General features: G+C 35.9%; 6 protein-coding genes and 2 long non-coding RNA genes across 10 annotated transcripts; 1 reads left to right on the top strand and 7 right to left on the bottom strand.

Annotated features, from left to right (window-relative positions):
* Positions 1–11,518: 11,518 nt before the first annotated feature.
* LOC128217558 (uncharacterized) lies at positions 11,519–20,257 on the bottom strand. 2 transcript variants are annotated; one of them, XM_052924761.1, is made up of 6 exons: positions 20,099–20,257; positions 18,177–18,516; positions 17,540–18,009; positions 16,684–17,117; positions 16,162–16,444; positions 11,519–13,173 (listed from the first exon to the last, which is right to left on the bottom strand). In XM_052924761.1, the coding sequence occupies exons 2-6, from the start codon at positions 18,496–18,498 to the stop codon at positions 12,976–12,978; spliced, it is 1,707 nt and encodes a 568-aa protein (XP_052780721.1). In that variant the 5' UTR covers positions 18,499–18,516; positions 20,099–20,257; the 3' UTR covers positions 11,519–12,975. The 2 variants fall into 2 exon arrangements, with proteins under 2 accessions (XP_052780721.1, XP_052780720.1); XM_052924760.1 differs by lacking the exon at positions 20,099–20,257 and adding an exon at positions 19,016–19,176.
* A 5,225-nt stretch (positions 20,258–25,482) lies between these two features.
* Positions 25,483–47,715, bottom strand: LOC128218376 (uncharacterized). The gene is made up of 5 exons (XR_008258362.1): positions 47,595–47,715; positions 30,738–30,817; positions 28,977–29,075; positions 26,069–26,225; positions 25,483–25,660 (listed from the first exon to the last, which is right to left on the bottom strand). It is a non-coding gene; the product is annotated as an uncharacterized LOC128218376 (long non-coding RNA).
* A 5,625-nt stretch (positions 47,716–53,340) lies between these two features.
* LOC128216774 (uncharacterized) lies at positions 53,341–59,446 on the bottom strand. Its single transcript, XR_008258128.1, has 4 exons — positions 59,331–59,446; positions 58,727–58,885; positions 55,307–55,444; positions 53,341–54,862 (listed from the first exon to the last, which is right to left on the bottom strand). It is a non-coding gene; the product is annotated as an uncharacterized LOC128216774 (long non-coding RNA).
* On the bottom strand, positions 55,789–58,716 carry LOC128216773 (piggyBac transposable element-derived protein 4-like). Of its 2 annotated transcripts, none has more exons than XM_052923436.1 (2): positions 57,740–58,716; positions 55,789–57,382 (listed from the first exon to the last, which is right to left on the bottom strand). In XM_052923436.1, the coding sequence occupies exon 2, from the start codon at positions 57,017–57,019 to the stop codon at positions 56,174–56,176; it is 846 nt and encodes a 281-aa protein (XP_052779396.1). In that variant the 5' UTR covers positions 57,020–57,382; positions 57,740–58,716; the 3' UTR covers positions 55,789–56,173. Both variants share the same exon structure in this region, with proteins under 2 accessions (XP_052779396.1, XP_052779397.1).
* A 1,787-nt stretch (positions 59,447–61,233) lies between the features above and the next one.
* Positions 61,234–66,671, bottom strand: LOC128217292 (uncharacterized). The gene is made up of 2 exons (XM_052924335.1): positions 65,551–66,671; positions 61,234–62,956 (listed from the first exon to the last, which is right to left on the bottom strand). The coding sequence occupies exons 1-2, from the start codon at positions 65,883–65,885 to the stop codon at positions 61,591–61,593; spliced, it is 1,701 nt and encodes a 566-aa protein (XP_052780295.1). The 5' UTR covers positions 65,886–66,671; the 3' UTR covers positions 61,234–61,590.
* Positions 66,672–67,128: 457 nt separating this feature from the next.
* Positions 67,129–67,566, bottom strand: LOC128216100 (putative uncharacterized protein DDB_G0290521). The gene has a single exon (XM_052922689.1). The coding sequence runs from the start codon at positions 67,564–67,566 to the stop codon at positions 67,129–67,131; it is 438 nt and encodes a 145-aa protein (XP_052778649.1).
* An 8,498-nt stretch (positions 67,567–76,064) lies between these two features.
* On the bottom strand, positions 76,065–82,913 carry LOC128217296 (COMM domain-containing protein 7-like). Its single transcript, XM_052924339.1, has 7 exons — positions 82,662–82,913; positions 81,466–81,519; positions 80,550–80,652; positions 79,703–79,759; positions 78,849–78,977; positions 77,992–78,090; positions 76,065–76,862 (listed from the first exon to the last, which is right to left on the bottom strand). Exons 1-7 carry the CDS (start codon positions 82,749–82,751, stop codon positions 76,786–76,788), a joined length of 609 nt encoding a protein of 202 aa, XP_052780299.1. The 5' UTR covers positions 82,752–82,913; the 3' UTR covers positions 76,065–76,785.
* Positions 82,914–82,952: 39 nt separating this feature from the next.
* Positions 82,953–115,439, top strand: LOC128216099 (uncharacterized). The gene is made up of 20 exons (XM_052922688.1): positions 82,953–83,091; positions 83,331–83,496; positions 84,126–84,192; positions 84,696–84,771; positions 85,103–85,195; positions 85,570–85,645; positions 86,457–86,664; positions 89,574–89,637; positions 90,810–90,876; positions 91,311–91,391; positions 97,473–97,571; positions 99,760–99,862; positions 101,879–101,932; positions 102,957–103,024; positions 103,965–104,149; positions 105,044–105,161; positions 107,761–107,892; positions 108,369–108,464; positions 109,380–109,457; positions 110,151–115,439. The coding sequence occupies exons 1-20, from the start codon at positions 83,026–83,028 to the stop codon at positions 110,249–110,251; spliced, it is 1,998 nt and encodes a 665-aa protein (XP_052778648.1). The 5' UTR covers positions 82,953–83,025; the 3' UTR covers positions 110,252–115,439.
* The last annotated feature ends 2,597 nt before the right edge of the window (positions 115,440–118,036 follow it).

Genomic DNA, 118,036 nt, shown 5'->3' with positions numbered 1-118,036 from the left:
GACTGCCTAAAATATCGCCATTTGCACCTTGGTTTAAACAATATTTATTTAAAAATAGTAAATCAAGTAAATAAAGTAGATACCTGATAATCAAAGGTTGAGGAGATAGTTTAGAGCTAATATTTATACCTCTCTCCTTATCTGTAATTTTATAAAATATACAGTGTAAACAACTTTTTATCAAAAATAAAAACAGGGCAATGTACTGTAGTTCGAGTGTTGTAATAATTGCGTCACTTGTAAAAAGAAACAATTTGTTCGTTGTTATAGCGAAAGCTAACATCTGAGTCAGAAAACATACTATCAGTATCATTCTTTCATTCTATAAATAAGCACGAAGGTATAAGAAAAGAATTAGATTAGTGGATTGAAAGAAGAGGAGGAAGGAAGAGAGTGAAAGTTTATAACTGGTTATGTCCGAAATTTAGCACCTTGCCAGGAGCGTACCCGAAACATCTTAAAATTGAACACCCGTGTACTCGAGTGTGCCCTTTATGGCAGTGTGAGAACAATGTGCAGCGTGACTAGAACTCGAACTCGGGACCCCAGCTTACAGGACCGTATAGAAGCTGATCAGGGCTAACAGTTTTACTGCTTATGTTATAGTTCGATTGCTTAAAACTGCCCTTTACACCTTATCAATGGCGTATCCGAAGTATTTTCAGTAGAACGCCCGTGAACTAGTGCGAGCCGCATATGTCAGGGTAACAACAAATGTGCAGCGAGGCCGGAACTCGAACCCAGGATCTCCCGCTAAAAGGGCGAGTGCTCTTCTATTCGGGTTACCAAGCCGTTTACACTCATATGCTTACACACCTTACTACATGTATAGGTAAGGGTACCATTACATACTCCCCTGCCATGTGAAATTTCCAGGATAGAAAACAAGAAGAAGATGGTTTCGACGAGATCACTTGTTTGATATTGGGGTCAGCTTATCAGCGAGCGTACGACAGAATATCGTTAGATCAAGGATTTCAATTGAATAATATGTGTAAGTGTTACAAATTAAATTAAGGGTTTTACACGCAGAATCAAACAATCATTGCCTAGACGGATAAATAAATACCTTATAGTTTCGAAATAGATATCAGAACTATTCAGCAATAACAATTGGAAATTTAAAACGATCGAACAAAACGTGCGTTGATAAGATTGAGTACATGTTCAGTCACGGTCCTCCTGGGCGCCAAATGTGACAGGGTGAACAAATGTTCAGCCATATCGAAGCCCGACACTGTGACCAGTCTATACATGTGAAGGTCTTTCATGAAATTGGTCTTAATATGTTAAATTGTTTTACATCCCATGGATCCGCTAGCGACTGTGACCACGCCGGGTGCGCCCTACCCAATGGATCCGCTAGTGACTGTGACCACACCGGGTGCGCCCTACCCCATGGATCCGCTAGTGACTGTGACCACGCCGGGTGCGCCCTACCCCATGGATCCGCTAGTGACTGTGACCACGCCGGGTGCGCCCCACCCCATGGATCCGCTAGTGACTGTGACCACGCCGGATGCGCCCTACCCCATGGATCCGCTAGTGACTGTGACCACACCGGGTGCACCCCACCCCATGGATCCGCTAGTGACTGTGACCACGCCGGGTGCGCCCTACCCCATGGGTCCGCTAGTGACTGAGACCACGCCGGGTGCGCCTACCCTATGGATCCGCTAGTGACTGTGACCACGCCGGGTGCACCCTACTCCATGGTTCCGCTAGTGACTGTGACCACGCCGGGTGCACCCCACCCCATGGATCCGCTAGTGACTGTGACCACGCCGGGTGCGCCCTACCCCATGGGTCCGCTAGTGACTGTGACCACGCCGGGTGCGCCTACCCTATGGATCCGCTAGTGACTGTGACCACGCCGGGTGCACCCTACTCCATGGTTCCGCTAGTGACTGTGACCACGCTGGGTGCGCCCGAACCCATGGATCCGCTAGTGACTGTGACCACGCCGGGTGCACCCAACCCCATGGATCCTCTAGTGACTGTGACCACACCGGGTGCGCCCTACCCCATGGATCCGCTAGTGACTGTGACCACACCGGGTGCACCCCACCCCATGGATCCACTAGTGACTGTGACCACGCCGGGTGCACCCCACCCCATGGATCCGCTAGTGACTGTGACCACGCCGGGTGCACCCCACCCCATGGATCCGCTAGTACTGTGACCACACCGGGTGCGCCCTATCCCATGGATCCGCTAGTGACTGTGACCACGCCAGGTGCGCCCACCCAATGGATCCGCTAGTGACTGTGACCACGCCGGTTGCGCCCCAACCCATGGATCCGCTAGTGACTGTGACCACACCGGGTGCGCCCTACCCCATGGATCCGCTAGTGACTGTGACCACGCCGGGTGCGCCCAACCCCATGGATCCGCTAGTGACTGTGACCACGCCGGATGCGCCCGAACCCATGGATCCGCTAGTGATTGTGACCACGCCAGCTGACACTAACATACTTTCAGTTGACCACTGAATTCAACTCAACTCTTTATTGAAACGCCCCCTACCCCCTGACCGCGAGATTGCGGCACTTAAATACAAATTTAGGCTACTGATTTTATTGAGGAAGATAGTATAAAGTTTAAGGGCACATTGTGTCAGGTTAAAGTTGTCAATGACCTTTATTCATCGGTTCTCTTCGACCCCTCCGTAAGTCACAAGAACTGGGTGCTCGTTTGCGGAATAACCCGAATGTTTTCGTCAACATTTTACGACTTTTTGCAAATTGGTGAAAACTGTCAACAATGCCTTAAGTCTTAAAACTTGTACATTGTACAGTTAATCTATTAAGTTCCTACCCGCATGTTATGAGCATGAATTTCTATAATTTCTTGACTGGAATGTGAGCAAAGTCTCTAATTCGTGCATCCCCTGATTTTTGGTATTTCATGTCATATAATATCAAAATAGAATGCTTAACCTACATATATTTATAAAAGCCATTGCACTCCTATTTCAGCTGATACTTAAAAAGTTTTCTTTTCGAATAAAATAAACGTGATTACGTGCAGTTAAAAGGTTTTCTTACAATATGACATTTCTATTAAAGACAGATATCTTTTTAACTTTTCTTTAAATACTGCAACATATTATCGCTCAGTGAATAAGAGTTTGTCTTAATACAGAAAATGATATGTTACGTCTGTAATATTAGCATCATCATTGTCGAATGTTCTTTTTATCACAAACTATTTGCATTTTATTAAGTAAATTCATGTGCTAAAATACCATATGAACGCGTACAAAGAATACCCGAGGCGCATATTTGCCTACGTCGCAGTAAACATATATATCTTTATGGATATATGATGTAACTGTTTTATGATGCACTTAAGCATTTCGAAATTCAGTCACAGCTGAAATCTTACAGATATACCGTTTTAACAACTTTTTTATTTTTTGTCTTGGAAAGAGCAAATTTTTGCGTTAATATCTGCAAACCAATGATAAAAGATTGCTGACAAAAGATCAGATCGCAGTTTCTCATATTTCCGCGCGAAAATTAAGGTTTTATGGCTTAAACCAACGGTTTAAGAAAAATGCATAAATCATCATTTTTTTTTAACTTAAATATAAAAATCTGCGATCTGATTTTTTATCAGCAGTCTTGTATAACTGGTCACCTTGCATTTTCGCAATTAATGGCTTGGCGTTCCAAGACAAAAAATAAAAATGTTGTCAAAACGTTCAATCAGTGAGAGAGCAGTTTTAAAGTCATTTGAATGTCAAAATGCAAATATGACCAAAACCGACAACGCTATTACGTAATACTTCATTTTATTTGAAAAAGTCATAACATTAATAAAATCACTTCACATTTTGTATTATATTTCAAGTCTTTCCAAATATTAAAATTCAAGCTATTAAACGATACAGTGTACAATATATCAACTTAACCGCATCAATTACTTCATATAAAATATTTGTGTGAACTTCATTTAGTACTGTTCAGCAGAAAGTATCACTTCTTAAACTTATCTAGTGTTTTTTCCAACCTGATGTGTTATTATTCCAGTACCAAACAACCCCAAAAACATCTTTCCTAGGTGTAATAAGTAATAAGAAAGCCAAATCGTGTTTCAGTACACTGAGTGCTTCAAACCTCATAAGGGGGCAATTTAAAATTGTATCTTGTAGACAAAATAGGTCTCCAGCAGCCCTCTGTATCCCTATTGTGGTAACAGTCAAGAGAGCTCATTCATCATTTGGCTTCCACCTACCCCAGTCTGCCATACAGCCACCACAGACTGTTCTCAAGTCCGCTGTGTGGCAAGAGTCCATAGTGTGCGAACAATTACAATAACGAGACTTACGCTCTAAAAAGTGCAAAATAAACACTATATTTGCTATACTTGATACCATTTAGTGTACAGAAATCCTAGTTCTCAAGTCAATGAACATGATGCGGCCTGTCAGTCAAACTGGCCGGACGATACCCGACTGACCAATCAGCGTCCAGATTAGGCGGGGCTTATCAGTTGCCCGTTGCTATCCGCCATGACTTCCGATAATCTGCACTTATCAACAGTAGTGTAATTACTCTGTTTTATATTTATTAGACACAAAATATGTTGTTTTTTTATGACTGAGAGATAGTAAAGACATGGAAATCCATAATACTGACATTTTCCCTTATTGCTGCTCAAATTATGCAAATTATGCATTTTTTTAGAATTTGTTTGATAACAAAGTGACCTTTCGGTAGACTTTTTCAACCCTCCAAATTCCATACATATGATAATATACGTATCTTTTTCGTTAGTCTTAAAACAAGAAATATCATTCAGAGTATTAGTGTATAATATTAACGAAAACTTGCGAATTATTTTGATTTTGATTTTTTTTTCACCTTGTGTGTAAAGTTTTAAGTCCGAAGCATATTCATTTGCTTTGAAGTTTGTTTGGACAAACTGTTAGTGAAGAAGCCAATTCAGTATATTTGAGTTACATTTTTTTGTTTATTAAATTTATATAAAAGATCAAATATCATATAGCTAAAGGTCACAACACGAAAATACGTATAGATAAAACAAAATCGTCTTCGTAACCTGTACATTTATAATGACTATGATCACTTCTAACTCCTACATGTATGATCCTTGTAAGAACAGTTTCGCATTTCATTTAATACGGATATTAATTCATTGAGAGAAATATTACGGTAGTTATATCAATAATAATAAATCACTAAACTTGTATAAAAGGTGTTTTTTTAATGGAGAAAGGAAGAAAAACAGCAAAATCCATTTCATCTAGACAATAGTCATTTTTTTGTTGACTTTCGAAAGGAAATTAATGCATGTTTTGTTTCCCTAAATTTTATGTTTACATTACTACTGAAACAAATTCCGATGTTTTTTAGAAATTAATTATTTTAAAGTTTAGACATTAAATTATTTCTACCTGAATCAAGCATTGAATTTAATTAATTATAATAATTAACTGATTTAATGTTATACTTGTTTTTATTGCTATGTTTTACCATGTTCCATGCATTTTTTAGCTGATTGTAAATAAATTATACGATTATTCTGTATGATTATCGTCTGCTTCTGTGTTCATGTCGGAGGGCCCTTAATGAAGGGTCAAGTGACACTTTAGGCGTAGCCTTATCGTAATCGGCGTGGTGTCAGTTAGCACACAGATCCGTGAAACAAATCTCACAGTAATACCAATACGCAGTTTTTGCTGATTTTTAAATTTAATAGTGATACCAAAGCGTACTCTTGATACAAGAGGAAAAACATAAGCATGCTGTTTTATTAAAGCAAGTATACAAAAGCCAGAGCCGAAAAATGTAGAATGACGATTTTTAAAGAAATACCGTTGCTTATTTTTGCATAGCTATTATATTGGAAAGAAATTCCGTAGTGTAGTTACTGTTTCTAAGACAAAGTACCATAACGTACTAATGCTGTTTTTAAAATTCACAAACCTTCTTATTTTAATGAAAAGCGAACCATAAATTTTGGAAAATGTGCAATTTGCGGCTGTGGAACTGGATGTACCTATTATTTCGGTACGTTTTAGTCGTCTACAGTATTCCTGCAGTTAAACAGTAGCGGTAACCAGCACCCTTGAACAATTGGTCTGCAGTAGGCGGTTACGGTAGCGCGTTGATGTCCGGTAGCGGTATTCGAAAGGATATCATGGATGTAAAGTAAAAATGTTTAGTCATGAAATGTCATTAGCTACAATAATGAGCGATCAGGGATATTTTATTTAATTATTTTGACATTTCTTCTGAACCCCTGTAACGTCTCGAGTCTGTCATAAAAACTCGTCAAAAGACTCCTTGACGGCCGTTTAGGTGGACTACACAAGCAGGCAGAAATTTACGCCCAAGTACACTCAGGCTAAATCCTTCGATCCATGGATTAGACAAACCTTTAGACTTACGAAACGAGTTAACTATGCCTAGTTTGGGCAATATTGCTCAGAACATCGAAGGGAGATACAAGATTACTCGCCTCATGTTCTCGCGCGTGAAGTTGGAAACAAGGGAATGTGCTATCACAAATTACTCGATTGAGAGCTCAAACTAAACTAATTCTTTAAAGGTGATCTCCCCTAACAAATAACAAATATCTATATAAATACTTAATGCAAATTTGTTTAAATTCAGGTATACGAACTCAATTAATCTCGCTTAGGACGAAAATTAAAATTTGATCATTACGCGCATCTTTGGTGGAAACTAGTACGTAGATGTACAACTGATCCGATTCCCCCTTTCCACCCCCCACTCACACAATACAAGCGTCCGAATAATAGAAAGAAAAACAGATCCCGTGTGAAACGAGAGTTCAGAAACTGTCTTGAAACATTTAAACATGTGTCGCCCAATGGCGCATTCTAGAGTAGTTTAGACAGTGTGTAATTACAAATTTGACATGTCATGTACGTTAATAATACATATAGGCTGATATATGAAAATAAATACTTCACTAAGTTGATCTTTTAACTAAGATGTTTTATAAATACGACCCAGTTGTCCAATTCGGTTGTGTTTTATGCTAATATTCTGGTTTTAAAACGTACCAGACTTCAAATATGGAACTGATCATTTTTCCTTGTTGTGCATGATCAATTGTATTTGTAGGAACTGAACAACTCTTCAACTGCAATAATACATACGGAAATATGAGTACAATATGCCACTACGGTCGGTCGAACATATGATAACTGTTTTCCTATTAAATGCATAGTTCTGCACATACGACCGTTATATTTCAAATGAACAACGGAACACGGCTGATTCTATGTTAAGAATCATCTGGATGGTAGGTTTGGGGACGGTGAGAATTCGAACACACAGAGCAAAGAAAAGTGCATTTATAAAGCTTTATACATCATAGGACAACGTCTTCTGCATATATCTGAAATATGTTGATACGCTTGTTGTTTTCTTTTCTTTTTTTTTGTTTTGTTTTTTGCCTTTCTTGTACGAAGGTTTTTAAATTGCAACCTGACGCTGAATGTAGAAACAAAACAAGCATGACATCATTTTAAAAAGCATTATTAGGTTGCCTTATTCATAAGTCAAAACAATATTATACAATATTGAACGTTCAAATTCAATCAATATTCTGCTCATTTCATGTTCACAATTAGTAAAGTTGTTCAGAGCGGAATAACATTAATGCCTGCTCAAATACAGGAAGAATAAATGGAAAGTATTTTAATAACGCCAACGTCATACTTTGGACACAGCAATGGACTAAACAAAAAACTCCATAGAATCAAGAACTTAATTGCAATCAAACTCAAAAAGATAATGTTCACGGATGCAAAAACCCCTTAAACAAACTAACATAAAAATACCTTTTTACTTAACAAGATTAACATAGTATAAATAAATCTATGACGTGGCGCGATATATTTTAAAATAACCCTATTACCGTTGGACTACTATTGCATCCAGTCGTTATGTTTATATACGAAGTCATTCCAATTAGATGCTGTTTTTGGATGTAAACTTATACTCTTGCTTATCATCCGTTCACATGAAAAAATTATATTATTCAGTGAATAACAAACATTTAAAGGGCGTTCAATGTGCGTAAAGCCTCATTGGCCAGAACATGTGCTGTGACACAACTCGATTCTCATAGCTCCATAAATCATCGACATAGTATATAAACTAATATTCTTATTATAAAAGACGAGAAATGACACTTTTCATTAAATGTTGTAATTTTGAGATTGGTTTATAATACAATTTTTAACTAATAGACAGAGTCCAAACGTCCTGATATGAGTATCTCTATACAGATTGTTATGCATTATTTTCAATATTCCCCAAAATCAATAGGGGTCATCTACTGTAAGCATCCAACATCCATGTCAAGTTTGATGACCGTATATCCAGGAATTGTGGAGTTTACTGGTCAGGCCCAACCTCCAAGCCAAGTTTGAGGGCCATGGGTGCAGACATTGTCGAGTTAACACTCGGAAAACCTTTAATCATGCAAGTTCACTGTGACCTTGAACTTTGGCATGATGAACCCTACAATTTATAGGGGTCATCTACTGGTCTGGCCAAACCTCCAATTTACATTTGAGTGCCATGGATTCAGGCATTGTCCAGTAATCACTCTGACAACCTTTTATCATTCAAGGTCACTGTGACCTTGACCTTTGACCAAATGACCCCTAAAATCATTTAGGGCCATTTACAGGTCAGGACCAGCTTCCATGTCAGGTTTGATGACCATAGGTCTAGGCATTGTTGAGTTATCACTTGGACAAGCTTAAAAATCCTTTTGCCATTAAAGGTCACTGTGTCCTTGACCTTTCACCCGATGACCCCCTATAATCAATAGGGATCATCTACTGGTCAGACCCAACCTTCATGTTAAGTGTGATGACCATATGCCCAGGAATTGTTGAGTGTTCACTCTGACAAGCTTTGGTGTACCGACGGACTGATGATCAATATACCCCTCTTCTTCAAAGGGGGACATGAAAATGAAATTGTCAAAATATCAAGCATACAGTCGAAACCCTGCTGGCTCGAGCTCCCAGGGACAGGGCCGTTAGTACTTCTAGCATTGGGGAATTCTAGCAAAGCGGGAACACTAAGCTTCAGTATAAAGAAATCATTCCTTTACATCTAGTTCGAGCCAATGAGAAAATTGAACCTAGCAAGTTTTAGCCTATGGGTTTCGACTGTATTTATTAAGGAAATTTTGTCAAAAATCATTAAATCATCTTTAGAAAAGAACATAATACAAAATTTACAAAGTCGCCATTAGTACATATATACAAGTTTTAGTTTGAACATTGTTTCAGCATTCGATGCTGCGACAAACAACTGTCAAGTGTGTTACCAAAAGTGTTCTTATACTTTAGTCCTAGGCTTACATCAAGTGTAACTTAACTTGCAAATGAGACTTATCATCTCTCCTGGATGGAGAAAAGTTCAAGCATATAAACATCTCATACTTTACCATTTCTAATCCTCAAGTCCCCATAATGAAGTGTTATGTTTATATTTATAAAAACTTCTTATAAGAAAGGCAAAATATTGCAAACTTAAATGGGAAATGAAAATGTCAAAATATCTAACATTCAGTGGAACCCCGTTGGCTCAAGCTCCCAGGGACTAGCTAGAGTACCTTGAGCACCTTTGCAAAGAATGGTTGTTGCGGGGTTGATTATTTAAAAAAGAAGTGCAAAATTTGAAGGGTTGCAAATTTGGTCAGCAAATTTTGAGAGTAAAAGGCTTTCGCAGCTTATTCCTACACTTAATATTTCAGGTTTGGTTTTGCAATGATTCAACCTAGCACCTACTAAATAAGTTAGATTTGTTTGCGTAATTTGAGTGACACTGACAAGAATATTTGTTCAGCCTTATATTGGGTTGTACCCGTTATTAGCGCTTTGCACACTTATTCATTCGGAATGTATGCGGATGTGTGAACGGTAAAATCGTAAATCATTATATTTTCATACTTAAATGTGCAGGTCCTAAAACGCTGGAGGCCTTTTTCATGGTCTACTTTCAATTCTGTGGCTTGAACAATGATCAACTTTTAATTAACCCTTAACACAAATAAATGCAAATTAAACCTAATGAAAATCTGTCCTATTGCCGCTCATTTAGAGCACCTGCTTTCGTCATGCGTTTATGAAAAAACAAATCCTTTTGTATACATCGGATAGGTGCCTTAGAAAAGGCGGTAAGTTCTGCATTGATAAATGTTCTCAGTGGACGACTTCATTGTTTCAAACATAGTCATTAATTCCGTATTTTCCACGTCCTTATTGTATTCGCGGGAAAAATCAATGAATACATTCGCTGTACTATATGTTGTTCCCTCTTATACCCAAGCTGGAGTCTGCTGGATAAATTCTACGTACTTGATCTGTGGCTATCAGGCGCCGCTTAACCATTTTTACATGGTTTTCTGTAAACTCTCGCATAGCTAAGTGATATAGCATACACTTTGCTTACGGGAGGCCGCAGGCTCTTGGCCCCTTCACAAAAAAATAACACATTAAATAAAAGTACAATGATACCATTAGGCCACTTATCTGGCACTCTGAAGGCCGTGCAAAAACTGGGATACCTGCATTGTTTGGTTTTAGTTTTAACCATGATGACCTTTCGGTACTTTATACTGTACAGGTGCTTTACATTTACCTATTATTTACCTATAATGACTCACAGTGCGAATATCTATGACAACCACGAATTATCACATATCTATTCGCGAATTATTTTCACCACGCATAAAAGAGTTCCAGCGAAAAAAAAAACATTTTAATTTTATTTTAATAAACTGAGATGGGAGAAAACGCATCGTAAACCTCGTTTCCGCAAAAAAAAAAACTCGTTCGTGTAGGGATGAACCTATATTAAATAAGCGGCCATGAAAGATTCTTGTAATCTAGATTTTGGCTGGTGCCTTAAGTTATCACTGGTAAAATTCATAACACTAAAACTTAAATAAGTAAATTTATTTCGTGTTTTGGGACGACCGGCAAATGGCAAACATCAAAAAACATTTTTTTTTTAATGTCTCGTTTTAGCGGTAAGGCTTATTCATATTGTATGCCGTTTGGGTAGATTTTGTATTCCTTTTAGGGAGTTTTTGGAGGTTTTTCACCATCACCACGGTTCTTAACGAATTTTAAGTAAAGTTAAATAAAAATTCTAAGTTTGATTGAGAAATCATTTTTCTTACATCGATGAAATATACAAAGACACTTCCCCATTGATAATTGCGAACATGTATCCCTATAGACACGTCCTCCGCGTCTAGTTAGAAGATACCCAAGACCGTTTTCACCCTTCCCGAAAAATTTGAATTTATTATTTGATAACACAGAAAACAAATCAGCTATATTGATGTACTACTTAATTATATATGCTCAAAACAAGATTATTAAGGTATACGATGAACATGTTATGTGAGTTTTGGAATACGAATTGAATAGAAAACCGACACCGATAACGAAATATGCAAAGCAAGATGCAAGTCTACAAGTAAACACAGAAAGTCAAATTTACTAATAAGTTTCGCAAAGTACAAAATATACAATTATACGCAAATATTTACTTGAAAGAACAATACAGAATATGGCATATCTAACGACTTGTTGATTTTATATAACATATATATATCCATTTGTACCAAGCATTGTTAATAACCGGTTCGGCAAGACCGTGTATACACGAATTTGCACGGCTATATAGGGTTCTTTGCAAGGAAACATAATTTTTTAAAGAGTTGCCATATGACATCAAATACTATATATCTCTGATATCTTTTTTCCACATAACCATTGTCAAATATCGTTTCATTTATTTCTTAGTGTTTAAACATCATTCAATTTGACGGCATCGGCAAGAGAGAGTGAAACACATTACATTGTTGTAAACATAATTAGAAGGTATCCAAGAGAAATTCAAATAACAAAACATAATTAATGAGGGTTGAATTCAATTAATTACATTGTTCTTCGATCCAATCAAGATCAGGGGTGCATGTATTCAATATGCTACTTAAGTTAATCTTAGGGTCATACATCATTGACTTCATTCACTCTATTGGTCAGTTATAAACAACAAGTAATCCGATTTGCTACATCGTTGTTAGATCCAACTAACTTAAGACGTATATTAAAAACCAGCCTTGTAATGAATACCACCCGAAGTCAAACCTTTACTTTCTCTGAAGAGCTAAATACAAAAAAGCCATATTGTTTAACTACTTGCAGGTGCCCATTACGTCATAATTAAGGTATTCAATGTACAAGGATATGAATTTGGGGTGTCTGCTGACCCCATATGAGTTTGCTATCATTTGAGGGATTTTATGTGCAGATAAGAAATATGAAAAAAAAATGTAACGGAAATAATACTACAAACAAGATTTATTTGCCTTGAAATATTCCGGAATAGAGCAGCTCACGTCCGACTTCATTCGAAATATAAATAAAAAATATAACCTCGATTAACTTTATTTTAAATGTATCTGCGGTCCTCAATTTTGTATACCGGTTATAAAGAAAAAAATGATATCAGCACTATATTGAGTCACCCGACATCAAGATGTTACATAATCGCAAATGGTGCGATAAAATGAACATCTCATATGTATACCGGGTTCCTTAAACCCAGTTGATGACTTCTAGAATAAGCCGAGGGTATGTGAGTGGAACGCAAGCCCTTTATATATAGATACAATCACGTAAAGAGCATTAATATAATCTAACAACAAACAAAGCAAATACAAAGTGTATGATAAACCGATATCTGAATAAATATGTAAAGCAAGATCTAGACAAGTCTACAAGTGAATTCATGAAGTCATTTTTACACAAACTTCAATAGTGTTCACTTCCTATAAAAATACGCAAGCATATACTTTGAAGCACACTACAGAATATGACATGTCTCATGACCAGTTACATTCGATTTGTTTTCCTGCTCAAAATGTTTTTGTTTAAATCAATCTGCAGTCCTGTTTCTCCTCCTGCTGCCGCAGAAATTCGTCCCTCATGGCGGGAATGAGTCCCTTCCGAAAGGCGACATCTACAAGCTCGTAGGAGTCTCTGACGTCGGGGTACTGGTGAAGCGCCCATTTAAGATACACGAGGAATTCTGACCAGTCCACCTGCCCGTCACAGTCCATGTCCAGACACTGCAGAAATGGAGCAATAAGAATCAGACAAAACAAAAACAAGTTCATATAAAAATTACTACACCATTTGTGTTAACATAATTTATTTTAATTGTTTTATATACAATACAAATTAGGCTTCTCTAAATGCCTCAAATAATATCGAATAAGATGATATAAAAAAAGAAGTAATATGGATATTTAAATCACGTGATTGGTACTGTATGACATTTCAATGCAATCAAGTTGTTATTCATTCATCAATATAGTTTCTGTATTTAAAATAGCCTTAAACCGGCTCTTTCCTGACAATTTTTCAGACTGTTAGTATGTACTTACGATGGTGTCTCATCAAACAGTCTATTTGTGTAAGTGCATACTTACAACTTTTAAGCATCACTAATTGCATAGTATACACTTATAAAATTAAAATCAACGCGCTTAAAGCATTCACAGGCTTTTGGCCACCTACGATTTGTGTGACAGTCATGTAAAGTCGAATGGAACAAAAAATAGTAAAGATTTCTAAATTTGTCTCAGTAATGTCAGTCAAGAGTGTTGAACATGTTGCATTTGCATATTTTTAAACCACTGATATAGATGTGTACGCGTGACATAGGTTTAGGGCATTATTAGGATACATCAATACATACAGGAAATAAATAACATGTGTGTGATTTGATCCTGAGGAATTTTGAGTGAAGATCCTGACATTGTAGAGGGAAAACGTAAACATAAAGAGTATTATTATTCACGAGTCCAATGCATTTTGTTATATGCATTCGGTTTAGCAGTTTTACAAAAAAACAACAAGATAACTATCTGATAATAGTGTCTTGGTCACCATATTTTGTATATCTATTTTATACGTGTTACATGCTTTGTTATACTTTTTCTACATTTGTTTCTATTTTACTGTTGAAGATACGTGTTTGGACAAGTGTGATAGTGAGTTATCCTAAACAGTTTTAAATCCAAAATGTTCTGCTTCACTCATCATTCCAAGGCAGAAACCCAAACATTTAATAATACAGGCATGCTAATGCATGTATTGTCTGTCTTTGACTTGCTTGGTGTTTCTTGTTTAGTGTCGGTAAGGCCTTAAAACTTCGGCCGCTAACAGGGTTTTTTTTCACTGTCACCATGCAAATCACGTGACCATAGCTACTTGAAATATCATGTTGACAAACATCGTACATTATCTTTACTTTTAAATATTGTTTTTGTATTTTAACCTCAATGCATAATGAATAATTGAAATTTGATCAAAAAACCTTTCCAAATAAAAAAGAGAAGAAAAACATTTTAAAAAAGGTTTATATAGCAGCTTGATATAGGAACTTCAGCTATACTCGCTCAATAATTCTGGCAGAGATCGTTAGTGGTCTGTAAATTATGTTTGTATTTCCTACTTTAGTGCAATGTAAGGTGAAAAGCTTGTCATAAGTCGTTAGTAAGTTTTGCCGTTATAAAATTATCGGTTAAATCTAAATGCTAAATGATAGGGAATGATTGTTTTTAAAGTTAGCGGGAAAAACTATGAAGTTGAAAGGTTAGCTCAGTTTCTAGAGCACCGATGGGAGTTGTTTCAATCACCACAGACATCGCTTTATGATCGTTCAGATTTAATGTCATTATATAAAACCTAAGTTTTATTTGCATGAGCTATTAAAAAATTGTCGCAAAGCACCGGAACGTGAATTTCTGCCGTTGTAAAATATACATTTAAAAGCAGGTTTCATGGAGTTTATCTAGAACAGTTACACACGACCTCTTGTTCTGAAGTACGTATTTCAAACATTTTCAAATAATTGTTTGAATATTATACTTAGAGACACATGTTTTCGAAAATATAAAAAATGGATATAAAAACACCTTTTTTGTAAGCGTATTTAAGTACCCGAATTGCGAATAAACAAGGAAGACAAATCTGCATATCTAAAGTTATCCTGTCACATCCAAAACCCTTCAATATATCAAAATCTGGCTTTGAATTGTCACAGAACTTTGGATAACAATCAACAAATTATAATGTTTTATTTATTATTAATATAGGAATTTCAGGAAATTTTCGTTAAAATGAGTTAATGTTAGAATTACAGTTTCTACCACTTTTGAAAGCAAATTAAAATAAAAGTTATATAATAATTTATTAGGAAACTTCTATTAAAGGCATGCTCTTAGATATCTGATTTGTATTGGTATTTTCTAAGAAATTGTTCGTTCCATATTTATATATTCTAAAAATAAAAGCGATATTTCTTCTTGTGTTTGGAGCTTATGACACAAAAAACGAAAACTTTTTAAAAAAATTCAACTTCTTATTCAGACTACCGGAGCAAACCCAGTCTATAACAAATGGAAACGACACATCGAATACAACTTTTAAATCACAACAAAGACATCTGCACAGCGGGTTAAGGGAGTCTATGTCATTGTCTGCTAATAAATCAAAATACACCATTTCAGACTAAAAAGAGACAAACATTTCTTGAGAGAGGACACCCAAACACCCCTTCCGACACAAACTATTTATGTTTCGATTTGTGAGTTATGCCCACTCTAACGTCAAATCCTGGATCCGCCCCAGCACTTGTCGGTACATTTAACAAGCCCCGACAAAGAAAAACAGCATTGAAAACATAAACAAACATATTTATTTTCTTTTTTTGTTAGGGCTAGCAAGAACGGTCAGTGAAACGTCTTCATGACGTCACTGGCAAAGGGGTAAATAGGTTAAAAATATATCAGAAACAGAGTTTAAATCGCCTGCAACATGAGTTCAATGGCGAAAAAGTTATTGTATTTGTCATTTTCTCAAGTTAATTATTTGTTCTTTTTGCAGTTGAAAGTGTTGCAATCTTTGTGTAACGTCTCAACAAACAGTCTCAACCAAACAGTTGTTTATGTGTATATGGCGATTTTCAAAGTATCTCGAAGAATATTGTGTCTTAGCAATGTTTGTGTCGTCAATATCTGGCTAACATATCTAAACAACAAGCGAAGTACCTGTAACGCTTTCTTGGTGTCGTTGCAACGGTAGCAAGAGAAATAGGGTGCCATGAACGCATTGTAAAACGAATCAAAGAGTAACATGTTGTCCCCTCTTTTCACTTCATCCTCCCTAAGGTCCCACTCGTCCCAGCGTTCGCGGATCTCCGTAAGAAGATTCTGGGCATGTGGTGTAAGAAGGGTGTCTGATTCTATTGCATCCCTCATTGCAGCTGTTATTTTACCTCCAGAGCGATCAAAGAGGACCGCAAGTCCAACTTTGCTCATGTATTCTTCCTTTCTGAAACAGAAAACACACTGAGACTGAATGTTTCAAATTGAATTAAGATTTGCATTCGATCACTGTGATAAAACAGCCGTATCAAAGCTTTAATATAACAAAAGACCGCTTTTGATACACTCATTACGGAGAGTTGATAATTTGAAATTTGCTGAAATTCAAATTCTAGCGATTAACAAAATAATCGAATTTAATTTAAATATGTTAAGCATGGCAAATCAATTAAATCATTTTTTTACCTTCCACTTCTTAAATCTTCGAGCATGTGTTCCTTCATTTTGTATGCTTGATCAACCGTGAAACTTTCATCTTCACCAAACAAATTTACAAGACGTAAGCGAATCATCTCAGCCGAAGAAAGAGTTGTGATCCGAACAGGGGCCGTCTCTCCAAAGAAGCTTGCAAGGTCAAACTCCTCCTTACCCAAATCAAAAACGAAATCCAAAGCCCGCGCGCCGTATATAGGTTGATTCTTATGCGGTGGTTTTCCTGTGCTGAGTTCCGTCGTGATAATTGCGGCTTGGCGGAGATAGGAACAGTTGTAACGCTGAAGGACCTTTTTGTTACCCAGTCGAACGAGATTCATGAGAGTCACACAGGATGACGCGTTCCCCATCGCCGCTCCCTCTTTACAGACGCTCGCCCATATTCCGTCAGCCCCGTTCATCAGCACCTTTATTGAAAGATTAAGCGTTTCATAAAGCTACACTTAGCGTGTCGTATCTAAACAACTAAAACTATAACAAGTAAACGATATTGTCTGATTAAGAGGGAATCTAAGAAGAATCCTGTCGAGTCGTGTCTCTTTATTCTTAAATTACAACGTTATTTAAGCATTTTGACTGAGTATTCATTTCAAAAATATTACATTTAACACGAGACGGTTTCCTTTTTTTTGGCGCCTTTGTGTTTTGTGGCAATTTGCCCGAGCTATAGTTTTTTAGCCATGCTTACATGAATACTTTACTTTGTAAATGTTAGGTTCTTAAGTATTATGTAGCAAGGGTTTAAAGTCGCATCGTCATTAAATCACAGATAAAATGAAATGTTGGAAAATAATTTACAGTAACCATTACTAAAATAGACAAACGTTACCTCGAGGGCAGTTGCGTCGAGGTATCCAAACTTTTCATGCACATGAACGAGAAGGTGTCCTTTCCATTTCGCGTCGTCCATAACCTTACGAATATACTTGGCCCAAGTCCCACATTCTTCCGGCAACGATTTTCCACGCGGCTCCTCAAAAATCAACCCAAATAATTTGATCTCCTCCGGTAGGTTTGAAAGAAAAGACACCACCCTGAAAACACGATCAGCGTCCCTGGACATGGCGTCAGGAAGATCACGTATGTTAAAAACAATTTTAGGCCTGTCGCCGAGGTTTTCAAAGCACCATCGTACTAACTTCTCAAGGAGAGCGCACAGTTGATCGACCGTAAACTTGTCGAAGTCATAGGTAGAGTCACCAAGGTCAAACTCAAAAATGACGTTTCGCAAACCAGCAGATTGCATCTTGCATAGACCGACTGGCAACATCTCTGTGTCAGGGACCTTTTTCGTGATCACTTAACAAATACAAGCGTGTAATGTTTATTGATGCATTAGAAGGTTAATTGTCAAAGTTTGATACTTTAGTGACAACATATTTCACTTGATTGATTATTATATTTACAAGTGTATACTACAGATTACGTTCAAAAAAGATAAACATGTAATAACAGCATACACTTACTTTCCGTGATTTCGGAGAAAGCCCAAAGTGTCTCAGGGTCTTCGCCTTTTGCTATCAGCTCTTTCATAAAAACGTCATCGACACGGGTCATATGGTTAAAACTGGCCACTATGATGTTTTTGAAGCCGCATTTCTTCGATGTATTGTAGATTGCCCATTTATCTTCCAAAGTATGTCCCTTCAGTTGACCAACAGTACTCTCACGAATCGAGTTGTCCAAAACGAAAATATCCAAATCGCGTAGGACGTCATACTTTTTTAGCTTATCTTGGACTTCATTCATATAACTATCTGCTAGTGCTTGACATGTTTCCGGATCCATGATAAGAAACAAGACCAACTGAAATTGATAAAAGATAAACTTGATTCTTTTGACATGTATTAAGTTTTGCCAGAAATCATTATTATATTCCTTTCCAACACGAAAAGGATCATTTTCATTTGTATATGTATTTATTTGTCCGCAAATAAAAGTGCGCTATTTTAGTCAAATAAATTCCAGCAGCCTGCATGGCATTAGTTCATTTTTTTTGTTAATTTAAATAGAAATAAAGACACATTGCCTGGTCTTCATTTTATGGTATATTTTTTATATCCCAAACTCTTATTTATCTTACTGACCTCTCTAGATATATATATATATATATACACCTGCTCTTTAAGGCTGTGATTGAATGATAAATTAATAGTGGTAATTTGGTGTATGATAATTACAACCTAGCATTTCGATTGGTTTATATCCCTTTGCAATGTTCAAAATGCACCAATTACGGCGTCAAGACTATTAGACATATAGATCTTTAAAGTTATTTTTTACGAACATGTTCTCATATATGTACCTGTGTTGTGCCTTTTGCTTGAATTATCAAACAAAGGGCCGAAATAATTACTGAGATATATCCGTTTCTTCTCTCAGTGTTGGAACAGATTGTATGGAGTTGGACTAGATGCATTACAATTGACCCATGTCTAATATCCGAGATCATACGAATTTAATTTCATTGACGTCAAACCGCAACTCTGAAGTTATTTTGTGTTCCGGTTTTAAGTACTTTAAACAAATGTTAAGTGCAACCTACGCACGACACTTTGATTTGTGTCAAACCGCAACTCTGAAGTTATTATGTGTTCCGGTTTTAAGTACTTTAGACAAATTTTAAGTGCAACCTACGCACGACACTTTGATTTGTGCTTGGAAACCAGACATCGTGGAGCTATTATCACATGATTTTATCTCTGTATGGAATATGTTTATTATTTTCCCCTGTATTTCAATATGAATTAGTCTACTGGGTATTGCTTTCGTTTTAGATACGTTATTACTGATTTTCTTCGTCAAAAAATAGCTCCTTAGTTGAAATAATTATCATCGTATCTTTTAAAGCAGGATCGAATAGCTTGTATCAATGCGACGATAAATGAATTAAAGTAGGAAGCTTTGCTAAACATTGTTTTGATACATACATTCCTTCTGTTGTATAAATAGTAAATTTTCTTGGCCCCTAATATTGATGAAAACGTTATTGCATACTACATTGTTGGGGAAATAAATTCATTGAATTTTGGTGAGCATTCTGTTATTATTTGTTATTAAAGCGTATTTATTTTATGCTTACCTGCGGTTTATGAGTGTTATGAAAATGAGTATTCACTGTCAAATAGTGAAAGTATAACTTTGATAGTTGTTCACTGTTTAATTATGTTTATTTTGTTCTCAAGGTCAAATCAAACGCTAGTGCACAAAGGGTTGGGGCACAAACACAACGACATCATTTCCGAAATATATATTTTCCTTAGTATACCCTCGTACCTCCAAAAACCAAGTCCAATAAGATACAGAATGTTAAAAGTAAGAGTCAAATGGCATTTAGAATGATGACAGTACAATTTTAACAGTAACATATCAAAACATAAACGTTTACCTTAACTCAATATACTCCTGAAATATTATAATTCATAAATACAAATCCCGCTCATCAAAGCCAAATCCTGCACAATAATGTCTAGTCGTTCTCGTATTGTCGTAAGTTGTGTTATTTGCCGCGCAATCATCTATGCGTGCAGCATGCAATCAGATATCATGTTACTTGCAAGCAAACCTAATAATAGTGAATTTACAAAGGGTGCAAGCTTTGCACGTTTGTTAAGGCAAAAAAAAACACCTGTGTTTCCGGTAACCGGACCGACCCTAATTTTTCCTTGCCGACCCCAATCTTTTTTAGATATAAAAGTAAAAAAATAAATATTATATCCTATTTTTTTTAAATATATCGTCATTATTTTCGTTGTTTGTCTTTCTATGTCCCCGGAGAATAAACTTTCATACCTTCTTATGTCATTGTGTGTATACCACGTGATAAATTACGTCATATATGCCACGTCCGAAGGCAACATTTTGCTTAAAATAAAGACTTAAATCATAGATAACTTTTCTTTTACTACACCATTTTTTATACAAAGGGCAGTCTACGCCCCACCTTCGCTTTATTACCAATTTTTGATAAGGTGATTAGTTTCATCAAACACTTCGACAAACCTGTTTCCAAAATACTGTTTTGACAGTGCTCCGTCAGACGGCCGTATTGTGATAAGGTTTGTCGAAGTGTTTTAAGAAAATAAACTCTTAATCAAACTGTGGTAAAAGACCGAAGGCCGGGCTCCGTAAGTGACGTAGACTGCGCTATGTTTCATTAAAAATGGTGAAGAAATAGTAAAGATATCTTTGTTTAAAGTATTCATTTAAAGCAAAATATTGCCTTCCGACGTAACAATTATGACGCAATTTATCACGTGGTATACACACACTGTATGTATTGCCGAGACGCTATGTCACCGGGAAAACAAAATGGCGGAGGGCGGCGAACCTTGTCCGATATCTTCAAATTGACAAACGCATGTTTACGGTCCAAACACGTGGTTAATCACAAGAAACATATTTTGCTGTCTTTAAAATGAAAATATTTAGGATTATAGCTCGCGGTGTTACTTATTCATGTCCAAAACAAAACATTCTTTTTTTACGATAAGGCTTTACGTATATCATGCAGACTTCTTACGATTAGACTTTGAAAATTCATGCAGGCTGGCTGCCGGGTTCCAATACACGTTACATTAATTTATCCGCAATTATGATTATTTATTTCGCCTTATTTTAATAAGTCCCATCAACTGAAATCCAAAAAAAACTTTCGAAAGTTTACGACACATTTGTTGTGTCGGCTGCAGATCACACGGTACAATTTGTGACGTCACAACACGAGCGGTGATAATATCAAAGGCGCGTGGCTATGGTTTGTATTTAATTCGGTCAGTCGGATACGGTATGATCCCATTTGATTGCCAAGATTTCGCCTAGGCTGTTAAGAAAATACCATACGATCGAAAAAATAATAATCAATAATCATCGTCTTGGAATCTTACAACAATGACCGAAATGTTTGTATTCACCATAAGTACGAATGAAACTTTGATTGTACGAAAATAAAACAAGTAAAATAAATCCATATCCGCGTTTACTTGTTCTATTTTTAACCTACCTCCACTTGAAGGCCTAGTTTAAGGAGTTCACAGTTGACAAGAAAATCGGCGATTTTCCTCAAGCATATTAACAAATTTAGTTCATAATTGACTGTTTGGGTAGAACATTATCACAGATTTGTAGAAATTGAATGGCTAGATTTGTTCTAAAAACCGATCGCGACTTATAAACCAGTATTGTATGCAAAAAAACACCAGATTTCATTGGCAAAATTGGCGGGAAAATACGGCAGTCGAAGGTAAGGAAATGATTTTAGACATTAAACAATGCTGTTCTTCTCTGAGTTTTTGTAAATTATGAAACGCTTAGATATAACATAATTGATATGATTCAACAGAAAATTGCATGATATGGAAACTGTAAAAAAAAAATAAAAAAAAAATAAAAAAATGGGTTTTCTAAAAGCTGTGTTCTGAAATTAGGGCTTTTAAGGTTTTAATTAAAATTCAGTATGAGTAAAGGTTAATTGGTGTCCTGAGAAACAAAGCCAGCTTTCAGGTGAGGAAAGTTTCTGCCAATATAGAGGCAATTGGAGCAGTCACTTTATCTAATGAAGTCATTACTGAAAGGCTTTTGCCCTGCAGCTCTCGCTTGTCGCCGTAGGTTTTTATCTGTAATTGACACTATAGAAAAATGTGAAAATAAGAAAGGCGTAAGGATAGGAATTTTGGGGAGTTTTTCAAGTTTTTAATTTTTTGGATTTTGGTGATTACTCTGAAAGTTAATTAATAGCCATTTGCATTAGTTATAATAGTAATGCTTTTCTAATTTCACGACTTAAATCATACAAGTAATTTTGCAAATGTGTTTGTATCAAATCAAAAGGCCAGGAAGGCAGGGGAAAATTGAACAGCAATGGCAGATCCGTGGTCTAGTGGTAATATACTCGACTTTCAATCCAGGAGTTTTAGGTTCGATTCCCCGCCGCAAATACTACTCGACTTCCGGAAGAGACTTTAAATGCGGGTCCAGTGTGACAATGCTATACACTGGTGCACGTTAAAGAACCAGGTTAGCTCTTGCCACGGTTACATTCAGTCTGTGCACTAAGCTCCAAAAAACATAAAATGGCTGACAAACATTATCGGAGCACTCGCCGAATGGGCAAGGCCCGAGTGCGAGTCCAAATAAGCCTCGCTGAACAGCATTTCCTTTGGCCTATAACAGCGGAAAGAATACGAATAATATCCATTAAATCACCATATTCAAGTTCAAACTTAGAAGGTCAATTACCGGGGTATGTAAATACAATGAAAGCGAAACGAATATAAACGAAGGCTGAAGGCGCGATAAGCGTGATTTTTACTTTTTTACAATTCTGTTCACAGGCAATAAAAATCGAATCCATTTTGCAGAAGCGCCACTTTTACCGATAGGTGCCTGTCATTATCTCAGAATAGGTAATGAAAACTGATGAATGTTTAATACAATTAGCTAGTTTCATGACAGGAACTGATAAATCTATATGTACTAGGATATACAAACATTGCTTTTATTTCGTAAGGGTATTGCTAGTGCAATGTCATTAAATAAAACCCAATATCGGCTGAGGAAATTATGACTATTTGTAGTTGTTAAAGAAAGTGTCAACATTTATCCATTTTCTGCGTATTCATCTTTCTATTTTATCTATTTTCTGCGTATTATTTTTTAGAATACATCCTACATTTTCAGCCAGTCAAATTACAGATAGGCAACCAACAAGTATTAGGCTTAATCACTCAGTATTTCAACTTTCGCGGGTGTTTAAAGGTCCGCCCACTGCCACTCATCCGCTACACAATCCCTGCGTCAGATTTTGCGTTGACAATGCGTCAGTCAATGGGTTTGTATTCTAAGTCAGTAAGATGGCATGCATTAAATGACTAAGATTTCAATTAATGTCATATAACTTTTACATAATTATGTATTCACCTCGGTTGCTCAACAATATATACTTAACATTCTTTGGCTTGTTTTCAAATTCACAATAACGTTGTAATCTTATGAACGTATAATAAAGTGATCTTTTAATTCGTACTATCTGGGGCGTAGCAAGGAGGTGTGTGATGTGTACTCAAGTACTCCCCTGAAAAATTATTGTTTTCTAGATTGTCTGTAGTGACTTCTCGGAGCTTTCTTACCCCTTAACGTATTAATGTTTTGTCGACAAAAACTCGTATTTAAAAAAATGGTATGATTGATAAAACGAGTGAATGAGGTTGATCATCAAAAATGATAATGATCATTCTGACAGCATCCGATAAAATTGATGCCATACTTAACATGGTTACTGACAGCTACTACAATGCATTTTAAGCAACAAAGCGGAAATATGTTTAATCATTATACAGCTACAGACGCCAACCTTTGATAAAAGTTAAAAACCACGAATATGTATATCCTACATCATTCAACATGTAGTCACTTTGGACTCGGTTCTGATCGCAACGGATAGTGTTAGTATTCTTATCGATGGACACACTGAAACAGTCACTCAAACACAAGCGCTAGTTTCCTGTTTTTGCGTCTTGCCAAATTATCCAACACTAGTTCACTGTCAAGATGCTCCTCTCTATAAACATTTATGTGGTCACAGTGTTGCATTGATAGGTTTTAGCTTTCCTCATGACACTGAACTATGGTGAATCATCGTACACCGGATATAGTAGCCAAGGTGAGACGTAAACAAAGTTATTTTCACAGGGAAGGTAAGGGTTTGACCTGTTCTTGTTATAATAACCTAAATTGGATACAATGAAGTATCATTTTAACGAGTATAGATATGTCAGGTCTAAAGACATCAACATAAATGTGGTGCTTCGCTTTAAAACATTAGTAAAATGGTGGTAATGTATCTAACTCACGGGTAAAGGCTGGGTTTTGACAAAACTATTTTAATAATTGGCTTGTAAACGTCAACTTACAAAAATCTGAATCGAGGAGTTTCTTCATTTGTTTTCTTTACGTCAAGTTTCTCTGTTTCAGACACTTTTAGAACTTCTCGTTTAATTTCGCTGGTGTAATGTAATGTAATGTACTGAGTATAGATATTTTAACGCATGTACTGTATGGAGTATAGCCTTTCTATGTACTGGGGATAGTTGTGGAATGACATGCTCTGTTCTGTAATGAAGTACTTAGCAGAAACACTTATTAAGTAACACACTCATCACGCTGACAATATGGATTTGATAGTCCTGCATATGCTCTACGTCTGAAATAGGAGTTCGGCTTCACTTTCCTGGCCATGTCCTAAGTTCTCGCCAGCATTTGCCCTTATTGGATGATAAGTGATAAATATACACTCCATATTTAAATTATTTAAAAACAAATGATTTCAAACTACGCCAAATGCAAATAAATCCCCAACTAACTAGGCACACACAACAGGTTCCATGTGCACTGTCATTGTTACGACATGATGCTTTTTTGCAAATAAGCTTTTTAAAGAGTTTACGTCATCTATAGATGCCATAATACCTATTATATCTACTAGCAGACGTGGTTATCAAGTTTGTGCATTCTCGGATATGTTGGATTTCGCTGCTGTAGAAAACAACAATTTATTTTAATTTGTATGAAATACATTAATGCAAGGCAAACTCTACTTAAACAAAATAATATATGTATGAAGTGTCACTTGCATTTTTCACACAATTCGAGAAAAAAAATAGTGAACAAGTGACATATACTCCAAAGCTGTCAGCTGCTTTCGATTACAATCAATATTTATTATCCTTTAAAATTCACAATTAGCAGAAATATCATGTAAAATTTTACCTGTTGGACAAATAATTATTGCCAAATTGCGTTGTTTACGTCTCGCTAGGGCTTCTATATCCGGTGTACTGTGATCCACCGTGTGAACGATGGCTCAGTCATAGCAGTTGCTGTGGAAACAGGCATGCAGACGAGAACGCACGACGCCTTGTACATGGCTGGATATAGTTCTGGTTGAGCGGTCCTGAATGTGTATCTTGAGTTATAGTGTCTCTCGCATTTTGGCAAATATAATTTTATTTATATCATCAATAATTAAAAATGGTTCAAACAGTCGGCGTTGTGTTGTAAAGATTAAATGATAAAATTCGATCGTATGAACATATTTCAGTATTATCTGGGTATATTTTTTTCTATCAGCCGTTTTAGCTGTAAGTACTTTAATAACAAGCCAATTGCGCAATACACATGTAAAAGTAAGGGAAGAAATTACTAAGAATAAAAAGGACTTGTACAGCTTTACTGCACCACCGCTACACTACATACTTAACAATACACTGATCAAAACACTGTATTGATTGATTACAGTAAAATGCGGACTGATCGTTCGTTAAATATTAACAGTGCGAATGTAAGTAACAAAGAGTATTACTATCTCGTTCTCCGTCTTTGAACTCCTCTGTGAAACATCATCTTCGTGAGCTAGAGATCCCGGCTTTATGAATCCAAGAGCCGAGCAGCGCCTCCGACATCTGGTTTCGTCGCTTCGGGAGCAGATACTGCGCTGCGTAGCGCGTCTCAGCCCAATTCTGTAGACAAATGATCAATTAATGCAGGAACATGTTTTTTCTCCAGTAGGAACACGGGTAATTTACATCTATATTCGGGTGGTGTCATTGCCTTTGCGCAACTCTTGGAAAAGATGGCTCAATGTCATTGTGCTGGGCAATATTTTATGGCAATTATAAAGAGGGCGCCCCATACTGCTTGGTCTTTTCTTTCTTCGTTGACCATTGTCTTCACAACCTTTGACTCCACTACAGTGACGAGAAGATCACAGTCCTCCTTTTTTTAAAAGGGCAGATAAGTCTGACAAGACGTGTTAGGTGGCCACTAGAGTTATGATAGAGTCAATTTGTTGATGCATGATAGGTAAGAGCTTGCATCTGAGATGGTCTGCCTAACAATGGCCTGCACACCACGGAAATTAACACTCATATTCGCCGCGCCGTCATACCCCTATCCTCTCATGTTTTGAATCACAATGCCCTTTAAGGTCAGATTCTGCAGAAACTTATCTGTGAGGCCCTCTCCTGTTGTTGCGCCGCACTATGCGAGGCCCAAAAATACTTTCCTAGTTAAGCATTGATCAATATCGTAGAAACGAGCACATAAACCATTTGTTCTATTGTGCTACAGTCTGAAGCCTCGTCTACAATGAATCCTAAACATGAGCTTTTGTTGCACTTTCTCACATATCGTCAATCATTTCTCCACATATCTGTATTAGCTCATTCTGAATTTCAGGGGACGTGAACTCATTTGTGGTTTCTTTCTTCAGCAAGTGATCAGGTAAAAGACTATAATCCTTTTTTCTGTACTGAAGCAACTTCTTCTTCGTGACCTCTGTTGTATTCCTTGAGAAGGGTGTGATGATGTTCAAATCTCTTTTTTTTCTACATGTTTCTACACGCAAATGTGACTCATGAATCTTATCTAACATAGTATGTCTACATGTTTGAGGTATAATGACTTTGTTGCTTTTGTTGAAGTACGCCATTAATGACCGTAATTTCATGCCAGATATTCCAGTAAGGAAGTATATTTTTGGTACAATCATAACGCTTTTCGGGCCAACCAAAAATAATTGTGCTTTTCAGGGTTTTCATTTCTGTGCCGATTCGGCTACTGATTTGATCATGTTCATTTTTTGATCACTCAACGGAATGCTAGCCATGTTTGTTTTTACATGTACGTCTAGCTCAGCGCGTATTTCTGGGTATTTGTCAGCCAAGTTGTTGCGGCTAAGCGTGTCGGCGAATGGAATAGATTTTCCAGAGACATGGATAATTTCGTAGTCATATATTTGTAACTGGAGTATTATTTCAGCAAGTGGTCACGTAAAAACCTATTATTATTTTTATCTGTACTGAATCAACTTATTCTCCATGACCACTCAATGCTATCCACGGTCGTTCAATTTAATTCAGCTAATGCTTTGTTAAGACATTATACCTGACCTCGTCACTGACAACATCTTCTTGCAAAATCTCGGAATATGGTTGAGCATCCGATTTTATTTCATCAACTTTAAAAACACCGCGGTATAGAAAGTTTTGAAGGGAGACACATATATTTCTGATCGAAACTATTGTCGAGTAGCTCTACACGTCGTATACGCCTGTTAAAAAAGACGACTCATAGATTTGTAAACAATTGTTGAAAAGGTGCCATTAGTTTCAGTTTTACAATTTAAATCTTAACTAAACAAAACAAATTATTCTAATTTAATCACTCACCATTCTACATGTAGGGGTCATTTTGATTATTGCAGATTTATAATTTTCATTTTTTCAATCTTTTGAGACAATGTGTACGCAGCTGCGTACAAGACGCTGCGTTTTAGTAAAATCTCAGATAAAGTTTAGAGTATATTGCAAGTACATCCTTGATACTGGCAGTTGACGTGTAGTTTATTGCGTGTCATGCCCCAAATATAATACAGCGCCTCTCCTCTTTTTAAAGAATGGCAGAACTATTTTTGTTATAAAATGTTGTTTTATTTGAGCAATGACAGCGATCGAAGAGAAATTATCTAGGATTATTTTTAATTGGCTGTCTGTAACCTTTTGGTATAAATAACATGGCGGCGTCATGTAATGCATCAGTCAATTGTAACCACGGCTCCCAGGTACGGGAAATAGCGGGGACTTTGACTTTCGGTCCAGCCAATCCCAGGTAGAATCCCCAACCCGCGGAGACAAACTGCTGATAAAATCCAAGCCAAATGCCCCCGCACATGGGGACATCCTAGGGAAGGTCCAATCCCCGCTAGTTTTGGCGCGAAAAAAACCACCGCATTCACTCGGCTCTGCCGGGCCACCAAGAAGGTAAAAACACGGCCCATTGCCCCCGCTTTCCCCCGGTGTACCCCCGAACCTGGTGGTCAGGCATGTAGCCTGCCATAATCACTAACCTATGTGAGACAATCTTTAAAGATGCACTCTTACTTCTAAATAAGATTTGCCACAATTAATAATATTGTTTTAATATTCCAAAAAGGATGAAAAAATGTCGAAAACAATGGTTCTTATGAAGCATACCGAGTTAAATTTGAAAGAAATGAGCATAAAACACGGTAATTCTATCTTATGAGACTATATCAGACCACAGTAAATCTTTCAGCATTCGGGGTAGTGTTAGACTTACCCCTCATTATTGTTTTGATTACAAGTTAAGTAAATCTAGTAGGTAAAATGGTTTGGGCCTTGAACCCACAATCTTCAGAGCACTAGCACAGCCCTCTTTCCATAACACACTACGCTACTCCCACAATTTACCTTTTATGCTGACAGAGGCCTTCCTGCAGTTTACCGCTGCGACCATTAACGTAAACCTGGGTGGGGAAGTGCGGCCGGTGTGGGGCTCAAATCCATGACCTGTGGAACACAAGTACAGCGCTCTAATCAACTAAGCTGATAGGGCGGCTAGGTCTTACACGACTGGTTGAGAATCAGTTTCCGACATGTTTAGCAGGCTTTTAAATGAATTATTCTTACGTGTTTAAATCCATACTTTTCGATTACTGCCGCCTTAGCTGCTATCCTTGATAATTTGTCATATATGTGTGACGTCACACATAGTGTTTTTAATTGAGCACCAAGAGGGGACTTACACCGCTCTGACTTGCTGGTGATGAGAAGCAATTTCCGACAAATTGATTTTGCGGCATCTTGTAGGTGCTTATCGAGTATTTTTGTATCTGTTTACTATTAAACTAAATATTAGGCGAAAATAAGGAAATATTAATTTCCTTTGCTCCAACCAGGATTTGAAAGGGGCAGGGTGCTAGGTCAAAAACGGCACTTTTGATGCGCTTTGAATGAGCCTTAATTGTGCAAGATTAATATTGTGTATGTTTTGGTACTACTTTTTATACTAACTGTTATGATCACCTAAGCTGTTGTCATTGAGTCAAAATTAGTACAAGTAATTGCTTTGTTTAAGTAATTATATTGTACTTAGTAGATCTACTGTAAACATATTTCACTTAATAGTTTCTCTTGAATAACATAGCATTTTTAAAGATGACGAAAAGAAATTTCAAGCTTTTTCCAAATATTAATCATTATTTCTTTAAAGTCAAATAATTTATTTATGATATTTTTATGCATTTCTAATAGGAACATGTGTTTGTATGAATTTAATTTTAATGAATGTGGGTGTGAAACTAGCACGCCAATAATGTTCGCAAATATGTACACAACAACCATCGTTTGAATTAGTCGTTTAAGGAAACCCTTGAAGTTATTATTAGATATGCAAATTTTGTTCACACGCATGCGCAATTCGGTGCATATGACGACCCACTTCGTGTGAGTTTTTGTACAAAATTAAAATAAAATGAAACATTTAAATAATAATAATAATAATAATAATAATAATAACAATAATAATAATAATAATAATAATTATAATAATAATTATAATAATATTTACTTACATGTTTCGTCATGAGCTTAAGCTTTTGATTGCATAGTAACTATATAATAACATGCAGTACCTTCTTTATGAAGATCTGAAGAAAGTACGCGAAGACGCAATTTTTCGGAAACTTCTTTCAGTCGGAAACTGCTTCTCAACCAGTACACAAGATACAAGAATATTTAAAGTCAGGTACAATTTTTAAGCACATTTGATTTCTTCGGAAAATTCTGTATAAATGCTTTCTGGGTCAAAACCAACATTATTCTGAATATTTTGATTGTTAGGCTTAGCATTTTAGTGGAATGTGAAACAACTATTTGGTTGAATCAATACCACTAAGGTATAGAAGCAACATCATGAGAGATCAGCACATTATTGTTACACATATTACCCAACAAGAGCTTCACCTTTCGCAAAATATGCCCTAATTAAAATTCCCCAATGTTGCATTGTTTGATATACATGTTTAATAAAATGTGTTTAAACCAGAAAGCAGACACGGTCCGTGAAAGTTCAAGGGCTCTTGAACCAAGTGATATTTACCATCAGAGTGGTGATGATTGGAGACATGTGCCAAAATAAGTGAGTGAGAGGATAGTCAATGTTTAAATCACCTTAACATGAGGTGCTCAGGATGAGCTACTAGGTATTCCTCCGGCATCCCTCTGTCCGTCCGTACATCCGTCAACAATTGCTTGAAAGACATCTTAGACGTAAGAATGATATCCATGTCTTTGACACATTAATTAAAACCCATGCTTAGTCATTTGATGGTGCCATTTTCTGATGAATCAATAGATCGATCACGGACGTTTATGTTCCTATTATGCCATGACTCATAAACTGAACAGATGTGAAATATAACATGTTTGTTTGACATTTGCAATTCATATAACAAGATTTGTATAATCACTATTCAATTACATACTGAACATAAAAGACATGGATTAAAAACCCAGATGAGACATTTTATAACCCAGTAGCAAAAGAAGGGAAGCAACCACGAAATTTCAAAATCACAAATATCAAATTGTAGAGGCGCGTCAAGAGTGTATTCAAAAAGACTTATCTCGGTGTTTTTTAACTGGCATCCTTGCCAGATACAAAACGCCTTTGGTAACATGCTAGATGACAAGGACACTCATATGAACAACCTGGAAGATGAAGTTAAACGCCTCACACCGCTACTTGCTCACCAAAACTCAAGGATTCAGCAGCTAGAGAATACAATTCGAAGTTGGAGCGAAAAGAAACACGATACATCTAAAGGAGTTCTTGGACAAGAGTCGTCGTCACAGCAACCTCATCCGACGTCATCGGGTATTTTATTTTCTCCACTAAAACACTGCAGATTACTAAGGACGGTAATAATGAACTTGTAATTCAATGACTGAGATTTTGTGTGTGCACTCAGAATGAAAACAGACAGGCTGTCATCAGAAGTTTAAATACAAGATGTTTTGATTAAAATAAATTAAGCTGAGAAAACTTGGTCTTAACATTCCAACGCACAAACGACAAATACATGTTTACATGGGGCAAGACTTCGATTTAGTTTGGCACATGATGGAGCAGTGTGGCACAAACTCATTCAAACGATATCCGGCAAGCCCATCCGGCACATGCCCTGATCAACCATGTATACTACTAGGCGTCAATAATAACAAATCGTTACAAAAAATTCTGTGTCGAAATTGTGCCTCTTGATTCTTACTAACGGTGATACAGGTTTCATCATATATCCTTACAGCAGTTACAGCCGCCCACAAAAACCACCGGGTGGACGAAACGTGTTACCGTAGCGATGCACGTAGTGTTTAACTGAAACAGATAACCCATAATTCATCCCTTAGAATATAGGTACTACGGAATCAATCCGTAAATGCATGCATGCGAATAGCAAAATTCAAACAGGATTTTCGAATTTTAATATAACCGACCACCCTAACTAAAATACCATGTGAACTTCGCACATTTGGGCTCATAACACGTTAAGACATTTATTCTGCCCTATATTTCTTAACGGCCAGAGCTTTCAATTACCAACGCGGATCTGTTAGAGAGTCGATTGTTTAACCTCGTTTCCGCAAAACACACTACGCTCGGGTTGGGATGAACCTATCTTACACTTTCGGCCATAGAAGATACTTATAATCTTTATTTTAACAGAAAAAAAGCAAAGATGTTTCAAATTGCTATCATTTTCATTTATTTCATTTAAAAAACAGAAATCACCTACACTTCGTAAGTTTTTTTTTCTATACATGGTTTGGTGTTAATAAAATAAATGCATCCGGTACCTTTATTGTTGTGTATATCTTTGTACAGACTCTTTAACAGTGTTAAAGGAACTCTGTCATATATTTTATGTTGGTGGCATGAAGCATTTTCTGTAATACTTTATATTTTGAATAACAAAAGCACTATTGCTTGAACTTCTTTTGAAGACTTACCGTTGTTAGAAGTAGTTTTTTAACATTACACATTATTATTAATATTATTTTTATGCCTGGCCATAGAAAACGTGAGTCCCATTAGGATTTCATTTAGATCAGCAGAGATCTGAATTGGCGGCATCATTGTGGCAGTATGCATATTTATATTTATCCTGTCACTTACATACAAATCGGTCCAATAACAATGTGCCGTTTAAACTTAAGTTTATTAGGATAGTAGACCACGTGATGTTTATATACAGTCAGGTGGTCATGTGATCGCGAAACGAAAAACTACATGTGTGATGTGAAAATCTTACCCCACCCGCAAATGCTGGAAACTGTGAAACAGCATTCAACGATACTCGTCAATAGTTTATTCCATTTCTGTGGTGTATGACAAAATCTCACTTACAACAGAAATGAATGATTTCTTTGTCGGTGCAGTTCTAATCATCCATCACTATCAACATGAATTAAATCCATTTAACATGTGGCGTTGTTTGTAAACACTCGTGAACTTGAATAATGTTTACTGTACGTACTCTGTCACTTGCGGAATATTTTTTACATCATCAGATAATGTTTGGGGACTGATCCATGTTTATGCACTTTCAAAGCTTTTGTATGGTTTGAATTGATATTGACGTATTAAAATGCAATGCCTTTGAATGTAAACGTATTGAAAAAAGTTGAACAGTTTTTAGAACTATTTTGGGGGCGATTTAAACATGGATACCGAGTGTGATGACGACAACATGGAAAAAACAGTTGCTCCCCTTACTTTTAATAATACTTAATTAATAAACAAAACAAAGTAACAGGATAAATAGATTACTAAGTTAGTACCGTGGATGGAGAAAGTTTATCTAGCTCGGCTACGGATTTTATCAGGTTCGCCTTCGGCTCACACGAAAAAGGTTTAAGTAAAAAATATCAGTTATACAAAATGAAATTGTCTTAATTATCGCTTGTACATGAATCTATCGTTTTTGTTTATCGTGTATTGATGACGAAGAGCGTGTCTTTCCAACCAGCGACAACCAGAGAGGAAGTACGGCTGCAAGGAAGTTGAATATATAGCTCCAGCCTACGTAATAGGGCATGTGACCAAATGTTATTGATTTACTTCTTTAATCAAGATATACAGTGAACAAAATTCCTAATCGGCCGCTTAGTAAAGTAACCTTCCTGAAAAGTGCATTAAGTATAATCAATATACAGTTCAATATTCGATATCCGCCCTCTCGTGGCACTATTCTTTGAAAATTTCAGCTAAATCGAAGCATACACGGCAGAGAAAACACAGTTCATATGCGGTTACTCCTAAATCCAAAAGTCACAAGGAAAAGAAATAACAATGCAAATTCCATAGGGAATCAAAATTTTCATTGTTGTTGTATTTTTAGCAATCTTTTGACTCAGGCTTTATTTCACATAGATGGTAATGTTAAAGTTGAACATTCATTTGAACTCATTAAGCCGTTGATGACTGTGTTTCAGTCTCACATATGATGTAATATCATTTTAAAGTGACTAAGGATGGTATTTCTATTTTTATTCCTTTACACGCTATGTTAGATTTTTTTTACTTTTATGATTGAGAGTGTTGTCATTAGAGACACTGTATCTTTTTGACATAGCGAAATATGTGAACCAAGTTTTCACAGCATGTGGACGAAGTAATGGTCTTGTCATGAAACTAATTTGTAATTAGGCTTATTTCACAGGGAAAGGAATATTAGAAGATTACTTAGGTGACCGGTTAGGAATTTTGTTTAGTGTATATTTGATGTGCAAATGTTTCATAGTTATTGAAATACATTTATCGAAATAAACAAATACTAAGTACTACAATACACCTGAACTATTCTAATTTAAACAATTTGACTAAAAAGTTAAACAGTTAAATATTACTTACGTATTGTAATTTAAATATTCTTTTCACAAAAATATATTTGAAAACTCTAAGGTTAACTTAAAATTGCTTAAAATCGCCCTTTTCACTTTGGTTTAAACAATATGTATTGTATAAAAGTAAATAAAGCAGATACATAGATTGCATACATGATAATTAAGGATTGAGGAGATAGCTTAGAGCTAATATTTATATCCTCTCCGTATACTAGTATGTCATTTTATAACGTATACGGTGTAAACAACATTTTACCGAAAATAAATACATAGCAATGTCATGCTTAAGCTAGTTCAATTTATGTTCCTTGGACCCGTTTCAACAAAAGATTTTAGAACTTCAATCATCTTAAATCTTTATAAACGCCACAAACGGGCATTCATTGGTTGTCTTTATTTTCACAACTGGGTGCTAATTATTAATTCTGGGTAAACTTGAACTCACTCGAATTTGGTGCGAAATCATGAAACTATCAGGGGCGGACCCAGGAATTGACGTAAAAGGGGGCGTAATGTAGGAACGAAACATTTTAACATGCGCTCCTCCCGCAGAACTGAAACTTTTACGATTTAAAGTGTAAATTCTGGGCGTATTTTATTACTTCTTTCTCCGATATCCCATCACGCCGGGTGCGCCCCACCCCGTGGATCCGCTAGTGACTGTGACCACGCCAGGTGACACTAACATATTTTCAATTGACGACTGAATTCAACTCAAATCTTTATTGAAATGCCCCCCCCCCTCCCCTACACCCCTGACTTCGAGATTTCGGCACTCAAATACAAATTATGGCTACTTATTTACTCGAGGAACTTAGTATAACGTTTATGGGCACATTGTGTCAGGTTAAAGTTTCATTTCAATGACCTTTATTCATCGGTTCTTTTCGACCACTCTGTAAAGAAAATCACGTGAACTGGGTGCTCGTTTGCGGAAATACCCGAATAATTTCGTCAACATTTTACGACTTTTAATGTGAAAACTGTCAACAATGCCTTAAGTCTTTAAACATGTACATTGTACAGTTGATCTATAAAGTTCCTACCCGCAGGTAATGAGCATGAATTTCTATAATTTCTTGACAGGAATGTGAGCAAAGTCTCTAATTCATGCATCCCCTGATTTTTGGTATTTCATGTCATATACTATCAAAATAGAATGCTTGTACGTTCGTATATTTATAAACGCTATTGCACTCCTATTTCAGCGGCTACTTAAAAAGTTTTCTTTGCGAATAAAAAAAACGTGATTACATGCAGTTAATTTTTTTTGACAATATGTCATTTCTATTTTTGAAAGACAAATATATTTTTAACTTTTCTTTAAATACTGCAACATATTATCGCTCAGTGAATAAGAGTTTTACTTAATACAGAAAATGATATCTTACTTCAGTAATTTAAGCTTCCCAATGTCAAATGTTCTTTTCAACACAAACTTTTTGCATTTTATTAAGTAAAGGCATGTGCTAAATTACCATATAAACGCCTCCAAAGAATACCCCAGGTGCAAATTTGCCCACGTCGCAGTAAACATATATACCTTTATGGATATATGATGTAACTGTTTTATGGTGCACTTAAGCATTTCAAAATCCAGTTCATAAATCATAAATTACGCGAGTTGTTAAATGACGTTTATTTTTATAGATCTCTTGTTCTTAAAGCTGCACTCCCACAGATATACCGTTTTTACAATTTTTTTTTTACTTTTTGTCTTGGAAAATGCAAATTTGTGCGTAAGTATCTGCAAACCAATGATAAAAGATTGCTGTGCTGACAAAAGATCAGATCGCAGATTTTCATATTTCCGCGCTAAAATTATGGTTTCACCAACGGTTTAAGAAAAATGCATAAAACATTATTTTTTGAACTTAAATATAAAAATCTGGATCTGATTTTTGTCAGCAGTCATGTATAACTGGTCACCTTGCATTTTCGCAAAAAAAACATGGCTCGTTCCATGACAAAAAATAAAAAAGTTGTCAAAACGTTCAATCTTTAAGAAAGCTTTTAAGGCACTTGAATGTCAAATCGCAAATATGGCCAATACCGACAACGCTATTACTTATTACTTCATTTTATTTGAAAAAGTTTTAACATTAATAAAATCACTTCACATTTTGTATTATATTGCATCTCTTTCCAAATAATAAAATTCAAGCTATGATACGATACAGTGTACAATATATCTACTTAATCGCATCAAGTGCTTAACAAGCTTCATATAAAATATTTGTGTGAGCTTCCTTTAGTACTATTCAGCCGAAAGTATCACTTCTAAAACTTAACTAGTGTTTTTTACAGCCTGGTGTGTTATTATTTCAGTACCAAACAACCCCAAAAACATCTTTACTAGGTGTAACAAGTAAAAGAAATCCAAGTCGCGTGTAAGTACACTGAGTGCTTCAAACCTCATAAGGGTTCAATTTAAAATTGTATCTTGTAGACAAAATAGGTCTCCAGCAGCCCTCTGTATCCCTATTGTGGTAACAGTCAAGAGAGCTCATTCATCATTTGGCTTCCATATACCCAAATCTGCCATACAGCCACCACAGACTGTTCTCACAGACAAGTCCATTGTGTGGCAAGAAAACATTTTTTGACAGTCCATATTGTGCTTAAACGTACACAAAAAAAGACTATTAAGCTCTTTCAAGTGCCAAATAAACACTATATTTACTATACCTGATACCATTAAGTGTACAGAAATCCTATATAGGTTCTCAAGTGAATTCAGTACTAAGTTCATCCAAATTCTGCTGCATTTTTATGTAGTGTAAAACATACAACTGGGCTCTTCTACATGGCTGGTCTAAGTAAACTCAAATACAGCTAAAGTTAAGTTTATCATGTGTCATGCAAACACCAAAGCAGCATTCCTAACCACAGAAGCGTTAAGTGATAACAGTGAGCAATGTTCATATATACACAAACCTTAAGGAGTTTATACTTACGTCAGTACATTACTCTATTGTTTTCATTTTGACTAAATTTAAGAAAATTAAGAGCCAAACAATCGCATGTGTAGCTCCAAAGCGCTAAATTGACACCAGTTTAGCAACCATGAAGCAGATTCAGGGCAAAAGAGCAAAACAGTGCTTTTTTAAAAAGCATGTAGTGCCAAAACGATAACAGTTCACATCCATAAGCAAAATTTGGAGCAAAACAGACCCTTGTGCAGCTATAATTAAGCATACCCAGTACAAAAAAAGAACACGTGATGGTAGCCAAACAGCCAATTTAGAGACCAAAAACACACACAATTATGCAGGTCAATTTACGCCCGTTTAATACCAAGCAGACCACGTTTTGGCAACCATGAAGCCTATTTAAATAGAGTCAAACGAATTTATGTTTAGCTCTAATTAAGACAAATCTGTGCCCCAAAAACAGTTTGGCGACCATTCGGAGCTAAAAAATAATATGTGCATTTCTAATAACGCCTACTCAGTTTCAAAAGCGCCACATTTTGGCATCTATTTATAAACCCAAACAAACACAAGTGACACTTTCATTAAGCATAATCAGTGCCAAATAATACAGTTTGGCAACAAAAAAGCCAATTCAGAGCTCAACAAGCCCATATGCAGCTCGTATTTAACTGCTCAACATACAAATAGACAGTATCTTTGTAAAGATCATAAAAACCATTCCGAGCAAACCAAACACAAGCGAAGTTCTTATGAAGCATATTCACTGCCAAAGACCAATTTAAGAAACATGTTCACAGCTCTAATTGCATCAGTTTGGTCCCATTCAGTGCCAAACAAACATATATGCAGCTCTCATTAGCCTCCATTATGCTTAGTGGTCAACATTTTGGCAACCATGCAGCTGTTATTTAGCATTTTCAGTACATAGTAGACCATATGTAGGCAATGATATAGTATAAAATTACTATACATTATTGCAATTTAAAAATATCAGAAAATCTCGAAAGACCTAAATAAACACGTCTTGTATTGTATTTAGTAACTTTGTTTTATTCTCTGAAATAATTTTCTTTTTAGGCCTTTCGAGATTTTATGTCATTTTTTAAATGCAGTAATGGATAGTTATTTTATGCTAGATCGTTAGTAGCGGTGACCCATTTGATAATTATGAGGAAAAAAAGTTAAATGTCACTAAATGTAAATGACTATGATCGTTTCCATATGGGCGACTTCCGTTTGGTTTCGGGATTGAACATCCAGAGCTATGTCTCATCCGTCGTAATTATACTGTCCAAGAATGCGTCACCTTTCCGTGTATGACTCAGTGAAAAGGATGTGGACGCTGCTATTATTCTTTCAGTAATCTAGGCAACCAAAGGGCACACCCCGTGACATTTTACAATGGTCCTTCAGTATTGTCAAAACTGGCCAGTAGTTATGGCATCTACCCCCTTCACCAGTTCCAGTAGAGTGACGCGTTTTTCGTTATGAATTGACATCACAAAGTTGCAGCCGAATGTTTTGTCATCGTCCTCTTCCCTTGTCGTCAAAAAGTGTTTGCCGATCGTCCCTAAAATGTTTATGCCACTTGAAAACAGTGAGCAACACGAGTTTTCTTTCATTTCCGCTTCACGCATTTCGATACTGTTAATGACGGCCCGCGTTTCTAAAATCCGATCACGCCATGAAAAAAAACGCTGTTACTTGGTGAGTATTAAGATAAGATTAGAAAGTTTATTTCCAATCACGGGTCATTTGAAGTATGACATGTAAAACACAGAATACATAATCCAAAAAATAAATTAAAGTCACAGAGTCATAAGCTTTGTTAATGCAAATAAAGCTTAATTCTGTTTTAAGCTTAGTAGATGGTTTATAATATGAAACAGGTTTCCCGTTCTTATTTTTGTAAAACTAGAATGTAATTTAATATATTCATTATATCGATCTGAATTTTGAGTCTTATATCATTGATATAAAGTGTAAATGTTTAGTCATGAAATGTCATTAGCTACAATAATGAGCGATCAGGGATATTTTTTTTATTATTTTGACATTTCTTCTGAACCCTGTAACGTCTCGAGTTTGCCATAAAAACTCGTCATAAGACTCCTTGACGGCCATTTAGATGGACTACACAAGCAGGCAGAAATTTACGCCCAAGTACACTCAGGCTAAATCCTTCGATCCATGGATAAGACAAACCTTTAGACTTACGAAACGAGTTAACTATGCCTAGTTTGGACAATATTGCACAGAACATCGAAGGGAAATACAAGATTATTCGCCTCATGTTCTCGCGCGTGAAGTTTGAAACAAGGGAATGTACTATCCCAAATTACTCGATTGAGAGGTCAAACTAAACAAATTCTTTCTTTCAATGTGATTAGGTTATTTCTACTCAGTGATCTCCCCTAACAAATAAGATATATCTGTAAGACTTGTTTAAATTCAGGTATACGAACTAAATTAAGCTCGCTTAGGAAGAAAATTATAAGTTGATCATTACAAGCATTTTTGGTGGAAACTAGTACGTAGATGTACAACTGATCCGATTCCCCCTTCCACCCTCCTTCCACCCTCCCACTCACACAATACAAACGCCCAAATACTAGAAAGAAAAAAAGACCCCGTACAAAACGAGAGATGAGAGCTCAGAGACTGTCTTGAAACATTTAAACATCTGTTGCCCAATGGCGCATTCAAGAGTATTTTAGACAGTGTGTGTCATGAACGGTAATAGCACACATAGATCATTTTTCCTTGTTGTGCATGACCAATTTTGTTTGTAGGAACTGAACAACTCTTCAACTGCGATAACATATACGAAAATATGAGTACAATATGCCACTACGGTCAGTCGAACATATGATAAGGACGGTATTTCAGGCAAACTCATAAAAATGTTGTTGTTTTTTTCTTTTAAATACATAGTACTACATATACGACCGTTATATTTCAAATGAACAGCGGAACGCGGCTGATTCTAGGTAAAGCATCATCTGGATGGTAGGTTTGGCGTCGGTGAGAATTCGAACACACAGAGCAAAGAAAAGTGCATTTATAAAGTTTAATACATCAAAACGTCTTCTGAATTTTAAAAAAGATGCAGATAAGAAGATAAGTACATGTGGGGACGCCTAGGGACACGCTGGCAGTATGGACGTAAGAGGACTTATATTTGTTGGGATATGCGGCATTGTATCTGTACACGTCTTTGTAGATGGGGTTGATCACGTCCAATATGAATTTTCTGTGCTACAAAATACTATGGCTCAAATTACTTTGCTTCTAGCCAATCAAGACGTTTCAGTCCGAGAACAATGCTCCAAGATGCACACTCTTGGAGATGCAGTTCGTTAAACGCCTGACATCGCTTCAAGCCGACCAAGACAAAACAATCCTTGAACAAAAGTCGGTGATTTTTGAACTGAAGTCCCGGATGCAACATTTCGAGGATATACTAGTAGTTGGCGGTACGAGCGACGAATATGAAGAAACCTCTGAAGATATAATTGGAAACACACAGTTATCAGAGCAGCTTCGGCCGAACACACGTAGAGGTTCAGCGTCGCCAAGCCAGACACCGAACGGAAACGGTAAATCTACAACTGTTGGATTTTAGTTCAATGTCTACTTTCACTCTGAATTATGACAATACATATAGTAATCAAGATATGCGCTCACTTTCAACTATATAACATGTATATTGTAATACGGTCGAAAACATGTAATCATCCTGAATTAAAACAATGTATAAATGCGGTCGAAGACATACATACGTTCTTCATTATGACAATGCATATTACGGTCGAAGGCATAAATTCGTTCTTCATTATGACAATGCAAATTACGGTCGAAGGCATACATTCGTTCTTAATTATGACAATGCATATTACAGTCGAAGGCATACATTCGTTCTTAATTATGACAATGAATATTACGGTCGAAGGCATACATTCGTTCTTCATTATGACGATGCAAATAACGGTCGAAGGCATACATTCGTTCTTCATTAAGACGATGCATATTACGATCGAAGACATACATTCGTTCTTCATTATGACGATGCATATTACGGTCGAAGACATACATTCATTCTGAATTATGACAATGCATATTACGGTCGAAGACATACATTCGTTCTTCATTATGACAATGCAACTTACGATCGAAGACATACATTCGTTCTTCATTATGACAATGCATATTACGGTCGAAGGCATACATTCGTTCTTTATTATGACGATGCATATTATGGTCGAAGGCATACATTCGTTCTTCATTATGACGATGCATATTACGGTCGAAGACATACATTCATTCTGAATTATGGCAATGCATATTACGGTCGAAGACAGACATTCGTTCTTCATTATGATGATGATATTATGGTCGAAGACATACGTTCGTTCTGAATTATGGCAATGCATATTACGGTCGAAGACATACATTCGTTCTTCATTATGACGATGCATATTACGGTCGAAGACATACATTCGTTCTTCATTATGACGATGCATATTACGGTCGAAGATATACATTCGTTCTTCATTATGGCAATGCATATTACGGTCGAAGACATACATTCGTTCTGAATTATGTCAACTCATATTACGATCGAAGACATACATTCGTTCTGAATTATGTCAACTCATATTACGGTCGAAGACATACATTCGTTCTTAATTATGACGATGCATATTAGGGTCGAAGACATACATTCGTTCTTCATTATGACGATGCATATTACGGTCGAAGGCATACATTCGTTCTTAATTATGACAATGCATATTACGGTCGAAGGCATACATTCGTTCTTAATTATGACAATGCATATTACGGTCGAAGGCATACATTCGTTCTTCATTATGACGATGCAAATTACGGTCGAAGACATACAAAGAGGTTCAAATACCTATGGGCTTCAAGATGTTATAAAATACAGAAATATTTGTCTTCATGATTATGGTACTAGGGGATTGGCCAAGTTTCAATAGTGACGGGGTGTTGCAGAAAAGAGACAGAGACAGGTTGCTACAGACAAGGTGGAGGATTTTAAGGGACAAATGGAATAGTGCTTTATTGACGCATTCGTTAGCAAAGATAACATGCATGAACTAGCAGCCGCCATAGGAATTCAAAGATGCTACAAATAGACAAATAGCAGGAGACATCCTCTCTGATTGAAGGCTTAACTATAGGGGCCTCAAAACGCTCGGGATTGGCAATGCCATAACGATCGGGACCTGTAGTCGGGGAGAAGCATTTGGACATGATAGATACTTTAGCTGTGGCTTGAGACAAGATGCAGTCGATCAGATGTTGCTTAGAAGAATCAAGAGAGTTTCGACCATCAAACGTTTTGACTCCTGAGTAATTTAGCTGTGCATGATGCTTCAACCTCTATGAATAATTTTGACTACTAAAGTTAAATTCAAAGACCAACGTTCATGTCCATAAACCTACTGTTTTACCTGTTTTTGTATATGTGGCCTCTAAATCAAAAGATTAATAAAACCATTTCAAACTTTCATATATTTTTGCATTGTCCATGTTTATTATCATAAATATGAGTCGCTCACCAATACACAAAAGAAGGCGAATTCGCGTCGTCGATAGAGATAGCGATTAGCTCACGAACTTCCCTCAATTCTGCATGTTATGATCGTCAAGAAATCCCACGAATATTTACGTACTTCGTTTAAAATGGCCGCGTTATGTCTACAGGAAATGACGATACGTGTATACTCATAAAAAAGTACCGCTTTTTTGTTGTTGTTTTTGTGCTGTGACAATTGATAATTGTTTTCTCATTAGCAATTTGTTAATTTTGCTAAAACATAAAAAAATATATTCTTATTTTGCTCAATAAAGTGAATTCTGTAACTTCTGACTTCGTTTCGCTGTAGTAGCCTCCCTTGACTTCATTACACAAAACTACGTAACACATTCGAATTCATACGCGCATTTGGCAGATGGCGGTACAATTAAATCAAATTGAAACCGAAAAATAAAAAGGATTAATAAAATAGGCAGTTATATAATAAATGGAATATTACGATAAAACGCCTTTCTGGTGACCTGCATCAAGTCTCGTTCGGTCTCGACGGTTACGTGTTTACACACCAAACTCGACGTGATACAGGTCACCAGAAAAGCGTCCTATCATAATATCCCCTATGTTCTTCTAACCTCAAACCTTTAAAGCTGCGGTGTCTTTGAATGAGCCATTTTTGCGTAAACGTTTGGAAACTAGTTATATAAGACAAAATATCAGATCTCAGTTTATCGTATTTACGTTCGAAAATTGATGTTTTATTGCTAAACGCCTTAAGAAAAATGAAATTTTCTGCAGTTTACCAAACAATTGCGATCTGTTCTATAATGAGTTATCTAATGTGACTGAATTAAAGGCATTAATGACAAAATCAGCTGATTCTGGGACAAATGTTTGGAAAGTGTCAAAACTGAAAATCTATGAGAGTGCAACTTTAACCTAAAGTTAAAGGTTTTTAAGTTTTGAAATATTTATATTCGACTCCTAAAGAATGCTGCTAATGTGCCTTTAATGTTTTCGTAAAGTGGACATGAAATATTGAAACGAACAATTTGAAGTCATAACTGTGATGTGGTAAATTACCTACTGTATAATTGCATGTAATTAAGTACACAGCCACCATTAAATCATATTTTCACGATATAAATTCCCCCATATCTTGAGTTTAACTTGACCGGGATTTTCTCCTTTTTTAAAGCAACATTACCTGTGAGAGATATTATGATATGTATTTTGCATGCAAGTATACCGTGTTATGATGTATATCAGAACCTTTCAACAGTATAGTAAGTTATAAGTCAAAGTGGTTTACGAGTTCTAGTATCGATTCTTAAAATAGCTTTACATGGGCTTCTTAAAATAGCTGAATTCTTGAAATAGCTTTAAATGGATTTCTTAAAATAGCTTAACATGGGCTTCTTAAAATAGCCTTACATGGACTTCTTAAAATAGCTGACTTCTTGAAATATCTTTACATGGATTTCTTAAAATAGATTTATATGAGCTTTTTAAAATAGCTGAATTCTTGAAAAAGCTATACATGCATTTCTTGAAATAGCTTTATGCATCAGTCAATTGTAACCACGACCCCCAGGTCCGGGGAATAGCGGGGACATTGACTTTCGGTCCAGCAAACCCCGGGTAAAATCCCCGTCCTGCGGGGACAAACAGATGGGCAAATCCATGCCAAATGCCTCCGCACCCCAAGGACCATAGGTTAGGCCCATTCCCCGCTATATTTTTGCGAAGACAAAACCACCGCATTCAACCGGCACTGCGGGGCAACCTGGAAAGTAAAATCACGGCCCATTTTCCCGGCTATCCCCGGTTTACCCCCGGACCTGGGGGTGGGGCGTGGTTAAAAGGAATGGTGCATTACATGGACTAAAATAGGTTAGCGCGTGCCGGTGAGTTTTTAGTAATATTCCGAAATGTTGGCAATGCATCGGACCTGGAAATGTTTTATACAAGAAGAAAATAACTTCGTATACAAAAGAAATATTTCTGTACAATCCGGCAGTTGTTTTAGGCATATTCACGGCGTAAGTAACACGAAGTTTCACTGCAAAACAAATATATTACATAATCCTAGTATGCCGTCAATTAAATAGACTTGCTTTTGTTTTAGGCCCAAATTCTCTGTTTTTTACGACAATACATCTGAAAACACTAAACTTATAATAGTTTTATTCGTTTATACCGAAATTGCAGAAAAATACAAATTCAATTTATTTTTCTTAAAGCATAGGAGCGCTATTAGCCATAAAACGTAAATATGAAAGACTGCGATCTGAGCTCTAATCAGCAGTCTGACATCACTGGTTTCCAGACATTTACGCAACAATCGGCTCATTCCAAGACAAAAATGTCAACAAGGTAAATCTTTGAGAGTGCAGCTTTAAAGTCATACATTTTTATGATATTATACCTTGCATATATCAAATAGATGAAGAACAATTAAATTTTGTGGATGTTATCGCCTCATAAAACATCTTCACTTCAGATACGGCTGAGCAAATGTTGTCATATAAACCCATAATGAGTACATAGTGTGATAAACCAGTTGAAAGAATGTACCTTTAAAAGCTTATACTCTACGTAATTATAGAAGTGAAACATAAAAAATCGAGAGTGATTGAAATACTCGTACACGCATGAAGGTAAGAAATAAAACTGCAAAAGAAAATTAGAACAAAGAGAGATAAAACAATCCAAACCTGATTAGCTGTAGTTTGGTGTATCCACTTTTCTACATCAATACGAATCCAAAAATAGAGACAATTCATTTCATGCACATGCATTAGTGAAATATAACCTGTTTAAGAAGAATTGCGTATCGCGTAATAATCAATTGCTAGATTTTCGTCCATTTTTTAGATGGGGGAGGGGAGGGGGGGAGGGTACATTATTTTATTTTATTTATTAGATGACTGTTTCACCGTTGAAGATATGTACAGGCTCTTTCTTATTGCAAAGAAGACCATATGCGTGTATTTCTAGACGAACCACGAACAATTCTCCCTTTTACCCGTGAATGTTTACATCGACCCCGGCTGGTATGAATAAACGCAGTCACCGTACAGTACAGGACCGATACGTAAATTATGACCCCAGTTCAACATTTATTTTTGAGTCAGGAGCTACGGAAAAAACAGGATGCGGGCGGGGATGGAAATCTAGCAATTATTTTAATGTCGCCCAAATACTGTGTTTAAAGAACACTCAATTTGACATTGATATATAAACGAGGCGTATTTCATTGATGAAAAGCAGCAAGCAAAAAAGAGGATATATGAATAAAATGATCGTATGGGTGAATAATAAAGTAAAAAAAAATGTTGAATCGGAGGAAGTAAGCCTTAAAATATGATCATGAAAATGTCATACGTATAGTTGCATCTCGGTGGTTGCGGTGAATTTGATTATATCATTGACATCTGTCAGAGGCTATATATTTACGGATCTATTTGCGTTATATCTGTCACGGACATTACATTTACGGATCTATTTGCGTTATAGCTGTCACGGACATTATATTTACGGATCTATTTGCGTTATATCTGTCACGGACTTTATATTTACCGATCTATTTGCGTTATATCTGTCACGGACATTATATCTACGGATATATTTGCGTTATATCTGTCACGGACATTATATTTACGGATCTTTTTTGCGTTATTTCTGTCACGAACATAATATTTGCGTTATATCTGTCACGGACATTATATCTACGGGTCTATTTGCGTTATATCTGTCACGGACATTATATTTAATGGAACGTCACAACTGTCATATGTTCTGATAGTTTATGCTATTATGTGTAATTGACATGCTATTGTGTTTAACTGGCATTTTATTGTGTCAAACCGACATGTTACTATGTCTTACAGAATGTTGTGATGTTATGATGTCCAACCGACATGTCATTTTCGTATATAAGTTACATTTTATTATGACAGACTGACATGATGTTATTATGTATAGCTAGCGTGTTATTTTGTATAAACGACATATGATTATGTAACATACATGCTATTACGTTAGACTGAAATTTTATTTTGTCTAACTAGCATATTATCATGTTTAACTGACATATCAGCGTGTCTTACTGACATGTTTTTATGTCCGACCGATATGTAATTATGTCTAACTGACATATTAGTATGTCTATCTCATATGTTAAATGTCTCACTTACATAAAATTATGTCTGAATAACATGTAAATACGTCAAACCGACATTGAATTATGCCCCACCACTAGTCATTTTCCGTATTATCATGTTAAAAAGACGTTATTTTATGTCTAATTGATATTCTATCATGTCTATCATGACAACAAAATAGGCGCAGACCCTACCTACGAAATAAGTATGACCCTACCGTTTTTCTTTTTTTTAACCGTCGCTTAAAATAATATTATTTTGTGTGTGTGTGTGTGTGTGTGTGTGTGTGTGTGTGCTTATGTGTGTGCGTGCATGCGTGCGTGCGTACGTGCGTGCGTGCCGTGAGTGCGTGCGTGTATGTGTGTTTTAAAAAGCTTTATACTTAAGATTGCTTTTAAGCCATTCCTCAATAGTGACAATAACGTTCTTACATAAAGCCGTATAATAAAACAGTACCTACCCTCTCTAATTGTTTATATTCGACAAGATGTAATCCTAACGACACAATAGTTTTTCTTGGCTTTACTTGGATGGAAGTGAAAAATAAATAACACTGCTCTACATCCATTAATCAACAAGCGAAATGCCCGGGGAATATCACCGTTTCAAGACACTGTCATCAATATTACCATACCTCTAGATAAGGAAGTACTTTATCATGGCAGGTTGATTTAACTTCAAAACTTAAAATCACAAAACCCATTTTAAGCTTACATTGAGAAATCTAATGCAAGGTTAAATCGTTAACAATAGAATGAAAACTACAGGGACAAGCCCAGTAGTTGAACATTAAAAAATTAACCGTGTTTAGAGCCACTAGTTATGTTGACCTTAGTAATGTCCACTTCAAGGGACAAGACAACAGATGATACAATTGCAAGAAAAAATATTGTCAAAAAGTTACCTATAATTTATATTGTTGTGTACAACGAATTGAGTTTTACTTCCTGATGTATCACTGATTTTGGGACCATCTGGTGTCTAGTCCTTTTAAAGTGATGTGAATAGATTCACTACAGATGAATACATAACACACGTTTAAACGTCATCTTACCTTCAATGCTGACATTTCTGACAAATTATAATGGAAGTATTATAGTTGTCACAACTCTTAAAAAAATATACCAGAACGTCTTTGATTGAAACGTGTTGAAACCAAAACAGAATAGTTAACACCAATATTTGTGATAACGATAATTTATCTACGCGGTTGTGCATGATATGATGATTGATTTGATGATCATAAACTGTATATGCTTTAACAGTCGAACCCTTTTGGCTCGAACTCGCTCAGCTCGAATTTCTGGTTGGCTCGAACATACCCGCTTGACTCGAATTTTCCGAGGATTTGTGTATTTTCACCGGTCCCTTGAAGTTCGAGCTAACGGGGTTGGACTGTGTCCAAATAAATGTTCTTCTCTGTAATCTCGAGCAGAATGTCAAAGCGTTTGAACATTGGTGTTTTATAGGTTGAATAAGACGCAAATTTAAAATCAAGCATTTCATAACAGATTGATGCCAATCAAAAGTAAAAAATTGTCATTGTTGGTCACGTGAATAAACGACATCCGAAACAATCTAAAAAAAAAGATATGTTTCAGTGTTAGATCGTTATATATTTCACTTTTATTATAGTCAGCACCAAATGGTATATTTCACGAGTGGCGAAGTCACTAGAATAATATTTACTTTTGGTGTTCACGAGGTGAAATATATGCGTGTGCTGTATATGAAAAACGCGTTGAGTGTCGGTATTCGATTTTTTTTCTGTAATAAAATATTTAAGTGATTACATTTATTGTATTCTCAAATATACGCACGTTCTCGGTGTTTTCACAGTCGGCAAATTCTTAATTGGCATTCAATATTGAAGAGGTACAAAGTCTTCGACATCTATATTATCAAGGTGCATCTTCTAGTATGGCCTTGATTTCCAATTATATCGATAATTGACATGGGTATATGCGCTAATTGGCATGTCCAATCACTAGTGTCATAAACCGTGTGACGTAGCGCAGCGCGTGGAGATTATGCAGACGATGTAGGACGATCGCAGTTTCGGATTCTTTTTTTAAATGAAAAACCACGAATACCCACGAAAATGTAAATCTTCGGAAAACCACGAAATTTCATGCCAACGAATATAAATGATTTCACAGTAGCCAAACTGGAAGAACTAAATTTAAAGTAAACATTATAAATACCACTTTATTCACATATGAGAAGGAAATCCACAAAAATACAAACAAAATCCACGTTCCAAATTTTTAAAGTAATTGTAATTAAATTTGAGTGTTTGAATTGCCTATGCATACTTGTCAGATCAAATCTACGCCTATGTGTACTGATTAATGCAACCATTTTTTAAATAATCTTATTTCGGACATTTAGATTTATCAGTTGTTTACCACGTACCGTTCCTGTCTTAAATACGTGAGTTGTTATGCATACGTAATACATAGTAAAGGGGCCGTGAGAGAATGTGTTTTTTTTGTTTGTTTTTTTAAGCCAGAGAATGACTAGCTATCTGTTGAAATCAGTGAGTTCTTAACATAAGTTGATTTCATAAAATTTTGAAATTCAAATTCAAATCAATATATCAGTGTATTTAACGATTAAGTTATCGTTTTTTACCAATAAAGTCAATAAAATAATGAATTTTGGAAATTGTTCGTTCTAATTTCATGTGAGTAAAGAGATTCTAAAATTAGGAAAGTGACTTAAGTAAGAAATGACTTTATGATGTTTTATTAATGCCGCCCCAGGGGTGGTATTCAATATTGGTCTTAATTGGGTCTTAAAACGATGTGGCTAATCGGATTCCTCGGTATAAATAACGAACCTATACACTGAATGTGGTCAATGATATATGACCATAAGATCGACTTAAATTGCATATTGAATACCACCGCATTACATGTACGTTCGAAAATTAATGGTTTAAGGCTGAAAGAAGCATTACTCGAGCTTTAAGAATAATGATTTTCTTCGGCAAAATACATAATTTATTTTTAACGTAAACAAGAAAAGTGTAAATTGATCTTTCTACAGTAGTCTATAATTACCGCTGTTCAGATATTCACGCAAAAATTGGATTATTCCAAGACAAAAATAATCAGTGGTCAAAACGGTCAATCTGTGAGAGTGAAGCCTTTAAAAAAAATGATAAAAATGAAATAAAAGCTTGCATATTTCAGGAATGATTTCAAAAAAATAGAATAATCAAACATTGTAAATTTGAAATGGCATAGCCAAAATACTGCGTCGCACCTATACATACACACAATAAACTGTACGTAATCATGTGTCCCTTCCTGAAATCATGTGTCCCTTCCTGAAATCATGTGTCCTTTCCTGAAATCATGTGTCCCTTCCTGAAATCATGTGTCCCTTCCTGAAATCATGTGTCCCTTCCTGAAATCATGTGTCCCTTCCTGAAATCATGTGTCTCTTCCTGAAATCACCTGTCCCTTCCTGAAATCATGTGTCCCTTCCTGAAATCATCTGTCTTTTCCTGAAATCATATGTCCCTTCCTGAAATCATATGTCCCTTCCTGAAATCATATGTCCCTTCCTGAAATCATGTGTCCCTTCCTGAAATCATCTGTCTTTTCCTGAAATCATCTGTCTTTTCCTGAAATCATATGTCCCTTCGTGAAATCATCTTTCTTTTCCTGAAATCATATGCCCCTTCCTGAAATCATGTGTCCCTTCCTGAAATCATGTGTTCCCTCCTTAAATCATGTGTCTCTTCCAAAAATCATGTGTCCCCTCCTGAAATCATTTGTCCGTTTCTGAAATCATGTGCTCCTTCCTAAAATCATGTGTCCTTCCAGTAACCATGTGTCCCTCCCAGAAACTATGTGTCCCTTCCTGAAATAAAGTGTCCCTTCCTAAAAGCATGTGTCCCATCCTGAAATCATCTGTCTCTTCCTGAAATCATATGTCCCTTCCTGAAATAATATGTCCCTTCCTGAAAGGAGGTGTCTCTTCCTGAAATCATGTGTCTCTTCATGAAATCACCTGTCCCTTCCTGAAATCATCTGTCTTTTCCTGAAATCATATGTCCCTTCCTGAAATAATATGTCCCTTCCTGAAAGGAGGTGTCTCTTCCTGAAATCATGTGTGCCTTCCTGAAATCACCTGTTCCTTCCTGAAATCACCTGTCACTTACTGAAATCACCTGTGCCTTCATTCCTGAAATCACCTTTGCCTTCCTTCCTGAAATCAAGTGCCCTTTCCTGAAATCACCTGTCCCATCCTGAAATCACCTGTCCCTTCCTGAAATCACCTGTTCCTTCCTTCCTGAAATAATGTGTCCTTTCCTGAAATCACCTGTCCCTTCCTGAAATCATGTGTCCCTCCCAGAAACTATGTATCCCTTTCTGAAATCATGTGTCCCTTAATGAAATCATGTGTCCCTTCCTGAAATAATATGTCCCTTCCTGAAAGAAGGTCTCTCTTCCTGAAATCATGTGTCCCTTCCAGTAACCATGTGTCCCTTAATGAAATCATGTGTCCCTTCCTGAAATAATATGTTCCTTCCTGAAAATATGTGTCTCATCCTGAAATCAGGTGTCCCTTCCTGAAATCACCTGTCTCTTCCTAAAAGCATGTGTCCCTTCCTGAAATCATGTGTCCCTTCCTGAAATCATGTGTCCCTTCCTGAAATCACCTGTCCCTTCCTGAAATCAACTGTCCCTTACTGAAATCATGTGTCCCTTCCTGAAATCAACTGTCCCTTACGGAAATCAAATGTCACTTCCTATAAATCATGTGTCCCTTACTGAAATAACCTGTCATTTCCTGAAATCATGTGTCCCTTCCTGAAATCAACTGTCCCTTACTGAAATCAACTGTCCCTTTCTGAAATCATGTGTCCCTTCCTGAAATCACCTGTCCCCTCCTGAAATCATGTGTCCCTTCCTGAAATCATGTGGCCCTTACTGAAATCACCTGTCCCTTCCTGTAATAACCTGTCCCTTCCTGAAATCATGTGTCCCTTCCTGAAATCATATGTCCCTTCCTGAAATAATATGTCCCTTCCTGTAATCACCTGTCCCCTCCTGAAATCACCTGTCCCTTACTGAAATCACCTGTCCCTTCCTGAAATCACCTGTCCCTTCCTGAAATCACCTGTCCCTTCCTGAAATCACCTGTCCCTTCCTGAAATCACCTGTCCCTTCCTGAAATCATGTGTCCCTTCCTGAAATCATTTTTCCCTTCCTGAAATCACCTGTCCCTTCCTGAAATCACCTGTCCCTTCCTGAAATCATGTGTCCCTCCCTGAAATCACCTGTCCCTTCCTGAAACCACCTGTCCCTTCCTGAAAGCAAGTCTCTCCCCCTCAAATCAGATGTCACTTCCTGAAATCAGGTCTCCCTTCCTGAGATCACCTGTCCCTTCCGAAAATCAAGTGTCCTTTTCTGAAATCAAATGTATCTTCCTGAAATCATGTGTCCCATCCTGAAATCAGGTCTCCCTTCATGAAATCACGGCCAGGTGACCACATATGAAGAAGGTATCATTTCAAGGGAAGTTATGTGTACAGAACGAATAATTTATACACATAAGACGTATTAAACATAATTTTACAACTAAGCTTTGTGGATGTTTAAAATTGATTATAAATTATAGCACCATTGGCCAGCTTCTGTTTTAGGTTGTCCGGTTAGTGCAGTGGTCAGCGCACTCGCTTCTCATTTTGGCGACCCGGGTTTGATATGCGCATGTGAGTTTGGTGTGTTGCCACCAAGCCGAACAAGTAGGTTTCCCCCACAACACAAGACCACACTCTCGCATATCAACGTGCCAACGAGAATGATAAATACAATGTTGTTATATGTTAAAATTAAATGAAGCTTATGTACGGTTTCAGCTAAAATATATAACACCACATTATTTAAAAAAAACGAATGATCTATCTTCAATAAATGATAAGTTTCATTTCTAACGACAATATTGTTCTTAACATATGTGTCAATGCCTGTAAAAAGGGATACAAAGGTGCAAAAATGACATTTGCTCTTTTTGGTAGTTATTTATAGAGTACATCATTAGAAACATTTTGGCGAAAATTTGAGGTAAAAATCTTAAGTACTTATGTTGTTATGACGATTTAAAGAAGCACAGGAGTCGATCAATTTATCGATGAAAGTGTCAAAAAGTGGCATATTTTTTAGATAAAGAAATAAAACAACACATGTTTTTTATGTCTTTATATAATTTGTAGTTATATATCTTACACAAAATAACATATCATTGAACTGGTGACAAAATTCTTTTAAAATTATGATTGAAGTTTTAAATGGCAATCAAAATGTTACCATGACAACCACAATATGATGCAATTCAATATTAAACGTAAAAGGGATCACACACGCCGCTCTTAAAAAGTACTCAAATAACCTAAGCATGGGCAGACACTTTACAAATATATAAAAAAAAATTATTCAAAATGTTTAAGACTTTTGTTCCTATGGTGATTTAAGTCCAAGGTGGGTCAGTGTACAAAATATATTCTATTATCGAAATATAAAGAAAATGTACATCCATAAATAGGTATTTTCATGTATCTATGCATTTTGTAGCTATGCTTATTATACACATTATAATTTCACTAATGGACAATCCTGTAATAAAAAACAATAAATGTAACAAATAAACACAGAAATGTTGCCATGGCAACAAAAATACAAAGTAGTGTATTTTTTGTCTCTGAACATGTGTTTGAATCATTATTTCTTAAAATATTATAAGTTTACATAAGGCAATATTGTATTTATATATATAAAACATATTACTACACTAAGAAACCAGTTGTAACCATGGCAACCACAAGTATCCATTTTCAATACATTACATGTACAGATCAATTCTAGAAGAAAACTTAATGACAATAAAAATTGATGATATTAGCATAAGAAAATTATCACTGCATCATTTGTTAATTGTCAATGTTACTGTAATTTGATGAAACAAGGATATTAGGGTTCTAGCAAGAGTTATGGAAGGTTTCTGCACCCTGTTCTTTTTTGGAAGCACCCGTCATGAAGAACAAGATTGGCAACCTCCTGCCTTCATAGAATTAAAAGCTTAAGACAGTCAAATATTGATTTTGTTTTGATAACAACTTTATATTCACAAGATTATAAATACACACAGGCTTTACATATTTGGCACTTGAAACCTAATAGTACTTCAATTAAACATTATACAATATTCCTAACATTTTCTGTAACATTCAAAATGTTAAAATTCTTCACAGATAAATGAAGGGTGTCCTATTAAAGCATGGAAACCTGTCTCTTTTCAGTAGCTCCCTGTCTTTCTTTAACCTGGCTAAACCCCTAAGAGGTCTGTTTATATAGTTACAGTAAATATCAGCTTCTAATTCCTACAGATTTCTTATACTGAGAAATAATGTTATTACTTATTTATGAATGACAAACACTAGTCCAAACAAACAGCTCTAAAAAGTTAATTAACAGGTTGTACAGTCTGTTCAATGCTTTGGTTGTGACTGTCCAGGGCACACTGTCTTTTTCAATGTCTAATCTGCTATATTTTCTGATCTTGTCATGTTAATACCACTGCCATTCAAGATTCAGCCCCTTGATGAAGAATTCGGAAAGGAGTTCAGGGTACACAACTGCTCTGGTTTTCATCAGGTAAACTAAACCATCACCGATGCAGCAAACCTGCACTGCACAAAGCCAGGCCTGTTTGCTGAAAGTATGGATTGATAGAAATTATGTCTAGTTCAGTCATATTTTGACATCACAAAAACACACACAAAAAACAAGCTTATATAAAGATCAAGATATCATGCCAGTGTTTTGATAATGTCAGGAGTTACTTGGCTAGTTTAAACAGCGTTTATTTTTGTTTAACATTGTTGAAAATTTGAAATGTAAACTAGAAATAACATACTTATGAAAGTTCACATATACATTCTTCCTCTCGCAACAGGTATGCAAAGATGTATTTTATCAATTTTAACAGTTATTGAGTTATGGTCAAGGTTATTTTGTTTACATGTAACTGACACCAATTAAACGGCTAATGCTGAGGTGAATACTCTTAAAAATCTAGGGCTCAATTCTGTTAGGTAAGTATTTTTAAAATTAAAGTACTCTACTTTAGGTTTAATGTGAACATTTTATTATCTACCTGCTAAGACCAAAGTGCCAATATCGGCTTTTCTTCTCCAAGCCATGGTACTTGAAGAAGTGATCATCATGCTCACAACAGTGTCTGCTCCCTTCCCAGGCAATTCAGTCTCATCGAAGAAATATACTGCTTGTTGTCCTGCAACATTTGATACACATCTTTATTTTATACATGCTATTTTGTTTATCTAAAATATTGCATGATTTCAAAATAAAATATGGAAACCAGTTAACCCTTAAGCCGCTATGTAATCAATGCCTAATATGGCTTATCAGTGCTGATTAAATAACCAGGAATTCTTAGTAATTGACCATATTTGGTAATGAAGGCATAACTATTGAAGTTATAGAGACACAGTCATAAGACTTATATGTGTGTAAACATGAAAGATCACTCTTTCCAACCATGACATTTTCGACGACACACTTTGACAATTTTTACCTGTTCAGGTGAGTTAATTGGCAAGAAAATAAAAAAATTCAAATGTTCTACAATTTTATTGAGCAATTTCTTAGATTTCATTTATCTATTTGTACATTTAAAGAAAAAACAAAACAACATAATAATTTACACAAATAACACATAAAAAGACATAGTAATGGACATTTTACAGCACAGGTAAATGTCAGGTGTGACAATTTTTTTTTTATGAAATCTTGAAGCTTATTTTTGTTGACAATTTTTGATGTAGCTGATCATTGTCATCACAATATGATTTGATATAAAGAATATTGTTAAACTTAACACTTTTATATACATTTAAAAGTTTTCAATGCTTTTATTGACACATTTTCTCTGCAATTACGTCCATTGACTCCAGCCGGAGGCATTGAAATGTAACCTTACACATTATCAGTCATTTTTTTTCTACTTGAAGTTCTTCTTTGTGTGAAAGTCCTTGAAACACTGGTTCACACAAAGTGCAACCTGGCACTCTGGACACCAAAATGATGTCATGACACGCTTATGTCCATCCCGCTCCTTCTTCTTTGGGTTACACACCACACAGTCACGTAGGGGCCTCGCTCGTTTCGCACCTTCCTTGGCTGGGATGTACTCCGGAAAGCACCTGGAGACCATACGTGTTGGAATCTCCCCAAGGACTGGTCGCCCTCTTTTAACCTGCCTACATGCCACATCCCCAGCTTCTTCCAACAAGGAACAGACAATGGCAGATCTGAACTTGTCATGGTCCAGTTTCTTCTCGCCGACAGCAAACTTCTTGTACAATATGTAACTGTTCACAAAAGTCATGTTGACAAGGTAGAAAAATAACTTCCTCCACCATTTCTTAGACTTTCTGGTCAGGCAGTTATAGTGTCCAAACTGATCCAAAAGATCTACACCACCCATGTGTTTGCAATAGTCAACTATGCACTTAGGTTTTCGGACATTATCACCAGTCCGATAATCACGTTTTTCCAACACTGCCATGTTTGCCTCATGGAAATTTGTCAACATAGTCACATCCCGCTTGTCTTTGTAGCGCATGGCCAGCAGATTATCCTTTCGGCGAAACACAACTTCACCTTCATTTAATTTACGCTTACTCTTGATGGCCAAGGGTGTACCAACTCGGTTCACTCGTAAAGTTCCACACCCATATGTTTCGGAACTTTCAAGTTCCTGAAAGAGTTCAGGGGACGTGTAATAGTTGTCCATGTATACTTTATGGCCTTTATGCAGCAACCCACACCTGGACATCAAGTTCATAACAATGCACGTAGTTTTGGTCAGGTGCTGAGTCTCTCCTGTCAAGGCCTCATAGTAGTCCGGGGCATGTCGATTTTCTTGGCGTCCTGCGTAAATGTCGTAACCCAAGCAGTATCCACTACCTGCTTCACAAACAGTGTACAACTTTACACCAAACTTGGCAGGTTTGTTCTTATTTACACCTTTATGTTCAATCGACCCTTCCAAGGACAAGTTGCCTCATCAAAGCTGAGGTTTTCGTCAGGGGTGTACACTTTAGAGAAGCGCTGCATTGTCCGGATAATCATGGGGCGGATCCGTCTTAGCTTATCAGTCGGATCTTCATCAGTTGAAATATGGAAGTTGGACAGGATATTCAGGAATCTGTAAACAGAAAATAACATTCATTGATTGTTAGGTAATAAAATTACACTTTGTCTTTACACTTTCTTTCAGACAGACTTTGTCTTTACATTTTCTTTCAGACAGACGGATATTGCGGATGTCAGACATTCATTGCAGCTGGTGGTACCTGCGCATATATTTGTACATTTCTTTAACAGAAATGTAGTTTGTCATGTGTGTTTGTCTTATTACTTGACCTTTTGAATAATTGTTGAAACTATTTACAATGATAAACCAACAAAAAGACTTTGATAAAACATATGACTTGTGGTGTTTTAGCTCGTAATTGTATTACCTGGAATAAAAAATACATGTATAAAATTTTATGGCACAAACCTGTCCCTTGACATAGATCTGGAGAAGAATGGAGTTTCTGTGACATAATCTGTAGTACAATAATCATCTAGGTCCGACTTGTAGACTAGTCCCATGGCGATGACCAGGGCGAAGAAGACCTTCATTTTGCTAGGGGTGACGTCCTCCCATTTTCGCATTCGACTGTGGGTTGCCAGTTCCTGGTTTGCCATCCGGTTTGTTGCATACGCATTGGTCTCATTACACATGACCTCAAAAAAATCGTTGTCAATGAACAATTTCATATAGTCAATGGGATTGTGCGAGTCCATCTCAACGTTTAACGTCCCACCACCATTGAATGGCATCACAGTTGGAAAGGTTTCATTTCCAGTCCACCCTGCTTCCCGATCTGCCTCGATCTCCACGTTGTTTTCAGGCCCAAAGACCGACAATGGCGTCTCTAGAAGAATGTTATAGTTTCTTCGTGGTCGAACAGGGTCAAACCCATCGAAAGAATCATCTGAGTCATCGTCACTATCTAATAAATTGCGAACAAATCGGTCATTGTAAACATCGTCTTCTGAGTCGGAAGCCATTTTTACGGATATGATTTACTGCGCATGTCGTTCTATTTAAATCGCGGAAACTCGCGCATAACTACAATAAATGTAAATAATTATTGGATAAAGTTTTACATAAGCATACATCAAGGCCGCAACAACTTTAATATCGGGGAATTAGGTCGATTGAGTTAAAAATCGCGCATGACAGAGGATGTAAACAGAGTCACTATCGAGAACGACATATGATGCGCTTAGCACTGTGAATGGGATTATCGGTGAACGACTTATGACGCGCTTAGCGGCTAAAGGGTTAATTATTCGGTATTACACAATATGTCTTCTAATTACGTATAACAAGGTTGTCATGTGTGCAACCAAAAATATTCTCCTTGCTTGGAAAAAGCTGTCAATTAACAACCGTTCTTTAATTAGTGAACTTAAGTTATAAATAACTAAAATGTACCCGAGTGCTCTGCACATACTCCAAACTACGATGACACCGCATTTCCATCAAGTTTTGAACAATATTGGACCAGTCGTTTGGGCATGATTGGGGAAGAAAACTGGCAGGCAATGTCCCAACTGTAATGGAGGGGGTCGGGCAGGGAACATGGATACTGTCCTGAAATAAGATAGCAATATGATGTTATGTAGTGCACTGTGATCTCTTGTCAATTCATTATTGTTGTTATCAAAACTCATAAACAGATTTCAATTATCTACAATGTTATCATGGACAGGTTGAGTGTTTCTAGTAAACGAAGGTCATTCATAAGTTGCACAAATCCTTATTAAAATGTCATCAGTGTCGTTGACATGTCCATCGGGAACACTTTACTCCCATGACTACAAAAACATATGACTCGGCATGATGAGAAATTTATATAATTATACAAGTTCATTCATTATTATGGACAATGTGGTATGGAAATTAAATAAATACGCCAGTTCAAGCCATTTGTTTACTTCCGGGTTTATGACAATTGACGAATATTTTCGCCTTTTTCTAAATCATTTTAACATAATAAAATTTAATATTAAATTGATACAACTGCAATGATATTTACCTGCCAAAACTCGACAAAAGCATCCTCGAAAAGCAGCAAATGAAGACAAAAAACGTAAAAGTTTGAAAATTTCTTGTTTGTCAATTACCAACCGGAAATTACGTATATGCATAAGGGAGATAACCTTGTTGTTATTATAACTCGTCGCTATCGGTAACGTGTATGTATTTCTTTAGACCTTGCGATCAAGGATAACCCGTGAAAGTGCAAGCACTTATTTCCAACGGGGTCCTTTGTTTTTGCTGAAGGGACAGCACGCTGAAGAGACAGTGGTGGGATACAAGGAAGTCCGGGTGCGAGACCCTAGCTCTTTTTCGAAGAGACCCCTTGGTTCTTTTACGTGCTCGGTGTAAAGCACCGATACACGGGGTACAACTTTCCTGGGTTAAACCAGTACTGAGTACACCACTTTTCCAAGCACTACCCTTTAAATGCCAAGCGCCAGGCAAGGGAGCTACTTGTACCAACTTTTAACGTCTTTTGGTATGACGCGGCCAGGGATCGAACCCACGACCTCCCGCTCCGTAGGCGGACGCTTATCCACTAGGCCACGGAGACGGTTTGAACCTTTACACCCATCGTTGTCGGAGAATATGTATATTCTATGGATGCTTTTAAACAATTGTTGTACGTTAATATTTATAAATCTAACAAAGAAATGGTGACTTATACCAATTAAAGTCAGTGAAATAAATCAACAAAACTTTAAACACGTTTTTCTCGAAATTGAAATTGCCGACTTTGTACCCCTTTCTACAGGCGTCGTCACATATTATGTTTGTGAATGATTTATCTTTCATTCAGTTCTCACCTTTTTTATCAAAAACACTTGCGTTATGGTTCATCCTTGATTGAAATGCACCTACCATTTCTGTGTATCACCTTTCGCATTCAAGCTAAAACTGACGATTTATATGTGGGATGAAGGTCTCAATCTGACCGAGATTATCGATGTCTGAACACGATAGATTTCACGATGTTTATTATGGGATGTAAGTCTTAAACTAACCGAGATTGGCAAAATTACATGTGTGATGAAAGGCTCAATCTAACCGAGACTGTCGATATTAAGCGAGGGAAATAAGTCTCAAACTAACTGAGACTGTCAATAAAATATGTGTTAATGTGATGTTAGTCTCACTATAACCGAGACTGACCTTGGTGCATGTGGGATGTACGTCTGAATCTTACGGCGACTGTCGATGTTACACGTTAGATGTAAGTCACAATCAAACCGGTATGTTAATGATTTACTAGTAAGTGGGATGTAAGTCTCATTCCAGTTGAGACTGTTGATGTTTAATCTGAGATATAAGTCTCAGTCAAACCAAGACTGTCGATGTTAAACCTGAGAAGAAAGTCTCAGTCTAATCAAGACTGTCAATGCAAAACATGATATGTAAGTCTAAATCTAACCGAGACTGTCGATGTTATACATGAGATATAAGTCTCAATCTAACCGAAACTGTCGATGTTATACGCGAGATATAAGGCCCAAACTTACTGAGACTGGCGATGTTATACGTGAGATGTATGTCTGAATCTAACCGAGACTGTCGATGTTATACGTGAGATGTACATCTGACTCTTACCCAGACTGTCGATGTTATACGTAATATTTATGCTTTTTGTTTCTTGAGAATCTATCCTTCAAAATTAATTTCAGTATACGTTCAAAATCGGGCATGCATTCTTCAAAAGATGATTTTATTATGTTTCACGTTAACCCTTTCACCGACATTGAATTATGAGAATTTTTTTTGATTTTTCTATTGCAATTCACCTGACTTTGTGTATATTTTGCAAGTAAATTTTCATGACGTTCCATTTGAATAAATCAAAATGGTGGTGTTCTGTAAGTTATAAATGCCAACGTATTTATTGATGCAAAAACGAGTTTGATAAAGCGTTTATTCGCCTCTCTTTTAATGAGTATACAAAACGCGAATAGCATAATAAAAATAATACGTTTCTATGTTTGTTAATAGGTAATATATATATATATATACACGAAAATTGAACATTCTACATTCATCAAATAAAATATGTATAATATTATTATTTCACATAGTTTGTGGGATATAAATTGTCCCAAATATGATCAAATAAAAGTATTCACAATGTGCTTTTGGATTCCTATCATATAACTTATAGCCAGCGGTCTAAACAAAACAATTATATATGACAAAACTGTAATATACTTTGCAACAATAAGAAAGATCCCAGTTCGATAGTACCAAATCAAACATTGCTTTTAGTTTTAATTTAACTTGATAACAAGAAGTGTGTCTTTCCTTCCACCAACAATCAGAGAGGAAGTGCGGCTGCTGAAGAATAAATTTCGCGGTCCGTGAACTCCGTTTTCTTTCCTTGCCAGAGTGGCTAACTTCTTCTTTCCGTCTTTGTCAACCTGCAGCACTGTGTTGGAGTCCCAGCAGCAGACGAACACGTGTCCAGCAGGTGTCACGTGTACTCCGGTAGGTTGTGTCATGTCAGGGTCAGTGAGTAAGGCCAGCTTGTTACCCTTGTTGTCTAGGGTGATCAGTTGATGTTGACTGGACTTTGTGATGTAGATTGTCTTCCCGTCGTTACTGATGGCACATTTCTCCACCGTTCTAAACCCAGACTTGTCCTCGTACAGCATCTTCACCTTCTGTCCCGACATCGTGTAGACGTACAGGGCGATACTCGAGGAGATGTAAAGCTTGCCACCATGATGTGCTGCGGCATAACACACATGGGTGAAGCTTAACTTCCTCGTAGTTACGAATTTCCCTTTCGTAGCATTAATGAAATAAAGTACACTGATAACACAAACGGCCACTTCATTTCCGTCAATGTGGCACAGGTCATATGGATTCTCCGGGACATCACAGCGGTCGAGCATCCTGTACTCCGTGTCCAGGAGCTTCACTTTACAATTGTCATAGTCTGCTATGACAAACTCTCCACTAAGCAGTTCACATATGTCACGGATAATACATTGACGTTTGTCATCACTCATCTTCACGTTGTACTCCTTGTACTCTGCAACACTAAACACGTGGTTTGGATCGGAAAGGGGATCTTTTCGCTGTTTGGTCATAACAGTTTGTTCTTCAATCGCTCCAAACGTCTTCACTGCAGATAAAAGTTCTTCTATAAGGTTATTGGCTTGAAATGTTACATTGTAACACTCAATGGCTGCTATGCCACGAAGATGATCGTTTGCTTGTGAAATCATATCCTGGCTCTTTCTGTACGCAATATATGATTTTGACTCGCTTGATTTTGCTTTGGTTTGAAAAGCGGCAATCATGTTTTGCAGTTCGATAGTCATTTTATCACAAGTTTCGATATCTTTCTTTAGATTTTTTTCAAGTTTAGCTATCATTCCGTCCAAGTCCTGTAAAGTTGTCTTCTCAATCTTATTAAGAATTTCGTTGATCTTTTTACGTATGGTTTTTAATTCATGAGAAATGGTTGCCCGCGTCTTTTTCAGAGATGTCGTATTCTTCATTCTTGCTTCTTTCATCAGCTCGAATTGCTTTTCAAGGTCAGCTATCTTCTTTGGAATTTGTTGAAACTCAATATTTCTCTGAATACCTTTTGCTACATCTGGAATGGGATGGATTTTGGAACATTGTCTGAAACAAAGAAGTTTTGAACATTTGTAATCAGATCTGCATAAACTGACATATGACCTTGCTTATGTGGGACAATGTTAAAGAAAATGATTAAAAAATTGACGCAATTCCGTATAGACTAGTTACCGTTTTGTGTTTTAATGGCGCACAATATAGGTTGACGCAATTACGTATAGATTAGTTACCGTTTTGTGTCTTAAAGGCGCACAATATAGGTTGACGCAATAACGTATAGATTAGTCACCGTTCTGTGTCTTAAAGGCGCACAATAAAGGTTGACGCAATTACGTATAGATTAGTTACCGTTCTTTGTCTTAAAGGCGCACAATATAGGTTGACGCAATTACGTATAGATTAGTCACCGTTTTGTGTTTTAAAGGCGCACTATATAGGTTGACGCAATAACGTATAGATTAGTTACCGTTCTTTGTCTTAAAGGCGCACAATATAGGTTGACGCAATAACGTATAGATTAGTTACCGTTTTGTGTCTTAAAGACGCACAATATAGGTTGACGCAATTACGTATAGATTAGTTACCGTTTTGTGTCTTAAAGGCGCACAATATAGGTTGACGCAATAACGTATAGATTAGTTACCGTTTTGTGTCTTAAAGGCGCACAATATAGGTTGACGCAATTACGTATTGATTAGTTACCGTTTTGTGTCTTAAAGGCGCACAATATAGGTTGACGCAATTACGTATAGATTAGTCACCGTTCTGTGTCTTAAAGGCGCACAATATAGGTTGACGCAATTACGTATTGATTAGTTACCGTTTTGTGTCTTAAAGGCGCACAATATAGGTTGATGCAATTACGTATAGATTAGTTACCGTTTTGTGTCTTAAAGGCGCACAATATAGGTTGTCGCAATAACGTATAGATTAGTCACCGTTCTGTGTCTTAAAGGCGCACAATATAGGTTGACGCAATTACGTATTGATTAGTTACCGTTTTGTGTCTTAAAGGCGCACAATATAGGTTGATGCAATTACGTATAGATTAGTTACCGTTTTGTGTCTTAAAGGCGCACAATATAGGCTGATGCAATTACGTATAGATTAGTCACCGTTCTGTGTCTTAAAGGCGCACAATATAGGTTGACGCAATTACGTATTGATTAGTTACCGTTTTGTGTCTTAAAGGCGCACAATATAGGTTGACGCAATTACGTATAGATTAGTTACCGTTTTGTGTCTTAAAGGCGCACAATATAGGTTGTCGCAATAACGTATATATTAGTTACCGTTTTGTGTCTTAAAGGCGCACAATATAGGTTGACGCAATTACGTATAGATAAGTTACCGTTTTGTGTCTTAAAGGCGCACAATATAGGTTGACGCAATTACGTATAGATAAGTTACCGTTTTGTGTCTTAAAGGCGCACAATATAGGTTGACGCAATTACGTATTGATTAGTTACCGTTTTGTGTCTTAAAGGCGCACAATATAGGTTGACGCAATAACGTATAGATTAGTTACCGTTTTATGTCTTAAAGGCGCACAATATAGGTTGACGCAATAACGTATAGATTAGTCACCGTTTTGTGTTTTAAAGGCGCACAATAAAGGTTGACGCAATTACGTATAGATTAGTCACCGTTCTGTGTCTTAAAGGCGCACAATATAGGTTGACGCAATTACGTATAGATTAGTTACCGTTTTCTGTCTTAAAGGCGCACAATATAGGTTGACGCAATTACGTATAGATAAGTTACCGTTTTGTGTCTTAAAGGCGCACAATATAGGTTGACGCAATTACGTATAGATATGTTACCGTTTTGTGTTTTAAAGGCGCACTATATAGGTTGATGCCTGAATTATTTTCTTTTGATTTTTAATCCATAATTTTTAATGCATTATTATGGTTAATTAAATTGACTTGATTGATCAAAACCGAAACAAATATTTGTGTACAGATTCAGTGATTTTTTTAAACTGGGGAATTTGTGGCCACGTAGCTATTAATTGAAATCACCGTATGAATGTTGAAAGACGAATATTTTTGTAAAATGTACATAATCATAAGCCTTTTTTGTTTTGATCATGAAAAGTCGAGTAAGTTAAAAATAATAATTTATAAAAACAATAAAATATTTTTGGCATGAACCTATGTTGTGCGCCTTTATATTGAAGTTATCTTCCTTCAAACCTGTGGTCCACGGCGACACACGAATAACAGCAAAGGCGCATAATATAGGTTGACGAGAAAAATGCATGATAATGTTTTACTCATTTTTTTATTTAAACGATCAAAACCAAAAAGGCATATGATGTGTATATAAAAAATATAAATGATATTTTGTACTTTTTTTATCTGGGGAATTTGTGGCCACGTAGCTATTTTATGAAAAATATTATAGTTAAAGGCCGATATTTTTTTATATACACAGATCGTAAGGTTTATTTTGTTAAAAAGTTAAATGAGTTTAACTTTATAATGCACATATAATAATATTAATAATAATAATAATAATAATAATAATAATAATAATAATAATAATAATAATGATAATAATAATAATAATAATAATTATAATAAAATGCATTAACCTATGTTGTGCACCTTAAACTTGCCATATTTCTTACATACCTGTGGTCCACGGCCACGCACACATGGCAGCACAGCTGGTCATGGTCCGCACATACCAGCTTCAGTGCCTCCCCGGGATGTATCCTGCATATCTCCAGGGCGTCCACCACCCCTGGGGCTGCCTCCCATTTCATCACGTCCTTCCGTCCGAGTACCGCATGCTTCTGATATAATCCATTATGTTTTGAAATACAGTTTTTGCAGTAATAGTTTGTGCATTGCGTACAATAATGTTGAGCTTCTGTGTTAAATCCGTTCTCTTCACACGGAGAGCAGGAAAAATCATGGATGAAGTCACAGCCTCTCAGAATTGATGATTCAAAATTAGATGCCATTTTCTCTCTTGAGTTTAAAAATGACTCACAAGATAGTTCAAACAATCAGTTTCTGTTTATTTTGTAACTAGGAAGTTAATTATTTTGCACTGAGCTTATACAAAGAAAACCAATACTTCGATCAACTTAACACTGACATAAAACACGATATCAAAATGATAAGCGTAGTAATCCGTACTAAATTTACAATCATTTTTCAAAAAAAAAAATGTTTTTAAACATGCCGTAATTAATTCCTGTGTCAACATTTCGAATAGTAAAGTGGGCCTTCCCACGATCCCGAGTTTGCCGAAGACTGCCGAGTTGTAACGATTGTCTATTCCGAGCTTGCCGGAGATGGCCGAATAGTTGTAGGAAGTACCTTTCCTGTTTATTGTATAGCGAATTGACCCATTTCCACGAACAATAACACTGAGGTCTAGTTCCTCTCGAACCTTAACACCATCTATGGGAAGATATTGATGATTCAAAATTAGATTCCATTTTCTCTCTTGAGTTTAAAAAGATTCACGAACTAAATCAAATATAGATGTTCATTCAGCCATGTCTGTTTATTTTGTTACAAAGGAAGTAAATTGTTTTGTACTGATACGAAGAAACCACAAAGTACGATCAATGTCACACTGACATATTTCACAATATCCAAATGATAAGCGTTGTTACAACCTTGCTTAATTTACTATATTTTTTTCCAGATCTAAACACATTTTAAACATGCCGAGGTTGTGTCCCGTATTAATTTCAATAGTAGTTTAATAACGACTTCTGGTTAAATCGGCGTTTCTTCATTCGGAACGCGCAACAAAATAAGTATATCCCGAGCTTGTAGAAGACTGCCGAATAGTCACGATTGCCTATCCCGCTACATTCGGAAATCTACGGTCAATTTTCGTACATGTATGCCGGTTCACCTGTAGAAGTAGGGGCGAATTTCAAGGGTCAGGTGCAAGTGGGTCTGGACCCTTCTGTAGTGGCGGGCGTCTCCTGAGGAGAAGACATTGTGTAGTGGCGGGCGTCGGTTCTAGTGCGCACGTTGAGGTGGGCCCTGCTGTAGTGGCGGGTGTCTTCTTAGAAGTAGAATTTGGTCTGGTGAGCAAGTAGATCTGGACCCCGTTGTTGTGTCGGGCGTAGCCTACGAAGTAGACATGAGCGTCGGATCTGGTGCGTTAGGGGACGTTGGGCCTGGTGTAGTGACGGGCATCTTATAAGAAGTAGACTAGGGCGTCGGGTCTGGTGCGTAAGTTTATATGGGCCTTGCTTTAGTGACGGGCATCGCCTTAGGGCGGCGGGTATGGTGTGCAAGTCGGTCTGTGCCCTGTTGTTGTGGCAGGCGTCGCCAGAGAAGAAGACATGATGTACTGGCGGGCATCTCCTTAGAAGTATACGTGGACGTCGGCTCTGGCGTGCAAGTGGGCGTTGGCCCTATTGTAGTTGCGGGCGTCTCCTTAGAAGTAGACATGGGCGTCAGGTCTGGTGTGCAGGTGGGTCTGGGCCCTGTTGTAGTGGCGGGAATCGCCTTAGGAGGAGACATGGGCCTCGGGTCTGGTGCGCAAGTGAGTCTGGACCCTGCTGTAGTGACTAGCGTCTTCTTTGGAGTAGACATGGCCGTCCTGTCTGGTGTGCAAGTGGATGGTGGCCCTGCTGTAGTGGCGGCCGCCACCTTAGAAGAAGAAGTGGCCATCCGGTCTGGTGTACAAGTGGACGTGTGCTCTGTTGTAGTGGCGGGGTCATGGGCCTCGGGTCTGTTTCGCAAGTGGGCGTGGCCCCTGTTGTACTGGCGGGGTCGCCTTAAAAGTAGACTTGGGCGTGCCGTCTGATGTGCAAGTGGGCGTGGGCCCTGTTGTTGTGGCGGGGGTCGCCTTAGAAGTAGACGTGGGCGTCTGGTCTGGTGTGCAAGTGGGCGTGGACCTTGTTGTCGTGGCTTGAGTCGCCTGAGAAGTAGACGTGGGCGTCCGGTCTGGTGTGCAAGTGGGCGTGGGCCCCGTTGTTGTGGCGGGGGTCGCCTTAGAAGTAAACATGGGCGTCCGGTCTGGTGTGCAAGTGGACTTGGGCCCGGTTGTTGTGGCGGGCGTCGCCTTAGGAGTAGACATAGGCGTCGGGCCTGGTGCGCAAGTGAATGTGGGCCCCGTTGTTGTGGCGGGCGTCGCCTTAGGAGTAGACATAGGCGTCGGGCCTGGTGCGCAAGTGGACGTAGGGCCCCGTTGTTGTGGCGAGCGTCGCCTTAGGAGTAGACATAGGCGTCGGGCATGGTGTTCAAGTGGACGTGGGGCCCCGTTGTTGTGGCGGGCGTCGCCTAAGGAGTAGACATAGGCGTCGGGCCTGGTGCGCAAGTGGACGTGGGGCCCCGTTGTTGTGGCGAGCGTCGCCTTAGGAGTAGACATAGGCGTCGGGCCTGGTGCGCAAGTGGACGTGGGCCCTATTTATGTGGCGGGCGTCGACTGAGCAGAAGAAGTGGGCGTTAACTCTAAAAACGGAGGTATCATGTTGCATAATACAAGGGGATGGCAATTATCGTAACATAAACATAATGAACATGATAATAAAATTATTTTAAATTATAGTTAACAGACATCGTGTTTTACAAGACGGTAAATTTTAAATTCCGCGGTAGCCACTAATGTACCTCCTTTAAAGTCTAACGTCTTTCTAGTTTGCGGAAAGTTTCTTTTTCTTTCTCTCTCTCTCTCTCTCTCTCTCTCTCTCTCTCTCTCTCTCTCTCTCTCATACCATTTCTTACACGGTTTATTTTTTGTTATTTCTATTGTTATTTATTGCATTACACGAGCTATTAATTAGAGCCCCACACACCCTTAGCAACATTTGGTTTCACAGCGAATGTAACAGGGTTACCATTTTTCTTATCAATTGACGGATTTTGGAAAGGGCCGTTACTGATGTAAGAATATGTCCTGAGCTCGTGATATTTACTGATAAGAGTGATTGTCCGTCGTCCGTCCGTCGTCATCATTTTCCTTCAAACAACTTCACATCTTAAACCACTGAGACAATCTCAACCAAACTTCACAGGAATGTTCCCTGTGTGGTCCTCTGCCAGATTCATTTAATAAAAGTGGTTCCATGCAAAACTCTGGTTACCATGGTAACTGAAAGGAAAACTTTGAAAATCTTCTTATAAACCGCTGGCCTGATTTCAAAATAAGTTAACAGTAATGCATTCGGAACTCCTCGGCCATTTTTTCAAAAACAACCTCGGATGTATGCCGGTACATCTGTTGAAGTAGTCCGTATTTTTTTGAATAAAAGCATTAATTAAATGTAGTGTTTAAGAGTTGTATTCATTGCTCTCAGTTTAAATTGATTGCCAGTGAAGTGTATTATTGCAAACATAATTACGATTCCCAAGAGTTAAGTCATAAATTTTAACTACTAAATAAGATTACTACGCGATCTATTTGCAGCGGACTTAAACGTACCACTTTTTAAGTATGTAAACCGTCCATATACATCCGAGGTTGTTTTTGAAAAAAATGGCCGAGGAGCTCCGAATGACAGTAATGTTGACACTATAAAATTCCTTCACCCCATGTAGATTCGTAAAAAACATGGCCGCCATGGGGCGGAGCTACTTATATATATATATTTAAGGAAAACTTTGAAAATATTTCTAGATTTTAAGATAATTATACAGAAATGAATGTTCCATATGTAACCCTATTTTAAATTCCTTATTAATTATAAGACACAGATACCAGGTACGGAGTTAAGTTTAATAATATACGTCTATTTGGAACACATTGAAATCGTTCCAGAAACCATTGTTCCAATTTTTAATATTTGAACAGATATGTACCTTATAATCAGATTACTTTTAAAGTATCATTTGTTTGTGCATGTTGGCATAAAATTTTGGTCAGGTGCGCTGACGAGCCATATCGCTATAGTCACTCGAGAGTTATGATTATCGCCCTTAAAATATAGAAAGTACCTAATATAGGTCTTGTTCAATGTACCTCCTAATATAGGTCTTTTTCAATCTACCTAATATAGGTCTTGTTCAATGTACCTCCTAATATAGGTCTTGTTCAATCTACCTCCTAATATAGGTCTTGTTCAATCTACCTCCTAATATAGGTCTTGTTCAATCTACCTCTTAATATAGGTCTTGTTTAATCTACCTAATATAGGTCTTGTTCAATCTAACTTATATAGGTCTTGTTCAATCTACCTCCTAATATAGATCTTGTTCAATCTACCTCCTAATATAGGTCTTGTTCAATCTACCTCCTAATATAGGTCTTGTTCAATCTACCTCTTAATATAGGTCTTGTTTAATCTACCTAATATAGGTCTTGTTCAATCTAACTTATATAGGTCTTGTTCAATCTACCTCCTAATATAGATCTTGTTCAATCTACCTCCTAATATAGGTCTTGTTCAATCTACCTAATATAGGTCTTGTTCAATGTACCTCCTAATATAGGTCTTGTTCAATGTACCTCCTAATATAGGTCTTGTTCAATCTACCTAATATAGGTCTTGTTCAATTTACCTCCTAATATAGGTCTTGTTCAATCTACCTAATATAGGTCTTGTTCAATCTACCTCCTAATATAGGTCTTGTTCAATCTTCTTCCGAATATAGGTCTTGTTCAATCTACCTAATATAGGTCTTGTTCAATCTACCTCCTAATATAGGTCTTGTTCAATCTACCTAATATAGGTCTTGTTCAATCTACCTCCTAATATAGGTCTTGTTCAATCTACCTCCTAATATAGGTCTTGTTCAATCTACCTAATATAGGTCTTGTTCAATCTACCTCCTAATATAGGTCTTGTTCAATCTACCTCCTAATATAGGTCTTGTTTAATCTACCTCTTAATATAGGTCTTGTTTAATCTACCTAATATAGGTCTTGTTAAATCTAACTAATTTAGGTCTTGTTCAATCTACCTCCTAATATAGGTCTTGTTCAATCTACCTAATATAGTCCAATCAATATTTTTAGAAGTCTGTCCGATCATCATAAATTTGGTCAGAATGTATATTAGAAGTTCAATAACCGGCCATGTCGCATTAGGCATTCGAGGGTTGTAATCCTTTCATTATAAAAAATACCTGAAATTGGAATTGTCCGATCATTCCATTTAAAGGCCTTTGTCAAATCATCACCAAGTTTGGTCAGTATTTATATGGGCATAATATCATCTTAGACAAGTGCGATTACCAGACAAATCACTCTAATCACTTAAGAGTTATCGCCCTTCAATTATAGAAATTACCTAAATTGCTCTTGTCCGATCAATCTCATTACAAATATGTGTACAATCATCACCAAATTTGGTGGAAGTGTATATAGTCATAATACCTCGGACAAGCTCGATAACCAGCCATATCGCTCTAGTCACTAAAGAGTTTTCGCCCTTTAATTACAGATTTCTCTAGTCCGATCAATCCCTTTACAAACATTTGTTTAATCATCACAAAAAAGTTAAATGATTGGTGAGTGCTAAAAGATTCACTGTGGTCTAGTATAGTCTCTTAAGGTAGAAATGTCGTTTTTATGCTCATTTCTTTCAAATTGAACTCGGAATCCTTAAAAAAACATTGTTTTCGACATTTATTCATTCTTTTTGGAATATTACAAATATTATTAATTGTGGTAATTCTTATTTGGGAGTAAGAGTGCATCTTTAAATATTAGCGCATACTAATTTTCCAGTTTTATGATAGCATGTCCATTTAGAATGTGAAAGTAAGGTGATTGGTGCAGATACATATTCAAACGCTATTTGTTAATTTAACTGAAATACATGGTTAAAACGCCAAGTGAATTTCGAATTGGAACAATACGCAAAAACTGCTAAAGATGCATGTGTCGCATTAGCGATGTGATACAACAGTAAGAAAGATACAATGCGTTGTTCACACCGCTATTGTCTATTTTATGTAAGTTTTCACAATTTTCCTTTTTTCTTGCAATTGTATCATCTGGTGTCTAGTCCATTCGAAGTTAAACAAGAAACAAAGTCGGTGTTCTTTTAATCGGTGATATAATACAATTCGGATCACTCCTCAACTCCGAAAATCATATTTTCAATTGTGAAGTACTACGCCACTCATTAATAGATTGCTTCTTGTGATCATTCGGTTAAATCACTCCTGGTTTGAAAAAAAATCATATGTTCACGTGGCTACGCCACTCACTAATAGATTTCTCTTGTGATCATTCGGTTAAATCACTTCTGATCTCAGAAAATCATATTATCATTCGTGGCTGTACCACTCATTAATAGATTGCTTCTTGTGATAATTCGGTTAAATCACTCCTGGTCTCAAAAAATCATATGTTCACGTGGCTACTCCACTCATTAATAGATTGCTTCTTGTGATCATTGGGTTAAATCACTCCTGGCCTCAAAAAATCATATGTTCACGTGGCTACTCCACTCATTAATAGATTGCGTCTTGTGATCATACGGTTTAATAATTTTGACACAGAAATTGAACAAATTTAATATCCTCAATTCATACACTTAACATCTGATAAAAGGCATGTCAAATAGTGGAAGTTCTGTTGGGTCTTAAACACGACCAGTCTTGGCTTCGGTTATGCTATCCAACTAACTTTTGCATTTTGTCAACTTGTTCCGACAGCATTTTTAACTTTTCACGAATGTCAGAATCACAGTCATCAGTAAGATCAATAGCGCCTTCATGTGATTCAGCAAGCTTATCTAGCTGCTCAGCAATGAGTTCTTTTCGATCTACACAATCCAGTTTTCTCTTCTTTGACGAAAAATCTGCTGGCACGTTGTCTTGAACCCCAGATGAATAACGATGATTGTTTTGTTGTGCTGCAAAAAGAATCGCTCGAGGGTCGTCTCCATATGATGCCTGGTTTCCTTGACCGTTGATTTGGTTAATAAAGCTATAAGAACACGTGCGCGGACTTATTTGCTTGCCAAACGCGCTTTTAACTCTTTGTTCACTTTCAGCGTCCGTGCTGGAATCAGTACCTCCGCTAGATGTAAAATCTTTTGTGTTCGGACAATTGTTCAAGCTCTCATTTAGTGTGTTCGTATAGTTCTGTTTCCCATCTGTGTTTATGTCTGCAATCCATCTCTCTGACTCCCGTGTTTCTCGGAGACACTCCTCTCGTTCCGCTTCGGTTAATACACTGACGTCATCGGGCAGGCCACACCTCTTTTTTAATAGCGACAGCTCCTTCCTTAGCAACGCGTTTTCTTCCGTTAGAGCTGCAACTTTGGTCCGTATAATCGATTCAAACTGGCGTTTACTTTCTCGCGATTTTTTCGCGGCGATGTTGTTTCGTATCCTCTTTTCCCAGTATTTATCGTCCTTGTCAGTGTCTGGCGTTAAGCGCTTCAATCGACGTTTAGGACTCAGAAGGAGGTCAAGGTCATGCGTTGACGTTCTGGTAGTCGGAACATGGGATTCCAAGGTATAGGAAAAACCACTCTCCATCCTATAAATATACAAATAATAACATGATTTTTTTTCTGATATTTAGATTCTTTAATATTAGTAGTATTTTTATTATTATATTTTTTATTTCACGATTTATTATTGATGATGATAATGATGATGCCGATGACCTAGGCTACGACGCCGACGATGATAATTATTATTATTATTATTTTATTATTATTATTATTATTATTATTATTATTATTATTATTATTATTATTAAATTATTATTGTTATCATTATCGTTATCATTATTATTATTATTATTATTATTATTATTATTATTATTATTATTATTATTATTATTGCTATTGTTGCTATTATTCTTATCATTATGATGGTGATGATGATGCTGAATTGTAACTATTATTATTTTTATTATTATTATTATTTTTATTATTATTATTATTATTATTATTATTATTATTATAAGTATTATTATTATTATTATTATAATAATAATTTTGAAGATGATGATGATGATAATTATTATCATTATTATTTATAATGATGATGATGACGACAACTTAATTTTAAATTCGATTCAATGGAATTATTTTTACCTAGATCTTCTTCCTAACAAACGCGCAATCTGTGACGAATCCTTCATCCCTTTATCTTTCTTCTTTTAAAGTTAGGCAACAGAATGGTCAGTTATATAACAGAACATATTTCATTACACGTAACTTTACAGTTTTTTTTGTGTTAAATTAACACATAAATATATCAACATTACAACGTTACTATACTAGTAATAGAACTTGTCCAAAATATAAGCTATTATACCGTCTAATAACGGGTTTATTTCATCATTTAATTAATGTCCAACATATTGTTTTTCTTCTTTTTTTAAATAGTAAATATCACATGATAAGTACACGAAAAATATTCCAAGAGTTTATCATGTAGAAAAATGTTCAGACCAATAAACCTTACGCGTCACCTATAACCCTACAGTAACCTTATTCTTTCTAGAACATGTTTGCTATATCGATAGTGCAACACTGTTTTCGTTTTGTTATATAACTACAAGTTGCGACATAACATTAGTTATGTAAGCCTCGTATATGACCTTCGCTGTGGAGTTCAATATGTAATACCAATTTCCATCTGATCATGTATAGTCTATAGATCTCAGTCCAATACTTTTAAACCACGGCTTAAACTTATGTTTATTTCATGTCTTATTTAAGATACTTAATTTGACTGTCTTACTTATTCATTTGATTTATTATTATAATAATAATAATAATAATAATAATAATAATAATAATAATAATAATAAAATAATAATAATAATAACAAATCTAATAATAATAATAATATAATATCTAAGGCTACAATCCGGGGAAAAAATACTGAAAATTAGAGTTTAAAAAGCATATGTTAATAGTAGAATTCTATTTGTGGCACGTATTTTAAACTTCTAAGTTGAGAAAAAATCGAACTTTATAATATATAGATACTGTACAAACCTGGCTTATTTTAAAGTTAAAAATAAAATCCTGTTCAAAATGTACACAAAAACTGACAAATATAGACTGAATAACGTGGGCTTTCGCGTGTGGTAATATCACATGTGGTCAAGCAAATGGTCAGTTAGTATGTTGGTCAAGACCTTGCGGGCAAACAGCCGGAGATTTGAGAGTGGGTTACGTCATACTATTACGCAACGCCCGAATAGGATTACCAATAGCAATAGGGGAATTATGCAATACAATTTCGTGCCCGTTATTTGCCAGCTGCGGAAAGTTTTCGTCCTGTTACGCAACTCTTATCCCGCTAGGGATTGTTACGTAAAGGAAGTTATGCAATGGATGAAAGAGTTATTTGATATTGGTTCGATTATCAAAGCCTGGGCTAAATTTATTCCGATAGTTTTGATCATTCAGGCGCCGCGCTATCAAATGTTAAATGGCGAATGTGATATTGAACGCATGAAATATTTGAAGGATATTTATTTATTAAAAATTACAGACCATCATCTCTATTAATCCATTCATCTGAAAGAATATGTCGCCAATATAATTTAAGTCTCCTATTTACATTTTAAATTTTAACTTTTAAGGAATAAATTGCGGGTTTAATTGATGTCATTATCGGGGTATGAACGCAATTGGGCTTGTCCGAGTGTTGTTTTTTTCAGTTAGTATATTAAACTTCGTGATAGTTTTTCTTTTTATTAAAAGCTTGAAATAGTTACTCTCTAAATAAGGTAGAATAAATAAGATATACTGTCACATGAATGTTTCATTTGTTCACATCAAAAGTATTCCACTTTCCATCAACTCGGACGTATAATTGTCCTTGACATGGGTTACATAAAATAAATTATACATGAGTAAGAGCGTGACTCATCATAAGCCGTAAGGTCATGATAAATGCGCATGATCCGCCATTCGACAAACAGATAGCATACTGTATAATGTTCTTTATGAACGAACAGTTATATAAATCATGAAATGCACGAGAAAATAATGTAATGATTATATATATATTGTTAATCATGCTTGACTTAATATGCAAAAAAAATATGTTTATAGTCGATTGAATTAAATAAGTTTTTTCTATAACAATTTAAAACTGAAGAATTTCTTTATGACAAAGGGACCATAACTCTGTACCACAATAATGAAGAGTTATACAGATTGGTGAATATGCAGAAGATATTTTTCTAAATCTAAACTTTTAAACTTGGTATAATTCAATGATGGATTTAATTAAAACAAAGATTAATAGGGTAATTTTATTTATCATCAAAAGATAACAAATATACATACTGTTTGTGAATTATAATATGTATAAAATCTATATTAACATACATGTATTGCATCAAACATTTGGAAGTTCACCATATTAATGCACTATCTTACAGACAGGGCCTACTTTAAAGCTGCACTCACACAGGTATACCATTTTACAACTTTTTTTTATTTTTTGTCTTGGAAAGAGCATTTTTTTGCATAAATATCTGCAAACCAATGATATTAGATTCCTGACAAAAAATCAGATCGTAGATTTTCATATTTCCGTTGGAAAATTAATGTTTTATGGCCTAAACCGTTACTAACGGTTTAAGAAAAATGCATAAAACATCATTTTTTTAACTAAAATATAAACATCTGCGATCTGATTTTTTGTTAGCAGTCTTATATAACTGGTTTCTATGGATTTTCGCAAAAATTGGCTCGTTCCGAGACAAAAAATAAAAAAGTTGTCAAAAAGTTCAATCTGTGAGAGTGCAGCTTTAAAGACAAGCTCATTTTAATACATATTACATCTTGCAATCATATTGGTGCATTTTCTCTTGCAACATATTGCATTAAGGTTTATGGGAATATCCTGAACGCCATACACATAATGATTGAAAATGTTTGAAACTTTGAATGAGAATGTATCATATTCCCAAACATCACAGTAAAATTCCATTGCACAAGTAATCCCGTCAAGCTAACTGAGGTATTCCAAACTGGCTTTGGCTTTTTCCATTTCATGAAGGAATGAGTAGAACTGGGGCAGTGTCAGTTCTGTAAGAAAATAAAATAAACACAATTGATGCATTAAAGGGGCTAGACACCAGATGGTCCCAAAATTGGAATGTACATTATTTCCACAAAACCATGACGTGTAGAACTGGGGCAGAGTCAGTTCTGTAAAAATAAACACAATAATTATATGCATTAAAGGGGCTATCTTGGAGTAGGATTACTGTATTATTGGTCCCAGGTTTTTGACAATTTTCTTTTTTCTTGAAATGGTATAATCTGGTGTCTTGTCCCTTTATGGTATATATCAGTAATTTTCTATACACTTTTTGACCTTTTCTTCAATCTTAATTGTATTCGTTTCGAATGGTAAAGCAATTATGTAAGAAGTTATATAGTGAACATTAATATTTCGTTAAAGTAACTCATGCCATGGTTGTAAATTGCTTTAAAAACAAAATAATATATAATGATTAAATAATGATGATGGAGTTGGTGATGATGATGTTGTTGTTGTTGGTGGTGGTTGTGAAGGTGGTGGTGATGATGGTGGTGGTGGTGGTGGTGGTGGTGATGATGATGTGATGATGGTGATGGTTATGGTGGCACTGGTGGTGATGATGATGGTGGTGATGATGATGGTGGCACTGGTGGTGATGATGGTGGTGGTGGTGGTGGTGGTGATGATGGTGATGATGGTGATGGTGGTGATGATGATGGCACTGGTGGTGATAATGATGGTGATGATAGTGATGGTGGTGGTAATGATGATGGTGATGATGGTGGTGGTGGCACTGTAGGTGGTGGTGATGATGGTGGTGGTGGTGGTGGTGGTGGTGATGATGATGTGATGATGGTGATGGTTATGGTGGCACTGGTGGTGATGATGATGGTGGTGATGATGATGGTGGCACTGGTGGTGATGATGGTGGTGGTGGTGGTGGTGGTGATGATGGTGATGATGGTGATGGTGGTGATGATGATGGCACTGGTGGTGATAATGATGGTGATGATAGTGATGGTGGTGGTAATGATGATGGTGATGATGGTGGTGGTGGCACTGTAGGTGGTGGTGATGTTGGGGCGTACGTTAATGACAGCAATGGTGATGATCTCCAGACTAGGGTCAAAATTATGACGACTTAGAAATTTGAAAATATCTAGAACATACCCATATAAGAGTTGGTGACCCCATTTCCAGTATTGATGACCAACTTGAGCTGAAGGAATGTGTTACCCACTTTGTCAAGCTCGCTGCTAGCTGCAGTCACTGTAGCATGAAAACAGGACTCATAAAATAAAAGTTCAACGATGCACTATCAAATCAATATACATGTATTTTTAAACAATTTTCAAATGTGTTTAAAGAGATTTTTTTTTAATTATCACCAAAAAGCAACAGACAAACTTGTGCTATGCTTTTGGCCAAAATATGCACTTTAAAATTACTGTCAACAGCAGACATCTTATGCAATTAAACTTCACAAAATTTGTAACCCGAGTCCGAAGTCCTTTTTGTAACACATGTAAAACTTTTAAAATTTTAGAAAACTTGTATAATTCCATTTATTCAAAATTCCTATATAACAAGTTTTCAACTTTCAAATAACCAATTCATTTCACCATTGAGGTTACTTCCAACAGAATTTTTAAACATAAATTAGAATTGAAAATCTACAAATAATTTCGACTTTCTAAGAAGTCTTTATATACAAGCAGAATACAGAAACCTATGCATGCATACACATATGTATTCTTAAATTAAGGCATACAAATAAAAATAGTTTCGTTAGGGTTACATCCTTTTCAAAAACAGGTAGGGTAGGTGGGCTTTTTAAAATTTGTTATCAATAATCAGTCTTTATATAAGAACATAATTGTCATCATTGGAATATGGTGTTAAAGTTATCTTCTGTTTAAAGGTTTAAGGAATGAATTGCGGGGTTGATGTCATTATCAGAGTATGAGCGCAATTGGGCTGGTCTAAGTGTGTGGAATCCGAAGAGTGTGAAGTTTACTTGGCTTTACCTCCAAATTTCCACTCCATATCAACAAGCTGGTTGACCATCAAAGTTTGCCCGAGGGCGCTCCGTGAAAGCCCAACAAGATTGGCCCTCCATTGATCCACAAAATAACTGGCTTTTCCTTCCGACAAACCTGCAGACAGAATAATTGTCCATATTTTATATCACAGACACGCGTGGCGAAATTATATTCTTTCTTGGCCCCATGAAATACCTTTTGAGGATAGCTTTTCTTGCCAGAATAAACACATAAATTGCCACAAAAACTATACAATTTTGGTTATTAAGTATCAAAATTTAACACTTTTGAAAGCTGCGTCCATATTCATTAAGAATCTAAGCAACAATTTTAAACTTAGCGGATACAGTTGAATACATAAAGAAACCTAACAATGTATGAACACGAAGATATGAAAATTAGCAAGAAAATGGTCTAAACAATATGTACTTTGGAATATGAAGAAAAAAGGGTACTCAAAATAACTCAAAATGGTTTTCTTTTCATTTTCTAACAAAGGTAAACCATGTTAAGCAAAAGCTTATTTAAAACATATTAATTTTACAACAATTGTGAAACAAGTTATCATAACATTATATTAATCACTCTCTTTGCAATGATTTTTCCACAAGAGTGTGGTCTTGTGTTGTGGGGGAAACCGGAGAACCTGGAGAAAACCCACTTGTCAGGCTTGGTGACCACAAACCAAACTCGCATGCACCAAAGCCAGGAAGTTAGTGCGCTAACTGGACAACCTAAGCAAAAGACTGACACTCACACAGCAAACCAATTTAACTTGATAGGAAAAGGGTTCCTGATATATTTTAACAAAAATATTTTGACATTTCTTCAATTCTTACCAAGGTTATCCAAGTCTTCTTTTATTTGTTCTGGACTCAGGCTTTTTTTCAATGCACCTTTATAAAAGAAAAACAAACAAAATATAGTAATTGAAATATAAATCAAGAACTACAGAATATTAAACTAAATACCTTAATAATACCGATACTAAAAAAACCAATTATATAATGTCTTATAACTATGTGTGTAACAGTGTAAAAATATAATATATTGTGTGTGCGTGTGTGTATTTCTTTAAACCTTGCTGTCAAGGATATCCCATGAAAGTGTAAGCACTTATTTCTAATATTGTCCTTTATGTTTTTGCTGGAGGGACAGCTTGCAGAAGGGGCAGTGGTGGGATTATGTTATTTGTAACTAGAAAGTCTGGGTGCGATACCCTACCATTTCTTTGAAGGGAACCCTTAGTACTTTTAAGTGCTCATTGTAAAGCACCCATACACGGGTACAAATTTCATGGGTTAAACCAATACTCAGTGAACAACTTCCACCCTCTTTAAATGCTGAGCTGACAAGGCAAGGGAGTTATAAATTTGTACCAATTTTTAAAGATTTTTATGTAATGCGGGCAGGGATCAAGCCAACGACCTACCAGTCCTTAAATGGACGCCTTTACCATAAGACCTCATGAAAAACTAAACGTTTATATATCACTTGTGGCTATGCTATACACCATGTTAATTTATTATAGCTTTGGAGCTTAAGTACTTGGTGAAATATATTACAATCTTACACTGAAAAAATAATTATCCTCTACTTTATTATTTTCCCAACATTTACTGCTACAATTCTCCTTTCAGCCAGACAATATTTATCGTATAATAGTAATACAACAATTATACTCACTGTTTGGGATAGATAAAATGCTTTTGAAGACATTTTTTAAAGCATTCCCACTGACGCCATTTTCAGCAGCAAAATCCTCCAACTGACCAAATAATCGAGAGGACTGAAAAACGCAGAAATCAACAGATCTACAAGATCATTATTCAATTCATAAGTAGCCAAACCATTCCAGACAGTTGAATAATTCCCTTCTATTTGATCAGTTTTAAGTTAAGTTTCTGCACAGGAAGAATTTGTTTATACCAGTATGTACTTTTTTGTAGTTTAAAGGGGCTGTCTCACGTATTGGCACCAAAAAAAGTTTTTTTCTGTAACGAATCTCAGGACAATTATCAAATAGAATGTGTTACGCTTTGATATCATAATTGCCAAAAAAAGTACCAAAATGTAAAAGTCGGAGACCGGTTTGAACCATGTCGCCAAAATTGTAGTCCAACGTTGTACTCACTGAACTACAAAGGCTTACTCTTATTGCGAAACATAATTAAGCTATACACCTACCTCGGTTATATCATGTGATAACACCGACTAGCCAATCACGCATAAGGAATGAATTCTACCTGGTAGACATACCCAGTATTTTTTTTTAATGGAAAATTACGAAATAACTGCTAAACTTAAATATATTATGAACTATGTGTTACTTCAGTTAGTAAGTTTCAATGCATTGTACAATTCGATGCCAAGTTTATGTCAGTTTTCGACAATTTTCTTTTTTTTTTCGCTATTTTATCATACGTGAGACAGCCCCTTTGAAAACTTTATACAGAAGATAACTATAATAAAACAAAACAATAACGATCCTACATAAAGCTTAATATAAAATATCCTACCTACCCTACCTGTGTTTGAAAAGGCTGTAACCCTAACCAAATATTTTGAAACAATAAATTTATATGAGTATTTTTTACTTTACCTTCGTTGGATCTGTCAGGAATTCAAACACATACTGCACCAAATGCCCAAATTGCTGAAAAAATAATTATTACAGTTTTGTTAATAATATTTATGCTCTTAAAACAATCATGTACTAATCTAAATTTAATCTTTTTTGGTATCGTTCAAAGTTCTTTTTCATCCTTTAAGCTAAAGCTCCCCCATTATCAATTACAATAAAGCCAAATTACCCAGGTTTATAAATAATCATAGTACTGGAATTGAAGCTAATACCGTTTTGCAAACCCTTATCTTTTGCACCAAACCATTTGTTTTTATTGCCAACATTTTGTTTCAGACCATTACAGTACATTATGACTAATTTGTTCTCCTTATGGGACGGTTTTCATTTTTGGTAGATTCTTGCCAAGAAAAGATGAACAGATCACAGTTTTCAGTCAGATAATGCTTTTTATATACAATATATTATTATAAAAAATCAAAAAAATCATGACCTACCTACATTTGATTTGGCAGTGAAATTAGAAACAAAAATGGTTTTGTTTTTCGTTTACACCTACATGTTCTTAAGTACTAGTTACATTATCCCCATGTTTATTCACATACATAAGGTACGTTTGGCTTAACTACTCACACTCCTCCCTCGATTTTTAGGTGATAGGTTATGCACAAGTCAATTGTAACCACCCCCCCCCCCCACCCCCATGTAACCACGCCCCACCACAGTCAATTGTCACCATGAATACCCCCCTCCCCCTGTAACCACTCTCTCCCCCACCCCCTGCTGAGTAAATGTGGTGGTTTTATTTCCACGCTGAAAATAGCAGGAAATGGGCTGTCACTGGGCTTCATGCCTGGAATTATTCATTCTTTTAACGGGATTTGTCTGCATTTAAGCCAAGCTTTTCCTGGGGTTTAACGAGATATTTAAAAAAGGTGGCACCTCATCCTGATTCTTTCCCCATTTAAAAGAAGCCAGTTTTCAAACTACAGGATGTCCTCAGGAAAAGGGGGCATTTGATGGTGAGTTTGTTTTGAATTTTACCTGGAATTGGAGGCCGGTGCGTGGTTACAATAGACTGGTGCATAACGGCTAAGGAAAAGGGGGCGTGCCAGTCTTAATAAAAATGCTAAATTTCCTATAAATATTAATAAATGTATATTATATGATAGAATTAAAAAAAGAGCTAATTTCCAATGTCAACATAAAATTACCTCATCTTGGAACTTGTTCAGTGTCTGAATATCACTAAACATGGAATCAGGGGGTGTTTCCTGGCTGAAGTGAAAACTTTGAGCAGACATTTTTCTATTGATTAACTTCAAAAAATATAAAGGCGTATTAGATTCTTGATTTCAGCGGTTCAATTATTACTGTTGTCATTTAAATCAGTTTTGACTGACTGTCACTTCAACAATAAATGATTTTCTGAGTTTTTGTCTCTCAAAATAATGTTTACATGCTGTGCGATTTACACAACGTCATAATATTTTAAGCACAAAATTTGTAAACAGGAAGTTAAGTTTAATTCAATGTTTTTAATGATTTCGGACTTTGTGGTCAACTTGAATTGCTAAAATGGGGCCTGTCAAAGACTCAGACCTATTAAAAAGTGTGAGAGACAACAACAGAACGAAATTATTGGTAAGAGAAATAGAAATCTAAAAAAACAAAACTGAAAGGTTACACTCCACTATTACAATCTGACAAATATTCAGTATTACTTACCGTGAGATACCTAGCCTACTAATTTATTTATATGGACATACTTAAAATAATTTGATAATCTGGCAGTCCTTGTGCATGGAAGTCGTACCCAAGAACTTTTTTAGGCTGCTATGTCCAAAAATGCCCCAAGAGTTGAGACTGTTATTACATTTCAGAAATACTTATCCCCAGAGAAAGGTTTAGGTTCATTATCGAAGGTTGGAGTGAAGGATGACCAGTCATTCCCAGGCGGGAGATTACGCTTGAAACTGAACCATGTAAACATAAACTGTCGAGAGGAGAAAACAGGCTACACACCACTGATTCTGGCTGTTCTCAATGGTAAATGAGAATAAAATAGATTGAAGAGAAGTGTCTAATTTGTGTTTTGAATTAATAAGCTTGTTCTAATTTTAACAGTTACTTAACGATGGTTACAATTGGCTGCAGAAATTTTAAGAAGCTCAGTAATATAAAGCAAAGATTTTGAGCAAGGCTGGCAAACATTTTATCTAGCTATAACAATGAACGATCAGGGATACTTTTTATTATTTTGATTTATTTTTCCTATGTATCCCTGTCTCTAGTCTGTCAAAGTAAAAAAGATGTCAAAATATTAGTGTTGCTATTTAGGTGGACTAACATTTATCAGTGTTTTGGGGTTTTGTTGTTCTTATTCTTTAACTAACAATGGCAGGGTTAAAAATTATACTGTTAATGTTGTGCACAATTCTTTTTCACTGTCAGCTGGGAGTAGGATTAAAAATTAGTCCCAGCTGTCAGGGAGCTAAGAATTCTATTTAAACTTGTCATTTGGGTGAAGTAAAAAATGTCAGAATAATGTCATAGCCTTTAGGTCATTGTCATGTGAACAGTTTAAGCCTAAAATATTCTTAACTCAAAAATTGTTATAAAACTATAGTTTTTTGGAACTGTTTATAAATATACCTGTATTTGATTTTTGATACTAGGAAGCAAGGAGTTTGTTGACGATATTCTCTTCCACTCTGCTGATGTCGATGTCCAGGATATTAAAGGGTAGGCTATAAACAGTGTACATCTGATCTGTACCTGTATTACTTTTGGTTCAGTTTATATTCATGCCTACCCTAGTCTGAATGGATCACCCCCAATTTCTTTTACTTGATGAACATTTTTTTAATTATCATAATTTTATGAAAATATATTCATGACAGTCTTATTAAAGCATTTTCATAGCAAAATATATGTGAATACATTTTTTCGTACTTGCGTCTAAAAATACTTTGAAATTTCCCAACTTAGACCTTCTAAAAAAATCCTGCCCTATATTACCAAAATCCCCCTGAATTTCCAGCCCTTCCAAACAAATCCCCCTGAATGGTCTCTAGAAAATATGGCATGAATGAATAAGTATGGTTGGTGTGAATAAGTTTGTTTATGAAACCAGATACATAGTTAAGTAAATTCTTGCAAAGACCAGCTCACAACACCTTGTAGGTATTGTGACATGCTGACTTCTTAACTTTAAACTTGAACAGTAGGTTAAAATTATGTTTCAGAAATACTGCTCTTCACATGGCAGTTTTTGGAGGGAAGATGGAGATTATTGATTTACTTCTCCAAAACAGAGCTGAGGTTTGCAAACAGTTCATTGTAGACATGGGTGTACTTGGTTAAAATTCATAATGCTTGATATGATTACTGTGATGCTTAAAATTAATTAATGTGCTTAATTCAACAAGATTTAGTTTAGTAGATGAACACTTCTGTTGATACAAGACAAAATATATTTTTTGGGCTATATCACCTTTGGCTTAGCCAAAATGGTTCTTAACATTGATATAGTCATAAACAATATCTGAATGTTTCCAGAAATTTATACACTGTTGATTTGTTTAAAAATGCTAGCTAAATTTCAAGCTAATATGTTTTTGTAAAAATAGTTTTCTTTTTCTATTATCTACAGGTCAATGTTCAGAACAGTGATGGAAACACACCGTTGCATATTGCGAGTCAAATAGAAGGGGACAGGGTGCATATGCTCCTGAAGTTGCTTACGGTGAGAGCATTATTTGTAAAATACTCATGTTGCTTGCAGTGAGAGCAATTATTGTAAATTTGTCAAGCTGCTTAAGGTAAGAGCAACCATTGTACATTTCTCAAGTTGCTTACAGTGTATTAAGCTGCTTACAGTAAGAGCAATTATGGTAAAATTCTCAAGTTACTTACAGTGAGAGCAATTATTGTAAATGTGTCAAATGTTATTGCTCATTTGCTTGCCTGAAATGACAATGTGGCTACTATTATGCAAAACAAAAAAAGAACTGACTGTGGGTGTCCACTATCTTAACTCTTACATAATTTGAAATGCCATTGATCTTTTTTTACAACATTTAGAAATGTTAACATTTGCTGTTGTTTTTTTTCATACAGAAAGGAGCCGACCATACTATCATGAACAGGGACCATAAAGAAGCCCTTGATCTAGCCATCATGTTTAAAAGAACAGGTAAAATTTTTAATATTAAAATTGGAGGTTATGAGTTGAGATTCTAAGTTATTTCATTTGGACAATAGCAATTAAACATGCAAGCTCTTTAAGATTGTCTTTTTTTCGAAGAAAATATTTCCAGGTATTGACACATATCTGGTGATGATTACGGCAGAGCCATGCAAAATCTTGAACCATTGGCAATCTCTAGGATATATTCCAAGTTTACGGCAGAATCTTGCAAAATCTTGAACCATTGGCAATCTCTAGGATATATTCCATGTTTACGGCAGAAATAGATCTTGACTATTTTTGATCGACAATTATTCACAGTGAATATTTAGTAGATCTAAAAGATGCACAATCTAGGACACTTGATGGATGCACGAAAGAAACATGAATAATTTTGGCATCTATCAAGTGAAAACCCATTTTGTGCCCTTTTTATGGCATCATGTCTGACCTTCTTTAGCCTAACAACATAGAGTATGGCCTGTGCACCTTCGAAGTCTTTGTTTTTCACATGCTAGTTTTCACATGTACCTCCTTAACATAACATAACATAGGATTATTGCACTGAAAGGCCTCCAGCCCTAAATGCAGAATTCAAAAGCAATGTTGAACATAAAACAATTTAAACAATATAATACAATCAAAACGGTTAATTGTTGTTTTAATTTTACATCTTAGATTTTATAATTTAAAAAAGTATAGTGATTATTTGATAAGAAGACTGATTTCATATATCAGATGTAATTTAATCAGATTTCTTATGGGTACTACAGTAATTCACAGTCGTACCATGTTGAATACCTTCAAATATTCTTAGATGCTGTATCGATACTTCTGGACCACGATCATGGCCTCGAGGATTCAAAACGCACAACAACAGAGCCAAACACCCAGGCAATGTTGGAAGCTTCCATACGGGGATATAAAGAGGGGATGGAGCTTCTGTTGGATTATGGTTATGACCCAAATACCCTGGACAAGGAAATGGACTCAACTGCTTTACAGGAGGCTGTGCGATATAATAGGTGTGTGAATTATCTCTGTTTTCTAAGTGTAAACCTTACACAAATTTTTTTTTTTTGAATCCATGAACTTAATGTAAAAATCTGGGCAGGTAGGCATGTATAATTTAATATAATTAATTAAGAATTGATTAAAAAAACAACAAAAAACATGAAGAAAAACAAAGATTATTCACAGAGATACAAAGAGCCATACATAATTGTAATAGGGCAACATGACTTATAAACAAATTGATGAAATATATAATGGCTTGTATGGCTTTTGCATGTCTGTTACATATTTCATCGCAAGGGTTGCGGCTGATGTTACTTTTGTTGTATAAATAAACGCATAAAATTTGCTTGCAGTATAAGTGGTTAGCATTTTTTTAGCTCCACTGGCCGAAGGCCATGGAGCTTATGTCGTCACAGATTGTCCGTCGTGAGTGCGTGCGTGCGTGCGTAAACTTTTACTTTAAACGACATCTCCTCTGAAACTGATAAGCGGATTTTGACAAAACTTCACAGGAATGTTCCTTTGGTGGTCCTTTACCAAAATTGCTCAAATGGTTCCGGTCCATTGCACAATATGGCCGCCAGAGCTAAAAATAGCAAAATCTTTAAACGACATCTCCTCTGAAACGGTTCGGCAGATTTTGATGAAACTTGACAGTAATGTTCCTTGGGTGGTCCTTTATTAAAATTGCTCAAATGGTTCTGGTCCATTGCACAATATGGCCGCCACAGCTAAAAATAGCAAAATCTTTAAACGACATCTCCTCTGAAACGGATAGGCAGATTTTGATGAAACTTGACAGAATTGTTCCTTGGGTGGTCCTTAACCAAAATTGCTCAAATGGTTCCGGTCCGCTGCACAACATGGCTGCCAGGGCAAAAAAATAGAAAAACCTTTAAAGAACATCTTCTCAGAAACCGATGATCAGATTTTGATGAAACTTAACAGAAATGTTCCTTGGATGGTTCTTTATCAAATTTGCTTCAATGGTTTCGGTCCACTGCACAAGATGGCCCCCAGAGGTAAAAATAGAAAAACCTTTAAACGACTTCTCCTCAGAAACCGATGATCGTATTGCAATGAAACTTGACAGAAATGTTACTTGGGTAGTCCTTAACCAAAATAGCCCAAACAGTTCTGGTTTGCTGCACAACATGGGCACCAGAGCTAAGAATAGAAAAAAACGTTAAACTACATCTTCTCAGAAACCGATTATCAGATTTTGATGAAACTTTACATAAATGTTCATCGGGATGCCCTTTAACCAAAATTGCCCAAATGGTTCCGGTCCGCTGCACAACATGGCTGCGAGAGTTAAAAATAGAAAAACCTTTAAGGACTTCTCGTCCGCAGTCTTCACGAAAAACATTTTAACCTACTAGCCAGTTGGACTAGCATAATGGCATATTTTACTAGTCCGAATGACAATCTAGTAGTCCGACTATTTTGCCACATTATAAAACTGTATGCTTGAGGTAAATACCTATTTCAATTGAGCAGCTTGCAGTTTGAGTAAACATTTCTTTATTATGATGCTCATGCAGTGATAGGGAGTGACATCCTTCTGTTGGGAATAGTGCTCCTTGTTTTTCAGAACCTATGGGTACTATGTAAAAACAAAAGGCATCTTGCTTGAATAGACTGTAATAATATCAACATGGTTAGAAAAGAAATGCCATGCTTTAATAGCTTTGATTACATTTTACTACTGAATTACCTCCCTTTAATAGAAAAAAAAATAATGTCTTAATTTTTCACGTATAGCATCTTTAAATAATTTTTAAACAATAATAATTTATGAGTAAACATATAAGCATAAAGTTCTCACAAAAAGATCAATTTAAAAACCTTACATTTATACATAGGAAAGTATATATAGACTGAACATTAATTTTCGTTTAAGTGACATTCTGAAAGTTTATGAAACAGCTATTTTTAGTAACTTAAATGGCCGAAAAGTGTAAGTGAAACACCAAGTCGATTCTATCTCGTCAGTTCTTGTTCAGGTTAGATATTTGCTTCATAATCTATTCAGATTAAATGTTAACCGATGATCAGATTTTGATGAAACTTGACAGAAATGTTCCTTGGGTGGTCATTAACCAAAATTTGTTAAATGGTTCCAGTCCACTGCACACCATGGCTGCCAGAGCTAAAAAATAAAAAAAAACTTTATACGACTTGTCGCCGAAACCGATGACCTTTTTTCGATAAAACTTGACAGAAATGTTTGTTTGGTGCTCCTTTACTCAAATTGCCCAAATCATTTCGGTCCACTGCACAACATGGCAGCCAGAGCTATTAAAGTAAAAATTTTTTTTAAATAACTTCTCCTCAAAAATTGATGATTGTATTTCTATGAAACTTGACGAAAATGTTCGTTAGGTGGTCTTTGCTTGAACCTTTTGGCCAGTGGAGCACAGGCACTGATGTGCCTCTTGTTTATCTGCACGGTAGTTAGAAAATATTCAGTGCTCCAGCCAGGATTTGGAAAATGCAGCGTACTACATGAAGGCCCTTTTGATACGCATTGAGTATGCTTTGCATGGGCCAACATTCAAGTCATATTGTTTTAACTACTTTCAATACTAATAGATTGTTTTGAATACCTTAACTTCATGAATTAGTTTTATACTTATTTCTGAAAATTGACCTTATCAAACAAAAGGGCATAGCAGGGTGCAGTAAAATTGCAGCAGGTTGCTGGATAAGGGCAGCGGGGTGCCCCACCCTGCTATTTAAGTCTAGCTTGAACACTAAAATTGGTTATGCCAATTCTACTGGTTATTGTTATGGTATGGGAGATAATAATTGTGCAGAAGAAAACAAAGAAAACACTCCCGAACACAGTACTGGTTATGATAAAATGTTCTAAAAAGAGTTGATATTAAACATGTACATGTATACTTTATTTTAGGTTACAAGTCATTGAAACGTTGTTAAAGTATGGTGCAAAAAACGGATGTGAAAAACAGCAAAAATGAGGTAACCTAGACATTACATTATATGTGAAACTGAGCAAGCAATTTCCAATTGATATTATTCATATTTTACACAACATGAATATAGGTGATATAGAGGATAATTGGTTGTTTCAGTTTCAGATATGCACCTTAAGTAATATTTTACCACATGTGGCTTTGCCATGGGTGAAATATTTACTTTTGGTGTTCACAAGGTGATATATATTGCAATCTTACACTGCAACAAACAATTTTTCTTTTTATTAATGCTTGATATTATTACAAAAACAAAGTTTAATAGATATTTAATGGGAAAACCACACAATATTTCAATCAAATGATGTCATAACAAAAAACAAATTTAAAGTGACACTCTTATTCAAAATCAATACATTCACATGTATGATTTTGAGTGATAAAGCTACTTACTAAATAATGCATTTATGGAAATTATTAATTATTGATAACGAAATTATAACCATGTATTTAATAGCTGAAAACACAAACATATTAAATGATTGGTGAATGCTAAAAGATTTACTGTGATCTACTATCATCTCATTTGTTAGAAATACTGTGTTTTATGCACATTTCTTTCGAATTAAACTTGGTATCCTTCATAAGAATCATTGTTTTCGACATTTATTTACCCTTTTTGGTATATAACAACAATTTTATTAATTGTGGTTACCGGTAATCTTATTTGGGAGAAAGAGTGCATCTTTAAATGATGTCATTGCATTTTCTACCCGGCTTTGTTTGCATTTATGTTACCATTTTTACAATGAAACAGGTAAAATCTAAGAAAACTGTGAATATTTTGAAAAAAATCATTACCGGTATTTAAAACACCCTTCTTTCAAGTCAGGAGCTCCACCAGTTGAGCTAACCAGCCTTGATAACTCTCATTACCTACCCTGTTGTTTGCAAGTTACTGTCATGTCAAAAATCTATTGCTGGCAATCGCCATTGTCACCATTTCCAACAAAATTGCAAAAGTGGCCGACAGTTTTTTTCAAATTTAGGAATTTTTATGGCAACAATGATTGCATACATGAAATATTTTCTGAATATGATGTAAACAGCACACTCAGTGACCTGCATGATAATCAATTTGATATCTGCAGTAAATCAAGCATGTCTTTGTTGTGACATATCTAATAAGTGGGGCTGTCTATGTTTTATTTCAGACTGCAGAAACAGTATTAGCTGGGCTTCCAGATTCTAGGGCGAACCCAATTAAAGCTTTATTCGAAGGTAAATTTAAACATTTATGCTGTAATAGGCTGGTTTGTTTGTATTGAAAAAAATATTGCCATGACTTGAATTTCTTTGGCTATGACATTGATATCTCCTTTGGCTATGACATTGATAACTTCTTTGGCCATGACATTGAGGTCTTCTTTGGCCATGACATTGATGTCTTCTTTGGCAATGACATTGATGTCTTCTTTGACCATGATATTGGTGTCTTCATTGGCCATGACTTTGATGTCTTCTCTTGCCATGACCTTGATGTCTTCTTGGCCATGACATTGGACAAGGGTTACAATATATTGTTTGGGGTTTACCCACTAGTGAAATAACTAAATGTTTAAATAAGCTGTTCAAACAGGGAATCCAAACTTGATTAATTGTGGTTTCAAATGGTTTTAAATAAAGAGGGAAAATAAGTTTTCAATATTTTCTAGAATACAAGAAGTCTGGTGCTACTCAGGTTCCACGTTTTCTGAAGACACTGTCCAGAGGAATGTCGCTCCAGGGAGTAAAAGGTCAGTTAGTGATTGGGAGTTACCGTATTGAGAGAAGTTTAGTGCCCCACTTATCATCCATGATGTTGTGGGTTGGAGCCCCCACCCTCCCCCTGGGCCATGATTACAAACAGTCTCATGTCAAAGTTCAGACTCAAGTGGTTAAACTGCAATTCATCATTTCATTGTAATTTTTCCTTCTAGTTTAGTATTGATGTTGAGTTTTGCTGAATTTTGTTATTATTTGAAATTGTACAATTATTATATTTGATATAAGTTCTTTTCTGTGTTTGAGTTTAAACTCAGACTTGAGACAGTTTGTAAATGCTTTTAGTCTCTTCAAAGGATTTCTACATCGGAATTGAAACGGATTCATATATACAGTGAATAGCTGTCTTACTAATTCAGCTCAAATTATTTCATAAAAAAAGGGTCAGTTATACTTTTAAAATGTAGTTTTGTGTAGATAGGCAAAAATAAATCAACAGAAATTAATGATGATTTTTTAAATTAATCAAAAATACATCCAATGTGACACAAATTATGCAAAGACATTTACTGGTTGAACGTGGTCTATAAGTCCAGTTGTGTTTCTCGCCAAAGAGGTTGTAAGTTTGAGCCCCGTCATGGGTGCGTTCTCATGGCCTCTGAAAATGGACACCAGCAGCCAAATGTATAAAACAAGATAACCCTTAGACTTGGTTAAAGTTATCCAAAATGTTTATTGTTGTTGATTGGTCAATATTTATCAAACAGTTACAGTCGACCAATCATATCATTTAAATGTGCAAACTAGCTAATAGATAAGTTGTGGACAACTTAATTTTTTTTTGCAATTTGCTACAGTAATACTTTCTGCCCAGGAACTAGACTTAAGATAAATTCATATTAGCTTACAGGTGTGTCTTCACAATCTAGCTAAAATATATAAATTATATATCACACCTCCAATGTAAATGACGCAACGCCATTGGTCAAGGACTGGTCACACGTTGACCCCATATTTTTCCATTTTGGGTCGCAAAATTTATATCATACCAAAATGGCATCTATTTTACAATTCCAATGAATATTCCAATGAATAAATGATACATTTAAACATGTAAACAGGTTGTCGACGGGATATATACGTTTTGGGGCTAGTAGGTGACCCGATATGGGATATACAGGGCGCAGGAAACCATATTCAGGTAAGAGCTTTGCTCTCACTCGAATATGGTTTCCTCCTTTGCCCCGTATATCCCATATTGAGTCACCTACTAACCCTGTCACTTATAATATATGTGTATATAACAGTATTAACAGTCAATATTTACTTTGAATAAACAGTTGTACTGGGTTAGAAATGTTGAATTGAATCTAGTATCATGTTCTGATGGTCAATTATATTAGTGATTAAAAAATATCAGATGTGACCAATTTGAATTGAGGTTCATAAATGAGTTATTCATTTACGTTTATGTTGTCCATATTTTTCAGAGTGTTTATTGATACAACTGTAGGGTTTTAGCTATAAATTGTTACGGAAGGTTGCTGCACCCTGTCCATTTTTTGATAGCATCCTTCTGCCCTCATAGGGACCAGAAATTAAGCTACATTCATAGAATAAAATGCATTAGACTGATAAATATTGATTTTGTTTTGATTAAAACTGATTATTAGATTATAAATACATACAAACTTATATTTGGCAATAATATTATTTTATATATAATACTAATTAAATTAAACACATTACCTAACATTTTCTAACAAATTCAAAAGTCCTCCACAACCTCAGCCTGAAAGATTTCAATGTGATGTTTGCTCCCGAAGCACCCTGGCCCTCTTCTGCAGCACCATGCCCTTTAAAAAATGGCTTAAACCCTACAACTGTTACCTTTTTTTTTATCATACCCGAAGCATTGTATGACAGAAGTTTTAACATGAATGTTTTCAATTGAAACTCATTATTTAACATCACTTAACTTTGTAATATTTTTGACAGATTGTCATCAACCTGCAGTAAGAGTGCTTGTAATTGACAAATGTTTATTGTTAAAACATTTCATATATTTCTATTCTTAACTAGGTAAATTTCCTTTCTGGTATTCAAATTGGTGAAAAATCCATATTTTTACCAAATGAATATGCATGATGTACCTGTCAGATCTTATTTCCCGATATATTTTGGTGTTTTTTCTGTAAATTTCTGTCTGTTTTCCAGATATTCTACTATCCTACTCTATATTCTACTCTTGATATATCCACATAAATGATATAATTACCTAAATAAGTACATTCCTTTTTTTAATAATAGTATGTTACTTAATATGAAGACTTGTTTTTTGTAAACATTATAAGACTCCTAAAATAGTAGGTACGTCTCAGGGCTTTTTAGCTGTATTTTTTGTTGTTTATGGTTGTTGAGTTTATAAAGGTCTGCCTGTGCTGTATTGTGAAATTGAGAAATTTGTTTTGTTTTGAGCTCTACTGGTCAAAGGCTTTTACTATATGCCATGAGGCAGTGTCTGTCATCCATACGTCCATCCATCCATGCGTGTGTTTGTAAGCAATTGCTTGCAAACATGATAAAGTCTTCAGTTTTGATAGTATCTTAATCAAACTTATACAGTAATTGGATATCCATGATAGCTTGGTTCCTTTCTTAAAAGTATTACTGGATTGTGGCCCTTTATTATCATTACTATTGTTGCCAAGTAAGAAGATACAGTCTAAGGGAGACAACTTGTATTCAGTGACTGTATTTTTTTCTTTTTCACTCCCTTGCCTTTTTTAAAGAGGTGAAAATTACAGTTTAGGAGAGGCAACCTGTACTGACTGTTTGCGGATGGTTTTCTCCCTTGCCTTTGTGAACTATTAGTAACAGTATGCAGTGCTCCAGCCAGGATTTGAAAAGGGCAGGGTGGAGTTTTGAAAAGGGCAAGCTACATGAGTCGTGTAGGGGCAATTGGGGGAGGGGTCCACCCCTGTCACAAGTTATTGTTTGTTGTTGTTGTTGTTTTTTTTGGGGGGGGTCTTTTTTTTGGGGGGGTCTTCCCCTAGAATTTGTTTTGTTTTCATACCATACTCAATTTAAATCATGTTCCATGATTACTTGAACAAAATGGTGTTTATTTCTCAAAATTTAGAAGGGTGTATTTGAATATCAAAATTAAAATTTGTCTTTTTGTCTGTGGTAGTATGATTGTACTTGTCTGGAAACTTCTTTAGTGCAATGTCACATATTTCTCAAAAAAAACACATGTAAAATGAAGAAAAAAACAAAGACAGTTAAACATTTGAAGCAATCAAATAAAATTTTAATAAATACACAAAAAAACAAATATGTAGGGGACGAATCTTAGTTTGGTACGTTCTGGATTGGGTACGAATGTTACATTCAGCCTGGCTGTTATTTAATTGTCTTTGGTAAAATAATGTTTAATATGCTAATGTTTTAGAATAAAATGACAATAAAAATCACTGCCCTTGCTTAAAAAATCACTTATAAAACATAGAACATTGATAAATAACTCCGAAATTCGTTCTGACAAAATGGCGGTTTTGGCGATTTTTGACATGATCGTATCCATGATAGGTAAAAGCTACATAACGCATCAACATATATTTGTAGGAAACAAAGAAAATTTTCATCATGAATATTTTACAATTAAGCTTTCAAAACATTTACTGAAAAAGTGACGTATTTGATTATGTTAGCGCCACCTTTGTTATGTTTAATTCGGCAGTGACCGTCTGCTTCAAATCAACAATGTTTAAATGACAGTCTCGTCTGTACAATATAATTAACAATTATTTTAAAAGATTTAATTGTGCTTGACAACATTTTTCACCATCCCTTCGCATTTTCTATCGCATTTTACGAACTTTCATCATTGAATGGACGAATTCTCAATGTATATTCTGATTGGCTGACATTCAATAGCTCCGCCTCCTGCAGATGTTTCCCTATTTGGCTCTTCTTAATTATTGGATTAAAAGATGACTGATTATGAATACACGGGTCGTCTGCTCACTACACATATACACAATTAGCTGTCATATGACCTGGACAAGGCACATGAGAAGATGAAAGGGCAGTGCGGCATATTTTAAGCAGTCAATGTGGGCATGGTGACACCTAGCAGGAACACTGAATTGTCATAAGTATTACGTAATTTGTCTCAATTATGACAGCGGATTAAGGGCTGCCAATCTTTTACAATGATTTCAATAGTAAAAAGGGCACTAACGGGATAATTGATCCTATTAAAGCATTTGTGAAAAGGGCACTACTCAAAAAAGGGGCAGGGCGGTCAGAAAAGGGGCACGGGCGCTGCGCCATTGAAAAACGGGCTAGCTGGAGCACTGGTATGCATATTACCCATACATACATGCTTTGGAATTAAAATTACGATAAGAGCCATGCCAGTAGAGCATTCTGGCCTCTTGTTTACAAAAATATGCACTCAAATACTTTTTCATATATAAAATACTTTTTGTCAACCATTGGTGAACATAAAGTGACGACATGTTCGAACATAAATTGGCCACATGTTCAAATACATTGTAGCCACACGTTGGAACATAAATTAACAACATTTTCAAACATAAATTGGCCACATGTTCAAACGGGGCCACATGTTTGTACATAAATTGACCATATGTTCAAACATCAATTGGCCACATGTTGGAACAATAAAATGACCACATGTTTAAACAAAAAGTGACCAAATGTTCCAACATAAATTGACCACATGTTCAAACATGAAGTGACCAAATGTTCCAACATAAATTGACCACATGTTCTAACACAAAGTGACCACATGATCAAACCTAAATTGACCACATATTCAAACAGGAATTGGCCATATGTTCAAACATAAATTGGCCACATGTTCAAACATGAATTTGCCACATGTTCATCAATTTTATCAAGAGTTAATATGAACAGTACTTAACATCATAGGAACTTAAATATGTTTGATTGGGTCTGCCATTGTTTGGAATGTGAAGTTGTGAACAAAATACTTGTTTCAATGATAAAACAACATCAAAATTTAAAAATAAAGCTCTACTGTTAATAACTATTTAAAAATATGACAGAATTTGCTCTATCTCTGAACAAAGAAAATCACTCAATTTGACCAAAAAAAGTGTTGCTTACATTAAACCTGTGAGCGAGTCTGTGTGGCTGACAGGTACAAAAATGATGATATACACAAAAACAACACTCTCTTTGGCTTGAGGTATTTTTAAGTTTACAGCTAATTTGGTTCAGTGCATTTAATGTTTTAAACTTCACTCAACTGTTTCTTAAACTCATATGAATTTATACATATAGACCGGTATATAAATTGACAGTATGTAGCATGTAAATTATAATTGACCTACAAATATATTTGGTTTAAGAAATACATTTTAATGCAGATATTTTTTAACTGAAATGGATACTTTGAAAGGTTGTATCTCTCTAAATTTAACATGGTGGCATGTACTGTCTTAAAATGATGTTCATTTTATATAATTATTAGAGTTAATCCAATATTTCTGGTTTCACATATTCAATTTTTATGATTTAATTTCGTCATTTAACCCACAAAAAGGCTCCTGATGCTTGGTCACTGAACCTTGTTAAGTAAAATCCTAAATTATTTTCTCTTGAAATTTTGAAATAATTAACATGAATCTTTTTATATGGGTATAAACAATGTTCAAAATGGGTAAAACTTAAAAAAAAAAAAGTCATTTCTAAAAATTTAAATAATCAATTTAAATTTTCTTTGGACAGTAATGAAACCTCACTTAAATACAAGACAGGTCGAATAAGAAGTTACCTTTTATGCAAATACTTTTCATATGGCAAAACAGAAAAACTTAAATATTCTATTTGCTTTTATAAAAGTTGGGTGGGTTAGTGGGTTTTATTTTGTACATGGAAATTCTGGTGAGATTTCTAAATATTTGAAAACATATTTAAGGCTAAAACAAAATTTAAAAAATAAAATAGATGTTGCTCGTTTATGAGGGCTAGCAGGATTAAGAACATGAAAGTTGTACTTTTCTAGACTAAAATATTAATTCACCTGTTTGATATAATTATGTGTATTTCATTTCCAGACTATCCCATCTTGCCAAATGACCCCAGCTGGACACAAAACAGCCCCGATTACTGCAACAGCTGTACACCGAATGGACCCAACACCAATATCCTTGATGGTAAGGCATGGGGGTGGGGTTTATTACTTAGGAGTGTTGGGTGGGGCTTGGGGCACAAAACAGCCCCGAATACTGCAACAGCTGTAACCCCAATGGACCCAACAACAATATCCTTGATGGTAAGGCATTAGGTTGGGGTTTATTTTAGGAATGTTGGGTGGGGCTTGGGGCACAAAACAGCACCAGGTATTGCAACAGCTGTACACAAAATTGACCACGCAAAAGTTTTAGGGGGATGGAGTTAAAATTAGAAGTTTGAATTAATGAACAAGGGGAGCCAGATATAGCATACTTGTAATAAAAATTCATTAAAAAAATATATTTTAGTGGGTTTTTGTATTTGCAAATTTGTTGTTAAGTTGTATTGTAGTTTTTCTTTTCACTTTTGTGTTATCCTGCTCCCTTACTCCTACGACTGGCTGATGTTCAGAACTTTGTTAAAGTTAACAACATGGTTAACAAGATTGTTGTTAACTTTAAAGATTACCAATTTATTTGATATGTCCATATACTCAAATAAAATGTGAACAGCAAATTTGATCATCAATACTTTACAAGAAAGAAAGATACAACGAAATTAAAAATTGTAGTTTTGAAACTTGAATCTGAATTCAGACTTGAGACTGTTCATAATAATATCCCAAGAGGATTGAAGATTTAAAAGTTAACAATCATAATGTTAACAACGTTGTTAATGGGGCTGTCTCACGTATGATAAAATAGCGGGAAAAAAAATGTAAAAAAAACTGACATAAATTTGGCATCGATGTGTACAATGCATTGAAACTTACTAACTGAAGTACCACATAGTTTACAATTTATCTAAGTTTAGCAGTTATTTCGTATTTTTCCATTAAAAAAGATTACTGGGTATGTCTACCAGGTAGAATTCATTCCTTATGCGTGATTGGCTAGTCGGTGTTATCACGTGATATTACCGAGGTAGATGTATAGCTTAATTATGTCACTCGAATAGAGTTAGCCTTTGTAGCTCAGTGAGTAAGACGCAGGACTTCAATTTTGGCGACGCTGGTTCGAGCCCGGTCTCCGACACATTTTTATTTTACATTTTGGTACTTTTTTTTACAATTATGATATTAAAGCGTAACACATTCTATAAGATAATTGTCATGAGATTTGTTATAAAAAAAACTTTTTTTGGTGCCAATCTGTGACACTGTCCCTTAAGTTCTGAGCATTGGCCAAATATATCATTCTATGGTTGTTTGCATATTTTTGGCCTGGACTGTACTTAATTTTGAAGTAAAATTGTTAGAGTTTTTTTTCTGCCTTTACACAGGGGGCAGGAGATTTTTTTTTGGATTATTTCTTTAAATAAATAAAAATCGTTTGTTTCTGACCTTTGTTAATTTACAGTTTGATAAAATTTACTGTGTATTTTTCATGTGGCACCTGTGGATATATGAACAAAGCCTAAGTTTGTTTGCCATTAATTTTATTCATCTTTTTTGTTAAAAATGTTTAAATAAAACTTAAAAAATGTTATTAAAGCATGATATTTTTTTATGAAACCTTTTACTCATTGCTTTTTGGACATATTTTTACAGACTTAACGTTGCCTTACAAGGCCTTTAAAAGTACTTCTCATTCAGGTTACCCAACCGTACATACGAAATAGGTGCCACATTACCACTTTTAATTCCGTCGATTAAAAAAATCTAGCTATAACTGTTCTGTTACACAGTCAAGCATTTGTTTTGTGTTTTTTTTCTGTTTGGTGTTTCTTATTTGTTTCTTTCACATGGTAGGGGCATAGCATATCCAAATATTCCATTGCAATTATACCGTTATCAGATACATCATAACATGTGATATTATACATGTATGTTTCTTTTAAAACCCTATCTCTGTATTAAGTACTTTCCTGTGCTTAAATATCTTTTTCAAGCTGAGAAAGTTTATTCCTGGGTTTTAAAATGATTCTCTAAATAACAAGCTACTGTAATGTCATTTTTTAACTGTTTTTTTTTTTCATGCCATATATCAAGCCTTTTTAAATATATATCACTATGCATAGATTAAAATAAACACAATGATGTTAGAATAATGGTTTCTGTTCAAAACTAATCCATGCAAAGAACAATATTTTTACAATTAACAAACACAGCTAATGCCCCTACCCAGCATGACCCCTTCACCAAACCCCTGTGCATGTATGTTTTACTAGATGACCCCTGTAGCTGTTGGCTGGCCGCAGATTTTCATCAGGCCTGGTGTGTCCTTGACCTACGTTATGATCATACACTCACAGGAATCACTGTTTATGGATGGTGGGTGTTTCTAATTTGTTTTGCCTTTAATTTTCCATATTTGTCACCAATTTTGCATGCCAGATTGATTCTTTTTTAATTTTGAGGTCAAAGGTCAGGGTCACCATTTTTGCATGTCTTGAGATGCCACTGAGATTCAAATATCATGGAATGTCCTTGACCTACACCAAGGTCACATGTTCATTGGAATCACTATTTGTAATCAAACATCTTTTTAATTTAATCTTACCTTTTTCGTCACCGTTTTATCATTGATCATGTTATAATCAGTCTATTTATAGAAAAATACCATTAATAAATACACTTATTATTTGCGCTTTATGTCGTCACAGATTGTCCGTCGTGAGTGCGTGCGTGCGTGCGTGCGTGCGTGCGTGCGTGCGTGCGTGCGTAAACTTTTACTTTAAACGACATCTCCTCTGAAACTGATAAGCGGATTTTGACAAAACTTTACAGGAATGTTCCTTTGGTGGTCCTTTACCAAAATTGCTCAAATGGTTCCGGTCCATTGCACAATATGGCTGCCAGAGCTAAAAATAGCAAAATCTTTAAACGACATCTCCTCTGAAACGGTTCGGCAGATTTTGATGAAACTTGACAGTAATGTTCCTTGGGTGGTCCTTTATTAAAATTGCTCAAATGGTTCTGGTCCATTGCACAATATGGCCGCCACAGCTAAAAATAGCAAAATCTTTAAACGACTTCTCCTCAGAAACCGATGATCGTATTGCAATGAAACTTGACAGAAATGTTACTTGGGTAGTCCTTAACCAAAATAGCCCAAACAGTTCTGGTCTGCTGCACAACATGGCAGCCAGAGCTAAAAATAGGAAAAACCTTTACACCACTTCTCCTCAGAAACTGATGATCAGATTTTGATGAAACTTGACAGAAATGTTCCTTGGGTGGTCATTAACCAAAATTTGTTAAATGGTTCCAGTCCACTGCACACCATGGCTGCCAGAGCTAAAAAATAAAAAAAACTTTATACGACTTGTCGTCGAAACCGATGACCTTTTTTCGATAAAACTTGACAGAAATGTTTGTTTGGTGCTCCTTTACTCAAATTGCCCAAATCATTTCGGTCCACTGCACAACATGGCAGCCAGAGCTATTAAAGTAAAAATTTTTTTTAAATAACTTCTCCTCAAAAATTGATGATTGTATTTCTATGAAACTTGACGAAAATGTTCGTTAGGTGGTCTTTGCTTGAACCTTTTGGCCAGTGGAGCACAGGCACTGATGTGCCTCTTGTTATTCTTTTTCAATAACATTAAAGAGCTTGTGCAACAGAAGACCTATAATGGAATTTGCTGTTTGTTAAAATGTCATCGCTTAACAACTGCCTCTTTTATGTTTGTGGGAATGGTGGTCCCTTTCTTTATGTAAAATCCGAGAATTCTTTCTGAAAACCTTGCTTCATGTCTTCCCCGATACATTCTTTAACCCAACTGATTCACTCTATCAAATCATCAAATTGACATGTAGTGGGGAATACAATATTGTCTCTAGTGTAAGAGATCTCTGCCTCTCACCATCTGAAGAGCTCCTGGGCTTTAACCAAACCAGATCTCTGTCTTTCATCCAAGAGGTTATGGGCTTGAACATAACCAGATCTTTGCCTCTCACCCAAAAGGTCATGTGCTTGAACCAAACCATATCTCTGCCTCTCGTCCAAGAGGTCATGTGCTTGAACCAAACCAGATCTCTGCCTCTTGCCCAAGAGGCCATGAACTTGATCTTAACCAGGGTAATGTACTCTTTGCCCGCTAAAATGAAGACCAATAGTGGTTTCTAATACCAAAACATTTGAGGGTGATTTGGATCAGCCCATAGTATCAACTTAAATTGTATAAAATATTGGTATTTATTTAAATGTGTGAAATTTGTGGAAACAAGAAATATTATGATTTTACATTTCTAAGCCCAATGATGTGATTTATGTATAGAAAGGTTAATTTTTTACTTTTTATATATCCTATCAGACTTGATATATATTTGTGTCTATGATTTTAGGGACAGCCCTCAGATGGTTCGCACATTCGAACTTCAAAAAGGGTCGACCCTTAAGTAAGTAACATCCTTCGATTGATCCATGTCATTGTTCTTACATCAATGTTTTCCTGCCTTGGTGATGCTTAAAGCATTTGTTTGTGATTTGTTCTAATTTAATAACATTTTTAGCTTGACTATATATATATATATATATATTATATATTAGGAGAGCTATTACAGGAGAGCTATTATACTACTACCCCCGGCATCTGCGTCATTCAGTGGGATCCTGAAAATTTTTACCCAGTAGGTCCTGGCGGGATTCCAAATGGGACCCAATGGGATCCCGACGAATTTTCCCAGTGGGATGAGAGTGGGATCACGAGGAATTTTCCCAGTGGGATGAGAATGGGATCCCACCCTCATCCCGATGGGATCCCAACGAATTTTCCCACTGGGATCCCATTGGGATGGGGGTGGGATCCTGACAATTTTTCCCAGTGGGTCCCCAATTTTCGGTGGGGTTTTGCTTTAAAAAAATGTACTTTTAGACAAGTCTGTTTCATCTCTACATGCATAAAACCACTAGTTCAATTCTCATGCTGGCTTTATACTATTTATTGGGGATTAAAGGATGATCAAGTTATGTCGAAAAACTGACCTCTGGAATTTGCGATAATCGATAAGTAATAATATTTTAAGCATACGATAAAGCATTACGATTCTCAATAATCGAAAATCAATTATCTCACTAGGCTAGGATTGCACGTTTTCATGATTAACCTGAATATTCTGTAGTAAAATATGTGCCCTTTTTTTTTTATACAAAATTTCCATCAATTTTACGTGAATCAATTTTGATGATTTATTGGAAGAACTACGCCGAATATTTCTGATAATCGATTATGTTTTTTGTCCGATTTTTATACCCTACTGATTATAAAAAAAGCTGAACTGTTCCTTATTTTCCTTTTGGTCTGAGTTTCTTTACAGTATTTTAAACTGTGCAAACTTCATAATTAATGAGTTCACAGTAATAATGGGCTTTTCATGCTGTGTTCATCTAACTTTTATAAATGTACATGTGGATTTATTTCAGTGGTCCATGGTCTACAGTTGTTCCTTGTACGTGTATAAAATCAGGACCGACCACTCTGTCAAGCCCAGGTTGGTATTATATGCAAGATATAGGACATGATTTTTTGAAGATATGTGTCCAAAGCATTCAATGAGTTACATTCCAAGATAAACAAGTTTCTAAGTGTATTTTCAAGATTTATTATGTTTTTCGCTCACCTGAGAACATAGTGCACTGGATGAGATTTACCAATACCCATCTGTCCAGCGTCTGTCCGTTGTCCCTTAATAATTGCTACGTTATCCTCCTAAACCACCTGGCTAATTTAGATGAAACTTTTCAGGGATGTTCCTTATATGATACCTTTTCAAAATTGTTTAAAGAATGGTTTAAATGCAGAACCCTGGTTGTCATGGCAACCAAAAGGAAAAACTTTAAAAGTCTTCTTGACAAAAAACATGAGGCCTTGATCTTAGTTTTTTGTTGTGTAACATTGTCTAGTGGTCATATACCAAGTTTGTTCAAATTATGCCGCCGGGTTCAAAGCTGGCCCACCCCTTTTGACCTACATTCTTATTTTTGAAGCTACAGCAATGCAATTTAGACCATGTGCTCAGTTTTAAAAACAAATTTCAATGTTGTGCTTGGATGACCATAATCACTACAAGATTTGACGATACTCGATCATTGTTTTATCCCTAGTTGCATTGATCTCAACCAATAAACTCATTCATTCTCAATATAAAAAAACCAAAAAACTTTCACTCTGGTGAGCGATTTAAAGCCATCATGGCCCTCTTGTTTTGTTATTCTAAACTTTATACTCATAATTCACATCTCCAATTCTAGTTTGAACTTTGGCTGTCCCCTTCTTATACAGGAGCAATGCATAAATAACACTCCCAGGAGTTAAAGATCATTAGAATTTAAAAGTCAAAGATATGACAAACAGTAATATGTTTAGAACAATCAGTACGTATGACAGCTGTTGAGACAATTATTGCAAGGAATTTGTAATCCTTATTACAGGTGATCCACAGACGTTCACAGATTTTACCGCCCGGTCACGGTATTGGCGTATTCTGCTGCTTGACAATTTTGGTGGGAAATGCATCTGCTTCCAGGGTATTAAACTGTATGGAGCAGACAACAGGATAAGGAAACTCCTAGAAGAGAATAGTATGGAAAACTATGCTGATGACATCATCGCTTTGGTAGGAATAAGTTTATATGACAATACTTGCATGTAGACAGTCATATTTTTATCAGGTGAGATACCCCTGATTGACTTCGAGCTTGTTTTACTACTTAATAGTCTTGCATGGTTCAAACTTTTTAATGTCTTTTTTCTCTGTCAGAATCATATTCTCTCAATAAATTGTAGTATAAATCTTTGATCAAAGTGTTAAAAAAAGCAGAAAATGTACTTTGGTAATTAAACATTTTTTTAGTGCACTCAACTGTACATCATGACCTTAATTATTTGAAGGAAGTTAACAGTCCAATCGTGGTTGAAGTATTAATAATTACAAGACACTCCCTCATTAGCTGGCATTATGTTTTGCTTAAAGGCATAGTTTAAGGAATGTTTGGCATGCTGTGCATCTTCTGCTAAATACACTGGTGTCACAGTAGGGGTCAATTTCCTGTGTATACGTTTATTGGCTCAGGGCCATTATGGGTCCATTTCTAGAATAAATCCTCCAAAACTGCACAGCAGGATACTCAGATCAGAGATCTGAAAAGAGGGATCAAGGCAAGTAGATTAAGATTAATACACAGAGGTTGTGTACTGTACACAGATTTGGAGGGGGGGGGGGGGTCACTTATAGAAGGCTTAAACTAGGCTTTTAAATTGATATAATGTACTGCAATGGTTGGTTCATACCCATGCAACAGGCTCCAAACAAGTCACCTCAATTTATCATGAATAATGTGACCATGTTTAATCTTATCAGAATTGTTGAACCAATTTAATTAAAAATTTGTTTGTTGATAACATTGCACATTCCTAAAACTGACATGCATTGGCACCCTCATGGGGAACTCTTGATTTGTTGAATTTACCATTAAACCGTTGCTTTTAAACAATTTTTCTATATCCACAGGGTTACAACACGTACAAGAAGTTTCTACTGATCTCAGATGAAGCTATTCAGGAGGTTGTTAGTGACTTTAGTGACAAGGAGATTATACTCAAATCGTTGGAGCGAGACAGACCCAAAGGTATTCAGTTTGAGCTTGGAGGGGGGACAATATAGATTCGAACTTGATAGATGCACAATAGAAAGAAACTTTTAATGCATTATTATGTTTGACTCATTTAACTTAAAGCTGCACTCTCACAGATTGAACTTTTGACAATTTTTTATTATTTTTTGCCTTGGAATGAGCAAATTTTTGCGAAAATGCATGGAAACCAGTTATATAAAACTGCTGAAAAAAAGACAGGTCGCAGGTTTTCATATTTATGTTCAACAATTGATGTTTTATGCATTTTTCTTAAAGTGTTAGTAACTCATTTAGCCATAAAACATTAATTTCCAGACGGAAATATGAAAATCTGAAATCTGATCTTTTGTCAGCAGCACTATATCACTGGTTGTTAGATATTTATGCTAAAAGTGACATTTCAAGACAAAAAATAAAAAAAATTGTCAAACCGGTAAACTTGTGAGAGTGCAGCTTTAAAAGATCAAAACAAAATAAGCATATGATAAGAGTAAATATGTGTACAATGTGTTTGATGACATGGACTTAAAAATAAAAATTCAGCCTTTTTTATATTAAAATCGCACCGTCCATTCGTCCGTCCGTGTGTCCGGCTCAATAACTCGTGTCCGGGCTGTAACTTTCCCTTGTATGGACAGATTTTAAAATAACTTTCCACATGTGTTCCACATACCAAGACAACGTGTCGCGTGCAAGACCCGTGTCCCTACTTCAAAGGTCAAGGTCACACTTAGTCTTTATTCACAATGGAGTGCTGCATATAGGACATAGAGTATAGGTTGTCGTGTCCGGGCTGTAACTTTCCCTTGTATGGACAGATTTTAAAAAAACTTGCCACATGTGTTCCACATACCAAGACAACGTGTCACGTGCAAGACCCGTCCCCCTACCTCTAAGGTCAAGGTCAAACTTAGTGTTTATTCACAATGAAGTGCTGCATATAGGACATAGAGTGTAGGTTGTCGTGTCCGGGCTGTAACTTTCCCTTGTATAGACAGATTTTAAAATAACTTGACACATATGTTCCACATACCAAGGCGACGTGTCGTGTGCAAGACCCTTGTCCCTACCTCAAAGGTCAAGGTCACACTTACTGTTTATTCACAATGGAGTGCTGCATATAGGACATAGAGTATAGTTTGTCGTGTCCAGGCTGTAACTTTCCCTTGTATGGACAGATTTTAAAATAACTTGCCACATGTGTTCCACTTACCAAGACGACGTGTCGCGTGCACAACCCGTGTCCCTACCTCTTAGGTCAAGGTCACACTTATTGTTTATTCACAATGGAGTGCTGCATATAGGACATAGAGTATAGGTTGTCGTGTCTGGGCTGTAACTTTCCCTTGTATGGACAGATTTTAAAATAACTTGCCACATGTGTTTCACATACCATCCAAGATGACGTGTCGCTTGCAAGACCTGTGTTCCTACCTCTAAGGTTAAGGTCACACTTAGATGTTTATTCACAACAGAGTGCTGCATATAAGGACATAGAGTATAAGTTGTCGTGTCCGGGCTGTAACTTTCCCTTGTATGGACAGATTTTAAAATAACTTTCCACATGTGTTTCACATACCAAGATGACGTGTCGCTTGCAAGACCTGTTTCCCTACCTCTAAGGTTAAGGTCACACTTAGATGTTTATTCACAACAGAGTGCTGCATATAAGGACATAGAGTATAAGTTGTCGTGTCCGGGCTGTAACTTTCCCTTGTATGGACAGATTTTAAAATAACTTGCCACATATGTTCCACATACCAAGACGACGTGTCGCATGACAGACCCGTGTCCCTATCTCTAAGGTCAAGGTCACACTTGGGTGTTTATTCACAATGGAGTGCTGCATATAGGACATAGAGTATAGGTTGTCTTGTCCAGGCTGTAACTTTCTCTTGTATGGACAGATTTTTAAATGACTTGCCACATGTGTTCGACATACCAAGACGACGTGTCACGTGCAAGACCCATGTCCCTACCTCTAAGTTCAAGGTCACACTTAGTGTTTATTCACAATGGAATGCTGCTTATAAGGACATAACAGTGTCGGTTGTCAAGTATTGGTGGGTTTTTTTATGTTTAGAGGCAATTTAAAATAACTTGCCATATGTATTTGACACGTAAAGGCAAGATCAACTTTTCATGTACTGACCTTGTTCATAGGTCAATGTCACAATCGGGGGCATTTGTCACATACTGTGACAGCTCTTGTATTCAAAAGTCTTTGATGACTGTTCATTTATTACTTAAATTTTGTAAAATTTATATATACTTTATTGTATGTATACACAGTGTCAATTAATTTTGTGAATTTTGACACCATATTTTTTTATTGTTTAAAAGAGTTTTAAGTGTAGAAAAAAATGGGTTTTGGGGTTTTGAATATTATATAACAAACAAGCTGTTTGGGTTATGATAGATTACAAAAAAGGAAACTCACATACAATTTCAGTTGAAATAAGTAACCATTTAATAAAAACTGCAATAACTAAATTTTGGTTATTCATCTTTCATATTAGTACATAGTAACTGTTTATTAAAATATGGCAAAAGAATTTCACTTGCTTTAATTTTCTTTATGTTTTATTTCTAGAGTTCCATCCATCTTCCTTATCATGGGACATAACTCCGCTTACATCAGTCAGACAAGGGGTGGTAATTCCAGACTTTGGAATCAAGTCCTTGCCCGGAGTGAAAACGCAAATAAAACTGATTGCAGACCGAGGTATCATAGTTTTACATTGTCTGTTTTCCAAAGAACAAAAGTGGTGGTATATTCCAATCATAGCATTGGTGTCGTTGTTGGCATTGTGGGCGTGACATCATGCAAAAACTTTATCCAGGGTCATAGCCAAAGAACTGTTATAGAAGTTCAAACTTGGTACACAGATTTTTTACTATTAAATCTACCAAAAGCGATGACATGCACTCTACAGCACTCTTGTTTCTTTTTATAATGATTTTCGTTATTGAAGTATGTGAAAAATGTGAATTTCTATCTGGTCTGTTGTTATTGTTATTGGCAACATTGCCATGTTGGCATCCACTGTATTTTCATTGTCAGCATTGTTTTAAATGTTTAATATTGAGCAATAACTAGAATATAAAAAAATATTGGTCATGCACATACAATGATAATTAATCTTTGCGAAAAAGTGAAATTGAAATAAAACTTATGTCTGAATTTTTCAATTTTTCCAGGTGTTTCTATAAAAGGAAAGTCAGTGGTTACTTTATTGTCAAACTCCGAGACCGAGCCATCCAAAGCCACTTTTTCTGGGATCGTCATTGACACACGTATGTACTTTAAATAATTATGAAAACTTTTAACATTTTATAGCAGGCCTTACTTTTCCCTAATTTTTTGTTAGGCTCTTACTTTTTCCTATTTTTATGCCCTAAAGGGCGGCATTTAATAATCAGCTGTCTGTCTCCACTGTTACCAATCATGAACTAAAGAATGAGGACTCAAACTCGGTTAGGAGATTGGTAATGACCAGCAGATGAACCCTTTTGATTTTGAGGTCAGTGGGTCGAAGGTCAGGGTCGAGGCAACCTCAAGCTAGTTTGCTATCAATAAATGAAGATTGCTATGTCTCATTGACCTCAATCTTAGTAGGCAGGTTGGTAATAACCAGAAGGTGGATCCTATTGATGTTAAGGTCAAAGGTCAAGGTCAAGGTCCTGGTAACCTAGAGCTGAAAAAATTCTTTTTCAACCAATGACTGAAGAATATTAGCCCCAGAGACCTCAAACTTGGTAGGCAGGTTTGCAATGACCTGCATAAAATGACACCTATTGTTTTTTTGCAGTCCGTAGGGCAGAGATGTCATAGCTTAAATCTTTGGTCTGTCAAAAGCTTATGAAAACTTTTTTCTGCACAATAACTTGACGATGATTTAACTTTACATAAAACATCAATTTTAGACTGCCTTCATCTGTAGATTATTATGAGGGTTTTTAGGGCTACTATTTGAAACTTTCAAATTGAAAGGTCAATGTCACACCCGCCCTTTTGATCTAATAACTCTCTGTTTAATATTATGATAATGCATGATAGCTATCAAGGGGCAACACATTTCTTCTTAAAAACCTTCTTTTGAACTTGCTCATGTTCCTGAATGATTTTATGCATGTGCGTTTGTCTGTAACGCTAACTTTACCTCTGATAAATGTATATGAATGTTTATGAGGCTAGTGCTATATTTTCAGCTGGGAGCCATATATTGAAAGTTCAATGTGTAGACTACCCTAGGGTGTCCTTGTCCACCCCTCAACCTATTGAAATAAGTAAGTTCCATTGATTACGTATTTGATTAAAAAAATATCAAACTGTTTATGTATCAGTTTATGCATTGTACAGTCTAGTAACTTGTGACAATGACTATTTTTTGGTCATAAATCATATTTCTGTAAACAACCGAGTTTCAAATAGAAAAACATAAAAAATTTCAAGTGTCTTTAAGATGCAAATCATGAAATGTTTGTAGTCCCTCTTTAACACAGTACCCTGGTCCTGGACATAGTTTTGAAAAATGGCTCCTGCATGCATTTTGGTGTTAAACTTATCACGCTGGAGCATACTGTATATATATATATATATATATATATATATATATATATATACAAGAATCCCCCCCCACCACCCCCCCCCTCCTAGTTACATGGGCTAATACTTATATATTGAGGTCATCTGTTTTTCAATGAAAGTAAGTTGAGGTTTTGTCCTAGCCTTGATGTCATGGGTATTTATAACTGTGACCATAACTAAACAAGTGTACAAGATATTTCAATGAAACTTGGTACGCATGATGCCAGAGACAATACGTACATGTACAGCAAGGTCCATAACTCTGGTTTTAATAATTACTGGGTTAGGTCCCTTTTTCATCTGAAGAAAGAACAGACAATGGTTGATGGCATGGTCAGTTTCACATAAGGTTTCAGTTGCATATTGAAATAACTTACTTGAATCTTTTCCAGAACCAAAGGCAGGTTTGAGGGACAGTGTAGCATTGGCATTTGATGATATGGAAGCTATGCTGAATGATTTATCCGCATCTCTGGATCCTGTCCAGGAATGACCCTTGATGCACTAGCACACGTGGCTGGATATCTTTGGGCTGTTGATCTGTTCATTTTCACAAGGCTTTAAAGCTGCACTCTCACATATTGATTATTTTGAAAGTTTTTTTCATTCTTTCTTCTCAGAATTAACCATTTTTTGTGTAAATGTGTTGAAACCAGTGATGTTGGACTGCTGACAAAATATCAGATCTCAGTGTTCATATAAATGTTCCAAATTGATGCTTAATGGCTAAAAGGGTTATGAAAAATAAACTTTTCGGCACTGTTTCAAACAATTGTTCTATTGTGAGTTATAATGCAAGACTGAAGAAATCGATGCCAAAGTCACCCAATTCTGAGGCAAAAAAAATAAATTAAACTGTCAATCTGTGAGAGTGCAGCTTTAATATTCATAATAATTCCAGAATCGATTGGATCACAAATTGAGAACATAGTGCAATGCTAATTTACCAAAGATTGCAAATGGTTCAACAAAGATGACGCAGAATTGGCCATTTGAACTCTTTGGAATAAAAATAACATTGGTTTTTTTATTTTTTTTAAATTCAGTGTTAGGTGATGTTGACCTGATATTCATAAAAAGTTAATGTGCAATAACATTATCTGTAAATTTACTGGGGGTTTAAACCAGTTTATGTGCACAAACCTCACTCTTATCCCAACAGTCCTGAATAAAGAAAAAACGCATAAGGTAAATCTTATCAAAGTATGCAAGACTCAGATTTGAAAAGACATTTTTACAAGGAACAATAAATAATCTTTATACCATTTCTTTTACCACAACCATGTCAATAATAGCAAAACTTCCAAATAGAAATATAATTGAGCAAAGTAAAGCATTAATGCTTTTCTTGAAGTAAAGGTGCAATAGAATAAAGACGTTATTTCGGGTATTGAGTCTGAATTCAGAAACTGTTTACACCAGGTGTATATATAGATATATTCAGTGTGTCGACTCGTCTACTTTTGTATTTTGTTTATTTGAGTTTATCAATGTCTGCCTGCGCCCATTGGCATCATTATGGCATGACCCCGCCGTGACGCCATCACAACTTAAACGTCTGCTTGTTGACCCAGTGTTCACTCATATATCAGTTTCAGTGAAATGGGAAGATCCCTAATTATATATTCACAGTTTTCCCCACTTTATTTGCCAATGAAATTGCTGCATTGCATTTGAAATTTAATAATTATTCCTCATGAAATGCCCAGACGCCATGATATGGATGAAATTAGGCGGTTTATTTTTCTTGTATGGGGTCCACATGATCAAACTCATGATAATTAATGGGTCTAATGTGTATTTGAAGAAATAGATCAAGCTGCATATTTGTTATCACTTACATGTATACCTATGATTTATATTTAAGCCCATCTCAACCTTTTCAGGCCAGTGTATTTGTTAATATTTCTAAATTAAGAAATAAATTACTGGTTGTGCTTTGCCTCTTAAATGCTTCTTATTACTTCAGCTTGATAGCGAAAAATGTCAACATTTTTATCATAATTGTTTTATTTAAAAAAATTATTTCATGTTTTAATTTACCATCTGGATATGGTTTGCAAAATGTTCAGAATTTGTTATGGTTTTATACTAATTTATTTTTGCTGAATTGTAAAGACAGCTACAATCTGAAAAAAATCAATCTCAAGTCTGTTTCCTGGACAGAAACCAGTACTGTGTAATGTGTCTTTTTCGAGAGGCCATAAGAAGGTACACCTAGTTGGGCTCGAACCCACAACCTTGTGGGTGGGTGAGATGGGGACACCTATACCACTCCCACCCTTGAGATTTTGTATGATTTGATAGCATAACACCTGCAATTATACTCTTTATACATCATTATTTTTGTTTTAAATCTATGTGTGTTTCTCATTTTTATAAGATACATATATATTTTTTTTAAAAATCTAGAAAAAAGAAAAATACAGGTAAATTGTCAGAGACCAAAAGTTACTTTACAATTTATTGTCATCATGTTGAAGTGTTTTACCAGTTCCTACTGTTTACAGAAATGTCTATGTATTTAATATTGGTGATAAGGTTGTATAAACTTCATATATATATAGCTCTAAATATATAGCTTTGTTGTAAATGTTTGCTCAACAAATTGTTTGTTTTTTAGTGCTTTTTGTATTTGTTTATGTGATAGCTTTGAAAGAATGTTAGCCAGTTATTTACATTTTTGATGTGGAGTTGTTTTTGAAATTGATACTGCATACAGGCCATACTTCTGGAGACCATTCCAGGGGAGTTTTTTTGCAGGTCTAAGTTTGCGAAATATCAAAATAATTTTAGGCGCAAGTTTCCTTTGATCAATATCAGTGTGTGTATACCACGTGATAAATTGATCCCATACATGCTATGTCGGAAGGCAGCATTTAGCTTAAAATGAACACTTAAATCAAAGATAACTTTTCATTTACACCACCATTTTAAATGAACAAAAGGGCAGCCTATGCCGCTTAAAGAGCCCCTCATTTGTTTATATTTCCGAAATTTGATGAGGTCATTAGTTTCATCAAACACTTCGACAAACCTGTTTCCAAAAAATGTTTTGACAGTGCTCCGTCAGACGGCCGTATCGTGAAAAGGTTTATCGAAGTGTTTTAAGAAACTAAACTCGCAATCAAATTCTGGTGAAAGACCGGAGGTGGGGCTCCGTAAGCGGCGTAGACTGCGCTATGTTTCATTTAAAATGGTGAAGAAATAGTGAAGTTATCTTTGTTTAAAGTCTTTTTTCAAATCAAAATATTGCCTTCAGACGTAGCATTTATGGGATCAATTTATCACGTGGTATACACACACTGAATATTACAAATTAATAAATCACTTCTAGTCAATTGAAAAGTTGATAATCATGTTTCATTAAAGCATTTATTTGTAAAAAAAAGAGCAAAAACAATCATTGTAACTAATGGTCATTTTCTCCCATTTGGAGTTGTTTGTTTACATTCAGTTTCACTCACAGACTGTGTTTTTACTTTGTCATTATTGCCTATTGTAAAGTTTTCTGATTTTTAAAAAAAAATACAGGGGAGACCGGATTATGGATCAAAATTCTGGAGGATTTTTCCTCCCCCCACTGGGGGATATGGCTTGTATGATAATGCTTAAGCGATTTGTTATGTGAATTTTTGAATGCAATATACACTACATTCCTTTCAAAGAAAGTGCTTCCCTTTGTTATATTATTTTTAATGTTTCTTTTTGACTCAACTGTAGCCGTACTTATGTCAATGTTTGTTATTTAATCTATCTGCATTTTGTTTTACAATGATTGTGAATAAATTGATATTAACTTATGCTAAGTCACTCTCAGCATGACTTTGCACAATATGATGGTCTGGTGTTGTGTGGGGGAAACTTACCCGGCTTGTTGTCCAGCTTGGTGGCCACCAAACCAAACTCACATATGCCCAGGTCAGGAATCGCACCCGGGACAACTTAATGAGTGTGTTATAACCTATACATTTAACCAGACTATAGCCATAGTCATAGATTGCTTTTCTTTCATTAACTTTGGTTTGTTTTCATATATTTATATCAAAAGTCAATTCATTTAAGGAATGAATTGCGTGATTGATGTCATTATTGGGGTATGAACGCAGTTGGGCTGGTTAAAGCGTGTGGAGTCCGAAGGACATAAGGAAAATTTTAACCAGCCTTACTGCGTTGATATCCCCGATAATGACATCAATCACACAATTCAATTCTTATATTTACACCAATATTCATTATTTTTGTCCAGAATTGTTAATAACATATGTTATTTTATTTATGAAAACCTTACAGTAAACTCTCTAACCTGTGATCAAATAAAATCAGTTCTGAAAGTAAAATTGCTAATGACAACAATACGAGTACATTTAACAAATAATAAATTAACACTTCAATTCAGTATGTTGATAAAAAATGTCGCGGTCTGCTAAAGAATCAAAACAATAGTATGCTACTTATATTAATACGCAATGATTCACGATTTGAATATATCAGAAGATTTAGCGTTCATTTGAAAATATTCACAATTGCCAAAAGACTGTTCTTTGAAGGAACGGAAGATGCAGTGTTAATATCTACCACAAAGGTTACACAGTATTAATCAACATATTATATGATTGAGGTATTGTTATTGCCTTCCAGTCATTGTCCTCAGCTTCAGCATTCAAAAACCAATATATATTCCAGTGGATACACATCCTGCCAGAAACAAAACCACAAATTATGACAAAGCCCTCAACTCTGTCTTGAATTATTGTAGATTTATTTCCCTTTTATGACTGAAAATGAAACAAGACAGACAAGCATTTGCCCCTTTGTTCTTTTTAATTGTTGTTATTAACATTACCATGATTTTAATTATTTTATTTTTGTTATGCTGCTAATAGTTTATATATGATTGTTTTGCATGTTTTTATTTGAACATATTTTATATTGAATAAAAATAAGAAAACAAAATAATGATCTTCATCAAGTTTCTTTTGTATGTCAATGAAACTATACTAATGGCCAAAAGTCATGTCCGGTATGGGTTTCATTTGTGCCTTGCAAATCCTCAATGCCAATTTTCAACACATTACTGTACCGGCAGTACTGGCTCAAACTCCAAAATTCTATTTTCATTGAATGCATTTAATTTTAATTAAGGTCCTCTCCATCGATACCAAATTTATGAGTGTGCGATATAAAACAAAACAGATATTGTAGTTTTTGTAGACCGGACAAGACTTTTGGAGATTGTAGTTTTTGTAGACCGGACAAGACTTTTGGATATTGTAGTTTTTGTAGACCGGACAAGACTTTTGACCATTCGTATGCATTGTAGTTTCAACATAAATGTACCTTTTATCTCTGTGCACATTGTTCTAGATATACTGCACATTATTGGAAACAAACTGATATTATAGATGAACTTGAAGAGTGTGTGCAATTAGCCAAGAAAACAACGTTAAGAGAATTTGTTTTCATTCTTACCTTGTCAGGTGATTGAATAAATGGTGTTGTCTTTGTTATTAGCTGGGGTTTATGTTTGCAAAGTGCCAAATAGTTCGACATTGACCATGATTTTAAAAATTAAAAAAATGTTATATACTTTAAACACATGATACACAACAATAAATACTTTAATTATAGTAGAGTTATGCCCCTTTTAATTTTGTAAAAAGAAATGGCCAGCATCAGCATCTATTTTTGTATCGATTGACATTTTAGGTTGTAGTTAATGTACCATTGTTGGCTTCTTGTTATACAATTTTCTTATTTAAAATAAAAAAAAAATACATCCTTGCTTACATTGGTTTTCCACAGTTGTTAAAGTGGCTATCATAAAACTGCCCTTAGATATTATCTCTTAAAATGCAACGTCATGGTCTTCAAAAATGTTTTTTCTCTTTAAAAGCATGTCCATGTTTGATTTTTGGTCATGTCTAGGTCAGCCCTGGCCAGTAAGTCGGTCATAAGGTCAAATGAACAAGACAACCTGTTAGCACTGGGACAAGTAAACAAGTAATAGTCATGTTGGCATCACCAGGATCGGCGATATGAATCATTTTTGTGCTATCATCTAAGGAGCGACGGAATATTGCTTCGCACATGTCCGTCGGTTGGTATACCAACTCATTTCCGACTGATAACTTGGCCGAAGTGCCTCAAACTTGGTAGGCAGTTTGGTGATGACCCTTATTGACTTTGAGGTCAGTAGGTCAAGACACAGTCCTGATGACCTTAGACATAAAAAAGCTTGTCCGATTAATAACTAGAGAATGTTTAGGCATACAGTCCCAAAACTTGGTAAAGAGGTTAATCATGACAACAGATGAACGCTATTGATTTTGTGGTCAGTAGGCCAAAGGTCGCGGTGATCTTTAACACAAACAACTTGTCCGATTGATAACTAGAGAATGATTGGGCCTACGGTCCTCAAACTTGGCAGGGTGACTTTGTCCTGATGACTTTGAGATAAGTATGTCAAAGGTCACGGAAACCTCGAACACAAAGATGAGGGTCATTTTGGCCCTAAACCACTTACCTGAGTAAAAGTTGTTGACCATTGTTACCACTTTCCAATATTACATAAAATATATCTTTAGGTTTTCTCCTTTATATCTCTATGCAACACAGGTGACAACTGTAGCTTAAAAAATAAGAAAGCAGAGAAAGGTCACTTGACAATGTCAATATTATTACTTGTTTGCAAAACTGTACACATGGTCGAAATGTCATTCAAAAGCAAAAATGTAGGCCAAAATGTAACAATCAAGTCATACAAGCACCGCGTTGTTATTTGTTTTCAATATTTATGCAAAAGCTACAGAAACAAGCTCAGTAGCAAAAAGTTTAAAACTGAAAATTATAACAACATTAAATTCAAACTGATGGTCCACATTTTATTGTTGTAGTTTCAAAAAAGGAAGGTAGGTCAAAAGGCCGCAGTCAAGGTCTTCCAAGGACACAATTGATATTTGTTTTCAAAACTGTGCACATGGTCCGAATTTTATTGCTGTAGCTTCAAAAATAAGAATATAGGTCAAAAGGTCGCAGTCAATGTCATCCGAGGATAACATTGATATTTGTTTTCAAAATTGAACACATGGTCAAAATGGCATTGTGATAGCTGCAAAAATAAGCAAGTAGGATAAAAAGTCTTTGTCAATGTCATCCGCGATCAACATTGATATTTGTTTTCAAAACTGTACACATTGTCCAAATTTCATTGCTATAGTTTTAAAATTAAGAAAGCATGTCAAAAGGTCACAGTCAGTGGCGTCCAAGCACAAAATTGATATTTATTTTCAAAACTGTGCACATGCTCCAAATTTCTTTGCTGTAGATTCAATAGTAAAAAAGTAGGTCAAAAGGGGCTGGGCGAGCTTTGAGACCAGGGGCATAATTTAAACAAATTTAGAAGGGGACCACTTTATATGATGCTTCATACATATTATCAAAGGTCTGGGCCTAGCGGTTTCAATAAGATTTTCAAAGATTTCCCTATATAAGTCTACAGTGGACATCGTGGCGTGGTCAGTTTTGACCCCAGGTGCATAAGTAAATGTTCACAAGCAACTGCGTACAGACAGTCACGCGAACGACGGACACTGTCATCTCAAAGCTATCTGGTCTTTGGTTTGTCTGATTTTTAATTATAATATGCCTTGACCTACAGTCCATTTGACTTGATAGGGAAGTTGGTCATGACCAGCAGACAGCCCATATTGATTTCGAGGTCAAACTTCACGGTGACCTTTAACTCAAAAATCTTTTCTCATGGATAGAGAATGCTATGTCGACAATACTGGTACAGATGTTCGTCACGATCAGCAGATGAACCCTATTGACTTTGAGGTCAGTAGGTCAAAGGTCACAGCGAGCGTGAACATAAAAAACTAAGGTCTATCTTTGTATGGATTTTTCACCACTCCAACGGCCGTTGTTTGCAGTGACATTACATAAAGTTCTCATTATAAAAGGTGACGAATGAAATCAGGTGAATTACAATTACAAAACATGAAAAATATGTTTCATCTCACTTTATTTTTTACACAATCAATAACATAAGCGTAGCATAAGCATAGCATAAGCTTAAGGTGTGTTTAGCATAAGGCATGTCTAACATAAGACGTGTTTAGCATAAGCCATTTCTAGCATAAGGCATGTCTAGCATAGGGCATTTCAAGCATAAGTCATGTCTAGGATAAGGTATTTCTATCATAAGGCGTGTTTAGCATCAGGCATCTCTATCATAGGGCGTATATCATAAGGCGTGTTTAGCATAAGGTGTGAT

Source organism: Mya arenaria, chromosome 14 (assembly GCF_026914265.1).
Source record: "Mya arenaria isolate MELC-2E11 chromosome 14, ASM2691426v1".
Lineage (NCBI taxonomy): Eukaryota > Metazoa > Mollusca > Bivalvia > Myida > Myidae > Mya > Mya arenaria.
Note: the sequence above shows the minus strand (reverse complement) of the source record. Positions and strands in the feature narration are given on the sequence as shown.

Bases quoted from the DNA above. Each gene is read 5' to 3' on its own strand.
- LOC128217558 (XM_052924760.1), bottom strand. From the start codon at position 19,162: ATGATCTCGGATATTAGACATGGGTCAATTGTAATGCATCTAGTCCAA. The intron at 18,010-18,176 runs GTAAGTGTATGC...GTATTTGTTAAG, and splicing joins TTTCTCCGAAATCACGGAAA to TGATCACGAAAAAGGTCCCT. The intron at 16,445-16,683 runs GTAAAAAAATGA...TTTCTGTTTCAG, and splicing joins GAAGATTTAAGAAGTGGAAG to AAAGGAAGAATACATGAGCA.
- LOC128216773 (XM_052923436.1), bottom strand. From the start codon at position 57,019: ATGAACTTGATGTCCAGGTGTGGGTTGCTGCATAAAGGCCATAAAGTA.
- LOC128217292 (XM_052924335.1), bottom strand. From the start codon at position 65,885: ATGGCATCTAATTTTGAATCATCAATTCTGAGAGGCTGTGACTTCATC. The intron at 62,957-65,550 runs GTATGTAAGAAA...TCTTTGTTTCAG, and splicing joins TGCGTGGCCGTGGACCACAG to ACAATGTTCCAAAATCCATC.
- LOC128216100 (XM_052922689.1), bottom strand. From the start codon at position 67,566: ATGGCCACTTCTTCTTCTAAGGTGGCGGCCGCCACTACAGCAGGGCCA.
- LOC128217296 (XM_052924339.1), bottom strand. From the start codon at position 82,751: ATGTCTGCTCAAAGTTTTCACTTCAGCCAGGAAACACCCCCTGATTCC. The intron at 79,760-80,549 runs GTGAGTATAATT...TCTTTTATAAAG, and splicing joins CATTTTATCTATCCCAAACA to GTGCATTGAAAAAAAGCCTG. The intron at 76,863-77,991 runs GTATGTTCTAGA...ATTTTCTTACAG, and splicing joins GGTCACCAACTCTTATATGG to AACTGACACTGCCCCAGTTC.
- LOC128216099 (XM_052922688.1), top strand. From the start codon at position 83,026: ATGGGGCCTGTCAAAGACTCAGACCTATTAAAAAGTGTGAGAGACAAC. The intron at 85,196-85,569 runs GTGAGAGCATTA...TTTTTCATACAG, and splicing joins TGCTCCTGAAGTTGCTTACG to AAAGGAGCCGACCATACTAT. The intron at 105,162-107,760 runs GTATTCAGTTTG...TTTTATTTCTAG, and splicing joins GGAGCGAGACAGACCCAAAG to AGTTCCATCCATCTTCCTTA.